This window comes from Kogia breviceps, chromosome 5 (assembly GCF_026419965.1).
Source record: "Kogia breviceps isolate mKogBre1 chromosome 5, mKogBre1 haplotype 1, whole genome shotgun sequence".
NCBI lineage: Eukaryota > Metazoa > Chordata > Mammalia > Artiodactyla > Physeteridae > Kogia > Kogia breviceps.
This window is the reverse complement of record NC_081314.1, coordinates 136,755,999-136,900,177: the sequence shown is the minus strand read 5'-3', so window position 1 is coordinate 136,900,177 and position 144,179 is coordinate 136,755,999. Positions and strand designations below refer to the sequence as shown.

The following is a 144,179-nucleotide window of genomic DNA, read 5'->3' as shown; positions in this document are numbered from 1 at the left end:
GGGCGGGGGGCCTAGGCTCAGGATCCATGCAACCAGAAAAGGCCTTGACTGTGGGGCCTAGGCAGGACGACATTCAAGCATGGGGCGGGGCCTCTGCTTAGGACCTGCACAGAAGGGGCGGGGCAGAATGTCCAAAGGAGGGCCTCTGGAGTGTGCGGTTCTAGAGTTTGGAGGTAAGGCCCTGGGTGAGGGTGTGTGGGTGGGGGTTTAGGCCCTGTGCCGTTGAAGGGGGTCTCAGAGGGGGTCTCCGAGTGTAGAGGTGGGGCCCCGGTGGGGGTGTAGGGGCGGGGCTTGGGCTCTGCACTGCGGGAGGGAGGCTCCGAGGGCAGAGGAGTAGGCCCGGGAGCCCAGTAGGCTCGCGGGTGCCTAAGTGAACAGGGAAAGCGCTGGCCCCGTTCCCTTTTGTTCCTCTGCGCCCCTCCCCCACTGTCCTTGCTGGACCCCTAACCATGGGTGGGTCCCGCTGGATGTAGGACGTCCTCCCCTCTACCAGCCGCCCCTCAGGGGTGCTGGTCCCGGAGGTCCAGCCTTTGCTTTTGCTCTCCCTTCCCTCCCTCCCACTCCCTCAGGACCCTCACGGCTGGAGGGGGCCTCAGTGGGCAGAGGATCAGGCCCGGGATCTCAGCAGGCTCCCAGGGGCCCAAGTGGGCAGGGAAACCTGACCACCCTCCCTTTTGATCCTCTGCCCTCCCAATGGTCCCCCAGTTTCCCCCTTCGGGCGTGGGATCACTTCCCCTCCCCCAGCCGCCCCTTAGGGAAGCCAGTCCCGTCCCGCCTCCACTTCTCCTCCCCCTTCACTCGCCCCACATCCTACCCGGTCGCTGGGGGTTCCTCCTGTCCCCTTAGGTGTCCGTGGTCCGCCACTGGTGCCTGGTAGGTGCCCTAGTTGTGTGGAGACACGAATTCCACATCCTCCTAGTCCTCCATCTTGACACCGCCCTCCATCTGCTTACATTTCTTTGGAAATACCAAGAGTGGGATGCCCGGTAGGTAAGAAACCGCCAAACTGTTGCAAAGTGTTTCTACCATTTTATATTCCCACCAGCAGTATATGAGAGTTTAATATACAGCTCATCAGTACTTAGTTTGGCCAGTCTTCTTAATTTTAGCCATTGTAATAAATATGTAGTAATATCTCAGTGTCGTTTTAATTTGGATTTCCCTAATGACTAATGATATGAGCATTTTTTCATGTGTTTATTTGCCATCTTTTTGGGTGAAGTATCTTCTCAAATTTTTTGCCCACTTAAAAAACAGTTCAGGGGCTTTCCTTGTGGCACAGTGCTTAAGAATCCGCCTGCCAAAAGACCTAAATAGACATTTCTCCAAAGAAGATATACAGATTGCCAACAAACACATGAAAGGATGCTCGTCATCATTAGAGAAATGCAAATCAAAACTACAATGAGGTATCACCTCACACCAGTCAGAATGGCCATCATCAAAAAATCTACAAACAATAAATGCTGGAGAGGGTGTGGAGAAAAGGGAACCCTCTTGCAGAGTTGATGGGAATGATACAGCCACTATGGAGAACAGTATGGAGGTTCCTTAAAAAAATAAAAATAGAACTACCATACGACCCAGTAATCTCACTACTAGGCATATACCTTGAGAAAACCATAATGCAAAAAGAGTCGTGTACCACAATGTTCATTGCAGCTCTATTTACAATATCCTGGACATGGAAGCAACCTAAGTTTCCAACGACAGATGAATGGATAAAGAAGATGTGGCACATATATACAGCGGAATAGTACTTAGTATAAAAAGAAAGGAAATTGAGTTATATGTAGTGAGGTGGATGGACCTAGAGACTGTCATACAGAGAGAAGTAAGTCAGAAGGAGAAAAAAAAGTACTGTATGCTAACACATATATATGGAATCTAAAAAAAAAAAAAGTTATGAAGAACCTAGGGGCAGAACAGGAATAAAGATGCAGATGTAGAGAATGAACTTGAGGGCACGAGGAGGGGGAAGGCTAAGCTGGGACAAAAAGAGAGAGTGGCATGGACTTCTATATACTACCAAATGTAAAATAGATAGCTAGTGGGAAGCAGTCGCATAGCACAGGGAGAGCAGCTCAGAGCTTTGTGTCCACCTAGAGGGGTGGGATAGGGAGGGAGACGCAAGGGGAACGAGATATGGGGTTATATGTATATGTATATGTATATGTATAGCTGATTCACTTTGTTATAAAGCAGAAACTAACACACCACTGTAAAGCAATTATACTCCAATAAAGATGTTAAAAAAAAGAATCTGCCTGCCAATGCAGGGGACATGGCTCAAGCCCTGGTCCAGGAAGATCCCACATGCCGTGGAGCAACTAAGCCGTGTGCCACAGTTACTGAAGCCTGCGAGCCTAGAGCCCGTGCTCCACAACAAGAGAAGCCACCCAATGAGAAGCCCGCGCACCGCAATGAAGAGTAGCCCCCCCTCCTTACCGCAACTAGAGAAAGCCTGCGCGCAGCAACGAAGACTCAACGCAGCCATAAATAAATAAATATTTATTTATTTATTTTTAAAAAGTTTATTATTATTGAATTTTGAGCATTCTTTATATACTCTGTATACAAGTCCTTTATCAGAAATATGATTTGAAAACATTGTCTCCCTATTTGTGGGTTGTCTTTTCATTCTCTTATAGGGACTTATGAAGAGAAAAAGTCAGTAATTTACAAAAAATTTAATGTGGGAAGAACATGTAACATGAGACCTACCCTTTAAACAAATTTTTAAGTGTTAATACATTATTGTTGACCCTAGGTGCAATGTTGTGCAGCAGGTCTCTAGGGCTTATTCATCTTGCTTGATTGAAAGTTTATGCCCATTGATTAGTAACCCACTCCCCATTTTTTCCATCCCCTGTTATCCACCATTCCACTCTTTGATCCTATGAGTTTGACTATTTTAGATACTTCATATAAGTGGAGTCATACAGTATTTGTCTTTGTGTGACTGGCTTCTTTCACTTAGCATAATGTCCTCAATTTTCATTCATGGTGTTATATATTTCAGAAAGTCCTTTTTTAAGGCTGAATAGTATTCCACTGTATTATGTACCACATTTTCTCTATTCATCCATTGTCTATGGATGTTGTTTCCACATCTTGGCTATTGTGAATAGTGCTGCAATAAATACAGGAGTGCTGATCTCTTTGAGATCCTTATTTCAATTGTTTTAGATAAACACCCAGAAGTGGAATTACTAGATCATATAGTAGTTCTATTTTTAATTATTTGAGGAAGCTCCATACTGTTTTCCTTAACAGTTGTCCTATTTTGCATTCCTGCCTACAGTGTGCAAAGGTTCCAGTCCCTCCATATCCTTGCCAACACTTGTTATCTTTTGTTTTTTTGATAATAGCTATCCAGACAAGTGTGAGGTGATATATCTCCTGTGGTTTTGATTTGTGCTTCCTTGATGATTAGTGACATTGAGCATTTTTTTCATTTGTATGTCTTCTTTGGAGAAATGTCTATTCAAGCCCTATTATTTAACTGGATTATTAGTTTTTTCACTATTGAGCTATAAAGGTTCTTTATACATTTTGGAGATTAACCACATAACAGATACATGGTTTGCAAATATTTTCTGCAGTTCCGTGTGTTGCCTTTTCATTCTATTGATTGCTCCTTTTGCTGTGCAGAAACTTTTTAGTTTGATGTAGTCCTACTTACTTATTTTTGGTTTTATTGCCTGTGTCATATTCATAAAATCATTGTCAAGATCTATGTTATGGTACTTCTACTGTACATTTTGTTCTAGGAGTTTCATAGTTTTGGGTTGTACGGTCAAGTCTTTAATCCATTTTGAGGTGATTTTTTTAGTATGTGTGCTGCCGAAGAAAGCACGAGGTGATTTTTTTTTATATGATGTATAAGAGTCCAATTTCTTTTGTTTGCATGTGGATATCCAGTTTTCCCAACACCAGTTGCTGAAAAGACTAAATATTTTTAATTCTGATAAGTCCAACTTAACAATTTTTTTTTCTTTTATGGATCATGTTTTGGGTGTGTTTTTAAATTCTGTTAATGTGAATTATTATTTACTTTATTTTGTTTTATTATTTTGTTAATATAAGTTACATTGATGGAGGTTCAAATATTAAATCAACCTTGCATTCCCTGCAAACTCCGTTTAGTCATGATATATTATTCCTTTTACATATTGTTGAATTCAATTTGCTAAAATTTTTTTCTATTTTTTCTTTCTTTTTTTAAATTAAGGTATAGTTGATTTACAATATTAGTTTCAGGTGTACAATATAGTGATTCAAAATTTTCATAAGTTATACTCCCTTTAAAGTTATTATAAAATATTGGCTATATTCCTTGGGCTCTACAATATATCCTTGTTACGTTTATTTTATACATAGTAGTTTGTACCTCTTAATCCCCTACCCCTATCTTGCCCCTCCTCCTCACTGGCAACTACTAGTTTGTTCTCTATATCTGTGAGTTTGGGTTTTTTTGTTATAGTCACAGTTTGTTTTATTTTTTAGATTCCACATGTAAGTGATATCATACAGTACTTGTCTTTCTCTGTCTGACATTTCACTTAGCATAATATCCTCCAATCTTGTTATGGCTGAGTAATATTCCATAGTATATATACACCACATCTTCTTTATCCATTCTTCTGTTGATGGACACTTAGGTTGCTTCCATATCTTGGCAGTTGTAAATAATGCTGCTATGAACGTTGGAGTGCATGTATCTTTTTGCATTAGTGTTTTCAGGGTTTTTTTGGATATATACCCAGGAGTGGAATTGCTGGGTCATATGGTAGTTCTATCTTTAGTTTTTTGAGAAACCTGTATACTGTTTTCCACGGTGGCTACACCAATTTAATTCCCATCAACAGTGTATGAGGGTTCTCTTGGGAAAGTTTTAAACTAGTTATTACATTTCCGTAATAGACATAGGGCTAACTATTTCTTCCTGGACGAGCTTTAGTAGTTTATGCCATTTACCAACTGTGTCCTTTTCATCTAAGTTATTATAGGCATAAAATTGTTCATAATATTATCCTTTAACTATCTGTAGAATCCGTAGTGATTTGGACCTCTTTCATTCTTAATATTGGTTTCTCTTTTTTAAAATAGACTTTTAGGGCTTCCCTGGTGGCGCAGTGGTTGAGAATCCGTCTGCCGATGCAGGGGACACGGGTTCGTGCCCCGGTCCGGGAAGATCCCACGTGCCACGGAGCGGCTGGGCCCGTGAGCCATGGCCGCTGAGGCTGCGCGTCCGGAGCCTGTGCTCTGCAACGGGAGAGGCCACAACAGTGAGAGGCCCGCGTACCACAAAAAAAATAAATAAAATAAAATAGACTTTTAATTTTAAAATAGTTTTAGGGATTTCCCTGGCAGTCCAGTGGTTAGGACTCTGTGTTTTCACTGCCGAGGGCCTCAGTTCGATCCCTGGTCGGGGAACTAAGATCCCAGAAGCCACATGGCACAGCCAGTAAATAAATAAATAAATAAATAAATAAATAAATAAATAAAATAGTGTTAGATTTACAGAAAATTTGTGAAGCTAATACAGAGAATTCGTATATGTCCTACCTACTTTCCCCTATGTTAACATCTTCCATTAGTATCGTGAACTTGTCAGTTAATGGACCAATGTTGATACATTATTATTCGCTGAAGTTCATACTTTATTCAGTATAATAAGTTGTTTTTTTCACCTCATCCTTTTTCTGTTCCAGATTCCATCCAGGATACCACATTATATTTTGTCATCATTACTCCTTAGGCTCCTCTTCCCATGACAGTTTCTGAGACTTTCCTTGATTTGGATGACTTTGATAGTTCTGTGGAGTACTAATTAGGAAGTTTTTAGAATGTGCCTCAATTTGTGTTTGTCTGATTTTTGTCTCATGATTGGACAGGGGTTATGGGTCTGGGGAAAAAAGACCAGAGAGATAAAGTGCCGTTCTCATTATCTTATATCAAGGGTACACTCTAGCAATATGACTTAACACTGTTGATGTTGACCTTGACCACTGGCTGAGGTCGTGTGTGTCAGGACTCTCCACTGAAAAGTCACCCTCTTCTCCTCCCTTTCCATATCATACTATTTAGAAGAAAGTCCCTTTTTATGTTGCACACTTAAGGAGTGGGTTTTTATGCTCCATCTCCTTGAGAATGTAGTATCTACATAAATTATTTGGAACTTTTCTGCACAGGAGGTTTTTTTCCCTCATTTATTTATTCAGTCACTTATGTATATTAGTATGTACTAATGGATATTTATTTTATACTTTGGGTTATAATCCAATATACTTTAATTATTTTGTGCTCAAATTGTCCCAGCTTTGGCCATTGGGAGTTCTTTCAGCTGTGTCCCTTTGACACATCTCCATCATTGAGGGGGGTGGCAGTTGGAGTGGGGTTTTTGGTAGCACTTCCTTATTTTCTGGCACCACAAGATGCTCCAGGTTCATCTTGGATATTTCTACCCCAGTCTTAAAAGCAGATGTCTCTCTTTTTTTTTTCTTTTTATCAGTCTAATAATAGTAAGTTCAGAAGGGGAATATTTCCAGACTTGGTTATATGGAGACTAAAAAAAAAATCAAGGACCCAAACTAACTGTTTTCCTTTTTACCATCCTCAGTATGCTGGTTTATCCTTTAGGTGGGCTCCTCTAATGTTCCCAAAAAGGCTACCATATTTCCAGGCATCACCACCTCTTTACAACCCACACAAGAAGCTGAAAAAGGAGCATGCCTACCTCTTTTAAAAGCAAAGGAAATTTTCCTCTAAGATCCTTACCAGATTTCCCCTCTCATCTCATTGTGTCACAAACCCATTCATAAACCAAACCCTGGGAAGGGAAAACAAGACTCCCTATTCTGTGCCCGGGGCCACTGCAAGGCCGTCCTAATCTGAATAGCATTGCCACACTTTAGAGAGTAATTAAAAATGGGATTCTGTTCACGTGGGAGAAGGGAAGCTGGGGTAACAGCTGTATGCAGGTAACTAACGGTGTCTGCCAGAGAAAGCTATAATAATTAGGTATCTCAGAAATACATCTTCATTGATAGAAGAGACATCAGTCCACTGCTGGGATTTAGGCAGAAAGTGTGTGTTGGGTTGGGAAGAGGTCGTGGAGTCATTACTGAGAATAACTGGTGAGGGCCTTGAAAAGCCGTAGTGCTACAAAAGCTTCTCTCTTTCATCTTTTCTTTAGCTTTCTTCCATTGTCTTTCTAATTTTACTTTAACAACTGCCCTCCTCCCACCTCCAAATTCTTTTTTGACTTTTCCTGCTTGAGGTCTTTTTTCTTTAAGTTTCTAAATTGCGAGACTCCCTCTGGGCACTAAACAAAATGATAAGCAAAGCATCTGTAAAAGGCCTCGGGAGCACAATGAAAGAGTTTACGTCTCTGCCCTCTGCCCTGGAATACTTTTGATAGCTTGACAAAGGTACAATGAGAATCAACAAAGGAGAAATTTCTTTATTCCAAACCAATAGTCAGGAAGCACGCGGGCTTAATGTGGGCTAAAGGAAAGTGGGCAGGTGGGCTAAAGGAAAGTGGGCAGGGGTTAGGAAAGTACCTGCAGGAAGGGAAGAAACTGAAAATATGACTCTGTCTTCAAGATTTACAACACATAAAAAAATTAGAAAACAAAGCAACGTTCCCACTGGTGCCCAACACAACACCCTACACTCCAAATAAGTTCGCCTCTCCCTCCTTTTTTCTCCTCACTGTGCTTATTATAGCAATTAGCACATGGTCAGCTAGAGGTAATGAAAAAATGTAAACTCCTAGGGGGTTACTTTTTTCACATATTAAGAAGTCCAGAGGTAAGGCCTTGCATTAGTTTAGCTCATTAAGAACCCAGCACTTTCTACTCTGCCACCCTCCATTTGTTGGCTTTTTGTCTTTGTGTCTGTTGCTTCATGGTCACAAGATGGCTGCCACAGCTCCTGGATTCTTGGCTGCCTTCAAAGTCAGGAGGCAGTGAGGCAGCCAGAAAGAGAGGGCTGATGTTCCTGCCTTCCATCAAGGGAATCAAAATACTTTTTGCAAGCCTTCAACAGACTTCCCCTTTGTCTCACTAAGCAACTTGGTCACAAGACCCATCACTGGCTACAGCAAAAGTGAGTACATAGCAAACAGGATTAGCTTAGCCATGATTGGCTTAAAACCAATCACAATCCATCCCTAATAGCTGGGCACATTGCTGCCTCCTCACCCTCTCAAAAAAAAAAAAAAAAATCAGAGAAAGAAAGCAGAGAAATGGCAGGTAACCAGATCTGCCAAGTTCATCTACACATGTGCCTTTCATCCTGTTCACCTCACCTGTAGTGGCTTCACCGACCCCCTCCTCTTACTCAGGATGAGTTCATACCTCAAGACCCCAGCTGACCGTGCTGCCTTTAGGAGCCACCCAGAACCTCAGCCCCACCCTGAGAGGAGGGATCAACTGACCAGTGTCTCTGGCCCAGTGGAAGAGTCTGATTCCCAGGGTTTGAATCCCAGCCAAACCTCTTTCTAGTTTCAGTCTTTAGAAATTGCTTTGACCTTCCAGGAGTGAGGACACTTCAGTTTCCACATCTGTCCAAAGAACGTGAACAGAGTGGCCCAAAGCTGTCTTCGGTTTTGAAAAAAAAAAAGGTTGGAATGGATGGATCATACATACCTCCACAGAACCACTGAAAAGATTAAATGAGACAAAGTATATGAAAAATCTGAACGACTCCTGGCATGTAGTAAATGCTCATTAGACACAGGCAGAAACCAGTCCTATCACTGCCCTGCTTCAAAACCTTCAATCGTTGCAGTCAGCCTTATGGAAAAGGATCAAGTCCAACCCGTTTAAACAATCTGGCCTTTGCCTACCTTTGGGACTCAGCTGTTGTCATGCTTGTGGCTCCACTGACCCTGTCACTCACCTGCACGCCTGCTTCCCCCACTCATTCACCTTTCATGCCCTGGCCCAGAAGTCTCTTCCTCCTGGGGACTTCACCGCAGCTCCTCCCACACAACGCGCCAGGTAAGCTTCCCAGGGCGACGGGAAGTTGGAACGTCTGAGAGCTCAGGGAGAATTTTTGGAGCTGGAGAGCAAGAAAGCATCCTCTCAAATCTGTACCTCCAAGGCCCAGGCTACCCCCCCCCCTCACCCCTCCACCTCCCCCCACTCTCCCCTCACCCCTGCCCCCCACCCCCGAGAAGTTCTGCATCTGGGGAAGCTGCGGGAACCAGGGCTGCAGCTCAGACCACGAGACCGCGCAGGATGGAACTAACAAAGTGGGGCATGTTCCTCGAGGACCCAAGCCCTCAGAACTCAGAAAGACCCCGTAGTTACCCAGGAACCTACAATGTGCCTAGAGTTATAGCTGCAGTCTCCTGAGATGCCTCGTTTTGTAATAAAGCGTTTTCTTACACTCCTATGTGCACGTGCGAAGTTAACCTGTTCCTCTTCTCTTTCTTCCAGCGCCTTCTCCCCCACTGTCTCTGCCCACGCGCCGTGCCGCCGCCGCCGTCCGTCCTCCCAGGCATCTTTCATCCTCTGGTCTCCACGTGGTGGCGGCCCTCACACCCTTCCCGCGGCACGGCCCCTCCCCTGCCGCACTGCGCAAGCTCAGACCTTGCTCTCACGCCTCCAAGGCTCCGCATCTCAAGCCCCTCCCTGCTCTCATCCATCCCGCCTACAGAGAGCCTGGAGCCCTTCCTAAACCACCGCTGTCATCCCCTCAGCTCAGACACCTTCGCTGGCTCCCCGGTGTTCCCGTTAGATGCAGACGTCTCACCTGGCGCTCTGGACCCTGCACAGTGAGTCCTCAAGTGCGTTTCGGTCCGGCTTTCTTTGGCCTCCCCCTCCCGTTTCTTCTTTCTTTGTTTTGAAACAGGTCATACATTATTCGAGAGTGTCCATAAGAGATGTACAACTTGTTCTTGTAAGGACCACACCTGTGAAACCACCACTCACGGTAAGACTCGACGGATATGTGGAGTTTGTTAGATGGCCACTCCTCTCTCTTTTCTCCACGCCCCGCCCCCTCAGCTAGTCTCCTGACTCCGAGAGCCGACACTCCCCCCAACATCTGCAGAACCATTCCCTTGATTTCTTTACAGTTTTGCCACCTATTCCTTTTTAAAAAAATAATGTAGTTGTGACTTAGATTTTTTTTTAATTGATTAATTTATTTGGGGGGCCGCACCACGCAGCTTGCGGGATCTTAGTTCCCCAACCAGGGATTGAGCCCGGGCTCTCAGCAGTGCCAAGTGGCGAGTCCTAACCACTGGACCCCCAGGGAATTCCCTACCACCTATTTCTAAATGGCATACTGTTTAGGGTCACCAGGTTCTGAATTATCTATAGATTGTATCATTCTATATTTATTGTGCTGTGACTTTTTAATGGTTTTTTGGAGATACGATTCATATACCATGCAATTCACTCATTTAAAGTGTACAATTCAATGGTGTTAGTACGTTTAGTATATTTAAGCTAACCATCATCTCAGTCTAATTTTAGAGAACTTTATCATCCCCAAAAGAAGCCCTGTCCCCCAACCCTGGGCGACCAGTGATCAGCTTTCCCTCTCTATAGATCTGCCTGTTCCATTCGATTTCGTATGAGTGGACTCACGCTCATTTGGCCTTTTGCACACTCTGTGCCCTCATGCACCCAGCCCGCTCTTCTCCCCTCATGTGTGGAACACTTCTTCGTTCTGTCTGGAGCGCCTGCCCGCCCACTGCTGCCCAGCCAGGGCTGTCAGTTTCTGCAGGGCCCAACCCTAGTTCTCTCTTTTCCGTGAAGCCATTCCTCTTTTTTCCATGCCACCCTGTGTGACGCTTCCCTCGTTAAATTCTCAAAATATGCTGTGTGTCAGTTTGTCTGGGGGGGGTCCAGTGTCTCCCCACTAGCCTGTCAGCTTGGGGGAGGCTGAGGGCCTTGCTTGGTTCTGTTCTCTGTTGGTCCCTAGAGCCAGGTCTGAGCCTGGCACGTAACAGGTGTCCTGTGGGTATGTGCTGAGACAGCGAGGGACATGCGTGTCATCCTGTCTTAGATCATCGTCATGCATGCATATAAGTAGTACTCCAACGAGAGGGACTCACTCGGTACAATCAGGAGTGATGTTTTCTTCCCCCTGAAAGGGCCTGTCTGACCTGTTCGCGGAGCAGCGCCACAGGGACTGGATCGTCCCCCGCCCCCAGATGAAGTCTCAGGTAGGCCCCGTGGCTTCCTGCTCACGTTCCCCCTGGCGTTCCCAACATCCAACCCATATAAGAGTCAAATCTCCATTTTAAAGTTAAAACTCCTCCCCAGGTCAGTTGAGGTCTCCTTCCAGCTAGCACCTGGAAGCCTGTGGTCGGTTTCTTCTCTCCTTCCCTCGCCTTGTCTGTGCTTTCTGACCTCTCCATGGTTAGAATCAAGAGGGGGCAAAGGTAAATATCCATCAGCCAAAGCTCGTGCGTGAAGCCAACTCTTTCTCTGAGCATCTCTCCTGCTCCCCGCTCCCGTGGCAACTGGGGATATTTTCCACCTGTCATGCCCTTGTCTCAGGCAGAAGCATCCCATCTAGCTGGTCACCTAAGAGCCCTCCCTTGGTCCCTGGTCGCCTAGCAATACCTCTCGCTTCGTTCTGTTCTTAGAATTCGCCGTGACAATCTCACAGGGCTCCCTCTCACGTGGCTCTCCCCTGCCCTGCATTGAACCTGCATCTTTGGCCTGTGGTCATCGGAAGTGCCGACACACAGCCTTCTTCTCCGTGGCCTCAGCCAGCCCCGTGCCTGCGAGCATTCACAGGCCCGAATCCGACTCTGGTCCCTGAGTTACCTAAGTTCCTGGGGCACTGAATGACATCTCCAAAAGGCATCCCTTGAAGCTACCCTCACAGACTGAGAAAAGAAGGTAGCACCCCACCCCTGCTCTGTGGACGGGTAAAGTGTATTGCACACTGCCTATTTCTCTTCAAAGCAACCCTCCGCTAATCTCCAGCCCCTCTCTCAGCCTCTTGGACGTTTTGTATAGGCTGCAGCTATAGGTGATCAGCGGAAGGCCTTGAAGCTGGTTTCCAACGACCTCCTTTGCAGTCCCGCTTGGGAATCCACACACCTCACCTTGGAATGTGACTGCTCTTCTACCTACTCACTTGGGGCCTCGGTCAAAACTGAGACAAGAGTCCCACTTTAACATCCTGTACTTGTCTTATCCCCTTGTGAGACTGTACGCTCCTGGGAGCAGGCCCTCTGCCATTCTCGTCTCCACTGCCTTCTCCCCTCTTACCTGGTGCTTGGCGGTGCCATGCTAAAGGTGCTGGAAGTATTTTAGAGGAAAATCCCCATGGCAGCGAGCCAGCAGCATGAAGGAGCACGGAAGAAGAAAAGCAGAAGAGTCCAATTCTGGGGCGATGACTCGAGAGGGAGGCTTTAGAAGTTTCGTTTTAGAAGTTACTCAGGCTTGGAAGCTATTTTTCAATGAAATCGGAGATCTGCCCCATCCGGTTGCCTCCGGCATTGAGTCAAAAACAAGTCTCTAATGTAAGTAATGTCATACAGATTGACCTTACAATGCTGAGAATGCACAAAATAGAAATAATGAGGGAATTCCCTGGTGGTCTAGTGGTTAGGACTCCGAGTTCTCACTGCCAAGGGCCTGGATTTGATCCCTGGTCGGGGAACTAAGATCCCGCATGCCGCGCGGTGCGGCCAAAAAAAAAAAAGAAAGAAAGAAACAATGAGGTTTTAAGAGGAAACAAAGGAGCACTCTCACAGCATCTAGGTCCCTCCAGTGATTTTTCTAGGTAACTCTGTTCCCCCAAATCAGACCTGTCACCCACCACTTCTTTGGGATATTAGGAAACATATCGGTCCATTTGTGTAGACCTGGTCAAGGTGCATGCTCAAGGTCTTGGACATATGGAGAAGCAGAATTTATTAGCAGGATGAAGAGTTCTGGGATAAGACACCAAAAAGTGTCCAACTCGTAGCTGAGCAACAAATCCGGGGTGCTATACTGAGAACTGGATCTCATCACTTTGCGATCAGCGTCTCTGTTACATCCTAAACTTACGGGATTACACTCATTTGTTTGACACTAGGTAGGAATTCTGAGTTAAGGGCTCCAAACTTGTCCCTCCTACTAAATTCCCTGCCTTGGTTTCAGCCATCAGCCTCTTCTCAAAAGGTCCACTGTAGAAATGGCCCAGGATTATGACCTACCTCTCCCCTCCCCCCCGTTATTGCTATTGAACCTACCTCATGAATAACTTTCCAATCCACCACCTCCTCTCCATCCTTGCCACCGCCCCCAGTCAGGTCTTCACCATCATCCACCAAGTGGACTTGTACAAAAGAGCTTTATAAGTAGCTCATTTCACTACCTACCAGTCTTTCTTACCCGTATGCCTGCTATGGACTTAGTTGTGTCCCCCCAGAAATTCACATGTAGAAGGCCTAACCCCCGGTACCTCAGCATGTCACCATATTTGGAGATAAGGTCTTTAAAGAGCATATAAGTTAAAATAAAGTCTTTAGGGAGACCCTAATCCAGGATGACTGGTTTTCTTATAAGAGGAGGGAATCTGGACACGGACACGCACACATGGAGAGAAGGTCGTGTAAAGACAGAGGGAGAAGGTGGCCGTCTACCAGCCAAGGGGAGAGGCCTCAGAAGAAACCAACCCTGCCAATACCTTGATCTCAGACTTCGAGCCTCCAGGACTGTGACAAAATAAATGTCTGCTGTTTCAGCCACACAGTCTGTGGTGTTTTGTCATGGCAACAAACTAATACAATGCCCATTAGCTTCCTACACGTAGACCTGTACTTCTCCTGTTTAAAACCCTTCTATAGGGAATTCCCTGGCGGTCCAGTGTTTAGGACTCTGCACTCTCACTGCCAGGAGCCGGGGTTCTATCCCTGGTCGGGGAACTAAGATCCCACAAGCTGCTCAGTGTGGCCAAATAAATTAATTAATTAAATAAAACCCTTCTACAGCTCTCAGCCTCCCTGTTTCCTTTGGGATCAGGTTCAAAGTCCTTAGTATGGCACATCTAGCCCTTCCTCCAAGGCCACTGATGTCATCTCCTGCTCACCTCTCCTGGTCCACGTCACCATCCCCAATAGCATAACCCAATACATCAACACAGACCTTAGCACACACTGTGCCTTGACCACCTCCCTGACTTGGCACTTCTATCACCTCTGTCTGGGATCACCCCCTCTGTGCCTCCCTCATCCTTCAAGACTGGCTCAAACGTCACTTTCCCATGATATCTTCTCCCAGGTAGAGTTTGTCCCCCATCCTCTGTGCACTCCTAGCAGTTTGTCTGTTGTTTGCACTGAGTTCCTTAAGGCAGAGACAGTGTTTTACTCATCAGCAAAACTATAGCACATAGTAGGTGCTTAATAAATATTTGTTGACTGGCTGATGTTATGTACTTAATGTTTGTCTTCCCCTCCAAATTCATAGGTTGAAGCCCTAACTTCCAATGTAATGGTATTTGGAGATGGGGCTATGGGGAGGTGATTAGGGTTAGATGAGGTCATGAGGGTGAGACTCTCATGATGAGATTAGTGCCCTTATAAGAAGAGACAACGGAGTGCTTCTCTCTCTCTCTCTCTCTCTCTCTCTCTGTCTCCCTCCTCCCTCTTTCCCTTCTCTCTCTTTCTCTGTCTCCCCACGCCCCCACCCCGCTCCCTCCCTTCTCTCTCTCCTTCCCTCACCCCACCCTGCCATGAGAGGACACAGCCAGAAATCAGCCACCTACCATCCTTGCGTGGTCACTGTCTGACACTCAGTCTCAGGCAATCCCCATCTATCTCGTTTTCCTGACACTGATGAGCTCCCTTGGGTCCTTAGAGCTTTTGCATGTGTATAGCATCGTCTGAGCTGTATCGCCTTTCTAGCCACTTTCTCTTTTCGGGGCTTAATAATTGCATTTGACTTTTACCAAAAAGTATGCACTTTGTTTTTTCCACCCTGAAAATTCCTTGTGCCTTTCTTTTGCCAGGAGCCTGTTTGTGTAAATGGACGCTTCCCAGTCACCTCCCTCACGGGTCTTTGCCAATATCACCCGATTACAGTTAGATTATTCTGTCCAGGAGAGATGGTGCCTCAGTTGGAAACTTAAACCCAGCCTGAGCTGCTTTCCTCCGTGCAAACCCAGGACTCTTCAAATTCTTCTCTCATTGTGTAATTGTAATTCCCACAGGCTTTCTCCTAAAACATTTGTAATACTGCACCTTCAAGTATGCATAAGTCTCTCTAATAACTTACATTAGTTTAAACGTACATGAAACTGGCATAGAAATATAACCCACCTGGGATTCCGGAACTTCATTTCAGAGCTAGCCATTGTCTCCTTCTGCACATATTCAGATAAAACTGTTGTGTCAACAGAGAAAGTTCACAGGAATTTTTTCTCCCGTATTACTGACATTTCAATAAGCCTTTCCCAACCTACCTTACAACTTGCCGTGTGAAGACGTCTGAGAGCTTGCAGAGAAATTGAGGGCAGTAAGCTGAGTGTTTGCTTACTTCCTCTGGTGTCAAGGAGCCTGGCGGGGGTGGGGGGGTGGGTGATGAAGTGTTCCTGGATCACCTAAGGGGAAAAACTCCACTGAATTGAGATTTGGAGGGTGTAGAGGGGGAGGAGATATACCCATGGTCTACCACGGCACGGTTCAATGCTGGAGCCACTAGCCACATGCCGCTATTTAAACTGACATTAGTTGAAAAGAACTAAAAGTGACAATGCCATTTTTCAGTCCCTCTAATCACCTTTGAGTGCTCAAGAGCCACCTGTAGTGGCTACTGTATTGGAGAGGGCAGTTATTGAATATTTCCATCATTGCAGAAAATTCTATTGGGCAGCTCTGATCTATAAGTAAGTAATGCTTATAAGGAAGACCAAAATGTGAAGTTCCTACCATTAAAATGTGTTGGAAAAATATGGAATATGCTGGTGAAAGATATAACTGTAAATGGAATAGAACCTTTAAAAATTATATAAAAAATTAAAAAACAAAAAAAAGTTTTAAAAAATGGTGAAAGAAAGAAATGAAGGGCAGAGAGAAGAAAAGAAGATAGTCAGATGGTTATCAGCACTAAGGTGTCTCCTTGAAGATCAAGAGAACCCACCACATCTACAGCACAGGAAAACCAGTGGCCAGGGACCAACTTGTCTGAAGCCCCATCTGGAGGTGGCAGGCACTTTCTCATCTGAAGAAGTGACTTCAAAGATGTGATCGTGCAGACACGGTCATGGGCCATTCAGGTGTTTGATGTGGCTGTTTAAAGACCTAATATGAGGGAGGAGGAAGATGTCACCTTTAAATAGCTCCCAACCCCTATTTACACACCACTTCCTTTTCTTAAGGCCACGTTGGATGACTGGTCAGTTGTGCAATAACCTATGTGGATGCCACCGCTGGGGGAGAAAAACACACACAGGCAAAGGAATTCGTTGCACTTGTTCAGGATGCCAGGAAAGGAACCCCAAGAATCTGTAATCCCAAGGAGTCTTGGTATTCAGACTCGGGGGCTCATGACAGTGAGTGATGCCCGTGTTCCTGGCTTCTCTAACCTACCAGCCCATCTCTCTAGGTTTTTAAGCCTTTGCTCTGTTTAGTAAGGCTCCATCCCTTCCTCCACTGTCAAGTAGTAAATGGCTAGTGTACATCCTACCGCCATATTGATTTTTCAAGACTCGTTAACAGCAATCCTGCAAGAGTAGCCTTGACTTCTGGGCTCCGTAAAGTCTAACGAAAATCAGGTTTGCTGACTCCTCACTGTTCACCCTGTCTGATGGGCTAGCCAAGAATGGAATTATCCAAACAAGCTCTGGAACTGGGCAGGATCATTCATGTGAGCGTGACCCAGCCAGGGCTGACTTGCCAACACCTGTGCTTTTCTATTCACAAAATCCTAGCCAAGTGTGGGACCTCAAAGCACAATTCATATTCTACTGCTTAGCAACAATGGCTGAGTGAACTGCTTCCAGAAGTTCCACAGATTGGCAGGATGTCTAAGACGGGTTATTGTTAGTGGTGAAACCCGGCTCTGATCTCCTCGGCCTTGCACGATGCCCAGGAGAGAGGCGATGACAAGAGGCAAACCCAGGCCTGGAGACAGTCCCCGCCCCCAGCCTGGGCTCTACTCCTACTCGCCCCCTCCTTTCCTCCCCTCCCCCAGGGCTGTCACCCACCCTCTCACCAAAACAAGGAGCAGGGGAATGTCTCTGCACCCACATTTGGGGGCTGGCAAGCTTGTCTACCACCCGAGGTCCAGAGTATAACCGTCAACTCTCGGGGATCTTTCAAGAAGGCTACGTGCATACTGGCATGCACACACACACGCACAACATACACACACACAACACACACAGCATGCACACACACACACAACATACCCACACAACATACACATACACACAACACACACAGCATACACACACACACAACATACACATACGCACACACACAACATACCCACACAACGTACATACACACACACAACATACACAAATATGCACCCATTCCCCAAACACATACGTACCTACACAATCATGTACACATATGCATACACATGTATATATACACACATATACACAACATAGAAACTCACAAATATATACATACACCCTGTGCATATATACACACATGCAACATACACACTTAAACACATTCAGACAACATACACACTCACACAACAGTGCTGGGCAGCACTGTTTTGCCTGGCTCAGCTTTAAGCTGCCCGGGAATAGGAAGCAACCTCAGGAAGTGGGGCCTCACCTCCCCCCTCCCCTTTAGCAGCAGCTCTGGAGAGGGGTCGGGGGGGCACATCTGTGCTGAAGCCTTTCCCACTTCTGCCCCATCCCAGAGGCATTAGCGATCGGCCTGAGCTCGGGGGAGAGTGTGGGCTGTTCTTCAGTGTTTTAGCTGTACTGTCACATCAGCTCCATCTCTCATTACAAGACATACATCATCTATTGATAGAATGTCCTGTGGTCTGTGATATCACATGTATGGTATATAAACCATACATGAGAGATGTGAAGGATATCTATGAATAGGCCAACCAGAGGGGAGGCAGGAGGAGGGGCCCAGCTAGAAACTGGCCCTGTGGTAAGTCAGACAGAGAAGGACAAATATCATATGACATCACTTACGTGGAATCTAGAAAAAGGGGACAAATGAACTTAATTCACAAAACCGAAGTAGAGTCACAGATGTAGAAAACAAACATGTTTATCAGGGGAAAAGGAGGGAGGGATAAATTGGGAGATTGGGATTGACATAATACACACTACTATATATAAAATAGATAATAATAAAAACCTACTGTATAGGGGCTTCCCTGGTGGAGCAGTGGTTAAGAATCCTCCTGCCAATGCAAGGGACACAGGTTCGAGCCCTGGCCCGGGAAGAACCCACACGCCACGGAGCAACTAAGCCCGTGTGCCACAACTACTGAGCCTGCGCTCTAGAGCCCACAAGCCACAACTACTGGACCCACGTGCCACAACTACTGAAACCTGCGTGCCTAGAGCCCGTGCTCTGCAACAAGAGAAGCCACCGCAATGAGAAGCCCACGCACTGCAATGAAGAGTAGCCTCTGCTCGCCGCAGCTAGAGAGAGCCCGTGCACAGCAACGAAGACCCAACACAGCCAAAAATAAATAAATAAATAAATAAATTTTTTTTAAAAAAAGAAAAAATCCTACCGTATAACACAGGGAACTCTACTCAATACTCTGTAATAGTCTATATGGGAGAAGAAACTTAAAAAAGTGTGGATATATGTATATGTGTAACTGATTCACTTTGCTATACACCTGAAACTAACACAACATTGTAAATCAACTATACTCCAATAAATTCTTTTAATGTAACAATAAAAGAAAAAGAAATTGGCCCTGTAGCCCACCAGTAACGCAGCCTGGGCCCTGGGCTGTTTGTATATAATCCCTTTCACACACAAGTCAGGCACCTGTAGCCTCTTCTATTCCACTGAGAGGCTCCTGCTGGAATCTGCAGGAATTCAGCTATTTCAAAGGAATCGAGAAGAAATAAGGATGGAACGGCAGAAACGTAAAATTTCTAAAGGTGGAGCTAACTGGCTAATGATACCTGGGTTTCAGGCTGTGCTGCATGCTCTCCGAGGCTTCTGCAAACATGAGCTAATCAGCCTGTTCTCAGAGGTGGGCGCACATGTGAATTGTTACCACTCGAGCTTGCAGAACCACTTAGCTCTGTCACACTTCTTGTAGCAATATGCCAAGTAATCACTAAAAACATACTGGGTTTAAAATACCTGGATCTAAAGTGATAGACCTGGGGGATCTGTGAAGTCTCTCATGCATTCGAATTAGAATTCTCCCTCTTCTCTCCTAGCTCTTGGCTGCTATACGTTCTTCTGGATCTGATGGCCACTCAGTTGTTTCCCTCCTCCACAAAGCCTTCCCCAGCTAGGCTTGCTCTAAAAATCAATCCTTCTCTGTAGTGACCAACTGTCCTGTTTTGTCCAGGACTGTCTCAGTTTTAACATTCCAAGTCCCGTGTCCCAGGAAAACCCTTAGTCCTGGCTGGTTACCCTGAGATTCTCACCACCCTACAGGATCTGTAGCATGTGATTTTGCTATTAATTACACTGTATGCTGTCTAGTTAAATATAACCTACTGATTCACATGCTGAGTTTGTCCCAACTGCTCAAGTCAAGTGTCCTTTCTTAATCTCCTTGGTATACCTAATTTGGGCACCAAGACTTGCATGTTGACTTCATTTCTTTAAATACCAGGTCTCTGCTATGACACAATAAAAAATAAACGCCCCCCTCCGATTGTTTCACCTGTAAAGGCAGGATGGAGCCTTCCCACCAAGTGATGCCCTGAGCTCCGATCCTCCAGATTGAAGGTCCAGACAAAGAAGGACCTACGGATTTTGCCCTGATTAGTAGAAGAGCCCTGAGAGACCAACTCTTCTCAGTTGGTCCCAACTGGGGGTGTTTAAATGCAGATTCCTCCAGCTCGTCCTCAGAACTTCTGACTCTGGACTGCAGCTCCCCTGATGATTCTGATTCAACTGGTCCTTGAAAAATAGAGTAGAAACCCTTTCATCAGACCCAGCTGGGGACTAGTTTTTGGTTGCCAATCAAAAGGACCACTTACAGTGAAAATCCATTTAAAAAAATAAAAAGATACATATGTACCATACTTATCTTAAACACTTCCTTGTAACTTAAAACACGTAAATGTCCATTGATTCACCTACCTCTTGAGGAATGACCAAAGCCTTTCTTGGGTATAGGTTTGCTGATTGTATGTCTTCATTGTTTTTCTTGTATAAATCACATCCATGTATTTCTAGTTTTGACTACTTTAAAATAGAACAAGAACTTAAAGACACTTGTGAAGTGCTCTGCGTGTGGCATCCTTCTAGATCTTTGCAATATTTTTTCAAGTCTTTTTACAATTGTCTTAACCACACCAAATTAAGCAAAAGTTTTGAGCAACTCACATGTGTTGAGTCTCACAGAAGCATTTAACATAGGTCACATAGATACAACTCTATGATGTAGATTATTTTTTTGCATAGAAGATAAGTTACATGAAAAAAGAAATCCTTGTTTCTTTGTTCATTGATTTATTCCAAGCCTGAAGAACAAAGCCTGGTATGTTGTTGGTGTTCAATTTGTTTTTTTTTTTTTAAGTTCACATAATATTTATTAGTTATAGTAATAAGTACAACCAGCATACAGATATTTGGGAGCTAACACCTGACTTGGTAAACACAGCAGCTAAATCCGCAAGTGGGTGAGAGAGTGGTCAATTAGCTCTGCGATTCAACTTACCATGGGTACCTGTTATCATGTGTTTTGGAGACAATGGAGAGTGTCCATTAAGCTGGCGAGTCAGGTGAAGGTTTGTCATGAGACTTTCCTCTCTCCTGATAAGATAAAGAACCTAGGTCAACTGAGGCCTGAGAGAGAGAAAGGAGTCAAGCAGAACTTCTCCAATTTCCAGTTTGCCAAGGAGTTCTTCTCCCAAAGAAATCATTTAAAGTCTTTCAACCCTTTCTAAATAGCTAGGGGTTGCTGTGATTCCCAGCAGGGGATACACATCCTGCCACCATTTTAAGAGCAAAATATTCACCTACTTCCTGATGTTCTTTATTCATGTCCTCCTTTGCCAAGAATGCATCTGATTAAACTCATTTGAAGCTGAAACTAACACAACATTGTAAATCAACTATAATCCAGTAAAAAAAAATTTTTTTAAAGTCATTTGAGACCACATCTAGAATGACATCAGAGATTCAGGCTGCCTTGTATGATCCTAGTGTTACATCAGCAATGTGAAACCTGGGACAAGTTCTTCACCTTCTCTTTACCTTGCTGATAACACTTCATGGGGTTATTGTGAAAACTCATGAGATAACACAAGTGAAGATTTTGAACCCACCATGTTGTTAATGTATTTGTATCTGTGCTGTGCTTCTTTCTCGGGGCCTAGTGAGTGTCAAAAACAAATAAGCTAACAAACAAAAAAAAATTGTTGATTGAATTTCTGCTCCTACCACAGAAGAATGAGTTTTCAGTGCCCTGATCCATTGCATGTAATTAATCTTTGCTTCTTCAGATTTCAGATCACATTGGTTTCTGGGACAATCAAAACTTATGGCAAGAGGCAAGTAGAGAATACCGTACTTTCAGACAGATTGGGAAGACTGCAGAAGATTCAAGGAGTGACGTGGGTCTTCTCATTGTCCAACAGGCCCTCTCTCAGACCCCAACTCATTAGAAACATAATATTACATTCACTGGATGAAACCTTACCTAGCCATTAAAACGGATTGCTTTTTATTGATAATGGAAAATGATTACACTATTAGTTTAAGATTTAAAAAGCAACCATTCATTTAGGCATTCACTTATTAATGTGGAGCCAGGGCAAATAAAAGAGATGATATCCTTGGCTTCATGAAATATGTGTTCTTCTAAGATGGCTTAGGATTCTTGGGCTGTGGGCTGCAGCTAATGTTTGAATGGTTGGTCATGAACTTGGAAGGAACAATATTGGAGAACTAGTAACAGGGTTTGAGAAGGTATGTGGATGGGCTTCTAAGAGAGTGCCTCAAGTGCAAACTCACTCAAAGACTCTCACTCCACAGTGGGAAAGATACTCAATAAACCAATGGACAAGATGCCCACACCTGTAGCTATTGGTCAGTCTCTTCCCCAGCCATCCCAGTGGTGGTTCAATGGACTCATGAGCAAAGAGGCCATGGAGGTGGGAGTGGAACACACTGATTGGACTCGAAGACACAGATTTCACTGAGGCTAACCTCCCTCCCTCCAGCACTGAGGTCCAACTTGAAAATGGCATGAACCATCCTTTATCCCCTAATACTGTCTTCCCTGGATGGACCTGCCTGCTACCTGGTGGCAGATGGACTGAATTCAATCCCTTCTATCATGAGGCATCAGCATTTGTCCTCATGGATATAAACACATTCTGGATTTGGACTTGTTTTCTGCACCTGCCATTCTTTGGTCAGCATCACCATCCACCATCAAACTGCGTCTCTCTAAGGAACACACATTACAGGGAAAAAAAGGTTAAAGGGCTGCTGCATTTACAATTCACTGATCCTGCATTGTACACTTTCACCAAGAAATAGCTTTGCAAACAGACCAAAAAAAAAAGATGTGTTGTTGGTTGCATTTGATTGCTCTTGACTATCAACAGGGAAACAGGGCTGCTGCTACAAACTGAAGGCAATTGGAGATGGATGGAACCCATGGATCATCGGGCTATCTCTTAATATTACTGTGCCCAATGGTAAAAACCAATCAAGGGCTATAGAAACCCACTTCAGGCAAGACCACCAAGATTTCAGAACTCTTAGAATGAAAGTTTATATCATCTCATCAGGTACAGAACCCTGACCAGGTGAGATGGTGTCTGAGGTCAAAAGAAACATGGTGGTAGTGGAGGGGAGATATATTTATCAACTTAATCCTCTTGACCAAATACAGAAATGAGCTCCTTAATTTTCTTCCTCACTAAAATATATATGTTGGTATTTTAACTAACTTTCTTCTCCTTTCTCCCACTATTTTAAATCAGGTGATGGTTATTACCCTTACAAATTTTCCCAGAGATTACAAAATATCAAAATGAAATCATTATGAAACAGATGAGAAATGGTCATGGCCCAGAGATCCTGAACTCCAAGCTGGACTCAGAAACAATGAGACTTTGAGTCACCTATATTTAGGAGGTGAGAGCATATTTTCGATGGCATGAATGATGGTTGTTAGGTGGGAAGTATTAGCATAGGGATAAGAGTATATGTTATTGGGCTGCCGAAGGGGTACACACTAAAGGACAATTGACTGCCCAGCTTCTCATTCCCCACACAGAGTCTCCAAGGAATACAAAGGCAACCACCCCTGATAGATGCTGGAAATGGCAGATGTTTTCTTCCCCAGCCTCCTTGGACCCAGATTCCTTGCATCAGACACATCCACATGGACAGCAGATGAGGAATACGTGCTGATACGAAGCCAGAATGGCAGAGAATTCTGTGTATGTGTGTGTTACAGTGGCAGGAGGATTGAGGCGGAGGCACGGTAGCAGCAAAAATGGCAGAGGGGGGCTTCCCTGGTGGCGCAGTGGTTGAGAGTCCGCCTGCCGATGCAGGGGACACGGGTTCGTACCCCGGTCCGGGATGATCCCACGTGCCGCCGAGCAGCTGGGCCCGTGAGCCATGGCCACTGAGCCTGCGCGTCCGGAGCCTGTGCTCCACAACAGGAGAGGCCACAGCAGTGAGAGGCCCGCAAAAAACAAACAAACAAGCAAACAAAAAATGGCAGAGGGATGGTGATTAGAGGCATGGAGTTCTTGGGCCAGCAATGGAAGCCAAGGCATCCGGGGCAGGCTGTGGCATCACAGTCCTCTCTGTGGTGTAGTTGTAGACATTTTTTTCCCTTTGCTTTCTAGTTCCAAGCCTAGTTCTTCAGCCCTCCAGAAGCTTCCATGAAATACCTATTATTCTTGTAGGAAATTCCTTTTCTACTTATATCAGCCAGTCATTTTGCCTTGCATACAACTAAGAATACGGACTGATTCCAAATATGCCAGAAGGGTAATTAAATACTCCTTCATAACCTGACCCACACCTCAGTTCTGCTATTCACGACGAGGCTACTTTGAACTAAATTCTTCTCCCTTCTTTCTGTTTTCACATTTCAGCAACCTGTCTGGATCCTGATTCTTGCCTCTGCTATGTACCTTTGCATAATGTTTCCAGGGGTTCATCCAACTCCAGGGCAGCAGGGCTCAGTCTCTCTGTTCTGGAAAAGCAGGCTTTTTTTTTGCATTTCTTTAAAAAATTTTATGTTATATCGGAGTGTAGTTGATTAACAATGTTGTATTAGTTTCAGGTGTACAGTAAAGTGATTCAGTTATACATATACATGTATCTATTCTTTTTCAAATTCTTTTCCCATTTAGGTTTTTACAGAATATTGAGCAGACTTCCCTATGCTATAGAATAGATCCTTGTTGCTTACCTATTTTAAATATAGCAGTGTGTACATGTACGATCCCAAACTCCCGATCTATGCCTCCCCCCAACCCTTCCCGCCTGGTAACCATGATTTCGTTCTCTAAGTCTGTGAGTAAAACAGGACTTTTAGACTCTAACAACTTGGGTAAAAACAGAGATTGTATTTGGTTTGAAGGAAGGCTCACAAAGTCTTATTACTGTGTTTTGAAGTTTCCACTAAATGTCTTCCCTTTTGGGGGGAACCTCACATTCTTTCTCATTTGATGTTTTTGTATTTGTTTTTCCTTTATCTGACAGCCTGGCTTGATGACTGCAGTTTTTTGTTTTTGTTTTTCTTTTTGTTTTTTTTGTGGTAAGTGGGCCTCTCACTGTTGTGGCCTCTCCCGTTGCGGAGCACAGGCTCCAGACGCGCAGGCTCAGCGGCCACGGCTCACGGGCCCAGCTGCTCTGCGGCATGTGGGATCTTCCTGGACCGGGGCTCGAACCCGTGTCCCCTGCATCGGCAGGCGGACTCTCAACCACTGCGCCACCAGGGAAGCCCGATGGCTGCAGTTTTTGCTACTGAAAAGTGATTAGCCAGAGTCCCAACACCTGTCCCACTGCTTCTGCAGGGCCCTCAACACTGACACTCTCCTTCCTCCGTGGTTATAAATTTCCAGGGCCCCAAAAAGTAGCCTCAATCTTTCTGATTAGACTAGAGTTGATTTGAGGGACACCATCAAATACTACATCAAACGTGTTGGTCACTACACCTGACCAGGAACCACAGGACAACCCAGGCAATCTCAAACCATTTTCTCCACCTTCTTGAAATACCCAGGTACCTACTGATCGCAGACAAGGTGGGCAGGCTTTGCCTCCCTGATTTGAACCAAATATCTCAAACAGGTATTCTGAGGCTCTACCATGAGTCCCAGGGATGTCTTTCCCATTTCTCCAAGGAGATTTGGAATTCTCACACAAACAGGATTTCTGGTTTCCTCTGGTATCCCAGTGTCTCCAAGTGGACAGACAGGTTAGGCCTAGATCATGACCCTCACATGCAATGAGACAAGCAGTGCAGTCAGTTGCGAGGCAAACTGTTTTGGTTTGCCTTGGACAGTGCCAGTTTTAGCACTGACAGTCTTGCATCCCAGGAAAATCCTCAGGCCCAGAAAAACCGGGACAACTGGTCAACCTAACAATCAGCCAAAGTGGGGGAAAAAAAAGAATGCCTACAAGCAGAGATAAACTGCATGTTGGCACAAGTAGTTTTTTGTTTTCCTTTGTGTCTACACACAGTGCATTTTCTTAGATCTACCAAAATGCTAAAGTAATTATGTCCCCTCTTTAACATAGCTTGAAAATATTCATAGAAGTCTTGGAGCCGGCTTTCTTCCAGCCGGCTGACTGCTTAATGAAGCATTCCTTGCTTAGCTGCTTCAATCTTCTCTCTTTTCATCATTTTAGCTGATCTCTTCTGGAGCCTCTGCCAATTTGTCTGCATCTTCTTCATGCCATGCTACTCCGGATTGAACGCCAGGCACGTTTATGTAGACTTTTACCTCCCCATCTCATTAGATGCCTCAGGCAGCAAATGCAGCAAACCCATGTAAGCATCTTGTCCAATTATTGTAATTGCTTTTAAGACACATACACACAGACAGATATACTTTGTTAGTCAAGAGAATTAAACACCATCCCTTTTGGTTAAAAAAGGCAGGGCAATAATCTTGGAACACTGATGAGCAGAACAGTAGGAAGGGAAGTGGATGGAGTTCTGAGGATCTTCTTAGAGATCCAGCTCTGCCCCAACAGCTGGGAAACCTTGGAGACAGTCTGGCTTTTCGTTTTCTCATGAATAAAAATGAAGGGTTTAGAGAGGTCATCACGAAAGTCATGAAGAGCTATTTGGGAAAAGACAGACACTACTTCAGGATAACATTTCATCCAGTGGATCTCGATAGAGGTGAAGCTGAATCACTTTTGCTAAGTACACCGGCTTCTCCAGCCCACTGCCTGCTGCCCCTCCGAGGCAAGTCAACATTTGGAGAAAGGGGAAAGAGGAATTTCTGCTTTATGAAAGTTCTTCTAGTGATTATGATAGTGACTGTGGTAGGCTAAATAATGGCCCCTCTTAATCCCTGGAACCCGTGAATATGTAAGGTTACATGGCAAGAAGGAATTGAGCTGCAGATAGAATTAAGATTGCTAATCAGCTGACCTTAGGTAAATTACACTGATTTATCCAGGTGGGCCCAAAGCAATCACCAGGTTCCTTAAAAGTGGAAGCAGGGGCAGAAGAATAGGTCAGAATACTCCATGTGAGAAGGACTCTTTCTGCCATTGCTGGCTTTGGAGATGGAAGAAGGGCCACAAACCAAGAAACATGGACAGCCTCTGGAGCCTGTAAAGGGCAGGGAACAAATTCTCCCCCAGAGTCTCCAGAAGGAATGCAGCCCCGCTGACAACTTGATTTTAACCCAGTGAGACCCATTTTGGAACCCTGACCTTCAGAGATGTAAGATAATAAATCTGTGTTGTTTCAAGCCACTAAATATGTGTCATCTTGTTGCAGCAGCAACAGGAAACAAAAACAGTGACCTCTAGGGCCAACGTGCAGACACGAACACTCACTCTCACATACAAACACTCTCACACACATTCACACATGCTCATGTGGTCACACTCACATATATATTCCCACCAACCCACACTCTCCTTCACGTGCACACTCATGTACACTCTTGCACACTTGCATATACTGACACACTCTCACATGCACTATTCACTCACATACCCATGCACACGCACTCACTCCTCCCACATACTCCCTCACATACACACACTCATGCACACACTTGTCCTTAAAAATGAATCCATGCAATTGTCCTGGACTTTATGGAGTAATACGTATGGACTTTTCAGTGTCCCCAGGAGAAAACTTTAAATCCTTTCTAACCATACCAAGAAATAATTGGCAGTGAAACAAGCTATGGAACGTGATGGGAGTTCTGACAAACTCAGCTTCTGCCAGGCTCACTGTCAGTGACTTTACCCGCCCCACCCACACTCCCCCAGGGGAGCATCTCTCCTTCCTCTCGTGCCCCCCTCACCCCCTTCACCCCCCTCCCCTGCCTTGCCAATCTCCCTCTCTTGGCCTAAAAGAAGCTCCTACTTTCTGTGCTATTCAACACAGCAAACTCTTAGACCAAGAGGATAACCAGCCATAAAACTGCTCTCCTTGTTCCTTTCCTCCCTGATTCTTCCCTCCTCCAAGATGCATTTGAGATGCTCTTCCTGATACCAGGATCTGATTTTTTTTTTCATTTGCTTAAAGCTTCCGAGGCATTTAGTGCACAACTTAGCACTGCAGTTCGTGGCGCTCATTGGGGTCAGTGGATGGCTGATCTGATGGGAAAAGTACTGGGCGTGGAGTCAAGAGGCTATAGGCTAGTCCTGGTTTATCACGTTATTTTGTGGTCCCTTAATTACAAAATATGTCGCTCTCCACAAGATAAATTAGGCTGCTGGTCTCTAAACCCCACACGAAATGTTTCATTATGAGTGTGTTTATGTTCCGTGGGAATGTTCTGTGTCCCCCAGAAATTAAAAGCTCTTTCAGGGCATGAGTTGAGCTTCTATTTATTTTTAATTCAGCCCCACACTTAGTAAAATGTGCCTCACACTGTGGGTGTCCAGTAAATGTGGGTTGATTGACTGCTGGCCTCAAAGGAAGAAAGCATGACTCAATTCAAATAGTACAAATCATGAATCCACTTAGGAAGGGAAGCTGCTTTGTGGACATGAATTTGGATCTTCTTCATATCACCAGTGACATTTTGGAACCCTATGTCTAAATGTGTAACATAACTTTTAGCCTGCTATAAAATAATTATTAGCATCATTATAGCTTCATGCTGTAATTATGTTTTTATAGCAGAAAGTGTCTCATGTGAAAACCAGACTTCTTTATTTTATTTAGAAGTCAACTGTTATGAGATAAATTTTGTTCCCCCAAATTCATACGTTGAAGGCCTGACCCCAGTACCTCAGAATGTGACTATACTTTGAGATAAAGTCTTTAAAGAAGTAATTCAGTTCAAATCAGGTCATTAGAGTGGCCCGAATTCAATATGACTGGTGTCTTTGTAGGAAAAGGAGATTAGGACACGGACACATACAGAGGCAGGACTGTGTAATGACTCAGGGAGAAGATGGCCATCTACAAGCCAAGGAGAAGAGACTCAGAAGAAATCTTACTGATGCCTTGATCTCAGACTTCTAGCCTGTAGGACTGTGAGAAAATTAATTTCTGCTACCAGTCTGTGGTACATTTTTATGACAGCCCTAGTAATCAAATATAGCAAGTATATAGGCAAATTTTGTTTATTTCAGATGTTTGTGGAAAGTATATTCATTTTGAAATTACATACTTAATACCTGATCGTTGTAAAAAATTTTTGTAAAGAGAAAAGAAAACAGAAATTTGATGAAATTTAAATTTCCCCTTCCCTCACCACTGGTGCAAATCCTTCCAAAACTTTTTAAAAACAAAGATATATGCACATAAATATATAAAATTTTTGAAGTGGATAATACACATACAGTCTATAATCAACTTTTTACTAAATATATGTCCATTTTGTTCTTCCCTTTTAATAAATATAAATTTAAATTTAATGGCTGTCTAGTTCTCCATTATATAAATGTATGATAACTCAATCAGTCCTCTTGTTTAACAGTTAAGCTTTTTCCTGGTTTTTACTTTCATCTGATAAACAATGCACACTTTGCATTTGCCCGGTAGCTTCCTTTGGATAAATAGCAGATCGCTGTATCAAAAAGGAATGCAGTTTCCATACTTCTGATACTTTTTTTTTTTTTTTTTGCTGCATGGCTTGCGGGGTCTCAGTTCCCTGACCAGGGATTGAACCCAGGCCACAGCAGTGAAAGCCCGGAATCCTAACCACTAGGCCACCACCTTTTTTAAGAGACTGATTTTGTTCTCCACCTTGTCCTCCGTACCTCAAACGAGGCCCAGCACAAAATAGAGGCCAGTCAACATCTGTTGAATTAATCAATTTTGCCAGATGAGGTAGAGTTACTCATATCATGTCATTTCTAAATCTATTTTAAGATGCCATAAAATTAAAAGTTATTTTATGTGCACAGCCATGTGTAAAACAGATAGCTAGTGGGAACCTGCTATATAGTGCAGGGAGCTCAGCTCGGTGCTCTGTGGTGACCTAGATGGATGGGATGGCAGGTGGGAGGGGGGTCCAAGAGGGAGGGGATATATGTATACATATGACTGATTCACTTCGTTGTACAGCCGAAACTAACACAACATTGTAAAGCAAATATACGCCAATAAAAAGAAAAAAGTTATTTGAAGACCCAGAATTCATGGTTAGTCAGAGATTGGCAGCAATGAGGGCCCATTGGTGCCTTCAATCTCATGTACATCAGAGAATCTTACCTAGCATCTGAATCAGAGTGACACCTCTCCCAGGCGATGTTGTTCTCAAAAATCTGCACTTTGGGCAATGTATGGACTTGGAAAGAATGGAAGTGGGTTAGCCTAAATCATTTGCCACTATTAGAAAAACGAAACGAAAAACTAAACACACACATTCACACATACACACCTCACACAAGCTCAGCTTACTAGAAGGCCGGCATGTAATGCCTCTGTCTTAGGCCATTCAGGCTGCTATAACAAAATACCATAGACTGAGTGGCTTATAAATGACAGAAATTGATTTGTCACAGTTCTAGAGGGTGGGAAGTTCAAGATCAAAGTGCCAACTGATGCAGTGTCTGGTGAGAACCTGCTTCCTAGGCGGCCATCTTTCCACTGTAACCTCACATGGCCTAAAGGGTGAGAGAGCTCTGTGGGGTCTCTTCTATAAGAGCACTAGTCCCATCATCGGGGCTCCACCTTCATGACCTAATCACCTCCCAAAGGACCCACCTCCTAATGCCATCATAAGAGGGTTAAGTTTCAGCGTATGAATTTTGGGGTGGCACATTTAGTTCATTGCAACCCCCTCTTCAACAGAGGTAAGAAAAGCAACACTTTGTCTATAGCAGTGGACTGTCTTTATATTAAATATTTGACTCATCTATTTTACAGTCCTGAAATGAAATCCACAGATAGTATGGCCAACCCACAACGATGTAAATACTCATGCTTGACTACAACAGAAGACATCAGTGAGTAGCCAGATGCTTGCCTTTCATGTAAAACTCCAGGGACAGGACAGTTAATACTGCAGACAAAAATGGCTGTGTTGTATTGGCAACTCAAATCCCACGAGAGTGTTGCCATCAGTGATGGGATTTTCAGAAATGGTGAGCAACTCTCGGTAACACTCTCACAAAAGAGAATGCAGTGTTGCTTCAGTTTACATGGTTACCCAAATGGGATTCATTGCATATTAAAAGGGTGTAAAAAATAACTTGTGGGGCTTCCCTGATGGCGCAGTGGTTGAGAATCCGCCTGCCGATGCAGGGGTCACGGATTCGTGCCCCGGTCCGGGAAGATCCCACGTGCCGTGGAGCGGCTGGGCCCGTGGGCCATGGCCGCTGAGCCTGCGTGTCTGGAGCCTGTGCTCCTCAACGGGAGAGGCCACGACAGTGAGAGGCCCGCGTATCACAAAAAAATAAAAAATAAAATAAAATAACTTGTGTTGCATATAAAGTGGAATTCAGGTCTAGAATTAGATCACTGTCAACAAATTCTTCACCTACATGAATGACCAACAAGATATTAAAAAATAATGCAGTCTGGGGGACAATTCGTCATTGTGAGGGAAAACCTCACTCATTGCAGGGGTATTAGCAATACAGGCACCTACCTACTAAGTGCCAGGTATGTCCTTAGTCATTGTGACTACAAAAAGGTCCCACAAAGATGTGGAGAGATTGGAACACTTGTGCATTGCTGGTGAGAAGGTAGAACAGTGCAGCTGCTATGGAAAGCACCATGGCAGTTCCTTAAAAAAAATTAAACATAGAATTATCATATGATCCAGCAGTTATGCTTCTGAATATATATCCAAAATAATTGAAAGTTGAGTCTCAAACATACTTGTACAGCCACTTTCATAGCAACTTATTCACAACATCAAAAAGTGGAAACAATCCAAGTGTCCACCAATGGATGACCAGATAAACAAAATGTGGTATATACCTACAATGGATATGTATCTATTCGGCTTTTAAAAAGGAATGAGATTCTGCTACATGCTACGGCATGGGTGAACCTTGAAGAAATTATGGTACGGGAAGTAAGCCATTCACAAAATGACAAACACTGTATGATTCCACTTACATGAGGTATCTAAAGTAGGCAAATTCATAGAAAGTAGAATGGTGATTATAAGGGACTTTGGGAGTAAACTGAGGGATTAGTGTTTAATAGGTACAGAACTTCAGTTTGAGAAGATGAAAAAGTTCTGGAAATGGATAGTGGTGATGGTTGACAATACAGTGAGTGTACTTAATGCTACTGAACTGTACACTTAGAAAGGTTTAAGATAGTAAATTTTGTGTAATGTATATTTCACCACACACACACACACACACACACACACACACACACACACACACACACACACACACTGGAGATACTGATAACGTAGGGAAAAAAAGTAAACCACAGCAAAAAAAAGTCCTGCAGATTTCCAAAATTCTCCGAGAGTGGAACTGCCCAATTAAGCATCAAATATGCTTTTTAAAATAGAGGCCCAGGGAATTCCCTGGCTGTCCAGTGGTTAGGACTCGGCGCTTTCACTGCCAGGTTGGGTTCAATCCCTGGTTGGGGAACTAAGATCCCACAAGGCTCTCAGCGAGGCCAAAAGAAAAAAAAAAAAATAGAGGCCCAAACACTATACTTTAAACGGGGTGATGGAAGCGTGAGGGAGAACATCTCAGGGATGCCAAATTGGTTTTCTCTCAAGTGCCACTGATGGCTGGAAGTTGACCAAAGTGCTGTGGTGAGAAGGCATCTAACCTGCCTTTGAACTCAGCGAGGAAGAGCACCTAAATCTATCAACAGTGCCTTCCGAGGGCAAAAGAATGAGGCAAGGGGGGCCATGTGTCACATGTGTGCGGACTCAGAAATGTAAACTCTCTTACTCTGTATATCTTCTGCCTGTGAATGAAGCCTAAAATCAAAACAGCGTTTTGGCAGGAAAAAAATGCAATTGACCTATCAAGCTCCATCTTCCCACATTTTGTAAAACATTTCAGAATTTAGAGCAAAGAAGAAACATGGGGTTCAAATATGCAAAACCATATGTATTTCACTCAACAAGAGAAACTCACTGTGACAGAGAAATAGGAAAAAAAAAAAAAAAACGTAGAATGGCTTAGTAGATCTATAAAGCCTGTTTTGGGGAGCAGTCTGGAGGTATTTACACTCAGGCAGCTCCAAAATTCAAAAACCGAGTCAAATTCTTACATGTATTAACTTGGATCACATTTTCCTTCCATAGTCTGCCCTCTGGTGACGTTACTCTGAAGCAAACTCATCTGAGATAGAATTTACCGAGGGAAAACGGGGAGGGTAAGGAGAAATGAGTCAAATTCTGTCCTAAGACTTTCTAATGATGGAGGAACTATTCTGTGGCTGCTGCTGGTGATGATGCTGGTGATAATGCTGGTGGTGATGATGGCAGTAATATCTAATCCATATGTAACATTTCTCCATGCCTGGCTCTATTGCTAATGCTTTATATACATTCATTAATGTAATCATCACAACAGTCTTATGGGGCAGGTACTTTTATGATCCCTACTCACACGTGAGGAAACCAAGAGAGGAAACCAAGCAAGAAACCGAGAGGCCCATAACACCCTGCTCTAAAATATTAATTAAATAAAATTTCCTAATAGTTTGTTCCTAATTAAAGTTTCGTTAAGATTCTCTCTCAAAGGAAAAGTATAAGCTGGTTAGTGAAGGCCATCAGTCATTCACACATGTGTGTGAAGTACCTTAAACAAATATTACTCCAAATACTTGGGAGTTTTCATTGAAGGTGGGAAGGGAGGGGTGGCATTGGAGGAGAAGCACCGGAAGAATAGATTTGAGGGGAGGTGCTGTTGTAGTTGGAGGGGCTTGACTCTGGCAGTCAGAAGGCACATGCATCTGAGTCAGAAACAGGGTGTCAAGCAATCCCACTACTGGGCATATACCCTGAGAAAACCATAATTCAAAAAGACTCATGTACCAAAATGTTCATTGCAGTTCTATTTGCAATAGCCAGGACATGAAAGCAACCTAAGTGTCTATCGACAGATGAATGGATAAAGAAGATGTGGCACATATATACAATGGAATATTACTCAGCCATAAAAAGAAATGAAACTGAGTTATTTGTAGTGAGGTGGATGGACCTAGAGACAAGTCAGAAAGAGAAAAATAAATACCGTATGCTAACACATATATATGGAATCTAAAAAAAAAAAAAGGGTTCTGAAGAACCTAGGCGCAGGACAGGAATAAAGACACAGACGTAGAGAATGAACTTGAGGACACAGGGAGGGGGAAGGGTAAGCTGGGACAAAGTGAGAGAGTGGCATGGACTTATATATACTACCAAATGTAAAATAGAGAGCTAGTGGGAAGCAGCCACATAGCACAGGGAGATCAACTTGGTGTTTTATGACCCCCTAGAGGGGTGGGATAGGGAGGGTGGGAGGGAGACGTAAGAGGGAGGAGATATGGGGATATGTGTATATGTATAGATGATTCACTTTGTTATAAAGCAGAAACTAACACACCATTGTAAAGCAGTTATATTCCAATAAAGATGTTTTAAAAAAAGAAAAAAAAATGAAATAGGGTGTCAGAAAATAGGAGGGTTCCAAGCATGAGGCTTATTTTCCTTTTGAATTTTCCAAGAGACTGCTCTTGACATGTATGACCTTGGTTTATTTTTCTAGTACTATCATGGATTCCATCCTTAAAAAGCTGGTACAGGGCTTCCCAAGATCACGTATTGGTTACAGTTGTCACTGGAAATCATTACCATGATCGTTTCAACTGCCTAGTAATTGTAGCAGCGTCCCAAATAACCAAAACATGTATTTAGGAATAGGCTTAGAACGGTTTATGTATTCACCTACTATGTTTTAACAAAAGGGAAAAGGGATGGGGTTGGGAGGGTAGAGGAGATGATAAAATAGCCCTGGTGGGTTGATTTTACTTCGTATCATGATTTCCTCAGGATTCGGAATAGTGTAGATGCTCAGTGAATGTTTGCTAATAATAACTAAAGGGATGAATTCATGAAATATACCAGGGACATCCCTAAAGTAAGAAGTCTGATTCGACATCGGTGACGGCACTGCCAATCTCTGTCAGTTTCCATGGGTAACACATCTGTCGTCATATTTTACATGGATTTTTACCCCTGGTTTCTGAAATCATTGCATCTCTGAGTAGAGTGACTGTACGGAGGGGTTGTGGATGACGTGTCCATTACGAAACAGGACAGGACTGTTGGTCTGATAATGAGTAATGGATTGGGGTCAATGGACGGGATTTAAAAGTAGATGCTTTAGTAGGGACATTATATGATGGGCAGGTAACATCAGTTGGGGTTAAGTATTTCATAGAGCGTTCAGGTAGGGTGAAAAAGAGTGCGTCGTGAAAAGGGTGAAAAGTTGTGAGGACTTTAGATTGGGAGATGAGAAGGACATCCCTGAGCAGATGACATTTAAGCTGAAAATCGGACGCGTCACAGGAGCCACGATGAGAAGACGGGGAGCCTGCACGTGCAGTGTCCACAGAAAGAAGGGGTGACATGGACCATGAGAAGGGAGAAGGGCCTGCGAAAGTAGGATGGCCGTGCCCAGTGGGACATTCTAAGCTAGGGGAAGGATCTTGGCTTCTGTTTTAAGTGCTATGGGGAAGCCTAGGTGGGTGGTGGTGGCTTAAGGGAGTGGCACGATGTGATTGTTTTTAAAGAACACTGGCTGTGTTTAACGAATTGGTTAAAAAGGACAAGTGAGGCAGCGGGGGAACCAAGAGAAAGGTTCTTGGCAGAAGTCCAGGCCAGCAATCACGGCGGCTCTGCTAGGCTGGAAGACAGAGGGTGAAAAGAGGAGGGCAGAGGCGGGATGTGTCTCAGGAGAGTGGGCGGGACCTGTTGGGGGATTAGTGGAAGAGGAAAAAGAACAGACTCAAGGATTTGATTTTTGGCCGGAGCAGCTCAGAGGATACGGGTGCCACTTACGGAAATGGGGAAGACCGCGGTAGGAGTCATTGGTATTCTTCTTTTGGAAGTGGAGAAGGAAGCAGATCCAGAATTTATTTTGGCCTCATTAATTTTGAAATGCCTCTTTGACACTGGGGAGGAATTCCAAGCAGGACATTGGAGACGCCGCCGGCCTGAAATTCTCGCGAGAGGTCAGGCCCGGAAGCAGCCGAGTAGCCGATGCATGTAGGTAACAAAGAATGCATGTGCGCAGCATCTTTCACCTCCTGGAGCACCTTCTGTGTGCCTGAGCCCAGCAACCTCACAGCCACCTCGTGACGGAGTTACTACTTCTACAATTTTACTGGTTAGTATTAATACTTTGCGTCTGTGTCTCCTGTTAGAGTTGCCTAAACACTTCTCCACAGGCTGTCTCTGTCACATTTTGCTCCTGTTAATCACACGGGGAATTAGAAGCCCTGGGCGGGCTTCCCTGGTGGCGCAGTGGTTGAGAGTCCGCCTGCCGATACAGGGTACACAGGTTCGTGCCCCGGTCCGGGAAGATCCCACATGCTGCCGAGCGGCTGGGCGCGTGAGCCATGGCCACTGAGCCTGCGCGTCCGGAGCCTGTGCGCGGCAACCGGAGAGGCCACAATAGTGAGAGGCCTGTGTACCGCAAAAAAAAAAAAAAAAAAAAAAAAAGAAGGCCTGGGCAATGGTGGCCACAAGGACAGGAATTATACCTGTTGAGACACACAGATGACGTCGGAGAGTATGCACACCTGTGCTTATTCTCCTTTAAAAAAAAAAGCAGGTTTTTTTTGTGTGTGTGTGATGGACACGAGAGCTCTCTGCTGTTCAGACTGGGCGTATCCATTAACTACAATTTTTCAGCTGAACTGTGTGCAACTATTGAATCAGAATTCTCTTTAATTTTTGTAAAATGTTCTTGGAATAGAAATCCTACATGATGTATAGACGGATGTGTATAAAATTGATGACTAATAAGAACCTGCTGCATAAAAAAATAAAGAAAAAATCGAAAAAAGAAATCCTACATAATGAACATTAACAATTTTTAGAACAATTTAATTTGTCATAGCTAATAATAGCTCCATGTTATAAAACCCGATATTTTGTTTTTCAAGAAAGCAATGTTGAGTGAGAGAAACAGCTTTATGTTCAAGACTAATTTTTTTCCACTGCCAATTACCCAAATCCAGGTGTGGTTCTCGTATAAAAGTAGCAATTTCATGGCTAAAAGAGGAATGAAAAACTCCGAAACCTTTAGAATATCTGCTGCGTAGGACTACCACATGAAATCAGTAATTGAATATTTCGAAAAAATGTTGAGAAACCTTGTCGTATTTACCAGTATGCTTTATCAATACATGGGTAGAACGGCATCTAAAGGGTGTAGATGTGCAAAGGGAAGGACATGAATTGGTCCTTGATGATGTTACTGGTTCCAGAAACAAGTGGTGAAGCGTATGCCAGACAGAAGGAATACCCTGAAACCAAGAGAATCTTAGACTCTTGGGCTGGGACATAAAGTTGGACCAGTACCCCAGCTAGGTTGATTGAGGGTCTTCAGCACCAGCCAGGTTTGGCCTTCACTGAGTTGTCAGTGGGGACCCCAGAATGCTCATCAACTGGACAGTGACATACATGATCAGGTCTGAGCTTTAAAAGAGGCTTCGGAAGATGTGTGTAGGGCATTCAGAGGCAGGAAAGGGCAGGATAAAGAATAGCCATTTAGGCAGCCCTTAAAACCACCCATCAAAGAAATCACAAGGGGGCTTCCCTGGTGGCGCGGTGGTTGGGAGTCCGCCTGCCGATGCAGGGGACACGGGTTCGTGCCCCGGTCCGGGAGGATCCCACGTGCCGCTGAGCGGCTGGGCCCGTGAGCCATGGCCGCTGAGCCTGGGCATCCGGAGCCTGTGCTCCGCAATGGGAGAGGCCGCAGCAGTGAGAGGCCCGCAAAAAAAAAAAAAAAAAAAGAAATCACAAGGTCCTCAGCTAGGGTAGTGGTAAGGGGAAAGAGAAGACAATGAAATTGAGAGGAGGGAAGGAAAAAAAAGGAAAGACGGTTAGAGGAATGGAGAACCACTGCATAAACTTTTACCAACAGCAACAAATATTGTATACTTCTCAGGCCTCCCCCTACACACTCCATCTTCTTACTCTTAGGGCTGACTGGCTTATTTCCCCAGGCTCATAGCTGTCCCTAGTCCTAGGACCCATCTTAACCCCAGACTGGGGCTATTTAAGTATCAGCTGGAGCATTACCACCCCATAGGGGGACATTTGGAAATGCATGAGAAAATTTTTAATTCGTAAAATGACTTAAGGTGGTTACTGACGTTTAAGAACCAGAGATGCTAAACATCCTGAAATATTCAGGAAAGGCCCACACAATACATACTTGAACCATGTGTAATCCAGTAGAACCATCATTAAGGAACACTGCCACAATCCCCTCACCCCCAGATCCCAGTTTGATAAACAGGCATTTGCCGTGTTCTCTGTAGCATCTCTCAGAAGATTTGGATGTATCCAGAGACCTCTGAACACAAATTGATATTTCAAATCATTTTAAAAATCCACCTCTTTTTTGTTTGTTTGTTTGCCGAGCAGCAAGGCTTGCGGGATCCTAGCTCCCTGAACAGGCATTGAACCCGTGCCCCGCTGCAGTGGAAGCTCAGAGTTGTAACCACTGGACCACTAGGGAAGTACCAAATTTTACGTGATTTTTTTGGGGGGGCTGTAAACATTTGATATTCTTCCAAGTTCACTCTAATCGTTGACTGCTTTCTCCATAATTTGAGAAGTTACCAAGTGCCTTGCGCTCTAGTCACAGCTGGTGGCCTAGAGAAGCAGAAAAGTAACCCACAGTGAAGTTCCTGCCCGCAAGGAATTTAACACTCCACTGAGGAATAAAAGGCCCACAAGAGAGATCTTAAAGCAAACTGGATTGATATGTATCAGTATCTAAATCAGAGCTAACGTTCCTAATACAAGCCAGAAGGATGGTAGGGTTTCCGAGGTGAAGGGAATAAATAAAAACTGGAAAAGAGGAGGGATGCTGAGATCAGTGCTCATCTATATTTCCCAAAGTGAGTTCCTTGGAGCACTGGCCCAGTGGAATAGCAAATATTGTGATTGGGGGGGGGTGGGGAAAGTTCTGGGGTTTAAAAAGTTTGGGAATTGCTGGGCTGAGCAAAGTTCATCAGGTTTCTTTATTCCAGGACCTCTTAGATTGTCTAATAACTGAAAACCATTGTAATTCTCTGAGAGTGGGCTTTCCTCCTCAAAGTCTTCTCCATTTATTTGACCGTGGCACTCGCTTTTGTTTTTTAAACCTAGGATTTCGTGGTCCTGGTGTTCCATGACATATTCTTGGGAAAGACCGTTCTGATCAGAGCACTGGACACATGAAGGCATGGGTGGGAAAGGTGGGAACGATGTGCGTGAAATAGTGAGAAGGTAAGCATGAGCAACAAGGAGGGGAAAGCTTGGGGGTGGTGGGGGAAGGTGGGAACCAGCGACATTGAAACTCTCACATCAGACCGTAAATGTTCAAATACTACTGCTGCCATCTACTAGCCATATGAACTTGAGCACGTTACTTCATCTCTCTGGGCCTCAGCTTCCTCACACAGAAACTGATCAACCATGGTATCTGTCTTGTAGAGTCGCTAGGCTCAACTGTAGTAAAACAATAGAAAGACTTAGGACTGTTCCTGGTGTAAGGTGATATTATTGTAGGCTAATCTGACAAGACTGGAGGGGCCAGACTGTGAGGGCCTTTGAGTTGGACAGAGAAATGTAGGTGTTATGAAAACAATAGTCTCATAGAGATCGTTTATTTATATATTTTTCTATTACTAAATATTTCATACAAAATAAAGAATACGTGTAAATGTATGTAGGGGGTGTGTGTGTGTGTAGAGTAGATGCAAGATTTAAAGAATAAAACAAATCCTTATGGACTGAGCTTAAGAAATTAAACACCACCAATGCATCAGAAACCCTCACAAACGCCTCCGCAGTCTCTCTCCTTCCCTCCCCATCAGAGGGAACCCCCAGTCTGATTTGGGCAATTACCATTCCCTCCTTTATCTTGGGAGTTTAACTACATTTGCATGTTCCCCTATATTGTTTAGTCTGTTGATTCCTAAACATTATCAATGCAACCATACTGTACTTATTTTTCTGTGACTTTCTTTTTTCCTTCAACATTATGTTGCAGAGATCCACCCACAGTGATGCGTTAGCTCAAGTTCATTCATCTTCGCTGTTCTTTCGTGACATGGTCCATTGAATGAACACAGCCCACACTTTTCCATCCATTCTCTGCTTGGTGAACATTTGGGTTGATTCCTTTTTGCGGGGGCGCCTCCCACCGTTGCGGCCTCTCCCGTTGCGGAGCGCAGGCTCCGGACGCACAGGCCCAGCGGCCAAGGCTCACGGGCCCAGCCGCTCCGCGGCACGTGGGATCTTCCCGGACCGGGGCACGAACCCGTGTCCCCTGCATCGGCAGGCGGACTCTCAACCACTGCGCCACCAGGGAAGCCCGATTCCTTTGTTTGTTTGTTTGTTCTAACAACAATGCTGCCAAGGGCATTTTTATGCCTATTTCCTGTTGTACCTGTGCAAGAGCTTCTGGATGGCAATATACCTCCAGCTTTTCTAGATGATCCCGAATTGCTTTCTGAAAAGATCAAATGGACTCACTGTCCCCCAGTTGCATGTACAAGTTCCTTTTCTTCACATTACTTACCCTGGAGAATTTGGGGTGTAAGACTGACCACACAAAAACTGTGTTTAGGGGCTTCCCTGGTGGCGCAGTGGTTGAGAATCCGCCTGCCGATGCAGGAGACACGGGTTCGTGCCCCGGTCCGGGAAGATCCCACATGCCGCGGAGCGGCTGGGCCCGTGAGCCATGGCCGCTGAGCCTGCGCGTCCGGAGCCTGTGCTCCGCAACGGGAGAGGCCACAACAGTGAGAGGCCCGCATACCGCAAAAAAAAAAAAAAAAAAAAAACTGTGTTTAGGAAGATTTGTTTGTCAGTGACAAGGGTGGGCAGGGAAGAAGCCCCTGGTAAAATGGATACGAGAGCAGAGGATGTCAATAGACGCATCCCTGCAGAGACGTGTGGACCTGGCCAGGAGTAGGCTTCTTTGAGGGCAGAACGCCTATAGTTTTTTGTGTGGGTATGAGCCGGTATCCACCAATAAATTCATGACCCTTAGAATGGACCTAACAGTGTGCATGGCTTGCAGAAAAACAACGAGTTAAAAACTAGAAATTCTAGGGCTTCCCTGGTGGCGCAGTGGTTGAGAATCCGCCTGCCGATGCAGGAGACACGGGTTCGTGCCCTGGTCCGGGAAGATCCCACATGCCGCGGAGCAACTAAGCCCGTGAGCCATGGCCGCTGGGCCTGCGTGTCCGGAGCCTGTGCTCCGCAACGGGAGAGGCCACAACAGTGAGAGGCCCGCATACCGCAAAAAAAAAAAAAAAAAAACTAGAAATTCTAATATATTTCTCTGGCTCTGTTAAAAGCTTCTGGCCCCAGGCAAGGTACTTTGCATCTTCAAATCTCATCCTCCTCATCTCTAAATCGGGCATCATTATCTGCCCTGGAGAATTGCTATGTGGCATAACAACGAATTAATAGCAAAGGGCTCTTGGCACCTATAAATCCACATGTCAGTGTTTCGTGGTAAAAACAGATGTGCACGTTAGGGTAGAAGTGGTATGGAACATGACTGGCCCAAACAGTGCTTCCAGGCTACAGCTGGAATCTCACTATATTTTAAACAAGTAGGTTTGTACCGACAGGACTTTTCCAAAACCATTGGTTTCCTTGGCCTCCTGCACAGCTAAACGGGACAGTCCCCGGAGAAGTAGGCGGGTCTCCTGATAGGTCGCAGCTCCCCGGGCAGGCCTGCTCAGCTCCCCACAGGAAAGCCGTGGTCTCATCTTCATCAGCCATTGAATCTTGCTTAACCCAAGACTGACAAGACCAAAACATATCCCTCTGGCTGCTTCCTGCCTTGTGACAGGGTCAACTGCGTTGAAAGAAGGGCTGACCCCCCAGCAGTAGGTGACTGAAAGAATTGTAACAATGCCCTCTTCTCATCAGGAAATAAAATGTGTTGCAAAGCAATTCTTACAAATCGTTAGGGGTCCAGATACAGACCACTGAGACACATAGATGTTCTGACACAGCCTAATTGGGGTGCTTTTGGAGCAGCAGTGAGCCTCTAACCTGTGAACCACTGCAGAGCAAAAATGAGGACCAAGAGATGTGATTGCAGGACCCTCTTATCACATGCACGAGGAGGGCTGGACCACGAGGCTCACTGTAGCAGTGTTTATATGTTGAAAAACCCCCTGGAACAATCTAAATGTCAGAACATCAGTAAAGGAATAGCTAAATAAAATGTGATATGTCCATAGGATAGAATTCTAGACAGCAATAGAAAGACATTATATCTCTCTCTCTCCTTCTCTCTCTCTCTCTCTCTCTCTCTCTCGCTGTGTGTGTGTGTGTGAAAAATTTAGTATCGAGTGAAAGTAAGTGTCTAAATGAACATCCAATATAGTATCATGTGTTTTATAAACATATAAAATAATGTTATATTTTTTCATGGAAAATATATTTAAAGGTATACGGTATATATTTTTAATGGGCCAGAAGGATACTTGGCAAATTTATAGCACAGATTATCTTAGAAGAAGGAGAGGATGCAGGGAGTGGGGAAGGGTCAGTGGGACCTCCATTCACTTTGCAAAATGTATTTGTTACGTGTATCTGTATCTATAAAAGACCAAGCAAACATGTTATGGTTCATCCTGATGGTGAGAGAAGAGGGGTGGGAGCAGGAGAGGCAGCAAGAAGAGGCTAACTGCAGACGGGGCTCCTGGCAAACAAACCACAAGGAGCCCCATCCCTCCCTCCCTGCTGCACTTGGAAGAGAGAAGAACCTGTTCTCTCTACGCTGCAGGCCCCCTGCATGGCACCCAGGTGGGATGCACACCACAAGCTGAAAGACTTGCGTCTCCCATCTCCCTCCTCAAGGCCACAGACGACAGCCTCGGAGCAGGGACACCTGTGATGTCAGCCCAGGGGTGACCTCCCAGGAAGGTCACAGAAGTGTCTTGTAGGCCAGTGCCACGCCCCTTCCTGGCAACAAGCATCTATCACAAGACCAAGGGCAAATTATAGCCTTTGCGGCACATGTGTGGCTGTGTCTAGTCACCCAGCTCAGAGGGAAATTCCCTCAGGGAGACTTGCCCTTGGTCAGGGGAGAGTGTCCCCGTCCTGCTCCGCCTACCTCTTCTCACTGAAAGACCCCCAGTCTCAAGTGCTTGTCCGGCGTTTTGGGGGACGTGGGCATCTAAAGAGGTGGATCCTCCATGCTCCCCACCTCCCCTGCTCCCGTCTAGGGACTCTCTGCTCCCTCTACACCTTGCCCACACATCCCTCCAGATCTCGGCTTGCAAGATCTTAGTTCCCTGACCAGGGACTGAACCCTGGCACTCAACAGTGAGATCGCGGAGTCCTAACCACTGGACCAGAGAAGTCCCCCTCAAGATCTTCTTAAGTCTCCAGGTCATTCTTTCATCTGGGTCAGAGGTATCCCTTTCTGCTCCTGTGCGTCCTGGGGGCAACCTCAGCAGAGAGGAAGGAAAATACACAGAAAACCAACGGTTTAATCTGCTCTGATGGAGACCCCTGCTCCCTGTGCGTTAGCTGCATTGATCCTTGCACACTCCTGGGAAGTGGATTTTGCTATTATTCCTATTTGGCAGGTGAGGAAACTAGGGCTTTGACTCGACCCCATACCTGTACTCACTAAGGAAGAGTTCCATTTCTCTCCTTGCTCTTCCCTCCAAGGCAAGTCTTTTGAGATAGAGAATTGAGGAGGGGAGAAAAAAAAAAAAACACAGAGGCAAGCAGGGAAGGGAGCAGTGACCAGGGGAGTATTTTAGGTGGGGTGTCTTGAGAACAGCCTCTGTGTCGTACGTTTACAGTGAATGGGAGAGAGGAAAGGGGGATTTTCCGAGCTACAGTGATTATGGGTTTCCTCGAGTTCAAGAAATAGATCAAACAAATCTGAGATATTTTGAAAGGATTTTTGGTTATTGAGACTGTCTTATTTTGAAGGCAACAACATACTGTAGCTGATCCATGAGGGTCATACCTTTATAAGCTTTGTAGTAATTAAGTGAGGACCAGGATCTGACCTGAGGCCTCTGGGCTCTGGCACCATGTCCTTTCCACTGGCCCTGGCTGCCTGTCCCACTGTTCTCATGACCTTGACCTAGACCTGGGGCAGTTGGACTGTTGAAGAGCCTATCAGTTAATGCTTAGCCTCTGATATATTGAGGCCCCCTGAGCACCCACTGGTGACTGGGCACAGCCAGCCTTACCTACAGCATCCTCTCTGCTGGAGAAAATCTGCCCCTGTGTCCTGCCTGCAGGGCTCCATTTCCTGCTCAAGGCCACCACCTGACCAGTGAGGGGCCATGGAACCAGGATGGGGCAAGGACATTTCTCACTGGGACTGTCGGTAAGCAAAAAAAAAAAAAACCAGAGGAGAGAGTAGAACTTAGACATACATGGAAATAAGAGGCCAAAGATTAAGATGACCGAGAGGAATCTGAGGAGCCAGAAGCAGGCCCCAAAGCTTACTGTTCTGGTAAGCCTAGCATCCCTTCCCCCATCCATTTCTTCCTTCATTCATTTGCTATTTCATCCATTTACTCTACAATGTGTCTGGCACTGAACTCTGTGCCGGGGTCACCATGGAGAACCCCACAATGCTCCTAGCCCTTGAGGTGCTCACATACCAGCAAAGGAGGACAGACATCAAGTAGCCCCATTTATAATAGTGGGCGGGCCAAAAGGTTCGTTCACTTTTTTCCGTAAGGTGGCTCTAGTAGCGCTTAGTTGCCTTTAACTTCTTTTGAAACAGCTGTGTTAGATTGTACTGTGACAGCTGTCATATCAGCATGTATTTTAAAAAAACATCAAAATTGGTGATAGGCCATTTTAATATTGAAGATGAAAGAAAAAAAGCAACATTTTCAGCATATGATGCTTTATTATTTCAAGAAAGGTAAAAATACAACTGGAACACCAAAAAATATTTGCACAGTGTATGGAGAAGGTGCTGTGACTGATTGAATGTGTCACAAGTGGTTTGTGAAGTTTCGTGCTGGAGATGTCTCTCTGGACGACGCTCCACGATCGGGTAGACAGTTGAAGTTGATAACGATCGAATCCAGACATGAATTGAGAACAATCAACGTTGTACCGTGTGGGAGATAGCCGACATACTGCAAATATCCAGATCAAGCGCTGAAAATCACTTGCACCAGCTTGATTACATTAATCACTTTGATGTTTAGGTTCCATATAAGTTAAGCGAAGAAAACCTTCTTGACTGTATTTCCTCATGCTATTCTCTACTTAAATGTAACAAAAACATTTTTAAAACAAATTGTGACAGGTGATGAAAACTGGATACTGTGTAACAATGTGTCAGCAAAGAGATCATGGGGCAAGTGAAATGAACCACCATCAGCCACACCAAAGGCCTGTCTTCATCCAAAGAAGGTGATGTTGTGTATATGGTGGTATTGGAAGGGATCTGGAATTAGTCAACAGAAAACCCATAATCTTCCTTCAGGATAACACAAGACCACATGTTTCTTTGATGACCAAGCAAAAACTGTTTCAGCTTGATTGGGAAGTTGTGATTCATCTACCGTATTCACCAGACATTGCACCTTTGGATTTCCATTCATTTCGGTCTTTACAAAATTCTCTTAATGGAAAAAATTTCAGTTCCCTGGAAGACTGTAAAAGGCACCTGGAACAGTTCTTTGCTCAAAAAGATAAAAACGTTTTGGGAAGATGGAAGGGTGAATACATTGTTCAATACAGTTCTTGATGAAAATGAAAAATGTGTCTTCTATTTTTACTTAAAAACCAAAAGAACTTTTTGGCCAACCCAATATAAGATGAAGTGGCGGTAAGTGCCGCAAAGAAAAATAAATTTGAGCAGGGAGACAAAGAAAGCCTAGAGTGAGGCTAGCTCCTTAAGTTTGGGTGGTCAGGGAAGGCCACTGAGAAGGTGATCTGGCTGCTTGGATAAAGGAAGAGGGTGTTCCAATAGCAAGTGCAAAGGCCCTGAGGCAGGACCCTGCTAAGGAACTCTGAGAAACCAGTGTTGCTGGCCCAAGGGAGCAAGGAAAAGAGTGGCAGAAAATGAGAAGAAGAAACAGCAAAGCTTAGACCATGGAGATTTTGTCAGCCAATAACAGGACAGATTCTTTTATTTTTAAGTAAGGTGGTAACCCATTGAAGACTTTTATGCAGGGGAGTGTTACGATCTGATTTTTTGTTTAATGTTGCCCTAACTTGGCCATATGCAAGTCAGCAGGGCCCTCTTTTGAGTCCCAGAGCCAGAGATCTCTGAAACTAACCCATTTCTCAGCCCTCTTCCTAGATTCAAATCTTCTTTCCTCCTTCTCCAGCTATTTGCCTCATTTTTCTTGTGTGTTGATTCACACTTCTTGCCCCCAAAGCCTGCCAGCCCCAAGATGTACTTCTACAACAGTTCTATCACTTCTCTGTCAATTTCCGGGCCAGGAGCCCCAGAAAAAGTTGCAAAAGGCATATTTGCATCTCACCCTCATCAGTAGAGCAAAAAGGGGGCACAGCTGTAATAAACAAATTGTTGGAGGTAGGAAGTTCTAAAGCTGAAAGAGAAGGGAAAATGATTCCAACACAACTAAATATAGATTCTGCTGAGGACCTTGTTGCTGAGGTGCAGACTTTTACAGCAGACGTTCAGTTTTGCTTAAGACCCTTTGCAATCATTCTTAAGCTGTACAGCAGGGGGCCCTTAGGGAAAGAGCCACACCCATTGCCTTACACAAGGGGAGCTTGAAGTAGCTCACCGAGGGTCACAAGGCTGCTGAGTGTCAGGGCTCAGCTCCATCCCAGGCTCGTGACAACCAACCAAGGCCTCTTTTAATAACCCTAGGAAAAGATTTATGAAAGGCTGGACAACAATAAAATAAGCTTATGCAACACATCTCCCCAGTGCAAATTAAGAAACTGATTTGAGGAACAGAAACTTGGTTAAGGCTTGCCTACCTACAAAAGGCGCTGCAGAGAAAGTTGAATACTTAAAATAGAAGAAAATAGAATGGTCTCTCAGGGGACTGGGAGCATTATTTCTGCTCTGAATAACTGAGAGGTTGCCTGTGAAAAAAGCTTACACCCAAACTTGGAAATTTCAAAGTCTGATGTAAGCTTCTCCAGTAGACCATAAAATAACCAACATTTGCAGAGTTTAGTAGTTTGCAAAACACGGTCATCATAAACATCCCCTCATTTAGTCTTCACAGTAATCCCAAGAGGAACTGAAAATCGATATCATTATCCCCATTCTACAACTGAGGAGACTGAGGCTCAGAGAAATTTAATGACTTCCTAAAATCAAGCAACTGAGCCTTGAACCTCAGGCTGCTGAATTTTTTTCATAAGCTATAGAAGAAGGAAACTGAAGCTTGAAGGTAGCACGATGTGGATTTGAATCCCAGCTTAGCTACTCACTTACCACTCCTAGGCCTCAGTTGACTCATAGGTAAAGTAGAAAGAATAACAGCTCCGCGGTAGCTATTGTGAGAATTAAGTGAAGGAATGTATAAAAAGCACCCAGATCCCTGCCTGACACAATGCAGGTCTTTGTTATTATTACTATTTACAGCTTCTTTTCATTAATCTCAATTTACAGCCTTTCTAGCCACTCTTTGCATAACACATGACTTAAAAGACACGGGGTGGGGGGGGAGGCTTCTTTTTTTATGGTCTCACTCCCTCATTCATTGGCTTGGTTTCTTAGTGAGAAAGATGTTGGCCTGGTGTAAGCAGAGATTCACTTATTAAAAGAATCAGTTGGGTTTCCCTGGTGGCGCAGTGGTTGAGAGCCCGCCTGCCGATGCAGGGGACGCGGGTTCGTGCCCCGGTCCGGGAAGATCCCACATGCCGCGGAGCGGCTGGGCCCGTGAGCCGTGGCCGCTGAACCTGCGCGTCCGGAGCCTGTGCTCCGCAATGGGAGAGGCCACAACAGTGAGAGGCCAACAACAACAACAAAAAAAAATCAAAAGAATCAGTCGAGTCACCAGGAAATAAATGTGAAGGAGAAGATGGTCAGCACTTCATTCATTCATGCAATAAATATTAATGAAGTTTCTATTATAAGCTGAGCTCTAGGGAGACTATGGTGAACCAGGCAGGGAAGCCCTGGGGCTCAGGGAATTTACAGAGAAGACAAACATCAAGCAAGTCATCACCAACGTGACTGCCTTAGTCCATTCAATCTGCTATAACAAAATACCATAGTCTGAGGCTTAAAAACGGCAGAAATTTATTTCTCATACTTCTAGGGGCTGGAAGGTCCAAGATCAAGGTGTTGGCAGATTCTGTGTCTGGTGAGAACCCGCTCCCTGGTTCACAGATGGCTGTATTCTGGCTATGCCCTCACACAGCAGAGGAGGGGAGGGATCTCTCTGGGGTCTCTTTTATAAGGACACTAATTCCATGACCTCATCACCTCCCAAAGGCCCTACCTCCTAATGCCATCTCCTTGAGGATTAGGATTTCAACATATACATCTTAGGGAGACACAACCACTTAGACTATATCAAGGACTTAGATACTTCTGGTCCCCTGGCTTTTTGAGGTTTCAGAATTCACACACAGAGCTCCTTCCTCCCCATCTGCCTCCTCCACTTGTCCACAAAATCATCTCCAATTAACGAGCATCAAATCTAAGCAGAGAAAATAATTAAGTCCTCAGTGATTTCCATCACTGTCACTCACATTCCATTGCTAAGAACTAGTCACGTGACTGTACCTGGATGTAGCCCTTGACTGGGCAGTCACCTTCCACACTGGGGAGGGGAGAGCATGAATTTTTGGTGGTCAACTGGTCACCTATGTCACTACCAGAAAGAAGGGCAAACATGTCAGTAATTATAACACCTAATGAAAATAACACAGGAAAGTCAAATATAAAGATGTGGAAAGAGATAGAAAAAGGCATGCCAGGTACATATTAAAGGCATGCCAGGTAGAAAATTATCACCTACCAAATATGTCACAAACCTTCATGAACCTAAAAATCTTAGCCTCAAAATATATAAAGCAAACCCTGATAGAAATGAGAGGAGACACAAATTCTTATAATGGGTGACTTCATTTTGTTATTTTTTAAGCCTTTCTTTTTTAAAAAAAAATAAATGTATTTCTTTATTTGTCTTTTGGCTGCGTTGGGTCTTTGTTGCTGCATGCAGGCTTTTGCTAGTTGAGGCAAGTGGGGGGCCACTCTTCGCTGTGGTGCACAGGCTTCTCATTGCAGTGACTTCTCTTATTGAAGAGCACGGGCTCTAGGCACGCGGACTCAGTAGTTGTGGCGCACGGGCTTAGTTGCTCCACAGCATGTGGGATCTTCCTGGACCAGGGCTCGAACCCGTGTCCCCTGCATTGGCAGGTGGATTCTTAACCACTGCACCACCAGGGAAGTCCTGTAATGGGTGACTTTAAACACACCTCTCAGAAATTGGCTGATTATTACAAAAATGAATAAGGCTTGAGAAGTCCCACCTAATACAATTAACAATTATCATTTAACAGATATCTGGAGAGAAATAACTTTTTACCCAACAGAGATTACACAATCTTTTCAAAATTCTGTGAGACATTCTCCAAGTGTATTAGGTCACAAAAGAAATCATAACACAAAATCCCAAAAGGAAAACTCTGGCAGTACATATTCATGAACTATAATGGAATAAATTAGAAAATAATAACAGAAAGATAACCAACAAAACATCTATCCTCTTGGATATTTTACAACATTCAGCTAAGTCCTAGGTTTTAAAGGGAATAAAACTGGAAATTACAGCTATTTAGAATCACAAGAGCACTTACAGAGTGAAGTAAGTCAGAAAGAGGAAAAACAAATATTGTATATTAACGCATATATGTGGAATCTAGAAAAATGGTACAGATGAAGCGGTTTGCAAGGCAGAAATAGAGACACAGATGTAGAGAACAAATGTATGGACACCAAGGGGGGCAAGCGTGGGTGGGTGATGGTGGTGGAATGAATTGGGAGATTGGGATTGACATGTATACACTAATATGTATAAAATAGGTAACTAATAAGAACCTGCTGTATAAAAAATAAATAAATAAAATTTTTTTAAAAAAGAATCACAGGAGCACTACATATGTATCAAAGTTGATAAGGCAGCATTCAGAGGAAAAATATATAGCCTTAAACACATATAGTACTGATAGAAAACCAGAGAGGCTAAAAATAAATGAATCAACCAAGTTTTCAACCCAAGAAGCTGGGGGGAGATGGGGAGAAGAGAGATAGAAAATAAATCTGAAGAAAGGAACCAGGGAAGATCAAAGTAGAAATTAATAAAAATTTAAAAGGACAATAGAATCGATTAACTGGGTCTTTGAAAGAATTAATGGAAAGACAAACCTTTGGCATACCTGTCAAAAGAAAAAAGACAAAATATTAAGTCAAAAATTGTAAGAATGTTACCCTTGTGGCAAGTTTTTAGAAAAATCTGTAGATGAAGTGGGTAACTTCCTAGGGAAATATTCATTATAAAGATTCATCCAGGGAAAGGCAGGAAACTTGAATAGAATCTCAACCATAGAAGAAAGTGAGGAGCTATTCAAAGATCTACTAAAATAGGCATCAATTCAGAGGGCTTTTCAGGTAGATTCTACCAGATCTTTAGAGAAGAGATAAATCTATATAAACTGTTTTCAGAGCCTGGAAAAGACAGGAAGCTTATCTAATCATTTTATAGATTCCATACTTGGATACACCCTTACTCTCCACATATATGTGTAGATGGTATATATATGGTGTATATATACTGTAGAAATACACACACACATATATATATACACCTCACTTAAAACAAAAATACAAAATTCCACATCCAGCAGTGTATTAAGGGAATCATAAAAAAGGGTCATTCTAGGAATGTAAAGATGTTTCATTATTAAGAATCTATCAAAGAGGGACTTCCCTGGTGGTGCAGTGGTTAAGAATCTGCTTGCTAATGCAGGGGACACGGGTTCGATCCCTGGTCCGGGAAGATCCCACATGCCACGGAGCAACTAAACCCGTGCGCCACGACTGCTGAGCCCACGTGCCACAACTACTGAAGCCCGCGCGCCTAGAGCCCTTGCTCGGCAACAAGAGACGCCACCGCGATGAAAAGCCCGCGCACCACAACGAAGAGTAGCCCCCGCTTGCCTTGCCGCAACAAGAGAAAGCCTGCGTGCAGCAACAAAGACGCAATGCGGCCAAAAATAATAAATAAGTAAATTTATTTTTAAAAAAGGAATCTTTCAAAGAGATGAAAGTAGAGAAACCATATGTATTAACAGATGTTTTAGAGGCATGTGCTAAAATTCACCACCCATTTGAGATAGCAAACCAAGAGAAAGAAATGTCTTAGACCTGATAAAATGTGCTAGTAACCTAAGAAAGTTCCATTTTGTGTGTCACATATCATAAATCCTTCCCATAAAAGTCAGAGATAAGACAAGATTCCTATGCAACATTGTGCTGCAGGTACTAAATACATCAAGACCAGGAAAAGCGAATGCTATTCATTGACAAGTCTTTTCTTTGGGTCAATGGAACCAATCGTCTATATCTGTTTGCATTTTACAGTTTAAAAAGAGTTCCCTAAGTGCTATCTCCTGCAACCCTCACAGTGTACAGGTGAGATGAGGACAACGATTGTCATCCTAGCTTTGAGGACGAGGAAACTGAGGGACATGGCATTTTTAGATTTCCCTAAAGACACATCGCTTTATGAAGCGGTGTCCTTACATTATAGAATGATAGGAGTTATGTCTCGGGGAGACAGATTCTTAGAGTGGCAGGTATTACAGGAGAATCCTGGGATAATTTTAAGAAGCTTTAAAGACAAATTGCCAAAAATGATCCGTGAAAAGCAATTCCACTGAAAGAACCAGATGTGAGAGAACTCTCACGCAGCCACTAATAGATTATTTTAAAACGTTAAACCCCAGGTTTTCTTATTCTTAATCAAGTTCTTCCACGCTGCCGGCGAGCCTCAGTTAAAACACAGTGCACCTCGTTGCTACCAATGACTGAAACTGGCTAGGCCACTGTCCCTCTGAACAAGTTGGGGCCCCAGGAGAAAACTGAGGTGAAGACAGGGAGACCCTGCATGGTGACTAAGACGGAAAGAAGAGAGAGGGTGCTGAGGACAGACGTTCTTGGTGCCACGGCATATAACCCTAGACGCTGTTTAACGGATGATGCTGGCCAGCGCTCAAGGGTGCACCAGGCACTCTCCCAGGCACCTGGCTATGTCAATCATGTAATCCTCAGAGCTCTCATGAGCTTGGCGCTGTTAATATTACTCCCATTTTACAGATAACAAAGCTGAGCAACGCACCCCAGCTTATGGATTTAGCAAGGGTAGTACCAGGATTTGAACCCAGGCAGCCTGGCTCCAGGGTCGTTGCTCAAAATCACTACAGTATAGTGTCTTTAAGCCAGTACCCTGGTTCCGGGGGTGAGACCAGAAACCAACCTGCCATGTGTGTGTTTTAGATACTAAAAAAAAAAAAAAAAAATCATCAAAGCATCCGTTTGCTCACTCCAGTTTTCTGATATTGCTGAGGCCACGAGGAGGGAAAAGGTTCTAACATACACACAATCTGCTTAGAAACATCTGTTTTTCTTAAGTATCAGTTTTGCCGCCTCCTAAAAGTAGACTTAGCGGAGAGAAAGGAAACAGTGTTCCCCTCCGCTTGCTCCCTTCACACTATAGACCTGTGCACTGAATCTTACTCAATAAGAACAATAAAACAAAATCAGAAAAAAAAATATGATTGCCCTGTTAGGACCCTAGATAGGGACTGTAAAGTGTTATTTTAAAGAATTACAAAACAAAAAGAAAGAAACAACGAAAAAGAGGGTGGGGATATGGGGGAATAAAAGAAAAAAACAGAATTACCTGCATAATTATAATTCATTGCTCAAAACTTCTGCACCTTTCCCCAGGGAAAGGCAATCCCTATTGAGGCATAGCCAGCTAGGGAAGAATGCTGTTGCCTTAAAACACAAAAACAAAAACCTTTTTTTTAAGATAAAAAAACCCTTTTTTAAAATTAAAGTATAATTGATTTACAATGTTGTGTTAGTTTCTGGTGTACAGCAAAGTGATTCAGTTATATATATATATACACACACATATATATTATTTTTCAGATTCTTTTCCGTTATAGGTTATTACAAGATACTGAATATAGTTCCCAACTCAAAACTTCTTTTATCTGCAGCTATAGTCATTTCTTATGTCAAAGGTCCTTGGCGCTTTTCCCATACCCCCGACCTGTCTCTAGACGTTGTTGGCATTTTCCAGAGAGAGCCTATTAACCCTGTGGTCTGGTCTAGTTTCCCCTTAGCACATATGTTTATAAGCATATTTAGATAATCTCAACTCTATGTTCACATGGACCTGCTGGATGATATCCAAACAGAATTACTTTACTTTGTACAACCTGTTCCTTCATCCTGGAAGAACTTTCCCAACCCAGGGATATCCTGTGCTTCCTTTAAGACCTAGCTCACCTCTTCCAGGAAGTCCTCCCTAATGACACCATCACGTGGGCTCCAGTAAAACCCGTACAACACACCCACAACAGTAGTTCTTTAGCACTTCCCATGTTATAATTTTTTTTTTAACTTGTCGGACTCTCACCTGAAATTGCAGTCTCTATGAGGGCAGGGACACTGTTCAGATCTATGTCTATTCAGGTCTGTGTCTCCACTGCCTTTGGATTAAGAAATAAATTAGTATTTCAAGTTTATCGATTTGTCCTGAGAGTTGAAGATCCGGGACTTCCCTGGTGGAGCAGTAGCTAAGACTCTGGGCTCCCAATGCAGGGGGCCCGGGTTTGATCCCTGGTCAGGGAACTAGATCCCACATGCATGCTGCAACTAAAGAGTTCACATGCTGCAACTAAGAAGCCTACGTGCTGCGGTTAGGACCCAGCGCAGCCAAAATAAGTAAATAAAAAGAAAAAAAAAAATTGAAGATCAATGCTTTCAAAGATACTAAATATATATTATAATATTTTTAATAAATATGCTTTAAAGTTTTAAATTTTCATAAATAGTAAATTTTAGATAGAGGCAACTTAGAAACAATTTATAATGTTTTTATTAAGGACATTATAAATAATGTTTATAAGGAAGTAATGAAACAAGGGTCCTTTGTCATTAGCAATATATTTGGACACTTCCTTAGGAATTTTGTATAAAAAGCCCATAGACTATCTCAATAAGTCAGAATGCAGACAAGGACTGGGACAGCTACTGTCCTTTAGGTGATAATATTTCTTTACCAAAGTAATAATTAGAGAAAAATATCCAAGGAAATAGGATAAAAAGAAAAATCTTTGCATTGATACTTTGCATAAGGGGAGGGGCAAAAAAGAAGGAGTTATGAATGATTTTGATAAATGGATGGAAGGAAGATCAGGTATTAAATCTTAGCCAGGCTGGGATGGCAATAATGTCACTTTGCAAGAGAAGTCAATGAAAATGTCGTAGATAATAAGTACAGAATCTGTCAATCTGAATAGTAACATACATTAAAGATTTATGAAGCAATGTCCTTACATTACAGAATGATAGGAGTTATGTCTAGGGGAGACAGATGCTTAGAGTGGCAGGTATTACAGGAGAATCCTGGGATAATTTTAAGAAGCTTTAAAGACAAATTGCCAAAAATGATCCATGAAAAGCAATTCCACTGAAAGAACCAGATGTGAGATAACTCTCACGCAGCCACTAATAGATCATTTGAGAACATAAAACATCAGGACATGAAAAATGCACAACGGTATAACCCCACTCCAGGCACGTAAACTGGATCTGTTTATGCAGGAAACATATGTCGTGGGCCCCAAACTATTTTCCCAAGGGAGAAATCATAATGAATTTGATCTGATCCATCCAAACTCTTCTCCTTGAATCTCTTATAAGCACAGATGTAGAAGACGAATACCTGAGATTAAGAGCTTGACAGGCAATCACGAAAGTGTGGAAAGCTAGCTGTTGTAACACGGGATCAAACTTGGGAACGGCTCTGTCTCAGGAAGTGTATGTGAGGTAGGGGGTGGGGACAGCACAAGACCTAGGCCCCCATTTCTCTTTGATCTGATCTCAGGGGGAGAGGAATCACTCCTTTGATCTAAAGGAGAGCCTCAGATCATAAGACACGTTTGAGGAGGAAAATGAGCCTCCTCAAATACAGAAGAGCCAAAACCACAACTTCCTGGCAGGCATTGGGTAGGCAATGACAATCTGCACTTGATGCAATAATAACAACAGTAATAATAATTGCTCCTTATTTGTGATATAGGTAAGGTGGGTGAACAGTTTTATATTCGTAATCCAATAGAAACAAGAAGGAAATATTTATCTTTTTTGAATCTAAAAAGTGTGAGATTTCCTCTCTCTTAAAGACCTTAAAACCCAAGTATTTCTCTAAAAAAGATGTATCTAAAATAGAGGAGTCAGCAAACGTTTTGTGTAAAGGGTCAGATAATAAATGTTTTAAGCTTTTCGGGCCATAGGTTCTCTGCCAAAACTACATGACTCTGCCACTGTAGCATGAAAGCAACCATAGGTGATATGCAAATGAATGGGCATGGCTGTGTTCCAATAAAACTTTATTTCTAAAAACAAGCAGTGGGCCAGATTTGGCCCATAATATGCCTACCCCAATCTAAAACACGGTTCAAAAAGTAACAAATAACGGGCTTTTACATAAAACATTCTTTCATGCATAGTAGGCAAAGACAAACCAGATCAAAATGACACTAGTATTTGAGGAGAGATACTTGAAGGTGACAATTAATGGTGGTGACGATGGCAAGTAACAAGGGAAGAAAAAAAAGCATGTTTATTTATTATTTAACAAATGCTTACACAGTGCTCACTAAGTTCCAGGCTCTAGTCCAAATGCTTTATAAATATTAGCTCATTTAGTTCCCAAAACAACCCTGTCATAAACCACCATTATTATCCCCATCTTACAGATAAGGAAACTAAGACATAAAGAGGCTGTCACTTGCCCATCATGAAAAAGCTAGTAATGATGGGAAAACAAGAAAGTCAAATTAGGAGAGACTCTCATAGCAATATTATCAAAAGACTAAATTAAAATTCTCCTTCCACAACTAACTAGCTAGACCATGTGACTAGCTGGTATGCACTCCTCTCCAAGTACCTCAGAAAGCTGTGATCATAATGCTGCCCTCCCTTTTGACTGCACAGAGTCCCTGCATCTCTCAAACGTGATTATGCATTGGAAAGGGGTTCATTACTTCTGTTCGATTCCACAGTATTAGTTAATATCAATACTCAGTTATGAAGCACTGGGAGATAAACACCAATAGATCTGTTATTTTTTCGGATATGAAAATCAACAACCGAAATGGGAAATGTAGTATTTGTACTAGAACCAAAATTCATGAATGATCAGTGTGACCATCTCAGCCTTGCAGAATTCAAACATAAACCTGCCTCTCGGACTTCCCTGATGGTGCAGTGGTTAAGAATCCGCCTGCCAGTGCAGGGGACACAGGTTCAAGCCCTGGTCCGGGAAGATCCCACACGCCGTGGAGCAACTAAGCCCGTGTGCCACAACTACTGAGCCTGCGCTCTAGAGCCCGCGAGCCACAACTACTGAGCTCGTGTGCCTAGAGCCCGTGCTCTGCAACGAGAGAGGACACTGCAATGAGAAGCCCGTGCACCGCAGCGAAGAGTAGCAGCCCCTGCTCGCCGCAACTAGAGAAAGCCCATGCACAGCAAGGAAGCCCCAACGCAGCCAAAAATAAAATAAAAATAAATCAATAAATTTTTAAAAAGAAATATAACTGCTTCTATATATGAAAAATAAATTAGAATTTAGTTGACAACTTCTAATTTAAAAATTTTAAAATAAAAAAATAAATAAAACCTGCCTCGTCACTGCCCTGGGCTCTAAAATGATTTTTCACATATATGAATTAATTTGATGCTAATAAGAATTGTTTTGCATACTAGAAATCTAAGATTCAGAGAATCAAGTTCACCTGCCTAAGATCGTATTAAAAACCAATTCCCTGGGCTTCCCTGGTGGCGCAGTGGTTGAGAATCCGCCTGCCGATGCAGGGGACACGGGTTCGTGCCCCGGTCTGGGAAGATCCCACATGCCGCGGAGCGGCTGGGCCCGTGAGCCATGGCCGCTGAGCCTGCGCGTCCGGAGCCTGTGCTCCGCAAGGGAGAGGCCACAACAGTGAGGCCCGCGTACCGAAAAAAAAAAAAAACCAATTCCCTGGACTCTGTCCAAGGCTTCATAATAGTAATGTAGCTCAACCTGAGGGACATGGTACAGTGAGGCATAAGTAGGTTTATTATTTTACTTGTATAAGTATTTTCTAAATGCTTAATAGTGCCCATTTATTTGTATTACTTGGAATTGAGTTGTCAACATAAAATTTTTGGTAACTAAAGTGTATTTCTTTCATTATAAAACTATATATTGCAATCTTTCTTTTTAAAAATAAATTTATTTATTTATTTATTTTTGGCTGCGTTGGGTCTTCGTTGCATAGCGCAGGCTTTCTCTAGTTGTGGCAAGCGGGTGGTACACGGGTTTCTCATTGTGGTGGCTTCTCTTTGTCGCGGAGCACAGGCTCTAGGTGTGCGGGCTTCAGTTGTTATGGCACGCAGGCTCAGTAGTTGTGGCCCATGGACCTAGCTGCTCCCAGGCATGTGGGAACTTCCTGGACCAGGGATCGAACCTGTGTCCCCTGCATTGGCAAGCAGATTCTTAACCTCTGTGCCACCAGGGAAGTCCCTCAATCATACTTTAATCAATATTTATTTCCTTTCATGTCAATATTCACACATGTTATATTGCCATCTTAGTCCACATTCTAGCCACTCCCATCTTGCAGGACAGTAGTGATTATTATAAAGGAATACCAGTTCTGGAGGATGCCATTAGGAGCTATAAAAGCAGAAGATTTTATATTGAATCAATTAGGATATTCTCAATCACGAATAACAGAATACCCAGCATAAACTGGCTTCAACAATAAGGAAATGTATTGGCTTTCATAATTCTAAGTCCAGAAGTAGAGCAGGCTTCAGGGTTGGTTTAATCCAGCAGATCCAGTTCAGTTTTTCTAGGATTCTCTTGGTTCTGCTCACCATCCTATGGCAGCTTCATTCTCAGGCTGGTATCAAGATGGTTGCAGGCATCACATACAGAAGATGCTATTGTCTTCCTTTCTGTCAGTCTCTGGAACATGAGAAACTTTTCCCCAGAATCCCCCAGAACACGTCGTCTTGCATCTCACTGGACTGAATGTGTCAGATGCCTATTCTTGAAGCAACCTTTGAGGTCAGAGGAACATCCTGTGCTAAGTGGCTAATATCCACATTTCTGAACAAATCACTAGCAAGCGGGATTACATTATTACACTTGTCTTGGATAAAGCATGCCCTACCTTTGGAGTTGGGATTCATCTTCTAAACTTCATAGTTGTTAGACAGCAAAGGGATGAAATGGATCAGGGGAGGCATTTGTCATTGTTTTTGGCTGAGTAGCCTCTGAACCTCCTTATGTTTGGGATAAGAATCTGGACTTATTTTCCCAGAGTATAAGTTCTGGTGGAAAGCAAACTCCAATCACCTATGACTGAAACGGAAAAACAGATTTGTCAGTCCCCAGGTGCTTTTGCAGCTAGGGTGTGGGCAAATGACCTAGACTTGGTCAACGGGACACCTCTCCTTCCCTCAGCCATCCCCAGAGATGAATCAGTAGCAGGTGACCCAAGGAAGCAGGGTCAGAATAGAATCTGAATGGTCTGCCTGGAAGGGATCTTTCACCATGGTTAACTGACCATGGAATTTCTAGGACCAAAATCATAAGGAGCCCATAAACAGAGGCATGGTCTGAGACACTTCAGTAGAGATTCTCAAATGCTAGACCTGAGTTAGTTTACAGACCCAGAGCCTCTTGAATGAAGGAAAGGTCAGGAGCTCTTGATGAAGAACACTACAATATGATCACAAATATATATTGAAAATCCTCATTCTCATCTTTCTCCGAAACAGTTAACCCTCATTAATCAGAATAAATGTGTACTAGAGAAGGGAAAATACCTAGATCTTGTTAGAAACTGGGTCCGTTACTAATGCTAATTCCTAAGGAAGCAGAATACCACTGTTGTCTACCAGTCAGAGAGAAGATTTATGGGGAGTAAGGTAATAAGTTGAGTTTTGACTTAAGTTTCTCTTCATTAGGCTCAGAGAGCCCCCAAGTCTGTATTTATTTCCTCAGCTTACAAAGGTATAACTGGAACCGATGCATACAACAAAGTAATTCTCCACTTTGGCTCTCTAGTCCATGAAATAAGGATCATTATGATAGGAATGGCCAAGTGCAAACTGATGGAGCGCTCCCTACATAAAATAGCACATCATAAGTAATATAACATCCCTAGGAGAATTTCAGAGATTAAAAGACCTGAAAGATCCAGAGGTGATGATTGCTACCACATTCCCAGTTAACTGTCTAGTTCAGCCAGTGAAGAAAACCAGATTGGTCTTGGGGAGGAACAATAGATTATTATAATCTTAATCAGTTATATCTGCTGTTCCAGCAGGCTTCATTTGACAAAAGCAAACATACAGAGACCCTGGCACTTGGTATGCATCTATGAATTTGCCAAAAGCTTGTTTTCTCTATCACAACACACAAAGAACACTAGAAGCAGGTGTTTGTTTGTTTGTTTGTTTTACCTGGCAAGGATGATAGTGCACTTTTACTATGTTACCTCAGTATTATGTCACTTCTCTGGTACTGTGACACAGTTTGGTCTGCAGGAACCTCAATTGTCCAAAGGACATCAAGTTGACAGAATCCAGGGAACTGAAGTAGCAGACACCCAGGATGACTGGGTTAGACAATTCACAACAAAGCGTGGAAGCTAAATCTCATAAAACTACATCAGATTCGGGGTAGTGGATTTGAGGAAGAGGTGGGGGAAGGGGTCCAATCATGGAGGACATGTAGGGCTCTCTCCCCAAGAGTACGCTGTTGTACCTTGCAAGCCCTATCGCTGGGAATCGGGTGCCATGTTTGTGGACTTTAGACTTGTATAATACATTGGGTGTGCCATCTAACTCCATGGGTGACTCAACTCTCAGTTTGGAGAGGAAGAAGGTCCAGAGCTGGTCCAGGCTGTAGTATCAGCAACTCTGCCATTTAGCACTTGTGATCCAGCTAATCCAATGAGGCCTGACATGTCTCTGGCCATTTGGGATACAATAGAGTCTGTGGCAGGCTCTGATACGAGAACCAAACAGATGACCCTATGGTTCTAGCAAATGACAAACAAACCTCTCAGCAAATAACAAACCTTTAGAGAACCAGCTCTTGGGTTGCTATGCTACCAGGCAGCATGACATAGGGATTGGGAGCTCGGGCTGGCTTTAGGCTGCCTGAGGTTGAATCTCATCTCTGCCACTTACTAACTGTGAGACTGTGGACAGCAGCTTGTCTTTCCCTTGTCTTGGTTCCCTACCCATAAAGCTGGCTTAACAGTAGAGACTTGATGGGAGGATTAAATGTGCCCACGCATGAGAAGTGCCTGGCATGGCGTCTGGCCCACGTGAGTACTCAATGTTGAACAAGCATGAATAGTGCCACGAACAAAACTTTAGTTCTGTGTTTCCCCTCACCTCATCAACCTCTCCTTGGTGAAATTAGTCTTCACATGAGCCTAGATGAAACTCTAGGAGGTCCTAGAGCTTTTCTACTCACTTCTAGGTCATAAATGAGTCACATGAAGTCACAGTTTCAATTTACTAGTTAGAATGTCAGAAAACTCAGCTTGACAGTGTTAAATCCTCACCCTTCCTTGACTTTTTGGCTGGAAGCTTCTGCCCCTTCTTTCCCCCTGCTCATGTCCTCCCCAACTTGCCAGTTGTTAGCATGGTGCCACCAGGGTGAAGCAGGAGTGGGGAAGGAGGAGAGAAGAGGTCTAGAGCAGTTCTCGTTTGGCTGGTGGCTTCATGCAGAGTCTCAGGGTTGACAGATGGCTAGTGCCAGATCTCTCTCATGGGTGTTTTGGTGGGTTCTTTAGAGGTTTTTTCTGGATCCTTTTCTTCCCCTCTTCCTTTGACCACGAAGGATGTACCTATTCTGTGTGGTCTCTTGCAAGTCCTTCTTTAATCTCTGGGCATGCAATACCTGGTCAGCTCTAGCCTCTTTCTGTCAAGGTCTCCAGGTGGCCTATCCAAGAAGACCCCAAATGAACCACATCACTGCTTTCTGTCTCCCACTCAATCCTGAGTGGTCCTCAGGAAACACTCAGAGTCACTTCCCCTACCCACCCTGGATCCAGGCATCAGAACCCTGGTTCTGCCACCAGGAAAGATCTTACCTTCTAGATTCCTGAGGAGTCAGACCCCCCAGTCCATGGGCTACTTTAGTTGCCTTAGACGTGGTTTATACCTGTCTCCCACCCTCCATAGAACACATTTCAAAACTCTCCCAGTGACCCCTGAAGTCTTCCTCATGAAGCATGAGATTAGAAGTCAGCAAACTTTGCTTGAAGAGAGCTGGGTAGTATATTTTAGGCTTTGTGGGCTCCAGGTCTGTGTCATAACTACTCTGTTCTGTGTTGTAGCTTGAAACACAATATATGGACAATATAGACAATACGTAACCCAATCAGCATGGTTGTGTCTCAGTAAAACTTTATTTATTTATGTATTGTAACATATTCTTGTTAAAAAAAAAACCTCCAAGTGTTATTATTTTTAAAATTATTTATCTATTTATTGGCTGCATTGGGTCTTCATTGCTGCACGCAGGCTTTCTCTAGCTGTGGAGAACGGGGGCTACTCTTCGTTGCCATGCACGGGCTTCTCAGAGCTCAGGGCGCAGGCTCAGTAGTTGTGGCTCACGGGCTTAGTTGCTCTGCGGCATGTGGGATCTTCCCGGACCAGGGCTCGAACCCGTGTCCCCTGCATTGGCAGGCGGATTCTTAACCACTGCGCCACCAGGGAAGTCCCAAAACATCATTTATGAAAAGGTGATGACCAAACCAAAAGTTTGCCGAACGGGAGGGTCGTATTCCTCCAGCCCTCTCATCTCACTTCCCAATTATGTGGGTTGGAAGCAGCCACTTTCTTGTTACGAATCTCCTTAAACCAATTCTTCTCTCTTTGGAACCTGACCACTTTTATCATCTCAAAGTGGGCAAGGATGTTTAAGAGTTTAAGAAACACTTTCTCAGACATTTCCCTTGAAAATGTTCACACATGGACTTGCCTCACCATCCCTTTTGTAAATGATAACAAATTGTCCACTTATGTGGCACCTTAATTGAAAATGAGGCAGGAAATGCTTTAAATGCGTTAGCCTGGAGATGGCTGCAGACTCCAGCTGGTGCATCCCAGAGAGAACTGAAGGCTGTGCCTTGAAAGTCACAGAGTGAACTGAGTTCCTTTCTCAAAAAAGGCATAGCTGTCGTCCTCCATTCTATCATATGCGGTCTTGCTTTCTTAAAGAATGTGGCACACACCCTCAGTTTCCTTGTTAACTGGGGTGTGACAGTACAGCAGCCTTGTTGTGACTTGCTGTAAAACGGATGTCACTTGGGGGTTATGGAGGTGCCTAGAACTAGTTTCCTTTAAAAAGAATGGCCCTGACAGCTTTGCCTTGATGAGTTCTTGTGTCTGCTTTCTACAGATTTTTCTGTCTCCTTCCTTACTGTCAGCCTGTCGGCAGCCACTTCACATTGCTGTCAGTTTGCCTATCCCTAGCAGCCTCCTTCCCTATTTTGCTACCTTTAATGTGCTTGGACTTAAAAATCAAAGACTCAAGGTGTTAGAATTCTTGGATAATTGTAGTAGGAGTGAGGGCTGAGTGATTGTCTAGTTGGTGGCATATATGATCTTAATAAGTGGACAATAAGACATCTATTTTGGCTGCTTACAGACTTGTTTTTATTTGTCTGTTTAGATGGAACATTTATTTATTGTGGCTGCTTACAGATATTACTCATTCACTCATCCTTCATTTATTTATCTTTTGCTTGAATGCAAGTGCTCAGCCATGCTGCTAATATTTTGCCCCCAGAAATGACCTTTGTTTTGAATGGGGTTAGAATCGCTTTTTTAATCTTCTGATTGATTTATGTACTCACAAATGTATAGAATTTTATATAAATGCATACATGTGATCTATGTATTTTTCAGACACTTTTTTTTGTTTGTGCTTTCATCCTCTCCTGCCTTCATCCACATATCCACATTAGGGCTCCTCTCCCAACTGTGATGTAGCATGTGCCAGCAACTGGGTTTATATCCTTCCACATTTTCTGCATGTGTGCACAGTCACACAACACACACTCACACGTGGAGTGTCTTTTGTTTAGATGGCAGTCAATCTTTGTTGTCCACTCAACAGCCATACTTTAGGGCCCTTCCTCCCACTTGTTCTCTGTTAGCAGAATTTATTTGTTCGGATAGTAAGCAAAGATCTCTTGGTATGAAGAAAGTCACCCATATTCTAGCTCTAAAAAAATGAATCTGGATTGGTTTTATATAGGGAATCTCATTCTTCTTTTCATTTGTTTAGGGATGCGCATACAGCTCAGTTCTGGTAAATAAAAGGTAAGAACTGTATAAAAAAGTTCCTTTTTTTAATATAAGGAAATGTACTCTGCCTGCTGGATTTCACAATGGGGCCACTTGAGTTTCATGGCCATCAGTATTACCTGAGAATCAGATATCTCAATCAAAATACCAATAGAATTTGTTTTTTCTCCAAAATTGACAAGCTTTAGCTAAAATATATAAGGAAATGCAAAGGAACTAGCATATCCAGGACAATCTTGAAGAACAACAAAATTGGAGGACTTACTGATTTCAAAACTTTAACCATAAACTATAGTAATCAATACAGTGTGTTATTAGTGACCGAAGGAATAGAATAATAAGTTAGTTCATAAATACACCCACACATATGCAGCCATATTTTCACAAAAATGCCAGTGCAATTCATTGGGGGGCGGGGAAGAAGGCTTTTCAATAAATGGGGATGGAACAACTTCTTAAAAAATGAAACTTGAATCCAGTCTCACACATACACAAAAATTAATTTGACGTGAACCATAGACCTAATATGAGCTTTAAAACTATAAAGCTTCTAGAAGAAAACAAGGCAGATATCTTCATGACCTCGGGGCAGGCAAAGATTTCTTAGCCAGAATACAAAAAGGATTTAAATATAAAAGAAAAAATTAATACATTTTACTACATAATAATCAAAAGCTTCTGGAGACTTCAGCTTCTAGTGATGAGGTAGTAACAAGGTTCAGATTTACCCTTCTGCTGTAAAAAAAATGTTTGAAAACTGGAAAATTTATAGGAAACAACAATTTTCAGAAAATGGACAAAAGGTAAATTACTGACAAGGGAACAAATATAAGTATTATCAAAGACTTCTCATGAGAAACTATGCAAACAAGAAAACAATGAGGTAACACATACACAATGCTGGGGGGGAAATCCTGTAAATGTAGTATTCTATACCCACTGAAAATATCAAAAATAAAAATGAAATATAGGCTTTTTCATGTAAACAAAAGCAGAGAGATTTTCAGTGATAGTAGACATGCACTAAAAGAAATATTAAAGGAACTTTTTCAGGAAGAAAGAAAATCAATACCAGATGGAAACTTGGATCTATATAAATGAATGAAGAGCACTGGAAATGTTAAATATGTGGGAAAATATAAAAAAGATTATCTTGTTTTTTCAATGTCTTTAAAAGAAAAAAGACTGGGAATTCCCTTGTGGTCCAGTGGTTAGGACTCAGCACTTTCACAGCCGTGGCCCAGGTTTTATCCCTGGTCAGGGAACTAAGATCCTGCAGACCACGCAGCATGGCTGGGAAAAAAAAAAATAAGAAAAAAAAAGAAAAGAAAAATGACTGTCTAAAGCAAAACCAATACTAATGTGTTGTGGATATATGTAGGAGTGAAATACAGGACAACTGAGCACAAGCGTTGGACAGAACACAGTAGGTTAAAAAGTAAAAGCATGAAAAATATATATCATGAAAACACTGATCGTAAGAAAGCTAGGGATTCCCTGGTGGCGTAGTGGTTAAGGATCTGCCTGCCAATGCAGGGGACACAGGATAGAGCCCTGGTCCGGGAAGATCCCACATGCCGCGGAGCAACTAAGCCTGTGTGCCACAACTACTGAGCCTGCACTCTAGAGCCCGCGCACCACAACTACTGAGCCCGTGCACCACAACTACTGAAGCCCGTGCACCACAACTACTGAGCCCGTGCGCCACAACTATTGAGCCCACGTGCCACAACTACTGAAGCCCGCACACCTACAGCCTGTGCTCTGTAACGAGAAGCCACTGCAATGAGAAGCCTGTGCACTGCAATGAAGAGCAGTCCCTGCTCTCCACAACTAGAGCAAGCCCGTGCACAGCAATGAAGACCCAACACAGCCAAAAAGAAATAAAATAAAATAAAATAAATAATTTTTTTTAAAAAAGAAATTGCATGGTATTAAAAAATATTTTTAGAGAAAGCCACAATAAATGCTGGAGAGGGTGTGGAGAAAAGGGAACACTCTTGCACTGCTGGTGGGAATGTAAATTGATACAGCCACTATGGAGAACAGTATGGAGGTTCCTTTAAAAACTACAAATAGAACTACCATACGACCCAGCAATCCCACTACTGGGCATATACCCTGAGAAAACCATAATTCAAAAAGAGTCATGTACCAAAATGTTCATTGCAGCTCTATTTACAGTAGCCAGGACATGGAAGCAACCTAAGTGTCCATCAACAGATGAATGGATAAAGAAGATGTGGCACATATATACAATGGAATATTACTCAGCCATAAAAAGAAATGAAACTGAGTTATTTGTAGTGAGGTGGAAGAACCTGGAGTCTGTCATACAGAGTGAAGTAAGTCAGAAGGAGAAAAACAAATACTGTATGCTAACACATATATATGGAATCTAAGAAAAAAATAAATGTCATGAAGAGCCTAGGGGTAGGACAGGAATAAAACACAGACCTACTAGAGCATGGACTTGAGGATATGGGGAGGGGGAAGGGTAAGCTGTGACGAAGTGAGAGAGTGGCATGGACATATATACACTACCAAACGTAGGGTGGATAGCTAGTGGGAAGCAGCCACATGGCACAGGGAGATCAGCTAGGTGCTTTGTGACCACCTAGAGGGGTGGGATAGGGAAGGTGGGAGGGAGGGAGATGCAAGAGGGAAGAGATATGGGAACATATGTATATGTATAACTGATTCACTTTGTTGTAAAGCAGAAACTAACACACCATTGTAAAGCAATTATACTCCAATAAAGATGTTAAAAAAAAGAAAAAAAGAAAGCTAGAGTGGCTATATCAATATCAGACAAAATAGATTTCAGTCTCAATAAATTTAAAAGGACTGAAATTACACAAAGTATGACCTCTGACCACAATGAAATTAAATTATAAACCAATACCAGAAAGATATTTGAAAAATTCCCAAATATTTTGTATTGTATTCCCAAATGTATTATATGTAAATAACACATTTCTAACTAACTCATGGATAAATGAAGAAACCACAAGGGAAATTACAAATACTTTGAACTAAACAGAAATTGAAACACAACACATCAAAAAAAAATTTTTTTTCAACACATCAAAATTTTGAGAGGGAAATTTCCTTTTTTTTTTCTGGTCACGCTGCACGGCACGGAGGATCTTAGTTCCGGGCCCAGGGATCAAACCCATGCCCCCTTCAGCGGAAGCACAGAGTCTTAACCACTGGACCACCAGGGAATTCCCTAGAGGGAAACTGAAAGGTTTAAATGCTTATACTACAAAAAAAAAAAATGTCTCAAATCAATGATCTAAGCTCCCACCTCAAGAAGCTAGAAGAGCAAGTTAAATACAAAGCTAGCAGAATAAAGAAAATAATAAAGATAAGAGTGCAAATCAATGAACCAGAAAGTAAACAATAGAGCTAATCAATAAAACCAAAGCTCTTTCTTCAAAAAGATCAACAAGATAAGTAAACCTCTAACTACACTTAACAAGAAAATTCTAAAAAGAACATTCAAATGACCAACATCAGGATTGAAAGAGGCAATATCACCACAGACATAAAAATAATAAGAGAATATTATGAAAAACTTTATGCCAATAGATCATCAACCTTTAAATAGACAAATTTCTCAAAAAAATACAAATTATCAAAGCTGGCTTAAAAAGTAGAGCACCCAAAGAGCCCTATATCAATTTTTTAAATTGAATTATTAATATAAACCTTCCCATAAAGAAGACTTTAGGCCCAGATGGTTTCACTGGTGAAATCTAACAAAATCTTAAGGAAGAAATAATAGGAATTCTATACACACTCTTTCAGAAAATAGAGAAGGAAGGAACTACTTCTCAACACATTTGATGAGGACAGACTATTCGGACACCAAAACCATTGCAAGAAAAAGAAACTACAAACCAATATCACTCATAAACGTAGAAGTTAATATTCTTTTTCTTTTTTTTTTTTTTCCTCTCACTGTTGTGGCCTCTCCCGTTGTGGAGCACAGGCTCCGGGACGTGCAGGCTCAGCGGCCACGGCTCACGGGCCCAGCCGCTCTGCGGCATGTGGGATCTTCCCGGACCGGGGCACGAACCAGCGTCCCCTGAATCGGCAGGCGGACTCTCAACCACTGCGCCACCAGGGAAGCTCAGAAGTTAATATTCTTTTTTTTTTTTTTTTTTTTTTGCGTTACGCGGGCCTCTCACTGTTGTGGCCTCTCCCGTTGCGGAGCACAGGCTCCGGACGCGCAGGCCCAGCGGCCATGGCTCACGGGCCCAGCGGCTCCGCGGCACGTGGGATCTTCCCGGACCGGGGCACGAACCCGTGTCCCCCGCATCGGCAGGCGGACTCTCAACCACTGCGCCACCAGGGAAGCCCAGAAGTTAATATTCTTGACAGAGAATTTGCAGACTGAATCCAGCAATGTAGAAAAAGGGTACTACCCCGTGACCAGAGGTATGTGTTCAGGAATGCCAGGTTGGTTTAACATTCAAAAACCAATCAATGTAATTCACCATTAAAACAGAATAAAATAGAAAAACCATACGAGCCTCTCAATAGACATGGAAACAGCATCTGACAAAATATAACACCCACTCATGATTTAAAAGATTTTTTAAAAAACTCTTAAGAAACTAATAGAAAGGAACTTCCTCAACCTGTTACGGTATCTATGAAAAACCTACAGCTAACAATGTAATGGTGAAAGAATGTTTACCCCTGAGATAAGACACAAGATAAAGATGTCCAACTTTCCCTTCTTTTATTTAAAATTGCCAGAAGGAGAAAAACAAATACCGTATGCTAACACATATATATGGACTCTAAGGGAAAAAAATGTCATGAAGAGATTAGTGGTAGGACGGGAATAAAACACAGACTTACTCGAGCATGGACTTGAGGATATGGGGAGGGGGAGGGGTGGGCTGTGACGAAGTGGGGGAGTGGCAGGGACATATATACACTATCAAATGTAAATTAGATAGCTGGTGGGAAGCTGCTGCATAGCACAGGGAGATCACCTCGGTGCTTTGTGACCGCCTGGGGGGGTGGGATAGGGAGGGTGGGAGAGAGGGTGATGCAAGAGGGAGGAGATGTGGGAGCATGTGTGTATGTATAACTGATTCAGTTTGTTGTAGAGGGAAAACTAACACACTATTGTAAAACAATTATACTCCAATAAAGATGTTAAAAATAAATAAATAAATAAAATATAAAAATTAAAAAAAAAAATAAATAAATAAATAAAATTGCCTAGAGGGGTGGGATAGGGAGGGTGGGAGGAAGGTTCAAGAGGGAGGGAATATGGGGATATATGTATACATATAGCTGTTTCACTTTTTTGTACAGCAGAAACTAACACAAAGTTGTAAAGCAATTATACTCCAATAAAGATGAAAAATAAAATAAAATAAAATTGTACTGGAGGACTAAGTGCAAACAAGAGAAATAAATAAAAGACATACAGAGAGGCTAGAAACACATAAAACTGTCTTCCCACAAGGCATGATCATGTATAAATGGCCAATATGCATATGAAAAAATGCTCAACATCAGGGCCAGGTATTAGACTCTGGGGAAGTAGTCCATGAGGAAGGAATCTATCTGTTTGTGCATAGGCTTTCTTTAGTTATGGCAAGGGGGGGCTATGCTTCGTTGCAGTGCGCAGGCTTCTCATTGTGGTGGCTTCTCTTGTTACAGAACACGGGCTTTAGGCGCACAGGCTTCAGTAGTTGTGGCACACGGGCTCAGTAGTTGTGGCTTGCTGGCTCAGTAGTTGTGGCACGCAGGCTCTAGAGGGCAGGCTCAGTAGTCATGGTGCTTAGCAACTAAGCACAGGCTTAATTGCTCTGAGGCACGTGGGATCCTCCCAGACCAGGGATTGAACACGTGTCCGCTGCATTGGCGGGCGGATTCTTAACCACTGCGCCACCAGAGTAGTCCTGGAATGTATCTGTTTTTGCTTACTGCAATATCCTAAATACCCAGTGCAGTGCCTGTCCATAGTAGGTGTTTGCCTTTATTTTGTGGATGAATGAATAAAAGGGCAAATGTTAGATTGGGATAGTTCAGTCCTGAGAGGTGACATTTCACTTCAGTCAAGACAATTTTAATATTTCAATTTTGGAAAAAGAATCTTAGATCCCTATTCTTAAGAAAGACAGAATATGTCTAAGAGAAACTGTTTACCTTTAGCAGTTACTTTTGATGGTTAATTTTCTGTGTCATCTGGCCTGGGCCACCAAATACCGAGATAAGTTATTTCTGGGTGTGTCTGTGGCGGTGTTTTGGATGAGATTAGCGTCTGAACTGATGGAACCACAAAAATAGAATGCCCTCTCCAATGCAGGTGGGCATCAGCCAATCCACTGAGGGTCTGAATAGAACAGAGATGGAAAATGGAGGAATTAGCTCTTTTTTTTCCTGCCTCGCTGCAAGAGCTGGGACATCTTATCTTCTCCTGCCCTTGCACAGGTTTTCAGGCTGTGGCCTAGGACTGCCCACCAGTTTTCTTTCCTTTTTTTTTAAAAAAAAATATTTTGTGTTTTTAAGGGCCTTAAGTTTTGTGGGTTTTTTTTTTTTTTTTTTTTTTTTTTTTTACAAATTTATTTATTTTTGGCTGTGTTGGGTCTTCGTGGCTGTGCGCAGGCTTTCTCTAGTTGCTGCGAGCGGGGGCTACTCTTCATTGTGGTGCACGGGCTTCTCATTGTAGTGGTTTCTCTTGTTGCGGAGCACAGGCTCTAGGCAGGCGGGCTTCAGAAGTTGTGGCTCACGGGCTCTAGAGCGCAGGCTCAGTAGCTGTGGCACACGGGCTTAGTTGCTCCACGGCATGGGGGATCTTCCCGGACCAGGGTTCGAACCCGTGTCCCCTGCATTGGCAGGCGGATTCTTAACCACTGCACCACCAGGCAAGTTCCCTACCAGGTTTCTTGATACTCTAGCTTGCAGATGGCAGATTTTATGTATATATGTATCTCCAAATATAGTCATCCCTTGGTGTCTGAGGGGGATTAGTTCCAGGACCTGTTGTGGATACCAATACCTAGGGATGCTCAAGTCCCATAGTCTGCCCTCTGTATTCACTGGTTCTGCATCCATGGATTCTACCAACTGTGGATGATGTATTAAGTTTGCTATCCACATTTGGTTGAATTTGTGGATGCAGAACCTGAGGATATGTAGGGCCAACTATATATTTACTGAAAAAAGTCTGCATATAAGGGGACCCACATAGTTCAAACCTGTATTTTTCAAGGATCAACTCTATATAAAATATATATGGAGAAAAATATATATATATTAATGGTATATATATGAGAATATATAGAAAGAATATATATTTTAATATATACACATATATATTTATTCTAATGGTCTGTTTCTCTGGAGAACCCTAATACATTACTCATATGCTCGTATGTTTACTATCATAACTAAGATTGTGTATCCAAAACACTTTAGGGTTGCTACACAGTTATCTGTATGATTTCTTTTTGTAAGGCGCTTACTCTTTATGATTACAAAGGTAATACATGCCTTCTGTACGGGGTCTAGAAAGTGCTGAAAAATTAAGAAGAAAGTGAAAATTCCCTAAAATCCCATCACCCCAACTGACATTGAGCTCTTCCTTCTTCCACTTCCTGTTTTCCTCATAGTTTGTTCCACTATTTTAGCACTAACAACATAAAGGGCATGGAGATAGAGATTGACACAAAAAGGAATCAGGTGGATCCCTTGGGAACAGAGGGGGACAGACGTCCATGTGGAATTTTCTAGTGGGTAGTTGGAAATGCGGTTGTAAACCAGGAGAGATTTCAGATCTCTAAGTGGGGAGGGAGACGGGTCACAGAGGTGTCAGTTGAAATCTCAGGAAGGGGAGGAAGCTGGCCAGAGAAGGAAAGCAGACCAAGAAGAAAGGAAGAATCCTTTGTACAGTATCAGGAGTGAGATGCTTTCTTTCTGTATTCTCCACACCTGCAGACTGTAGCCAGCATTCCTTTCAAGAGAATGAGTTGACATGCGAAGGGCACAGAATTAACCAGAATACTACTTTCTGAATGCCATCTTTTCTTTCCTCTGAATATTGATTTCATCTACTCTTTTTGAAAACAAGTTTGTTTGGAATTGCTTTTCAGAACTGTCTGTTTCCACACCCACATTTTGAATACAAGAATCTGTTTAAATCTATGTTCTTTGAGAGAAGGCAAGTTTGCAAGTGGATAAAATGTCTTGCTGATTCTTGTCGCATGCATTTATGATCCTCCAGCCATCTTTTTAATAGGCTGCATTCCTACTGCTTCAAGGTGTGCTCACAAAGGACAGATCTCATGAGTTTTTGTTATTAGCCCCTAATTTCCTATTGTACGATTTGACTTGTGTGCCTGGAGAGACAGAGATGGAAGTCCAGCGGTAGTTCTGCAAGTGGTTGCCAGACGTCCCAAAGCAGATAGAGGTGCTGCCTACATCTTCTAAAAAGAAAAATGGTAGAAAATGCTGCCAAGGCACCCAAAGCCTAGTCGATAACACATATTCCCCAAACAACTTGTTTAAAAGACCTCCCAAACACTGTAATATATAAACCAAACAACTCTACATAGAAAAGAACTCCCTTAATCTAAATTATCTACCTCAAACACAAGGATATTAGATGTCAAATCTTGTTCCTTGTACGTTCAAATCTCAGTAGAATGGTGCACAGGAAATGTTCTCCTCCTGGCCATCATTCCCTCAGTTCAGCAGCCATTACAGAGCTCAATAGCTATCATGCATTGAGTCCCAAATGCAAAATGTCTGGAGCTGAACTCACCACCTTCCCCCCAGCTCAAGACTTCAAACTTATTAGGCAAATCCATTTCCCTGACTCACAGGAAGAAAGAAGATTGCAGATATGAGCTGGGAGAGAAGGAATTCCGTTAGGCTTTGTGGGCCCATTTTTAAGATCTGCCACTGTTCACAGAAAGAGGGTGGGGAAGGGCAAAGGCACAGCAGATTTTTCGGTTAATAACAAGACAAGGTAAGATGTGCTATAGCCAGGTCATGGAAGCATATGGTGGGAGACGTTGAGTCTTGGCTACAAGGAGAGTGGGGAAGCTTTTCAGCACAGTGCCTGACACAAAGTAGGTGCCTGATAAGTGATTAATGATTGAAAGGAGGTAATGTCTGAATATCAACCTGATGCTAAATGGGCCTGCATACATGGAGGAGCCGGGAGAGATTTTACATGAGAGCAAAAAGGCAAGCTGTGTCAATTCCCAGACGTGTCCAGGAAATGACAAAACTTGGGTTGTGCCCTGGCAGTAGGCTGGCAACATGGTATGGGGGTCTTGGACAGGATTTGGTAGACAATGGAGATCCAGAAAAGGCAAGGGGTAGATCTACTAAGAACTATATTTTCTTTTTTATTGGCCACACCGCATAGCACTCGGGATCAAACCCGTGCCCCCTACAGCGGAAGCGCGGAGTCTTAACCACTGGACCGCCAGGGAAGTCCCCAAGAACTATACTTTCTAATGCAATGTTGGTGGTCCTATGTATGACTACTCTGAGAGAAGCAAAATGGGCTTAAAAAAATATAATCATAGTTCAGCTGAGAGATAAAAAGGGAGTGAAACGAAGTAGATGATAGATGGGACCCCAGAGAATACTTTTTGTTCCTTCAACAAATTATTAAGAGTATGCATCTCACATCCTAAAAGAAACAAATACACTCTTCCTTCATCCTGCAGCTTTTCCCTGGGGCCCTCACAAACTTGCCTTCACAGTCAAGGCTGTAAAATATCTCCTGTTGCCTTCCCCCTCCCCTTTTAAAAAAAATATTTATTTACTTATTTGGTTGCACCGTGTCTTTTTTTTTTTTTAATTTATTTATTTTTGGCTGTGTTGGTTCCTTGTTGCCACATGCGGGCTTTCTCTAGTTGCAGAGAGCGGGGACTACTCTTTGTTGCGGTGGGTGTGCTTCTCATTGCGGTGGCTTCTCTTGTTGCAGAGCACGGGCTCTAGGTGTGCAGGCTTCAGTAGTTGTGGCACGAGGGCTCAGCTGTTGTGGCTCGCAGGCTCAGTAGTTGTGGCACACGGGCTTAGTTGCTCCGTGGCATGTGGGATCTTCCCAGACCAGGGATCAAACCTGTGTCCCCTGCATTGTCAGGCGGGTTCTTAACCACTGCACCACCAGGGAAGTCCCTGCACCAGGTTTTAATTGTGGCAAGGGGGCTCCTCAGTTGTGGCTCCAGGGCTCCTTAGTTGTGGCATAAGAACTCTTTAGTTGTGGCATGCATGTGGGATCTAGTTGCTGGACCAGGGATAGAATCTGGGCTCCATGCATTGGGAGTACGGAGTCTTATCCACTGTGCCACCAAGGAAGTCCCTGCATTCCCTTCTTGAGGGCACGTCAGTTTGGCTTCGGCCCTCTTCACTCCTGCCAACGTTCCTCCTGAGGTCCCAGTTGCTAGCAGGTACTAACCTTTACCTTGCTGACTTCTACCTTCAGCACCGGACCAGGCTGACGGATTCTCCCGTGCTCTTTCTCAGCCTCTTCTCACTCTAGCTTCTTACCCCTCACATAGCTGATTTTCCAGTCTCGTGTCCCTTATCAGTCAGCTCCTCCCAGCATGCTTTGCACTAATGACTCCCAGATCTCCACCTCCTCTCAGCCATCTCTCCTGACTCCACATGTGTTTACCCAACTGCCTCTTAGACACCTTCACTTACTTGCGCCAGGGGCAGCTCAAACTCCACAGGCCCCAGAAGGAGATCATCTGGCCTTGGGCATGTTAGTTAACTGAATTGGGTCTCACTTCCTCAACTATAAAACAGGGGCATTACCAATAGCCACATCATACAGAAGCCCATTAAGATTAAACGAAATAACACAGAATAGCATGTCAGATAGACCCTGGCACATGGTAAACGATCTACAAGTGTTAAACCATTACTGTGCCTTCACTCAAACCCATTCCTTCCTACCCATATATTCCCTTATAAACCCACCACCCATGTCCTTCATCAAGCCAATACCTAGATCATCGTCCTTGATACCTCCCTCTTCCTTAACCCCATAGTTGTTCTGTCCCAACCCATCCATTCCCCTTTTTAAGTATCTGACCTTGTCTCTCCTCTACTCCATTGCCTTAAGCTCTCAGCATCCCCTGGGCTGAGGGCTAGGGCTGTTCTTTCCCTGACCCCACTCTTGCTACTCTACACATTAGTCGTTAAAGATCATATTGCATGACACCACTCTCCTCTTAAAAGCTTCCAATGGCTTCCCACTGCCATGGGGACAAAATCCAAACTCCTTGGAAGGACACAGAGGCTCTTCAGGACCTGGTCTCAGTCCTCCTCCTTACTCCCTAAGCTCCAGAGAGTCCTCCTTGGGTAATGCCACAGTACTCGTCAAGCTCAGTCAGGCCAGAGTGCCTTCTCCAACCACTCTTGCAGCTTCTTCCAGATGTAGCTCTCCTGGACTTCCAGTCAGATGAATATCTTTGTCCTGTGTTCCAGAGTCTCTGCCCTAACACTTACCATGCTGTAGTTATTACCTGCTCATGAGCTGCCTGCGGGAAAGAAAATTATCTTTGAATTTCCATATTCCCAGAACCCAGCACAGTGCCCGGCAGGCAGTAGGTTGCAAGGGAAGTTAATCAGAACAGTCTTTCCACCTAAAAGCAAACAACGTGGTTTGGGAAATCGATATTAGTGATTAGCGAATCCACTCCTCTCGTGGAACAAGGCTGCACAGGGGTTCCTTTAGGCCTGCGTGGATATCCAGTGCCTGAATGTCCTTCTCGGGGCTTCAGCTCAGGCAGATTTAACCCTCACGATTAGGGCAGACGCAAGACTGCATCGGCAGAGCCTGCACGGGAGCCTGCAAATGCACGCCCAGCGGGCTGAGGTCAAATCCTGAGCCCTTTGTTCCAGGCAGCGGAGAGCAAGTGGCTCCAAGCCCGCCAGCCCTGACGGGTGCTGGGCCTGCCTGGGCATGGCACACAAAAACGCACCGGGGAGCGCTGTGTCGGGCAGGGGCGCGCGTGTGCACTGGCCCTCTCCGTGCCAGACTCCTGGCCCTGGGATCCCGCGCTCCCCGGTGCCCCTCTCGGGGACCCAGTCTCTGGGAAAAGCAGACTTATCCGCCCGCGGCCGCTGCAGGCGGGAAAGTGCTCGGGGGCCTGGCGTCACGCGCTAGCGGCTGAGCAGGCGGTGCGCGCGCACGCGCGGGGCGGGACGGGGCGGGGCGGGGCCAGCGTGGGCGGGGCAGGGCGGGGCGGGGCTGGAGCCGGGCACAGGAAGAGCCGGGAGGCCCGAGCTGTCCCAGGGTGCCCCGCGCGGCGTGGACTCGGGCAGCTGCCGCCATCCCGCTGGCGAGGGGGAGAGAGAGGCCCGCCCGCTTGCCGGTCGGGCCAGTGTGGGCCAGTGCGTGAGGGCGCGGGGGGCCGTGTCAGCGAGACGCAGAGCGCAGCCGCCACCACCAAACGGACATGTTGGAGCCCAGGGCCGCCGCCGCCTCTTTTTCCTCATCCACCGAACGGGACTGAGAGGGGGCCCGCCACCCCGCCGCCTCTGCCTCTGCCTCGGCCACCCGCCCCGCCGCCTCGGCCGCAGCCTCTTCCTGCCCGGCCTCCAGCTCCGCAGCTCATCGCCTCCGCCGGCCCCTCAGGCCCGGCCGGTTCCCCGGCCCCGCTCCGCCGCGGCTCGAGGTCTATGTGACCGGCGGGCCCGGAGCAGCCGCCGCCGCAGCGCGAACATGGACGCCGTCAACGCCTTCAACCAAGAGGTGAGGGGTGCTTGGAACAGGAGGGTGCCGGGCCTGCCGGGGAGTCGGGGCGTCGTTTCTCCTGCCGCCGGAGGTTTAAAGCTTAGGTCGGGGTGGGGACGCTTCCTGCCCCGGTTCCGGGGCGGCGGGGCCTGCGCGGAGCGGCCTGTGGCCCGGGGAGGTCGGGGCGGCCGCGGGAGCCGACCCCACACCCCTCCCCCACCTCCCACTCCCGGGCGGCGACCTCGGGCTGCCCCTCTCGCCCCCTTCCGGCCTCCTCCAGCCCGCGTCGGCGCCGGTGTCTCTAACTTCGCCCCCTTTCAGGTCCCGGTGCTCTCGCTCTCTGCTCCCAGTCCCGTTATTGGCTTCGTGGTACCGGGAGCCCGCAAGGGGCTAAGAAAGAAGCGCGGGCGGGCGTAGGGGGCGGGGGGAGCCGGAGCATCTGCTGGTCGCAGGACTGGCGGAGCGGCGGCCTCGGCTCTCCTGTTGCTCGGGCCGCGGCGCGACAGCGGCTGGACTCTGATCCCAGGTCGGGGAGGAGTTGGAGAGGGTGTTCATCCCCCTCCCCCGGGATTCCTACACTTGGGAAATGGGCTTAATAAATGGGGCTCCTTATCCTACCGAGTCGTGAACCCAACCCCCTTATGGGCTCTGTGGCCCCAACGTGACACCTAAAAAGTTGAATGGGAGAGAAGAGTATTCGCTCCGCCTTAGACCGCTAGAATGCCGGCTTTGGCCTCCAGTCCCCCACCCTCGCACCCTTCTCGCGGTAGTTAATCCTCGGCTCCCTTCTTTGGGAACATTTACATGTGAAAACCTCCCAAAACCGGGAACAAAGCTCCCTGCTGCCCTAAAGCTCTCTGGTTGTAGCTCCAAACATTCCAGGTGCTGTTTTTGAAGCGTAGAGTCCACACGTTTCTATTTTTCAGAATTGATTTGAGGGGAGAGGTCGTGACCATTGATGATTTAAAATGTAGTTACAGAATGGAAACAATTGTCATGTGTTGAGTTGGATTATCTTCCTTTTCCAAATACTAAAGATAAAGCCAGCACTGAAGAAGTCAGATGTAGTAGTAGTGCGAGATGTCTTGGGACAGCGTTAAAAACTTGCTGCATCTCACGGTGAGATTTTTGTAGTTTTACTTGTGACAGAATTAGGGTGCAGTAACTTTCACTTTGCAGTGCTATAATATCGTACTCTCCACTAACACTGCAGTTAGCACCGTTTATTGCTTTATCAATTATCCTAGAAATGATCTGTCTTCAACTGATGGATACATAACATGTCTTAACTGCAGAAGTTGGGCAGTGTCTTGTAAAGTTCAGTATTGATTATTTTCAAAATGATGAAATAGTATTTCCTGATTTTTGATGGCTAGAGAATTTGTGATAATGCCTCAAAGATTTTAGGGTTGGAAGTTGACTTTGTTTCCTTAAGGCAAAATACACTGGAATGCTGGCTTCATGAGGGCAGGGAGTTTCTGTTCTTTGCTTCCTCCCCCCCCCCCCCGCCCCCAGCATAGCACATGGTTGGCAAATACTTGTTGAATGAATGAGAATTTATACAAATGATACAATTTTTTAGAAGATAGGTACATTTCTTTCTCAAGATAAAAACTTTTTAAATGGTTTTAAGGAACAAAGAGGGGTTTTAGTGTATTCTTAAGATCAGAAGTATTTAATTCTGGTTGAGACATTATGGAAGTTCACATTAAGCACATTGTTAAGCAAAGGGTCTTATGTTAATTCTGGAAAAATGTCATCAGTAGTTTTTACTTTGAAAACCAAAATTAGGAATGATACTGACTCCTTGAAAAAGGAAAATGGTATTTTAACCTTTTAAAATGTACAAAGTGAGAATTTTCTTATCATTGATCATTTTCCTCTTTAAATAATTTCTATTTCCATTCCTAGTCTTTAGCACTGCAAATTACATTATGTTAGGTGTATGTAACCAATTCCAACTCTCTTCTGCCAGACTTTCTTCCCAAAACACTTTTTTCTGGAGAAAATAGTCTGACTTTAAAATCCATCTCCTTGGGCTTCCCTGGTGGCACAGTGGTTGAGAGTCCACCTGCCGATGCAGGGGACACGGGTTCGTGCCACGGTCCGGGAAGATCCCACATGCTGCCGAGCGGCTGGGCCCGTGAGCCATGGCCGCTGAGTCTGCGCGTCAGGAGCCTGTGCTCCGCAACGGGAGAGGCCGCAACAGTGAGGGGCCCGCGTACCGCCAAAAGAAAAAATAAAAAAGAAAAAAAATATCCATCTCCCTGTGCCTGCCTGATTGTAGTGCTTCTCAGTTAATTTCCCCCCATTCATAAAATGTTATTGATTAGTTCAAATCTGTAACTTCAAATCTCCCAAATCTTCATTTTGCAAACTTTTGAGAACCTGCTTAGCTGTAAAGCTGTGTCCTTAATATAATGGCACTACTACTGAGGATCTCTGTCCCATAGGAGCCTAAACTAATAGAGGACACAAAACTTAGGTAAGTAGCTTTAATATGGGATAGAATGGCTTCCTTTGGGGCCCTTGTAGAGGACTGTGGGATGGCTGTGGGGGATTAGACTTGGGCGGAGAAGAAAGTGTCAGTCTCAGGATTTCGAAGGTGTAGGAAAAGTAATTCAGAGGCTACAGTGGTGAGAAATAAGGAACAGTAGTTTGACTCCTGAGACTACTGGAAAGTAAGAATCATTAAGGTATCAATAATTTTGGGTCTGACAAGTTTCACATCTCTAATGTGTTTGAATTCCTTTTTTTTTTTTCCAGGCCGTGGATAAATTGAAGGTTTTAAGTAGTGGAGTGATAATCAAAATACTGCTTGATTTGTAGTATATATTGTAGAAGGCAGAGGTTTGGAGAAATTTGGTGGGTTGGGGACTGAGGTGGGAGAAGCAAGTAGAATCTGAACTTGGCGTGTCTATAGAGGGAATAGAGAGGAGGGGAAGGATGTGGACCAGAAGAATCCATGGACTTGACATCTGGTAGGTTTAGAAGCACCTTTTGCCCCCACATTCTGAGTGCTGGGAGAGGGGGGATGCTGTTAACACGACAAGCAGTCATCAAAAGTACATTTAGTGGATGGGAAAATATGCTCGATTTTGAACAGCTTGAGTTTGAGTGGAACAGTCATGTAGAAAGTTTTGGCAAGCATTTGGTCATGTAGGACTCAAACTTGGAAGCAAGTGTTAGAGGGAGACATCAGAGAGTCACTCTCAGATGTGCCCTAGAGTAAATTGAGAGGGGGAGACAAAGGAATTAATATTTAATAAGCATCTATATAGCATGTCAGTCACTTTATGTAAACATATCTGAGTTAATACTCCTACAGCCATTTATAGGTGAGGAAACTGATTTTCAAAGAAGTTGAATAATAATTCTCTCAAGGGCATACTACTAGTTAATGGCAGAGCTGAGATTTGAAAACAGATGGTCCCCTCTTAATTGCTGCCTGAATATAATATTTTATATAATACCAGGGGAGTGGTCACAGGTTAAGACTTAAGTAAGAAAAAGGCCACAAAATTCTTTGAGGGTAACGGAATCTGTAGTTTAAAGTTGAATGGTGATGGGAGAGATAAGGAAATAAGAGGTAGCAAATGTAAAGTAGTTGGGGTTTTTTGTTTGTTTTTGTTGTTGTTTTAGAAGTTTGGTTGTGAGGTATTCCCAGGGAAAAGTTGCTTCAAGGATGAAGGGAAGGAAGAATAATTAACAGTGTAGTCGGCACTGGTGCTAGCCCTTTGGTATGTTTATATAGTGTATGTATAAAGTCTTAACCTAAGTAAGTGGTGTTCAAGCCCTGGTCTTTATTAGATGGGCATAGAAGTTAAAGCATGTTGAGAGAGGGGATGTGCAAAAAAAAAAAAAGCATAGTTTAAAGCAGCTAGAGGGGGCTTCCCTGGTGGCACAGTGGTTGAGAATCCGCCTGCCGATGCAGGGGACACAGGTTCGTGCCCTGGTCTGGGAAGATCCCACATGCTGCGGAGTGGCTGGGCCCGTGAGCCATGGCCACTGAGCCTGTGCGTCTGGAGCCTGTGCTCCGCAACGGGAGAGGCCCGAATACCACACACACACAAAAAAGCAGCTAGAGGGATTGGTTAACTTAGAGCAAAATTGTGGATGAGAGGAAGGGGACAGATCTGAGGCACAGGTAAAAGAGGTCAGTATATCTGTGATAACAGAGGAAGGAAGATTAAAAAGGCAAGGTTATTAAAGACATTTTGACAGGACTTTTATGGCAAGACACTGTTAAGTGTTGTAAAAGATGGAAAGATGAGTAAAAAAAAAATCAGTGATACTTAATTGTGTTATACTATGTTTATATACACTCCTTAATATGAAGGGTTTGGTAGTTCATAAGTTTGCTGAGTGGATAAAGGTTATAGATAGGATTTTTTTAATCCATAGATTGCATTTTTAGCCTTTAATCAGCCTTCTCTAAATCCAAAAGAAGAGCTCTTCCCTCTCCTTCACTTTTTTTTTTTTGGCAGCATCTGTGATTTTAAGATGTTTAAAGTACAAAAAAAGTGCAGAGAATATAACAAGAATCGACAGTTGTTATTATTTTATGTGTTTTTAATTTTAAAATAAAGTATTATAAAATCCTTCTTTCCTCCCATCCCCTCTATCCCCCCCCAGTCAGAAGCGATCAGGTAATGAATTTAGTATAATATCAATCTCTGTGGTCCTTAAACAATATGATATTCTGTATTTTGATATACATGAGTAGTATATTGTACATATTCCACAATGCTTTTTCACTTAAACATTATTAATACTGTATATTAAGATTTAGTTCTTTCTAACTGCTGTGTAGTATGCTGTTATTTGAATAGACCGTATTTTATTTATCTGGTTCCCCAGTTGATGAACATTTGTTTCTCATTTGTTACTGACAAACACTGCAATGAACTTTCTCAGACATGTCTCTTTGTGGAAGAGTTTCTCGAGGACAGCTGTTCTCAAACTTTGGAGTTTGGCTCCTTTAAACTCTTAAAAGTTAAGGACCACAGAGAACTTTTGTATCTATGGGTTATAACTTGATATTTACCATATCAAATTTAAACCGAGAAACACATTTATTAAAAATAATGTACCTATTACATGTTAACATTAATAACATTTCTAATGAAAAATAACATTTCCAAAACAAAAAAAAAATTAGTGAGAAGAGTGACATAGTTTTATATTTTTGCAAATCTCATTTAAACTTAACGTTTAATAAAACTTGAATTCTTGTATCTACTTTTTCATTCAGTCTCTTGAATTAGGTAGCCTCTGGAAAACTGCTGTATACTTGGGAAAAAATAAATGAAAAGGGCAAGAAATGTCTTAGTATTGATATGAAAACACTTTTTACCTCACAGACCACTGAAAGGAACTCAGACACCCTCTTCCCCACACCGCTCCCCCAATCCCCAGGATCCTGGAGTTACTTTGTGAGAAGTACTATATCAAGGTGGTATGCATATAATGCTACTTTGAAGTGCAGGAAGAAAATATGAGTGCTTTTATATTTGTGTTTATCTTTAAAATCAGACAAATTAAACTTTATGAGTAATTTTAATACATGAGTTGACATTGCTGCTCTTATTCACTTGGGCTGTCTTGTTGCTTTTTTTTTTTGCTGTACGTGGGCCTCTCACTGTTGTGGCCTCTCCCGTTGCGGAGCACAGGCTCCGGACGCACAGGCTCCGGACGCACAGGCTCAGCGGCCATGGCTCACGGGCCTAGCTGCTCTGTGGCATGTGGGATCTTCCCGGACCAGGGCACGAACCCATGTCCCCTGCATTGGTAGGCGGACTTGCAACCACTGAGCCACCAGGGAAGCCCCCAGTCTGGTTGCTTTTTGATCATTCCTTTCTTCTTTGAGAGGTCTGTCTAAGGAAGTGGACAAAGATTTGAAACACGGTTCTTACTGTGTGGAAGAGATGTAGAGGACCAGGGCAACAGAAGTAAAATTGGAGGTTTCTCTTGACTCATTTGACAGTGTCACACTGTCAATCGCAGGAGTTGGGATACTAAAAGTTACAGTTTTGTTCCTCTGCTCTTTCTTGACTCAGAATTGCTTATCTCTGACAAACGTAGAGGTCTGACTTTATGGTGAGTGGAATAAAGCTGGCTCTTCAGAGCTTTCTGTAGCAGGATTTATTACTGATGTTCTTGTTGAAAATATTCCTCTCCCTAGTCTCTCATTTTGTTTAGTATTCTGTTTCAGAAAAATGTGTGGACATATGATAAGGAGCTGATTCAGAGAAAAATTGGAGTAATGGAAAAGTTGGCTTGTAAATCTTGTGAAACAGAATTCAGGAGATAAAAGTACCTAATAAAAAGTTGACAAAATGGTAGTTGGTTTTTGTATGTGTATGTTTTGTGTTTTTTGTTTTGTTCTGTTTTGGGCTGCATTGGGTCTTTGTTTGCTGTGCATGGGCTTCTCTTGTTGTGGAGCACGGGCTCTAGGCGCGCGGGCTTCAGAAGTTGTGGCACACAGGCTTAGGTGCTCTGTGGCTTGTGGGATCTTCCTTCACCACAGCTCAAACCCGTGTCCCCTGCATTAGCAGGCAGAATCTTAACTACTGCACCACCAGAGGAGTCCCTGTATGTGTATGTTTTTGTGGGAGGGTTTTTTTGTTTACCAGGTACAAATTGTAGGTTGCTGTCCTCTGACATGGAGGCCAAGTGAATATAATTCGCTTAATCATTACAGGAAACTTTTTTTTTGAGGCATAGTCGGTTAACAATATTGTGTTATTTTCAGGTGTGCAGCATAGATTCGGGCTTTTTTGCAGATTATATTCCATTATATGTTATTATATTATTATAAAATATTGGGTATCTCTGTGCTATACAGTAAATCCTTGTTGCTTATCTATTTTATATATAGTAATTTGTATCTGTTAATCCCATACTCCCCCCTCCCCTTTTTGGTAACCATAAGCTTGTTTTCTGTGTCTGTCTGGGAGTCTGTTTCTGTTTTGTACATAGATTCATTGTATTAATTTTTAGATTCCATATATAAGTGATATATAGTACTTGTCTTTCTCTGACTTATTTCACTAAACATTCTCTAGGTTCATCCACATTGCTGCAAATGGTAACATTTCAATTTTTATGGCTGACTAATATTCAGTTGTGTAAATATACCACATTTTCTTTATCCGTGCACCTGTTGATGGGCACTTAAGTTGCTTCCACATCTTGGCTATTGTAAATAGTGCTGGTATTGAATGCTGGGTTCCATGTATCTTTTCGAATTAGAATTTTTTTTTTTTCTGGATATATACCCAGGAATAGAATTGCTGAATCATGTGGTAGTTCTAATTTAGTTTTTTAGGGAACTTCCGTACTGTTTTCCATAGTGGCTGCACCAATTCACATTCCCACAAACAGTGTAGGAGAGTTCCCTTTTCCCCATACCCTCTCCAGCATTTATTATTTGTGGACTTTGATGATGGCCGTTCTGACCCATGTGAGGTGATACCTCATTGTCATTTTGATTTGCATTTCTCTAGTAATTAGTGATGTTGAGCATCTTTTCATGTGTCTGTTAGCCATCTGTGTGTCTTTGGAAAAATGTCTATTTAAAAGTCTTCTGCCCATTTTTGGTTTGAGTTTGGTTTTTTTGATATTGAGTTGTATGACAGGTAACTTTTTTATCGATGTCTGCCTGCATTTAAAACTCATTTCAGATACACCTTGATAACATGATACGAAAAAAGTTGTTACATAAATGATGAACTTTTAGTGTTATTGATAACATTTGTTGAGATAATATACGGAATCTTTTTTTTTTTTTTTAGCATACTTCAGAGCAACAGCATGCAACTTTAATAATAAGCCTAAAACAAGCTATGCTATGTTATCAGGTAGTATATAGGGTAAGCAGCTTAGCTATTAACAGTTGAAGTTTTGGTAGAGTTGGTAATAGTTAAATTTGTATTAGGCCTTACCAAGATGGTTTGAGAGCTTAGTCTTCAAGAGACATGTCTACATTTCTTTGTTAATAGTAAGTGTAATTAAAATATACTGTCATGATTTTTTTTTTGAGAACTAGAAGATTGCTCAAACAGTATTGTAATTTATTATGCTCCAATCACCTTGATCCTTTTCAATATTTGCATGGTTTGTCGATTACTTTTTATTGTGTTATAGTGAGAGCTCTTTATTGGTGCTTGTGAATTCATGGATACATAGAAACTTTGATAATACTGATACAACATTGTACAGGTTAGTAGTGAATTCAACAAGAAATCTAGTGAAACTCTGGAGTTAAGAATTAGAAGCCAAGCCACTATGGAGAACAGTATGGAGTTTCCTTAAAAAACTAAAAATAGAACCACTGTATGACCCAGCAATCCCACTACTGGGCATATACCCTGAGAAAACCATAATTCAAAAAGAGTCATGTTCCACAATGTTCACTGCAGCTCTATTTACAATAGTCAGGACATGGAAGCAACCTAAGTGTCCATCGACAGATGAATGGATAAAGAAGACGTGGCACATATATACAATGAAATATTACTCAGCCATAGAAAGAAACGAAATTGAGTTATTTGTAGTGGTGGATGGACCTAGAGTCTGTCATACAGAGTGAAGTAAGTCAGAAAGAGAAAAATAAATACCATATGCTAACACATATATATGGAATTAAAAAAAAAGGTTATGAAGAACCTAGGGGCAGGACAGGAATAAAGATGCAGACATAGAGAATGGACTTGAGGACACGGGGAGGGGGAAGGGCAAGCTGGGACGAAGTGAGAGAGTGGCAAGGGCTTATATACACTACCAAATGTAAAATAGATAGCTAATGGGAAGCAGCCGCACAGCACAGTGCTTTGTAACCACCTAGAGGGGTGGGAGGGAGACGCAAGGAGGTGGAGATATGGGGATATATGTATAGCTGATTCACTTTGTTATGAAGCAGAAACTAGCACAGCGTTGTAAGCAATTATACTCCAATAAAGATGTTTTAAAAAAGAATTAGAAGCCAAGGTTTAGATTGGGGGGTGGTTGAGAAATAGCAGGGCTCAGTGAAAAGTGGAGGGCCATCCAAATACCCCTTGAAAGTTATCATTGGTGTTTGGATAATTTGTGATTTTTGGTGTAAATCCATGTGGGTCACTTGGAAGAGAACGTAGAGCAGTAGTGTACCTAGCATATTTGACATCCAGAACAGAACTTTCTTCTTTTTCTTTCTTCTTCTTTTTTTTCCTTTTAACACATTTCTCTTGTACAGCAAAATTATTCTCAGAAATAATCATGAAATTGGCCAGGAAAGAAATTTGAACTTCATGCCGGTTACAAATAAATATTATAACAGAGAGATAATTGATTAATATTTTTAAATTTCATTAATACTTTTTTGATAAAAGTAGAAAATTTTATCTACATCCTGCTGTCACAGTAATGAATAATAATATTCGTTTCTTTTTAAGCCTTAACTTCTGCATATTTGTCAATGATTGTCAGTTGATTTTCACAATATTTGAGTTCAGTAGACAGTTATAGTCAGATTTAGCAATTTTATCTTCACCTGTAAGTGTCTGAAAAAACACTTCTCATTAATTCTAATTACTAAAGGTTGTATGTGAAGCAGCACATATATAGTAGCTGGGACGTCTTAAACATAAGGTTTCCTTTAGCAGAAATTTAGAAAAAGCACACTTCACAGTAAATTCTAGAAATCACAATACTGTCCATGTCTCTTTTTGGCATCGATTCTAGTGACTTCCAAATGTCCTCTCAGTCAAAAAAATTTCACTAAAATATTTTCACAGAGTTTCAATGTAGGTCTCTGTTATGATTGGTGAACATCTTTGAAATTATGTATAATGGCATTCTCCATAATTTTTGTTCATGGATCATGAAGCTTTGTGTTTCTTTGTTCAAGACTAATTCTGGCTGTTTTTAAGTATTTACACCAGAAAAAAAGATATATCAGGAAAGAAGCATTGCAAACAGCTATCATACTTTAAATGTACCGTTTAAGCGTACGAGTATGTATACATGGGAACTACAGAATTGGAGGCGTGAACTGACCCTGAGGAGAGTGCAGGCTGTCCTGAACCTCTTTGTAGTCATTCTCCAAATGAACAGGTGTAGCGAATCTGCATGTTCTATGCACTGATCATACAACTGGAAGGTTTCCTAATGAAATTCCACTTAGAATAGATTGCTTATTAAAGGATACATAATAAAAATATACAGATTTGATGCTTATGTATTAAAAACTTATCAGTTACCACAGCAATAGTTTAAAACAAGAATCTCAGTCAACAAAATGTTTTAGGGGAAGGAATATTTTATCCCTGATATTATTTAGAATTGCTAGTATTTGGTGATAAATAAAACAATTCTCAAACAGTTTTATTATTTTATTTAGCGTCTTTATAGACAGTTCACCCACTTCTGCCTTCCCCCAGGTGGACTTTTCCCACTGCCCCTCTCTGGTGTGTTGTTGCTCTGCAGAGCAGTAGTTGACTAACCCTGTAGTCTGTGAATCTTCCTCCGTAGTATCCCCTAAATATCTTTATGCACTTTACCATGAGTATTCCACTTTATTCCTCCTTTTGTCAGAGCTTAGTTTTAGCTGATGTAGAATTATAATACCCTGCTTAAAGGAAACCTGTAATAAGGAAATTTATGGTAATATTGCTTGTAAGCTTTTAGGGAACATATAATACTCTTTTAAACTTTAATGGTCATATATTATCTAGTTTACTGTAATTAAGAGTTGCTGGATGATAAATCACTTTAGAAAGGACAGTCACATTTGGGATTCAGAGATACGTTCAAATCTTTATAAAGGCCTTAACCATTTCTGAGTAAATATAAGAGCATATCTTATAAAGTTAGGGGTTTTTTAAATATATGAAATAATCCAGAATGGGCAAATCCATAGAGATAGAAAATAGCTTATTGGTGGTGGTATGGGGGAGGAATGGGGAGTGACTGCTAATGGGTATGGAATTTCTTTAGGGTGTAATGAAATATTCTGAAATTAAATAGTGTTGATGGTTGTATAACTCTGAATATAGCAAAAAACTACTGAGCTGTACACTTTAAAGGAGTGAGTTCTATGGTATATTAATTATATCTCAAAGCCATTTAAAGAAAAACACAAAAAAGTCAGGTTTTAACACCATTTTCATTGTTTTGTTGCTTGATCTGGTTTTCTCTCAGGTTGAAAATAATATCTTAGCTACTGAGTGGCTCTGGAAGTTATTTTGTTGATCCTGAATCCTAAGTTTGTTCAAAGGATATCTTTAGTTTTTACATGCTATTTTAAGAAGTAATCCAGTGGAGCCAGTTCAAGGGAAGGATAGGAAATGAATCCTGCATTTGCTCATTAAATACCAACCAGATGCCAGCATACCGGTTAGGTGTTTTATATATGCCTTTACCTTCCTTCCATTTTAGAGGTAAGGAAACTGGAGGGGTGGTGTGATTTGACAGAGTACTGTAAGAGGCTGCCTGAGCCCAGTCTGCAGCCCCACATGGCTACTCTGAAGTTTTTTGAGTAGCTGATCTTTGTCTACTGTATTGTTTATGAAGGGAGAGGACTCCCTAAACAACTTTTGTATATTTGAAGCAAGGTAGCAAGGCACTGTAATATATATTTGTGGAAGGATTCACCAAAGTTTAAGAATGATGAAGTTTGGGAGTTTTTAAGTCATCCACAGTAATGCAATAGATATGCAATCAATGTTTAAAACTTAAGATATGCTTTTAGGTGTTTATGTTTCATTTACTAATTTATATTCACAATTAAAATTTTAAATTAATTAGGGATTTTATAAATGTTAACATTTTCAGTTTTAATCCCATGCTTTTGTATAGATCTAGTCATTACAACTTTGTGGAGAGAAAAATAGGTATAGATAAAATATATAATATATGAGATAATTTTTTTTCCTAATCAGATGATTTTATATCCTGGAACAAATTTTTATTTCTTCGACTGAAGTCTGGAAGGAACTATTTAATTCATTAAAATGTTTTATGGCCAACTTTGGGTGGACACAAAGTTTACTTAGTGAGGCACAGTAAAAGTGATTTTGAAACCTGGCGTCTATGCTAGCAAAGTAGAATAATGGCATGGATAAAATATTTGGCATTTCCTAAAATCACATCCTGACCTATTACTCGAACAAGTGAAAAGGAAGTTGAGGATTGATTGCAGTTCAGTGAATCAAAATGGAGGTAAAGAATAAAAAATGACCTGTTGTAGTAAGTGGAGCTGAAGGAGTTAAAAGCCCTGATTCGGGGGAGGCAGCCTTGGTTCTAAAGTAAAAAGTTTGAGTGAAGGGTAGACCCTTGGAAATTGTAAGGGAGTTAGTCTTAGATGAAGAATAAATTAGGGCATACTTTGAAGCAAGGTAGCAAGTGAGTTGTCAGAAATTAACTACTTAGAAAATTAGTTCTGCCAGCAGCAAATGGTAACAGAATTAGGGGTTGGTGATATAATTAAAAAGTGATGAAGTTTAAACTCCTGTTTGCTATATTACTATATTCTATTTTCGTAAAGCACATAGAAACTTAAGTAGTTAACTTGAAAGTGGTTTCATATTTAATATTAACAGTATATATTTGAACTTATATGTGTGTATTTTGTAAAGCATTTCTCTAAATTCTGGAACCAGGAGAAAAGTTTGTGTTTGTGGGAAAGTGTAGTAAGGTAAAGAAATGTAGACCTAAGTATGAAAAATTTTTAAACTCTTTAAACTTGAGAATATTGTTTGCAGGTTTGTTGTTTGTAAAAATACCTGGTTTGGAAGCTTTAGAAGTCTGAAAAGTGAATTTTATAGAGAAATAAATAGAACTATTTTGTAGTGTTTAAGTCAAAGTAAAGACCCTGCTCTGTAGGAGCAGGAGAACAGTAGTTTCTTTTTCTCATCTCTGTTTAAAAGAGCCATGTAAAGTTGCTCTGTTGTTAGGTATATTTTGTATTAATGCCAGACCTGTCTTGTCTCCAGACATTCCTCTAAGCAAGTGGAAAATTGGTTAATTATTTGCGTTTCAAAGAATTTGACTCTCTGGAAAGTAAATAGAGTCTACATGGGAGTAAATCATATATCATAATTAAAAGGGATGCTTTCTTTAATGCACAGATGTCAGAAATATATTTAAGAAAATTTTCAGATTTGGGTTTTATATGCACAAGGCTTCAGTTATAAAGATTTAAAATGGCAAATTTTATTTTTAAAATTTTGTTTTAGCAGTTTTGAAAAGTGGTATTAAAGGTTTACAAGGCATTGATTTAAACATAACTGTTAACTTCAAAGACACGATTTACTCCACGGACAAGTTGTACCTGATAATGATGATTACAGTCAGGTTGGAGAAATGCAGTTTTGTGTCTCAGACACAAAGTTTTTCATTGTTAATCCATGTTAATCATTTTAAAATTAATGCAAATTATGGGACTTCCATGGTGGTCCAGTGGTAAAGAATCCGCCTTCCAATGCAGGGGGATGCGGGTGTGATCCCCGGGGAACTAATATCCCACATGCTGTGGGGCAACTGCCACAACTACTGAGCTCGTGCATCACAACGAAGATCCTGAGTGCTGCAACTAAGACCAGAAGCAGCCAAAAAAAATAAAGAAAATAAATAAATTAAATATTTTTTTAAAAAAGAATGAGAAATCACAACAAAATTAAAAATTTTTTTAAAATAAAGTTTATAAAAACAAAAAAATAAAATTAATGCAAATTAGGTAAATTTAAGCTAGAAAATAAGAAAGTATTCTACCAAATACCATTAACATTTTAGGTATTTCAGTCTTTTTTCCCTTCCACTTGTGTTTGGAAACTTTATATATGGTTACCAGATCTTTTTAATAACATGAATTATTTTCTAATTTTAAAAGTCATCTTGGGAAATTTGGGAACATCTGATTATTTTAGATAAATTTCTAAAAGTGGAATTGTTGGTTTAAAAGATAAGGACTTTTTTAGTTCTTTGCTTCATGCTAATCTACATTCATGCCAGTTAGATAATTGAAGAACTGTATCTCATTGTCTTAATTTATACCTTTTTGACTATTGATAAGACTGAACATTTTTTTCTATATTTATTAATTAGTTTGGGGTTCTCTTTGTTAATTGAGTTACTCTCCTCTGTACAGTTTTCAGTTTTATTTTATCTCTTACTGTTTGTACGTGCTATTGATTAACTCATATGCAATATTCTGCTTTCAGGTAGAGTGGCATAATACTTGTCTAACATGCGCTTGGCTTGCAGCTCCCCTTTCCCTGCGTGCCCCATCTCTCTCTCACACACACACAGACACACACACCTGTTCCCCCATCACATTAAATGCCCAGTATTAAGAAAGTATTAGCTTTGGTAAAGGCATAAAATGAAATGCCACATAAGAAGGTACTGTAAACTATCCCTTACCTAATTGTTCTAGCAGTAAATATTTTACGGAGCTATCTTCAGGCTATAATTAGATGGACAAAACATCTTTGCGGAGATGATGATTTTAAAAGATTTTTCCACTAAGTTTTGTTTTGTTAAATTTAATGTGTACTTTTATAAAATATGTTTTACAAGCAAACATTTAAGTTATGTTGGCTTTAACTCTTGATTTGGTTGAAGCCAATGTATCAGATTTGATGAGTCAAATCAACGAAAGAGGAGGGAAGACTGTAGACTTGAACACTCTGATATCTTCATCTGTCAGAAGGGAGATTTGAGTACCAGCCTGTTACTGTGAGTGTATGTATTTCTTTTTGGAAGCATTCAAATTTTTTCCTTAAATTGAACGTTGTAATTAATTATTAATAACAGGAGCTTAAGCCAGAATTTGTCATCTTGGAGGTCATAATAGCAAAGGAAGGAATACTAGGTATAATCAGTATAATTCATTATAAAATAAAGTTAAGGAAAGCAAATACTTAAAAGTTTAAGCAGGGGGAAGGTAAGGGTAAGTATCCCATTGAAAGAGATTCTGTCTAGAGATATCTAGTTACTTGGAGCCAGAACAGATTTTCACAGGCCAAATTAAACATTTTTCTTTTGTAAAGTTTGTCTGGTGATGACTCTAAACCAAATATTTCAGAAAGATATTTGTCATGATTTCATCATGAATAAATTTAAAAATACATAGATAGGATGAGAGTATTATTGTTAAGTGAATTTTAGCTGACTGGCAGGGCCCAAGGAATATCAGATAAGGTCATCCTACAAGTAGGTCCTGTTTTTAATTTTTAAAAAACCATGGTGTTGGAGGAAGCCATATAAAGTAGGTTCGTGAAGTTTACAAACTGATTGGAATAGCTGCTACGTTGAAAACAGAAAATCATTTCCAGACTACCTAAGTAGATTGAAAGGACTGTGTCAGAAACCAACATAAAGTCAACATGAAGATCTAGTTTTGATAAAGATTCCAGTGAAAACAGTCTGAGGGTTTCAGTTGATTATAAATGTGAGTTAATAATGAATTAAGCACTATTTTTAAAAAATAATAAATGATCTCCCCTACCCCAGGATGTCCATGTTCTGAATCCTAGAACCTGTGAATATGTTTCCGTACCTGGCAAAAGAGACTTTGCAGATGTGATTAAGGGTTTGAGTTGAGTTAATTATCCTGAATTATCTGGATGAACCCAGCGTAACCCCAAGGGTCCTTCCTTGAGAGAGGCAGGAAAGTCAGAGAAAGTGCTCTGACAGTGGAAGCAGAGGTTAGGGAAGAGAGAAGATGCTATGCTGCCAGCTTTGAAGATGGAAGAAGCAGCTATGAGCCAAAGGAATTTGGCTAGCAGGAAATAGATTTTGACCTGGAGCACCCAGAACGAAGGCAGCCCTGCCAACACCTTGGTTTCAGACTAGTGAGATTCTTTTTTTTTAAAACAAGGTACAGTTTGATTGATTGATTGATGGATAGATGGATTGAGGTACGTGGGCCTCTCACTGTGTGGCCTCTCCGGTTGCGGAGCACGGGCTCCGGACGCGCAGGCTCAGCGGCCATGGCTCACGGGCCCAGCCGCTCCGTGGCATGTGAGATCTTCCCGGACCGGGGCACAAACCCGTGTCCCCTGCATCGGCAGGCGGATTCTCAACCACTGCGCCACCAGGGAAGCCCTATTTTAAAATTTATTTATTTTTGGCTGTGTTGGGTCTTTGTTGCTCCGCGCAGGCTTTCTCTAGTTGCGGTGAGTGGGGGCTACTCTTCCTTGCGGTGCACGGGCTTCTCATTGCGGTGGCTTCTCTTGTTGCGGAGCATGGACTCTAGGCGTGCAGGCTTCAGTACTTTTGGCACACAGGCTGAGTTGCTCCGCGGCATGTGGGATCTTTCCGGACCAAGGCTCGAACCCATGTCCCCTGCATTGGCAGGCAGACGCTTAAACACCGTGCCACCAGGGAAGTCTGGAGATTCTGACTTCCAAAAGTGTTGTTGTAAGCTAATGTGTTACTGCAGGAATAGGAAACTAATACAAAAGACAATCCACTAGATTCTACAGGAATATATCCGGGCCCTGTTTATTTTGTTTTATTATACTTAAAAGGAATTAGCCAGGATAGTCAGATCTAGAAATCATATCATTTGACTAATAGTTGAAGAAGATAAGACAAAGGGAAACATGCTTAGTTATATTTGTTTTATCACATGAGAAAGATCACTGTTGTTCTGTACTTCAGAGGCAAAACCAGAACAGGAGAGGGAGGGAAGTTTATCAGAAGGGAGATTTGGGGTCATTACAGAGAAGACTGCTGTAACCATTGGGGCAGGTTAGTTATGAGTTATTAAGCCTGTGGACTAATATGGGACCTTCCAGGTGTATGGTGAAAGCAGTTCTGAATTTGGTATGAGTACTGGATTATGTACCAAGGTGCTCTACAGCTTTAAAACTCTTTTGATACTACTGTGTTTTCAGTATAGAGAAAATTTATCTAAATTCAGTCAGCACTTGAATAATAGATGTAATACAAAAAAGGTATTATGGTAAGCCATAACAAAAAATTAAACTCGAGGTGTGTGTCAAGATTCCCAGGGCATTATATACCTCTATTTACTGAGCCATTTATTTGTCAGGTACTAGGCTAAGAGATTTATATATACATTATCTCATTTAATCCTAGCAGTCTTATGAGGTGAAGTGAGTACTATTAATCCTTTTTTTCAGATTTCAGAAATCCTTGAAATTTAGAAAAGGTTAACTAAACTTGTCAGTTCATACTGTTAATAAATAGCAGAGTATCGTGTTACTTTGACTAACCCCTAAACACTGTGAATTCTACAGGTGTCATGGGCCAAATACGCTCCTTCCTTATCTTCTTTTGAAACTGTTCTTTATTGATACAAGGGATCATTGTGAATGATTCTTCATAATTTTTAGAATACTTTGTAAATCAGGCACCCAGCAGAGCAGTGTTCATATGTAGTATTTTCTAATAGTTATTTAGCTGGTGACAGCAAAAAGACAAACTCATATCTGTTGCTGACAAGTATTTTTTTCTTACTAAAGCTTTCTAAGGAGGTTTTGTACCTTTTGGGTCCTACTGCTGCTATTATTTTATATAAGAGAATTGCATGGCTTTCTCTGGCTGCTTTGACACAGATCTGTAATAACAGGGAGAACAGTGCACCTAGTGATGTTTATTGAGCACTTGCCCTGTTGCAGATGATATACTAGTCATTTCATACACAAAAACTAATTTATAGCATTTGACCTTGTCAAATACCTTTAATTTCTGTTATTTTCCTGGTGTTCCTTTGTGCAGCCCCCTTCTCTGTACCACATTGAAATATTTGGTATACCCTAGTTAATTATATCATCTTTGTTCTCGTCTTACTCATCCTCATGGCTTTGATTCTGTGACCTTTTAATTTCTAGCAGAACCTCTTCTTTGTTCAAGATGCATTTTCCAGTCTGCTGAAATCTCTACCTGAATATTCAGTAGGCATCCCAAATTAAATTCAGTATGTCTCATCTTTATCCCCGAATCAATACAATATACGTATAGACAGGCACAGATGCCTACTTGACATTTTGTCTGTATTCCCCATTATAGTTAATGGTCTCTGCATGTATTTAGTCAATAAGCAGCATTGTATAAGGAGATGACTATGCTATTAAGGATTGTAAGCTTTAAAATCAACAAATTCTAGTCCAGACCCATTCGTTCCCTGGGCATCATCCAAAAACAGATGTAATCCCTTTGGGTATCATCTCAAAATAGGTGTAACAATCTATGTTAATTGTTAATATGATTAAATAATATAATGTACCACCAAAGGTAATTCTTCCTTATACATAAGCACTCAGTGTTGGTTCCCTCCTCTTTTCCTGAGTTGTGCCATCTTTAGTGGAATAAACACCCTTCCTCTGTCTGTCTCTTAGATGGTAGCACTTGAATGCTCTCTTCCTGTTCTATTGCCTGTAGTCTGTATTTTAATTTTTAAAATAAATTATGATTTAAGTATAGACTGGAGCATTTCATCAGGAGATAACACTGGTCTGTCTTCTGTGCTCAGTTGTCTGTTTTGTTTTGTTTAAATATGGGGAGTTCCCTACTGTGGAAATAATCAAGAAGTGCTGTTTGGGACGTTAAATGAATATTAGCTCTGACTTAGGCTTCATTGAAATATGAGTCTCTAAGCTTTTAATGGCCAGAGAAGTAGTTCTCACTGTTGCTTATTCTTTTTTTTTTTTTTTTTTTTTTTTGGCTGCGTTGGGTCTTTGTTGCTGCACGTGGGCTTTCTCTAGTTGTGGCGAGTTGGGGGCTACTCTTTGCTGTGGTGCTCGGGCTTCTCACTGTGGTGATTTCTCTTGTTGTGGAGCGTGGGCTTCAGTAGTTGTGGCACGTGGGCTCAAAAGTTGTGGCTCGCAGGCTCAGTAGTTGCGGTGCACGGGCTTATTAGCTGCTCCACAGCATGTGGGATCTTCCCAGACCAGGGATTGAACCCATGTCCCCTGCACTGGCAGGTGGATTCTTAACCACTGCGCCACCAGGGAAGTCCCACTGTTGCTTATTCTTAAGATCCATGTGTAAACTTTTTTGTCTCCCCTTTCTCTGCTTTAAGGTCCAGAGAAGGATATAGAACCACGGTAATAAACAACTGTCTTAATAACTTTTATAACTTAGAAATGGGCAGAACATGCCCTTTTATAAAATGTGTACTGTGTATTTCATGCAGTGTTGATATTTTTCAGTTTGTGTTGAAGTTGAAATATTTTAAATCATTTCGTATTTTCTCATTGGTTTTTATAGTTTCAAAGATTACTATCTCCTTTCTAATTGTTTTTCAATTAGTGAGCCTTTATTCTCAAAGAGAATTTTAATTATGTTGGTAAACAAAATGATAAAGAATGACATTATTTACATAATCCCTTTAAAAAATGAATTTCTGTGTTAATATCTTTGTGTTTTTCCCATTTTCTGTATATTAGTATTATTTATGGAAAAATTCTACCTTTCTCTGCTTAGGCAGAGTATGTATCTGGTTCTTATATTGATTATATCTTTCATTGCATACTTTTTCTAAAAATTACTGTTACCGTTGTCTGTAGTCCATTGTGTCTGTAGTTTTGAAAAGCTGTGAAAATTCTGTTGCCAGGGAATTTAAGGTATGTTGTCAGGTAGGGCTGCTTATTCTGGGAAAGGAGACTTTTGTTCTTTAGGGTAGCTTCTTAGTAGTGGTCTAGTAAAGATGGTCTATGTCTTAGGGGTTCCATATTTGAAATACCAACATTAATTAGAAAGAAATGCAAACATGGTTCATACAAGGTTGATAATGCTCAGGAAGCCCTGAAACTTATTTCAAGATGTATTTTTAGAAGAGTATGTGTGTGTCTATGATTAAAACAAAACAAAAACAAGAATTTAAGAAACTAGATATAAGCTTAATATCTTTTATCTTTGTAACCCTCTATGGGCTGTCATTATATCTTGGTTGGATTTAAACTTTAGGGGGAAGGAGTATGCATGTGTGGTTAAATCTCCTGTGAGCACCTGATTGTTGGATTTACTGTAGTGAGATTTGTTCAATATGGTGTCATTTTTATTTCTGACTAAATCAAGAAATTGTGAATTCAAGCTTTATAATGGCATGTTAAATTTCTTGCCTGATGTAATACATGTGTTTCTCCAAATGAACGTTAGAATTATTTGAAGTTCTCCAAAATCTCAGTGAGGTTTGGAATGAAATATTAAATATTGAGTCACAGTATTGCCGTTTTCAGTACAGGAACATGGTGTGTTTGTTTCCATTCAAATTATTTTTGAGTTCTCCAGAAAAGTTTTGTAATTTTTTCTGTTACAGATTTTGTAAATATTTTACCCTTTTCCCCCTTTTTTGCTACTTTTAATATGATTTTTTCCCATTGTATTTTCGAAGTGGTGATGCCAGTATGTAGGAAAGCTCTTGTTTTTCTTTACTAGACGAATTATTAAACTTAGTTCCAAAAATTTATTATTCTTTTAGTTAATATATTACAAATATATTTGTAGAACTGAGGGATTAACCTCTAATTTTACTTGTAATTAAAATATTTTTTTCCTCTTTTTCTGTTTTTTTAAGCTCTTTTCACTTATGGACATGAAACCTCCCATCTCTCGAGCCAAGATGATTCTCATCACGAAAGCTGCTATTAAAGCTATTAAGGTAAGAGTAAAAGAAATATATTTAATTTGGAAAATGTTTTTGAAATTTTGAAAATGTTATTGTTAAATGTGAGAGAGAATTCATCTTGTGAATTAGTTCAGACCTGAATCGAAGAACACAAACCAGGTTTTGCTGAAAGTACATAATAATACAGTATGGTGCATCTACATTGTAACATATTATTTCAAAACCTGTTTTGTTGTTAGTATTTCCCCTTTATATTTTTTAGCTTTACTGAGGTATAATTGACAAATTCAGTAATATAATGTAATAGAACACAATTTGATACACGTGTACATTGTGAAATGATTACCTCAGTTAAGCCAATTGACATGTCCATCACCGCACATAATTGCCTTTTTTGTGTGTGGTGCTAAAAAAAAAAGTTGAACTCCTTGAAGTAGAGAGTAGAATGGCAGAGGGTTTTTTGTTTTTTTGTTTTGTTTTGTTTTCATTTAATTCTTATCATAAATCAGTGGAGGAGTATTAGCTTCATTTTTATTTAAAAACCTTGGACTTAATGAAATTAAATGTCTTACCTAATCACACCTTAAATAAGTGAGTCTCTTTAAAAACTGCATTATTTAGTTCCAGTTCTATTGTCTTATCCCTCTCGTAAAGTTCCTTGATAAACTACTCTATGAAGATTTACTGATTAAAAATCTAAGAAAAGGACTTTGTGTTTGAGGGAATTTTTGTAGTTTTCTGTTTTAGTTTGTAGTTTCTTTATGATTTGTTAAGATTTTTTCAGTTGTTGACTATGGGTTGACTATGGATTATTTCCCATTTTTTTTCAGTATTATCTTGGGAATTCAAATTGTGCAAATTTCAAGATTTTAAAGTATTTTCTAATTACAGGAAATGTAGAAGTATGTAAACTGGATAATGATTTTCTTTTCATTCTTTTCAGCTTTATAAGCATGTAGTTCAGATAGTAGAAAAGTTCATCAAAAAGGTAACTATCCATTTATTTATTATCTCATTTTAGTTGTGATCAGTATTTGTAATTTACTTTGTAAATTGTAATTTGGATAATTGCTTCTAAAGCCACTCTACAGAAAAGTTGTCACTAGAAGTTCTTTTTAATCACTAGAGTTTTTCTTGTTTTTTTCCTAACAAAACAAAAATTTATAGCAGTACTGTTGATTGAGCACTTACTATGAGGTAGGATTCAACAACAGTTTCTTCTCTACTGAACAGGACTCTTCCTTGAGCCTGATGTGCCTCCTCTCCCCTTTGCCCTGTCTACTCTCTTGACATTTAACTCATCTTGGAGTACCTCAAATGAAATCACTTCATAAAGTTCTTCCAACTTTCCCCTGCTCCCATCATAATTAAACAGTTTTTCACTTCTACAATTATATGGTGTGATTAGCACACATCTTTCTCAGTAAAGGACGGAGAATGGAGGCTTACTTAGACATCCTTGTCTTCTCTGCCAACCTGGAGCTGTGCCATGTAGTACACACTAATAAATGTGTGTGGGAGTGTCTCTGGTCCATGGCCATTTAATACTGTCTGAGAGATAAGAGTTAGAGCTCCAACAGACCAAAAAGTATAGTCAGTAGAGGTTTTTATAGTAGCAAATCAAAGTACCAGTAAATAAAATGGAAAAAAAATTAAAATTACCTATATGCCACCACCCCAGTTATGATGAATTACTCATGTTTTAGTATGTACATGTACATTTATAAAAGGAAAATGGAGACATAGACTGATGGATAACCTGTGTTTCCAACGGAATTTATTATAAACATCTACAAAGTATTCTAACATATGATTGTTTTTCACGATTTACTAAGCCAGTTCCCTATTACTGGACATTTCACTTCAGTGGCTAGCCTTGTGGAAAAAATTCAGAGGCATCTTAATTGTTTTCCTTAGGATAAATTTCTAGAAATAAACTTGATGGATCAAATAAGGCTTTACTTTTATTGCTAAATCATCTTTCATAAAGGTTGTACCACCAGAAATGTGTGCAGGTGTCTATTCATTTTACCTTGTCAATTTGAAAGGCCAAAAATGACCTCTCCTTTTAGTTTTTGTTTCTCTGGTACTGTACGTTAATAGAATTGAAATTGATATGTTGTTAAAATGATCTCCTTGATAATTTTAAAAGGTAAAAATTATTTTTTTGAGCAAGATGAATTACAGCAGAGATTTATCCATAATAAGTAGATTTCTATGGAGGTGGCTTAGGGATTGATAAAGTAGTGTTGATTCTGGGAAATTGTGCATGGGGAGACAGAGGGATCAGAGAAAAGTAAAGTGTTGGGGGTCTGAAGTATCAAGAGAGTGGCAGCTCTGCACAGACCTGTGGGAAATTTGACAAGCTAGCCAGTGAGAACTAAACATCCAAGTAGTTTCTAAATAGAAGTAAATCTTGGATATATAGTTTCATAAAAGTGAGATTAACGGGTGTCAGATTGTGATTTGCTTTTCCTGTATTGAATTTACATCTTTAATCTTTGTAGTGTAAACCAGAATACAAGGTTCCGGGATTATATGTAATCGACTCAATTGTGAGACAGTCTCGTCATCAGTTTGGAACTGATAAAGATGTTTTTGGGCCAAGATTCTCTAAAAACATAACTGCCACATTCCAATATTTGTATCTTTGTCCATCTGAAGATAAGGTATAATTTATAATTTTTAAATTAAGCTTGTATTCTTGTTTTGTTTTTGTATCTACTTAAATCTATTAAAATGTATATTAGATATTTAAAACCTACTGTATTACTAGAAAGATAATCATGAACTTGAAACAAAACACAGTTTTTTCTATAGTAGTCATATCTGTTTTCTTGGGAAGTCCTTCAGGAATGTTGTACTGTTGAAATATAAAAGGAGCACAATCTTGCTTTAAGAAGACATTGTTGGAAAGATTTCTTGTGGTTGAATGGTAAAGAAATTCTGCAAGTAGAGGAGAGCAATGCTTATCTCAGATTGTTGCTTATTTCAAAAGGAAGGGACCAATAATTGATGGCTTTCCCCAGCATATGGAGCTGCTAGAGCATAAATGGTATTCATTAGCAATCAGACTACAGTATTTAATTCCTCGCATTTATAGCTGGTTTTACTATGTACTATACAAAGATAGAAGAACATTATAGACAGAAAACTAGACTCCAGTAGGTGGGAGAAATGCACTGGTAAACTCAGAATAATGAAGACTGGAGACTACAATAAACGGCATATAAATTTGAGTGTTATGGATTCTGTATTTATATTCTTGAAGGAATGCTCTTGTGGGGAAAATATACAAGAGAAAAGAAGATCATTCCTTGAGTAGGAAATAAGAGTTACAACCATGAATAACACGTTTTCTCTGGATCTCCTTCATATTTACTAGTCCACAAAGCAATTTACCTAACAATTACAGGCCAATAATTGTCTTAAAAATATTTTAACTGTTATAGTCATCCTGGAAAATTCTTCACTTCTCTGAGATAACTGGTTGTTTTTTTGTTTCTTTGTAATCATAAGTAAAATATAATGGAAACTTCAGATACATTTTTAAGTATTACAATGCATTTCTTTTGATTCTCTAGGTTATATTTCTTTTCTCTTTCTTTCCCCCCTTCTGTTTCTTACTCTAGATTGCATTACTGAAGAAAGGTCAGTTAGTGTAGTTTAACCAGGTTGTAATTCTGATAATAGATTTTTTTTTTTCTGTTTATGAAACAGATATAGCATGGAAATATTAGCCTGGGGTGTGTTTTTTTCCTCCTCTTTTTGTAAGAGTATAATAAATTATTTATGCAAATATTTATTGTATATTCATGTTTTCTCACACATAACAGAGTAAAATAGTTCGTGTGCTGAACCTTTGGCAAAAAAATGGAGTATTCAAAATTGAAATTATTCAGCCACTTTTGGACATGGCAGCAGGAACCAGTAATGCCGCCCCAGTAACAGAAAATGTTACTAATAATGAAGGTATGGCAGATGTATCTGTGAGCTTAGAAAATGGTATGATTTTTTGTGCATGAAGTGTTTGGAGTCTGTTTATAGTGATGGAAGTTTTCCATAAGAAGGAAACTTGAGTTTACATCTTGGAAGGTATAGTTTTCTTCCCATAAATCTTATTTCTAATAAAAGAAGTATTCAGTGCTTGTTACAGTATAGGCCGTATTACCATAATCTGTATTTTTCTTTCTTTTTTTTTTGGTTTTTTTTTTTGCGGTATGCGGGCCTCTCACTGTTGTGGCTTCTCCTGTTGCGGAGCGCAGGCTCCAGATGCGCAGGCTCAGCGGCCATGGCTCACGGGCCCAGCCGCTCCGCGGCATGTGGGATCTTCCCGGACCAGGGCATGAACCCGTGTCCCCTGCATCGGCAGGCATACTCTCAACCACTGCGCCACCAGGGAAGCCCCATAATCTGTATTTTTTACTGTATGTTAAACTGAATTGAGTACTATTTTAGTAAAGAAGCTTAATGGAGATTAAAAGGAATATTTAGGGGTTAAAGTTTACTGAGGGCTTAATGATCTTTTCTTTTTTAGGTTCACCTCCACCTCCAGTTAAAGTTTCTTCTGAATCCTCACAAGCCACTACAAACTCCATACCAACTGTACCACAGTTGCCCAGCTCTGATGCTTTTGCTGCTGTGGCCCAACTGTTTCAGACAACTCAAGGTCAACAGGTAAACTGCCTATCCAAAGATTAAATTGTTTGCAGTTAGGTACTGTTGTCAGTTCTTATTTTTCATTCCTAGTTAATGAGCACATTGTGAGGAGGAAATATTTCTACTTTTCAACTAGAAAGGCCTTTACTAGGAAGGGAAGGGATACTATGTAGGGATAATAGAAATGTGGGAAACAAGGGGACAGCATGCTGAGAACTCTCCCTTTGGAGAGAACTGCAGAGCTGCTGGGTGGTGGTACTGTTGCTCACGGTTCTCGCATTTCCAGCTGATTTCAAAATTATTTGGATCGGTGGAGGTGGTTTTTTTTTTTACACTTTTTTAGAAAACATATTTACCTTGTTTGCAATTCCGTGTATTTTCTCTTTTCTCTGACCATCATTTTCTACTGTTGGGGTATTAGCATACATTTTTAACCTTAAGTGACACATCTTATATCCCTGATACATTCATTCACAGTAAACTTCTTAACCATTATTAAAAGGTTGGTTCCTTTTTCCAGTTTACTCTGTGCCTATTCTATTTTGAGTCACCATTAAGGTTTTTTTTTAGTAAATTAACTTTTGATACTGTGATTATACTTTATTATGTGGTTTATCAGTCTTCCCATTCTTTAAGCTTCAGCAGATCCTTCAGACTTTTCAACAGCCTCCAAAACCACAGTCTCCCGCCATTGACAATGCCGTGATGGCTCAGGTTCAGGCTATCACAGCTCAGTTAAAGACAGCTCCTACACAACCACCTGAACAAAAAGCTGCTTTCCCCCAACCTGAACAAAAAACTGCATTTGACAAGGTATGCTTCTCTCACATAACCCACCCCATTGTCTACATCACTCAACTTGGAATGTGGAAGTTACCCCTTCTCTAGCTTCTCAGGCTTGTTCATTTTGTTGTTTTGTGCTTTGAGGGATTTTCCCCCTCAACATCAAAACATTGATTATTATTCCTGGTTAAAAATCTAATATATACTCATTGCACAATCTTCAATATGAAGGAAAAGTAAACAGTGTAAAGGAAACAGGGGGAACATTCACCATTAACCCCCATACGAAAAGGTAACTACTGTAACATTTTGCTGTGTATCTTTTCAGAATTAATTTCCTGGATATATGTTTTCTTTTTTGGTCATTATATATGTGTGCATATAAAATATGTGTGTGTTTTTAGTATATATATACACATGTATATACATACTGTTTCTAACTTGCTTGTTTTGATCTTAATCCTCTTGTCTCTTTGTTGTTGTTAAGGTTAACAGATATAAATCTACACATTTACTGAGTGCTTATTAGGAGTATTCCATTACATGGACACATCACAATTTAGCCATTCCCCTATTGATAGACATTTAAGTTACTTTCTGTTTTCTGCTGTTAAAAACATTAGTTACCATATCTATAAAATGAGGGTTTGGGTTGGTTGAGTGTCTTCCAACTTCTCTGTTGGGCCTTCATTATGTTTAAGGAGCTGCCACTAAGGATATAGATGTGCTGAATATGCACAGCTTAGAGCTTCCTGTTGAAATGTTAGTCCAGGCAACTCCACTCTTGTCTGTTTATGTCATGTCTATTTACTGGATTTATGACTGTATACAATTTCATCTCATTTTACAAGTTGCAGTGCAAAAACCACAAAAGTTTGAAAAATCCTAGAACGAAGTATCTTTTAATCATCTCTAAAATTTTTGATTCTTTCTGACATTCTAAGATACAATAACTATTGCTGGTAGTCCAAATTAAGAATCCATATGGTAATTACTGCTTGTTATTCTGTCTTAGTGGTTTATGAATGACTACTTATTAAAAGAAGGTTGGATAAAATTTTTGAGTACAAAAGAAGTACATGCTTTTAGGAAAAAAATGCAAATAATACAGAAAGTTCTAAAGTAAAAAGGGACATCAGTTCCACTCTGCTTTGAACAGTTGTGTATGTTCCCATCCATATGTGAACATAAATTGTTACATAACGTGGTTTTGTTTTTTAGTCTTCTGTGTTGTGATTAGGAAAACTCTCTGAACTTATATTAAAAATTCTCTTTCTTCTAGTAGTTTTATATTTTTGTTTTTCATGTTTGTCTCAATCTATCGAGAACCTACTTTAGAATATGGTTCAAGATAGTTAAATCTTTATGTTTTGGAAATAGCCAATTCTCACAACTTTTGTCATACATTTAATTCCCATTTGTTTCTGTGTCTGTCTCTGGACACTGTTCTGTCCCACTAATATCTTTGTTTATTTCTGCAACATAACAGTTTTAACACTTACAACTTGTATTTCATTTCTAGATGTGTTCTCTGCCCTGACTCTCTTTCAGGCATTCTTTGGCTGTTCTTGGGCATATGTGTTAGGGTCCTCCAGAGAAGCAGAACCAGTTATACACACAGACACACAAAGGGGAGAAAGGGAGGGATTTTCTTTAAGAAATTGGCTCACACAGTTTTTGAGCCTGGCAAATTTGAAATTTGTAGGTCAGAGTGGCAGGCTGGAAATTCAGGTAAGAGTTAATGCTGCAGTCTTGAGTCTGAATTCTGCAAGGCAAGGTTTTCATGTTGCTGTCTTGAGAATGCCTTCTTTGGGAAACCTCAACCTAAGTCCTTGCTCTTAACACCTTTGATTGGTTGAGGCACACCCACATTATGGAGTGTATTTCTTTATTCATAGTCTACGAATTTAAATGTTAATCACTTAATTTTCCCTTGCTGCACCATGCAGCTTATGGGACCTTAGTACCCAACCAGGGATTGAACCCGGGCCCTGAGAACACAGAGTCCTAACCACTGGACTGCCAGGGAGTTCCCAATGTTTTCTTTGTTTTGTTTGTTTGTTTTTGGCCATGCACATGTGGCTTGCAGGGATCCCCGACCAGGGATTGAACCGGGGCCTGTGGCAGTGGAAGTGCAGGGTCCCAACCATTGGACCACCAAGGAATTCCCTGTTAATCACATTTTTAAAATTCCTTCACAGCAACATCTATATTAACCTTTGACCAAACAACTGGACACCATAACCTGGCCAAGTTGACACATATAATTGATCATCACAGCATATTTTATCAGATGAACTTTAGCATAAATTTTTATGAATTTATAGATTAATTTAAGAAGTATTGATAATGTCTTATACAGAATCTCAATTTATTAGATTTTTAATATGTCTTATACATTTCTTGTGTCATTTATTCTTAGATGTTTACTCATTTTTCATGTTTAGTGTTTCATAACACTTTTGTTTAGTTAATGATGCCATACAGGAAAACTATTGATTTTTATTTTATGTTGTAAATTATCATGGTATTAGAAGCTTAGTTTTCTAGTTGTTCTCTTAGATTTTCTAGGCTACTTAATTTGACTTTTTCCATTCAACATCTAGGCCTGTTTCTTTTTCTTTTCTTACTATTCTGGTGGCTAGGACTTCCAAAAAAGAAATGTTGAGTAATAGCAGTGCTACTGACATGCTTATTTTGTTAATTTGAATTGCAACTAATTCCTCTAGTGTTTTATCTTAAGTGGGTTGGCCAATGTTTGTTAGTTACATTAAGTTTAGAAAAAGGAATTCTGTGCTTTTCCTTTGACTATAAAGGTCTATTTTAAGCTAGTCAAACAGCTGACTGGGAACAGTTTTTCTATTTTGGCTGCTTCATAGATCTTCAGTTTCCTAAAAAGTAATAGAAATGTCTTTTTAGATAGTAGAGATCTCAGTTTAATTTTTTAATTGCTTCACATCTTCTCCCAAAGCAATAGGTATAAATCGTAAAACTTTAAGGAACATGCCTATATGCGATGAATTGCAAAGATCATAGGTTTTGTGGATTTTTTGTTGACAGTTTAGACGCAAGTTTTAATTTTGGCTCCTGTCATTGACTCTGTCTTGATGTTGAGTTGTAGTATTCACTGTGTACCACTGTAAAAGAGCTATGGTAGTACCTATATTTTTTTTATTGCCATGAGAGTTAAGTAAGCTAATGTGCGTAAAGCAGCAAGGTGCCTGGGCCATGTTAGATCGCTCGGTTATAATAAGAACTTTTAGTTATGTGGCCTAGAATTATGAAGAAAGAAGCAGAAGTGTTGTCCAGGAAGGGGACTTCCTTTCCTAATTTAGAAATCTGTTGTCCAGTAAAGTAGAACCAGAATTTCCAGGCAGAACTATCATAGAACAATACAAATTTAGGAATTTGAGGTTGGAAATCCATGAGCAGGAAGGGCACAGCCTGAGAGAAATGACTGCCTTGTTGGATGCCAGAGACTGAGGGCTTTGAAGTAGAGAAGACCATTGTCCACATCCTAACTGTACATGTATTAACTGTACAGTCTTGGTTATGTTTCTTAATTACCCGAGCCTGAGTCTCCTTGTCTGTAAGAAGAAGAAACTATCTACATTGCATGCTTCTTTTGATGATGAAATATTGTGTATAATCTACCAAAACAAAGTAGTGGTTGTATTACTTTCATTCCTTCTTTTCTGAGTAAATGTAACCATATTTTAAACGGCTCTTCTTCTAGACATGAGATCCTGTGAAGTGCACTGATTGGTTTTTTTGATTTTTTGTTTTTGTTTTTTTTTTCTAATGGAAGTTTCTGGTAATCTAAGGTGGGTTGTGAAGTTTTAAGAAAGAAGCAAGTGCACAGGTAGACTTTGCAGCCCTGTCTGTGCCATTCTCTTTTTTCTTTTTCCTATTCTCGATCAAGCAGCATATGGACATTTTTCTGTAGGCGTTTATAATGATTAGATAAGATGGTCTTTCTTTTTGTACATTTTACAAAGCCGACTGGAAATGTGTACCCATTTTTACGTGTGCAAAGTTCCAAAAGTTTTTAGTCTAAGAAAATGAATGTTTGAGTAAAATCTTTCAATCACTAAATTAGTTATAAATCATATAGAAAATAGTCAAAAAGAAAACACTGTACTTAGAATTGGGGAAGAAAAACAGAATTTTTTAAAGTGTCTTTTCAAAATGGCATCTGTGTAAAAATTGTCTATGAACTAGGGTCCTAAGAGGCATGTGGGAAGGTGAAATTGTATGTGACAGCATTGCGGGATTATAGATGGTGGTGAATATCTGTTTTTATAAAGTTTTTTGTTCAGTGAATCACAGTCTGAATTTTAAAATGGAATATTGACATACACACCTATTCCAGAAGCTACTTGATAGATTTGATTATGATGATGAGCCGGAAGCTGTGGAAGAATCAAAGAAAGAAGATGCTGCCGCCGCCGCCACCACCACTGCTGCCACAGCACCTGCTGCTGCTGCTGCCGTGCTCCCTGCACCTGCTGCTGCTGTGCCTTCTGTTGCTGCAACCGCTGCTTCTCCTCCACAGGCACCCTTGTGAGTTGCTTTCTTTTGATTCCTTAACAGATAGAGATTTGGTAGTCATTATAAGGCATAATGCAAGTAACACTTAATAACGAAATCATTTTTCATATAGTCTTTTAAAATACTTTTTTAAAATTGTGTTATTTGGGGTTTTCTTCTGAATGGAGAGGAGATCCTGTCAGATTTACAATAAAAAATGACTTTTGGGAAAAATGCTGTATTTAAGTTAATATAGGCAAATATATGATTCAGTAAAGTGTTTATTATTAATAACTCCTGAACAGCGTTCTTTAAGTTTCTGTAGTATAAATGTGGCTAAGATTCATGAGTTTTCGAATGGGTAAAAAGAAGACTACTCATCTTTTTTAGTGCATTTCCTGGAGATGGCATGCAGCAACCAGCATATACCCAGCACCAAAACATGGATCAGTTTCAACCTCGAATGATGGCAATACAGCAGGATCCAGTGCACCATCAGGTAGAGGCATTTTTCTTATAGCTGAGTTTTAATAACTGAAGATATGTTCATTAGAGCATATGGGTTGCACTTCCCAGACCGCTGTTAGTTAGCTGTGTGCATAGCTAAATAGTACTATAGCTGCAGGAAAAGCTGTTGAGCACTAACTGATTTGAGTTGCTTTTTGCTGTAATTAAAACAAGGATGCTAAACATTACATGCTAATAATTTAATAGGCATTTTTGTTTAAATAGTTTAGAGAGAGATTGTGGTTCTGTTTCAGGGAACTGGCCCTGTTTAGTTATACAGCTCTTTCCCTTGTGAGAAGCCTTTTTTTTTTCCCTCTCTTTTTTAATGTTGTGTGATCCAATGCTTTAGAGGGCTTTCAGCTCTTCAACATTCAGGAATATAGTTTGAAATCTGCAGTAAAAGGAGCACAGTATACTGGAGAATTGAAGGAAGTTAATAAAGGTGTGTTTGTTGGGTTTATTTTAGTAAATCCTCTAATTCAGAGTTTTCTAAACTTGACCATGCATCTAAGTTATGGGGATAAGTAGGAAAAAATACACATCCTGGGCCTCTGGTGCTACAATCAATCTAGAGAATCTTTATTTATTTATTTTTAGTTGTGTGGCGATTCTGTTATAAAACCAGCCTTTGGGAAATACTACTTTATAGACTTATTTTAGAAAGTGTTCTAAGAATTCTCTTTAGAATATATTGATTTTCTTGTCCATATCATGTTCAGTCCATTCTGTTTACAGGCATACATTGTTTTATTGTTGTTCACAGATCCTGCATTTTTTACACATGGAAGGTTTGTGGCAACCATGTGTTGTCAGATGATGGTTAGCATTTTTTAGTGATAAAGTATTTTTTAATTAAAGTATATATGTTGGTTTTTTTAAGACATAATGCTGTTGCACACTTAATAAACTACAGTATAGTGTAAACATAACTTTTATATGCTCTGGAAAACCAAAAAATTCATGTGACTTGCTTTATTGCGATATTCACTTTATTACAGTGGCCTGGAATCGAATCTGAGATGTGCCTGTATTTGGTCATTTGAAATTGATATTGTGATTTTAATGACTTGCTGATGAATGAAGTTTGAAAAATATTTTATAAGCCTGTTTAAAATACAAATAAAACCTATGGACTTATTTCCAAATGTTTAACAATTACTGAAAGTTTATTAATAATTTAGAATATTTTGTGATACTATAATGACATTACAATTATACTTTTAATTCTATTAGCGTTGGAATGTCACATGTAGAAAATTGTTACATTGTGGCATAATTACTCTCATTATTATGATATTTGAAACCCTAAATATCAAAGCCTAAGTATTATGTATTCAACCCTAGGCATGTTGGTTGAAAACTCCCTTTGGAGTAAAATGTTGAAAATAAACCTGGAAGTCAATGCTTCTAGCCACTTTTCCTCCCCCCAAAGCTTAATTGCCTTTAAAGTTGAAGAGAGACAGTTTGCGATAGAGAATACCTCTGAGTTTAAGTTCAGTCTGTCACCTTGCCTCCTTATATAAATGAAGTTATGTTTTTAAATTATACCAGATCATGTATTCATAATTTTAAAATGAGTTGTAGGATTTTTAACCTGTATTCTTGGATATATAACAATTCTTTGGATAAAGATTGTACCAATAGGAATTGTCCAGTCATGGTTGCGTGTCAGTTTTTCCTTGATCAAAATTTATTGAAGATATTTTAGTTTTATATAAAGTAACTAAGGTTTTTTTTTTAATTACTTAAAGTCTGCTCATACAATTTTTTTAAAAAACAAAAGGTTCCACTTCCTCCTAATGGACAGATGCCAGGATTTGGCCTTCTTCCTACACCTCCATTTCCTCCCATGGCTCAGTCTGCGATTCCTCCAACTCCACCCGTGCAGCAGCCTTTCCAAACTTCCTTTCAGGCACAAAGTGAACCACTAACACAAAAGGCACATCAGGTAAAACTTCATTCTCAGATTGTTGATTATCTTTATGTTTCCCTTGAGTTATAAGTAGATTGCTGCCTGTTGGCTTGTTATCTTCCATTTTGAATATGAAGAAAGACTGTTACTTTGGGTACAAATTTGCCCTCTATGTGGCCTAAGTTTTTCATTTGGAAAGTGGACATAATAATACAAATTTCCATACGGTTCGTGAGGATTGAGATAGAGTATAGAATGTTTAAACAGTGCCTAATTCACTGCTTTAGGTGATGGTTGGTAAACACAGTATGTAACTTCTACGAAATAATTTCCAGAAGTAGATCAGTATTTCTTTTAATCTTGTAAACCATGTAAAAAGAACTTTTCCCACTCATGGCCAATCATTATTAAACTAGTAATTTGGTCTCAAGGAACCAAAAGAGAACTTTCAGGGCAAGAGATTTGTAATTTAGCATTTTTTAGATTTTTGTCCCGTTTTTTTCTGTTTATAATTTCCACTTTCTCTTTTAATGATGGGTTTTATGTTTTGTTTTTCTTTTTAAAGGAAATGGAAGTAGAACAACCTTGTATTCAAGAGGTTAAGCGGCACCTGTCCGATAACAGAAAGTCAAGATCTAGATCAGCATCCAGGTAGTTTATAGAAAATGTTAATCCAAATCTGTATGTCTTAGGAGCCATAGAATTTAAAATCAAGTTGGATTGTTTTCAGATGCCCAGGACTAATAAAATAACACTTGGTATGTTTGTATGCATGTGTGGATTGGGGGTAGGAGAAGTATTAATATTAAAAAACTAAGTCATCTTAACCCACATATTTTCCCTTTGAGTTGCTTTAATGACTATTTACAGATATACATGGAATCATAAGATTTATGTATTCAGAGTTCCTTTACCAATTTATCAACCAAAAAAAGTGGAAAGAGAATAAGTAATACTGTAATCAGGTTACATGTTTTAAGTCCCACAGAAAAGACTTTACTGAGAAGACAGAGAATAGTAGTCAGTATATCTCGGTGATGACATTAGCTTCTTCACTATAAAGGTGTCATTTAGTATAGTACCAGAGGTATCAAAGATGAGAGTTACTTTCATAAGTTAGCATCCTTATTTATCTAATTTATAATATATTTGTGCTTTCTAACTTTGAGCATATTAAAAATCTTTAAAATGAATTCCCTGCTGTCAAATTCTTACATACCCAAACATTAAATTACCTAGTTGTATTTTTTCTTTTTCAGATAAACACATGCTTACATTTTCTTTTTTATCTCCATGTGTTAATCCATTCTCCCTCGTTCTGAAAATATTAGGTCACCAAAAAGGAGACGATCTCGATCTGGTTCTAGATCTCGAAGGTCTCGTCATCGACGTTCTCGATCTCGGTCCAGAGATAGACGCCGACATTCTCCTAGATCTCGATCCCAAGAAAGAAGGGATCGGGAAAAAGAAAGAGAGCGCCGACAAAAAGGCCTTCCTCAAATCAAACCAGAAACTGCTAGTGGTAAGTGAACGTTTATATTCAAATTCCCTGCATTTTTTTTCATGTCACAAGTTTAAAATGTTTTATAACCGTTAGCAAAATACCACTTTATCAGGTCTTACTGTTTGTGCTTTGGCATATACCCTTGGATTTGCTTTTGTACATTAAGCCAGCTGTAAAGCATCAATGAGGAGTGAACCTAACTAATGATGAGGAAGTGTGTCTTGAATGTATGAAATAGTCATTAACTAGTTCTCCTACACATGGTGGAAAGGTGGGGTTTTTTTCCCCCTAGAATATCTAGTGCCCTCTTTTATAAAGATTTATTATTTACAGAGTGTATTAGCTTACATTATCTCCTGAATTTCATGATGTGTTTAGAATATGTTTAATAAGGTGTGCTAGACATATTCTTGATATAACTGTAGCTATTAATGAAATTTTAACTTATAGTATAACTAGGGCATGTATAAAACTTCTGACTCTGCAAGGCTTATTACCGAGGACAAAACATGAAAAAAAATCATATACACTCGACAGTTGGAAAGGAACAGCTACATGCAGTGAACAAAAGCACTGAAATTGGTTGGTGATCAAGATAGTTGGGATCAAGTCTTAGCTCTTGTGTTCACTTGCCAAGGGCGATCTTGGGCAGAACACTGCTTCTCTGGCCCTAGTTTACATAAATGAAATCTTCAGATGTGTTTTCAAAACGACCAGTTTTTTTTACCAACTCATAGGTGTACCTTTCACTATCCTGGTTCCATTTCTGGAAGTACTACCACAATTTTCTAGAATTGTTTAAATGTATATGAGATTTTCTGCTTAAACTTGTGGTATCATAGTGTAACTCATGCATATCTTCTTTAATGATTTTTTTCATGTAAAGTACAGTGCTGTTCATTATCGAATGTGTATATTTTTATGATTATAATTTTATGTTAAGTTTGTAGCACTACGCTCTGGGTGGGACAGCTGGACAAAAGGACTACTCAGCAGGATGTTGCCAGTCTCTTAGAAGAGTTTGGTCCAATTGAATCAATTAATGTGAGTATTTATTAAATCACTTAATGACAGTAGATAGATGTGATTAATGTTATTCTATGAAATTAAGGACTTGAAACTTAAAAGTTTCCCAGGTTTGTAGAAGATGTAGCTAGCATTCAGGTGTTCTCAGTTCGTGTTTAGCATTTAACTACATTTCTTGGATCACCAAGTTTAATCTAAAACCTTTTTCTAAAGAGGTTTTCTAAAGTCTTTATATAACAAAGCTTGGGGAACTATAGATTTGTCGATAATTGGAAGTTGAGACCAAACTGGAACCACCAATTTAACAAATTCATTTAATCTCCAGTTATAGAACTTTGGCTCTGGAGGGTGCAGGGGGTTTGAGTTGGGCTTGTTGGAACTGATTACTTAGTATTATATCTTGTTGCTTTTTTATTTTGTTGTTACTATATTTTACAATATTAAAATCTTTTGGAGCAGATGATTCCTCCCAGAGGTTGTGCCTATATTGTTATGGTTCATAGGCAAGATGCTTACCGTGCCCTGCAGAAACTGAGCCGAGGAAACTATAAAGTGAACCAGAAATCCATAAAGGTACTGTTTTATAGTTTATAATTCATTTCTTTTAAAACTTAATATAAAATATTATGTGACTTTTTTAAAAAAACTGTAATTTTGGACACTGGGGCATTACATGTGCATCTTTTTTTAAAAAGGTTATCTCCTAAGAGTTAAAATAAAATTTTAAATGTTAGGTGCATGGTAGAATTTTGTCTTTTTTTTTTTTTGTCTTTTTTTTTAAAGGTAGGTAAGTTCATCAAGGTATTTACTTGGCGCTTTAAATATAATGTCATTTTGTAAAATATTTTGTCATTCAGAAAATTTTGTATTTTTCACATTTTAATTTTAAAGTTTGCCATCTCATCTTAGAACTATGAAAAATATTCACTGAAGATAGAGGAAAAGATATAGGTTCATGGGTATTCTTACTCTGAGGGGCCAGAGTCAGTGTTTCCTTAATGTTATAATACCGTGTTCTACCCTTGGATTGTACCGCAAAAGGATTTTGTCTGATGTTGAGTAATTCCGAGGTACCCAAGACTTTTAAAAGTGCTCCCCACTTTCTTACGCTGAGTTGTACAGGGAACTTCAGCCTGTCCCTGATAAACTTTTTCCTTTTCTCTTAAGTTTTATGCTGCCTGGGTTTGGGGGCTGGTGTGTGGTTGGAAGAGTGAGTAAGGAAGTTAGATTTCCATCCTAGGAGAAACAAAGTGAGATGGTAGGGTAACCAGTTTCCTAGCACCAAATAAAGTTTTGAGTGAGATCCAGGGATAACCAGGCCAGATTGTTCCCTTGCTGACCAAGTCTGAGTGATTAGAATTGTGGGGAACAGTTAACTCTCAATTTATGACATTCTTCTCCCTTCCTTTCTTTTTATATTTTAACAAATGGTGAAATAGATTGCCTGGGCCTTAAACAAAGGAATAAAGGCAGATTATAAGCAGTATTGGGATGTAGAACTTGGTGTTACTTATATTCCGTGGGACAAAGTCAAGCCTGAAGAACTGGAGAGTTTTTGTGAAGGAGGAATGTTGGACAGTGATACACTTAATCCAGGTAAAGCAGTATTTAATTTTTTTGAAAAAATTCATCTGTTCCCTTGGTAGTGCTATGACAATGTTTATTCTTTGCCTTAGGATCTGATTTTTGAGATTTTTCAAATACCCACTATGTGGGTGCCAGTCTCTCCATTATAATAAACTGAGGAAACAACAGTGAATAAGACAAATGTGGTCCTTGCCCTTATGCAGCTTACATTTAGTGGGAGAGATGCAGACACAAATAATTACTGATTGTGGGCTTAATTATTAATTATAGTATTAAGTGGATCTTAGGTAGAATTTTTCACTGTAAAAACCTGACAGATCAAATGAGTCTCAAACTGAACATTGTTAGTAAAATCCACTGCTTCATAGTAATTTCTTTGAAAATGTTTAACTGTCCAGAGAAGTCATCAAAAGTAAACGTGTAAGACAAGGAGGTGCAGTTATTTGTAGGCTGAATATTAAAAATGCCACGTTGATAGTGGAATTGCATTGGGAAAAATGGCAGCTTATGGGGGCATGACCTGAAGATTGATAGATAGCAGGACGGAAGGAGCACAGGGTGGCATGGCAAAGTACAGTGAATACTTAAAGCATTGAACTTCAATCAGGAGTGATGATTTGAGAAGCCAAGAGGCAATGAAACAATGCTGAACTTTCCCCATACACCACCTCCTCCCTCCTGGGTGTGTAATGCCTTCGCTTAAGGATCGCACTAGATTTCTGTTCAGGCAGACAGGTATTGAGGGTCTACTATGTGCCAGGCATTCTGGGAGACTCTGGTCCAGGGTAAAAAGAATCCTGCTCCTCCCTCCCAGGGTCTTTACTCCAAACAATACACTGTTGTGGTTAAGAACAGAGACTTTAGAGCCAAATATGCCTGGGTTGAATCCCATCTCTGCCACTACTAGGTATGTAACTTTGGGCAAATTGTCTTTTGTTTTCACCTCTTGAGAAATGGTAATAATAATAGTAGGACCTACTTATAGATGGTACTTATAGATGGTTATGAGAATTAAATAAATATATATATAGCTTAGAACTGTGCCTGGCACGTAAGTAAGCATTCTTTTTGCATGTTTGCTATTGTTAATTTAAATAATTAATGTTTATGAGATTAGCATAGGCATTTCTTTAATAATCAGAATGCTCTCTGTTTTGGGGGGTTTTTTAAATTTATTTTTGGCTGTGTTGGGTCTTCATTGCTTAGTGCGGGCTTTTTTCTAATTGTCGCTAGCGGGGGCTACTCTTCATTGCGGTGCACGGCCTTCTCATTGCGGTGGCTTCTCTTGTTGCGGAGCACAGGCTCTAGGCACTCGGGCTTCAGTAGTTCTGGCTCACGGGCTCTAGAGCGCAGGCTCATTCGTTGTGGCGCATGGGCTTAGTTGCTCCGTGGCATGTGGGATCTTCCCGGACCAGGGCTCGAACCCGTGTCCCCTGCATTGGCAGGCGGATTCCTAAGCACTGCGCCACCAGGGAAGCCCTGCTTTCTGATTTTAATAATCAACATTTAAAAAATCATTTCTGGGTTTAAAGTTATAAGCTGAAGTGTAAGCTTTTGTTAAATTTCTTTAACTCTCATAGATTGGAAGGGAATTCCCAAAAAGCATGAAAATGAAGTTGCTCAAAATGGAGGGGCAGAAACCTCACACACAGAACCAGTTTCACCCGTACCTAAGCCTTTACCTGTGCCTGTCCCTCCTATTCCTGTTCCTGCACCTATCACAGTACCACCTCCACAGGTAAGACTATTTGGGGCATTGTTTAAACTTGTGAGTGTCTGAAATATACCTATCTAAATCTTACTATAGATGTATGTCTAGATTCATAGTTAAAGACATGAGTGCATAGATGTGCATATTAATTTTTTGTGTGTTGGTATGTCAGACCTATTATTTATAAATGCTTTTAAAAACCAGAATAAATTTCATATTGCCTTACATCTGTCGAGATTAATCAGTGTCTTTCTTACCTCATAACCTTTTTGACTTGAGGTATGATTTTCCTGTTACATGTTAAGAGCTAAGTAAGTAATGTTTTGGTAAAAATTATAAATACTTGACCCATACTTTTATGTACGATCCACTAGATTTTTCTTTCAATACCTTCTTTCCTCAATTTCTCACATTAAAACTGAATAAGATAAATCTGAGCTATCACAAAACTGGGTTGCCTAGCTTCTTCATTTTTCTTAGTGTTAGGAGAAAATTACATGCTTTGATACATACTTAGCTGTGATATTTTATAAATGAAGTCCCCAAATTAGCACTCTTTAGCTGACCTTTTGGATATGCCCTTCCAGTGCAGGTTCTAAATAAGATTCAATGAATGTCAGCACTCATTTAAAGAAACTTGACTAATCTCTTATGATTGATTATACTTTTTTTTTTTAACAATAGCTAACATATGTTGGGTATTTATTAAGTCCCAGGCACTGGCACTTAATATTTATTCACTCTTTAATCCCCATAATTATGTGAGGTTGGCACTTCTCCATTTTACAGATAAGTAAACTGAGTTCTAGGGAGTGTCATGTAAGTAGCTTGCTCAGGGTCACAAAACGACTTGAAAGGGGGGCCAGGCACTTTGACCCTAAGGACCTGTGATCTTAATCACTGTGCAGATTACCAGGTAGCTTTTTTTAAAGTTATGTTTCTCAAACGTATTGACCTAACCATGAGACATTTTTGAACATATTAATATTCTAGCAGAACACCAATATAGGTGCTGGTGAATTACAGTGTGAATTTGCCGTTATAAAGTAGAGAGTAAATATGTGATTTCTGGGAATTCCTTGGTGGTCCAGTGGTTAAGACGCCGTGCTTCCACTGCAGGGGGCACAGGTTTGGTCCCTGGTCGGGGAACTAAGATCCGCATGCCGCGTGGTGCGGCCAAATAGAAAAAAAGGGAAAAATATGTGGTTTCTGTTGTTTAGGGGTAGGTGCAGATTACCACCTGTTATCTAATAAGTATATTCACATAATAAGCACAATTCAGAGATTTCTTTTTTCAGCAAGGTATTTTCTTTGTCTCTACACACTGTGTGGGTGGGAGGGTGGCTAGATATGTGGCTTCATTTTCCGTTCTTTCTTTCTAGGTCCCACCACATCAGCCAGGACCTCCTGTAGTTGGTGCTCTCCAGCCACCCACTTTCACGCCTCCTTTGGGAATTCCCCCTCCAGGCTTTGGTCCTGGTGTTCCTCCTCCTCCACCTCCTCCACCATTTTTGCGCCCAGGATTCAACCCAATGCATTTACCACCAGGTACACGAAGTTATTTAAGAAGACATTCTTTTTTTAGACCCTGAAATAAAGTGACACAACTTCAGTTGACATTATTTTTCTTATTCTAGGTTTTCTTCCTCCTGGACCCCCACCTCCTATAACTCCACCAGTATCCATTCCTCCTCCTCACACTCCACCAATAAACATCCCAAACTGTAAGCATGTTTTTCTTTGTGTTCACTTGTCCTCTTGGAATTGAGAGTAGGAGGGAGAATGGACCAGTAATAGGACCTATAGTGTGGCAAAAGAATGTTGACTGGGAGATAATTATTTATTCAGCTTCACATGTTGATGTAATTATATTCCTTAGCTACTATCGCTGGTATAAATGAAGACACTACAAAAGACTTATCTATTGGAAATCCCATTCCAACAGTGGTGTCTGGGGCTAGAGGAAACGCCGAGTCTGGTGACAGTGTGAAAATGTATGGTTCTGCTGTGCCACCTGCTGCACCCACGAATCTGCCCACCCCTCCTGTAACCCAGCCTGTTTCACTTCTTGGTAAGTTAACTTTTTTATCATTAGTTTTCTTTCCCCTGCCCAAGTTAGGCTTTTTATATAAACAATGCTAATTTTGGTAAAATGTTCTCTGAGGCTATTTTTCTTTGAGGAAGATCTTTCTCTTAAATATGTGTACTTCAGTCTTTACCAAGAATATGTTCAAGGGACAGCCTCAAAAATGAAATCATGTTTGTGTGTCTTGAATAAAAGTTTGGATTTGCACATCTTAATTTGGTATAGCAAAGTGATTAAACTAATCTCTATAAAAAGGAGTTGGTACATAGTCCATGATAAACATAACCCCAGACATCGCAGCCTTATAAGAGAGAGCATTTCTTTAAAATGTGGGTTTTTTCCTGTCTGGATTAATTTTTATACATTTAAAATCCCTGGACTTTGGTAGCATTCTCTGTGGGTTAGCAAAGAAATTATCTTTGATACATTGCAATAAAATGGCTTTGTTACCTGAGTGACAGTTGCACAGCCTGAGGCAATGCTTTTTCCACTGACCCCTCATTGTTCTGCAAGAGTTCATCTGTTGTATTCTTTACCCACAACTCTACTTCTGTGATCTATGGAAGTGTGGTTTAGATTGTTTACATCTTTAAGAGGCCTTACCCTTGCTTGCTTGAAATATAAGTGAATATGTCATATACTTGTTATAGTGACCATCCTATAACAATTAATAAATTGTATTTGAAGTGGTATTGCCAGATATAATTAACACTTGATTCTCCTAATGGGTAGTTAATTCATCCTTAGTGTTAGAATATTCTAGTCCTGTGAGCCCATTTTATTTTTCAGAGGTATGTGTGTGCAAATGTTCACTTTCGTAATCTTAGTTTTTTTAAGGAAAGAGCATATTGGTTACTTCTGCGATGTAGGACTGTGGGACATTGGTTTGTGATGTAGGACTTTTACTTTTCACCTACAGCTTTCAGTACTGTTGGAAATTTTCACTTTGTTGCATGTACTACATTTATAATAAAAATCAATTTGTTTTTAAATGGCATGCTGTCTTCTGCCCTCTCCAAGACTGAGTTTAGGCTGATAATAAACTTGATTTTTATTTCTTTTAGTACACAGACTGGGTAATGGTAAAAGAGGATTTAGGGTTATTTTGTCACAAGTAATGTAGCAGTATTCATCATAATGATGGAAAATGATTTGTTTAATGGGGAAGTTGCTTAAGAGGTCTATGTCCTAATGGAAGTCATAGTAGAAGGAACAGTGAACTAGGAGGCAGGAAACCTTAATAGCTTTGGATCTCAGTTTTGTAATGCTTTTATCCCCGCCCCATATTTGTAATAAGATGGTTACACAAGAATCACAGAATTTAAGTTGGGTAGTTTCTGATCAACTTCTTCCTCCACCCCACACTCATGCCCCTGATTGTGAATTCTCTTTGAAATGAAGTTTCCTACTCTGGTATCCATGGGTATTAGGCCACCTGAGACTGTTTACAGAATTTCATGCATTTATGGTTTTTTTCTGGTCTTAGTAAATTCACTAAATGAACGAAAAGATTTCATCATCTCTAAGACTTTAATAACCGCTACTTTCAAACAACCTTTAAGAATAAAATAACCCAGGGAGTTCCCTGGTGGCCTAGTGGTTAGGATTCTGGGCTTTCACTGCATGGCCCGGGTTCATTCCCTGGTCGGGAAACTGAGATCCCACAAGCCACATGGCGCAGCGCCCCCCGCCGCCCCAAAAAAGAATAAATTACCTGCCTTTTTATTTAACATTTAGGTCTTGGAGACTCTGCCCTTTTATTTCTTATCACTACTGAAATGTGTAATTTAAACTCTCAGCCAACATGTGAAACAAAATAAAACACAAATCAAAAGTTGGTGAGCATGAAAAATAAACTTAGTAAGCTAGTCACTGCTAGAAAAATAATTAAATTTCTTAGCTTTTATCATTATCTAACATACCTGTTTGGATGTCCATCTCCTCCCCCTGCAAGAATGGAAGCTCCATGAGAGAGGAACATTATTATGTAAGTGGACGGATGGATGGTTTTCAGTGTAGGACTGTTTATACTTCACCTCTGATGATGATCTTTGTCTGTAACTTTTAAAACAAAATTTAGAAATTGAAGGCTGTTCCAGATCTGGAAAGGTTAAAATATGACAACATAAAAATGAAAACTGTTTTGTTAAAATAGGCACTTTTAACTAAACTGCAGTAGTTTAGTTGAATCATGAGAAAGAGAGGCTTCCATTTTCCTTCACTTAGAAATCTTGAAAAGAATATCGCATGAATTTGACCCCTTATAGAAATGAGACTTTAATGTATGTGCAGATAAAGGAGGATTTAACCAAAAGACTAATCACAATTCCATCATCTTGATAAAGGAATATAGTAATCCCATGCAATATTGTAGCACTAAAGGATCAGTAAATAGGTAGAATATTGTTGATGTTAACCAAGTAACAGAATACTAGAACTAGGATGCTTTCAAGTTCTCTCTTGGTGCTCTAATGTTTTCTCTTATGATAATAGAAAGCAGTGTTATAGCATACAGAAAACTGTAAGCCTAGAAGGTGATACTAAACTTGTTTCTTCAACTGTGAGAGAAGGAACGAAATGTCACACCGGGGTGTTGTGAGCATTCAGTTGGGCTGTAACATATATAAACAGCTGACACGGGGCCTGCCACAGAGTAGGTCACTCAGTGAGTGGTGGGTGCTCATCACAGGTAAGGAATGTCGTAGGCGATACTTAGCACACCTAGAGAAGAGTACTGGAAATGCTAAGATTGTATTACTTACTTGTGATTTGTTTTAAACTGTTACAATTGTCAGCGGAGGAAGCAGCCTTTTTAGGAAAGTATGTATCTTGGCCTGGTTGCCTCAGATATTTCATCGTATATTAGACCAAGAGATAAGTTCACGTGTATTAAAGTTCCATCAGTTGGCTGACTGAGAAAACGTGTGTTAGTCGTAGTGCCATTTCATTTAAATAGCACAATATGGTATCTGTATTCGTCCTATTAATGATACTCAAATTGTTGTCTTACAATGGAAGCTAAATGTATCCTTGAGACTTAACGGAGTTCTTGGATCCTAATTTCTGCAATGTGGCAATAATATTTTTAAAGTAGAGGGGCCAGAAAAACATTTCAACAAACAGATCTTCCAAAATTCTGTTGTAGGCCCTGGTTATGAAGAAGGTGGTGGGGTGCTTTAAGGCTGCTTTGGTGTAAAGAATTTTCTGAATGATCAGACTTAAGTGTGGATGTTAGTTTGGGAGTGATGGCTACCTGTTTCTGGAATTGGGCTGAAGTAGCCCTCGCTCCCAGATTTGTAGACAACTACCTCCATCTTGTAGAGATTTTGATTATTTTAGTAACGGATAATCTGAAAACATAAAACTATTCGATGCACAATAATAACTCATTACCACTTGATTTTAAAGGAATCTGTTCTTAGTACCTCACACTTCAACGTAGCTAGAGCAGTGGTCATTTCATAAAAGCTAAAAGAAACAGTTTACAGTTGTTGACCATTTAGGAGAGAAGGAATATTAAAGGTGATAGCAATTCAGTACATTCTCTTTACTGTATAAGTGTATGTGTTTACTTTTCCAAACTTTTGTATAACATGTATCTTTAATACAATGTACAGCATATTTTTATTTAAAATTTCATTGTAAATGTGAAATTTGGGTTACTTTGGTGTTCCAAACAATAAAAAAATACACAAAAAAATGTTTGTTTGTGTTACATATCTCTATTGTGTTACCAGCATATCCATAATATCTTTTCAAGGAAAAATTAAGCTAAATCTGATTCATTCCTATTGTGGAAAATTAAAGTCTCTTCTCTTGCCAGAAACATTTACTCATTAACTATTATTATACAGAGATTCTCTCCAGTTTTGTCACACTGCTGTAGATGATGGTAAAATTTATAAGTAAGAATTGGGTGTGTGTAAGATTGCTTCTTATTGATAATATTTGTCACCAAATATTTAAAGCAAAAGTCACAGGATTGGTAGCCTACAGGCTGACTTGCTAGGCAGTAAGTAGTATGATGTATACTTCGTGCTTGACTTTCACACATCCTTGCCAGGCCTCGATAGGCACTTGATGTTCCAAAATTTGGACACTTCAAGAATTATGTAGACAGAATTGGTTTGTGAATTAAACAGGCGTGTTCTCTTTTATGCAATAGCTATCTATGATCCTTAAGACTGCCTTGAAGATGAATAATTTTACTATCAACTTCTGTAATTCCATTTGACTCTTGAACAACACAGTGATTAGGGGCGCCAAGTCCCATGCAGTCAAAACTCCACACATAACTTTATAGTCGGCCCTCCACATCCAGGATCCCACATCTGCAGATTCAACCAACTACGGATCGTGTAGTACATATTTACTGGGGAAAAAAAAAATCTGTGTATTATATATTATAAGTGGGTCTGTACAATTCAAACCTGTGTTATTCAAGGGTCAGCTGTACTTTGAAATTGATATTTGACTTGTGATTTCACTTAGCTTGAGATTTTTTGCCTAGAATTTTGATACTTTTATAATTAGTAATTTTTAACACTATAAATTAGAACATTAGAGCACCAATCTACTAGTGTGAATAACATTCAAAGGAAACCTGAAGAAAATTCTCAAAAATTTTTTTAATGATAACACCTAATTTTTTAAACACTTTTTGCATTTTAATATTCTTCCTTATTGTAGACTTTGTTATAATCTTGGTTATATTAAATTATAACCCAGAGGGGTCTACCAGATGTTTGTTTATCCTATAAAAGTGTTCTTTGAAAGCCTTAAAATATTTGAATTGGTACTCTAAATATTGCATTATATTATTCCACTATGTTTCCCAAATACTCATCACAGTGCCTTCAACTTTGTATATAATATTGTTCAATGAATGTTTTAATAGTGATCGATCCACAGCAGATATTTACCTTGGATATGAATTTAGGCATGAATACACACTATATTTTCTCAGAAGGCAAAGCACTTCAAACAAAACATGGAGAAGGTCTTTCAGGAATACTTGAAAGCTGCGTATCACATTGTCTCCATCTCTCTCTGCACTTCCTAGGCTGCAGAACTCCAGCCTAAAGAGTCTCTTTTAAGTTTAAATCTCTCTGACATCTCTTTGGGCCTGAGGAAGGTGGGAGGGGCAGAAACTCTGGGCTCTAGATTGATTTTGATAGACAAAGATAATGCTGTGAAGAATTTCAGGTAAGATTTTTTCCAGCTAACATTGAAAATAAAATTTCCTATGGATGATCTCATTCAGTGATGGATTACCAGTATATCCCAAGCTTCTTGACTCTAATAGTACAACTCATAACTCTAAGTCACAGCTGTTATACTTTGCCAGTTACAATAAAATAGCAATTCATATACAAATTCTAAAAAAATGACTGTAAATGAGCTATAGGGAAATTGACCAAACCTTATTGTACGTTATTTTGCAAAAAATCCAAGGAGTCATTTTAAAGAGATAGTGGTCTCTGATTCTTCATTTGAAATTATGGTTTTCATGTATTAGATTTTATCAAAACATAATGTACCCCATGCTAAAAATAGATACACATCTTAGTCTGCCTGCACTATATGTTATTGAAAACTCAAATTTCTTTTAGCAATCTCTTGCTACCATTCGAAGAACGATATATATATTTTTCGGTATAGTAATGTATAATGCAATCTACAATGTGCTCTCTCTCATTCTTTGAAAACTAGCTCCTCATTTTTCCATTCTCCCCTTCTCCCATCACAGTGCCTCCTGTAAGAATCACCTTGGGAGTCTTTTCAAAATAATTAGGGCCTAAATGTTATTAACTGGTGAATCTAGGTGAAGGAAATACATGTATGGGTTGTACTGTTATTTCAATTTTCTGAAGGTATGTAGTTAAAAAAAACAAAACACTTTTAATGATTAAACAAATATATATATATATATATATATGCATGCCTTGGGGCTCTCAGAGATTGGTGGGAGAGATGAGATAAGAGTGGCTGGTATATCTTTTTCCTTGTATGAACAAATTTTGAGTTAGGTCCATGCACAATGCCAGTGACATTCATTCGTTTGGAATCAAGAAAAGGTGGAACTGCGACTAGGAACGGAAAAGGCGGTTGTGAAAGAACATTGCAGCTTCTCTCAAAATTTCAGATATTCATAGGTTTACAGTGGAAAGAGACTCACCGCCCTGGGGGAGAGACCTGGACCTTGTAGCCACTGCTTTTGCCCCCTGAGAGGTATCTTGTTGATGAGTTTAGTCATCCCTTATGCCACTACCATTCATTCATTTATACGTTCGACGTGTATTTACTCCAGTACCTACTGTGTGCCAGGCACCCTTCTGGGTACTAGAGATCCCTGAATGACAAGACAGGGCCTGTCTTCCTGGAGCGTACATTCTAGTGGGGACTTAGATAGTAAGTAAACTAGTAATTTCACGTGAAGCTATTCCTGTGGAGAGTAAAGCAGAGAACGGGGTTGGAGGAATGTCTTGTGAGATGTACTCTTTTAAATAGGATGGCCAAGGAAGGCTTCTAAGGAGGTAATACAGAGAAATAATAGAGGAAAGAGCCACATAGACACAGGGAAAACATCTCATTTAGAGAGGAGAACAGAAGGGGAGCTTGGACTGAGAACAAACTTGGCCTGTTGGAGGGATTCCGGTGGGCTGTGAGGGTTGAGCAGTGGGATCATAAGAGCGGCAGCAGAGCTGGTTGTCAGGGGCCATCAGAGTACAACCAGAAGGATAGGTTTTAAACACTTTGAGTCTGGTTTCCATTTTTCAGAGGGTTATGGATGGCTGTTCTCTAGAAAGCAAACTGTAGGAGTTGGTAAGAGTGGAAAGGAGACTGGTTTGGATGCCATCGGAGTGGATGAGATTAGAGTGTTAACAGCTTGCCCTAGGATGGCACAGCAGAGCTAACAAGCATTTGGATTCTGAACTTACTTTGAAGACACAGCCTTCAGAATGGCCTTATTATATATGTGAGAGAAAGGAGTCAAGAACGACTATGTTTTTGACCTGAGCAATTTAGTTGAGTGGAATTGCCATTCCTCAGATGGGCAAATCTCAAAGAGGCGTGGGTTTAGGATGAGGATTTTAAGTTAAATGTTGGATGTTTTAACTTCGACGTTCTGGTGCAGATGACAACTAAACAACTGGTAAATAAAGCCTAAAGATGTAAATTCTGGTGTAATCAGCAAATATAAATAATACTTACAGCCACCAGAGTCTGTGAGATTACCTAGGGAGGGAATGCAGGGAGAGGGATGAGCCCAGGAACATGTCAGCGTTTGGCAGCTGAAAATGTGGTAACGGAGAACTACGACGCGATGGGAACTCTTCTGAGGAGTGTGTATACATATCAGTCATGTAAGCCTTACAGTTCTTTGAAGTCAACGGCTTATCCCCATTTTGTAGATGGGGAGTCAGCGGCATAAAGAGATGAAGTGACCTGCCCAAGGTCACAGCTCCATGTGGCAGCACCTAGAATTCAAGGTACCCTTATTCCAGCACCTGTGCTTTTTAACCCCTGTCCTCTACTGTTCCATCCAGCAAAGGATACTGAGAAGGTACAGCTAGAGGGCTAGGAAGCAAAAGTAGAGGAGGGTATTCCGGAAGCCCAGTAAAGAAAGTTCCTAGGAAGGAGGGAGAGATCAACTATCAGATGCCATTTTGGGGTCAAAGAAGAGTGCTGAGACTTGCTAACGGGATTTATCAAAATGAAGGCTTCTGGATGACCTTGAGGAATGTGGTTTTATTGGAATGATGGGTTCAAAAGCCTATGTAAGTATATACAGATAGGGTCCGGAGAGAATGAGAGATGCAAGAAATGGATACAATGATTTTGGACATCTCTCTGAGGAGATGTGCTATATAGGGGGAAGAGTGAAACAGGGGTGAGCCGAAGGGGGGAGATATAAGGTGAGGGCAGTTCTTTCGTGTTTATTTCTAAAAGACAACTCTAGCATGTTCATTATTGGAAAACCCAGTAGAGGGGAAATTTTTGTTGCAAGAAAGAAGAGATATTTGCTAGGTTGATATTCTTACGTAGGTGAGGGTATGGATTCAGAGTTTGAACGTGGGGCACATGCTCACAGATGGAAGGAGTGGTATGGATACAGGTGCAGGTAAATCAGTAGATTTGGTGGTAGGTAGGTGGATTTAAAAAGCCTTTCTAAATGCCTTTTTAAAAAAATATACCAACTAGGATAAGTAAAATGTATTTCCATTTAACAATACTTGATAATGAAAAGAAATAAAGTACTTATACATGCTACAACATGGATGGGCCTTGAAAAGATATGCTAAGTGAAAGAAGCCAGTCACAAAGGGTCACATATTGTATGATTCCACATTTATGAAATGTCCAGAATAGGCAAGTCCATAGATATGGTTGCCTGGGGGTTGGGGTGGAGTTGGGGGGAAACAGGAAATGACGGTTAATGGATACAAGGTTTCTTTTGAGGTGATGAAAATGTTCTAAAATGTATTTCGATGGTTGCCCAACTGAAAATATTTTTTTTTAAAAATTGAATTACACTCTTTATGTGGGTGAATTGTAGGCTATGTGAATTTTACCTCCCAGAAGCTATATAAAACCAGCTAAGAATAGACAGGATTAAAGAGAAGCAGGAACATGTGAAATAGATATCTAGAAACATAAGAATGTGAATTGACTAGGGAAATTAGAATTGCTGGCCAGGATTAAGGGAGCATTTGTGGTTGTAGTTATAAATAAAATGAGACCAGTCAGCATGTTGGAGGTGGTGCCCAGCCATATTCAGGTGCAGGTTAGGTAGAAGAGTTGCATTTAAAACCAGTGTTGAGGTTTTTCCAAGACAGGTAAGGAGGAAAGTAAAGATGTGAAGGGCATTAGGGACGTGATCCTAGTGGGATTGAAGGTGGTTCTGGGAAAGAGGGTCAGAGAGTGGGGTACTTGAAAATGAGAATTCAGAAGTGATAAAGTTATTGTAATGAAAGGTCCAGGACTTCCTAGAGGCGTTGGCTGTGGTAGAATGGAAGACAAGATGATGGGTGGAGAAGAGGTAGAAGAACCACCTATTCTACTGATACGCCTTTTCAGATGTTCTCTCTGCCCTTCCTCCTGCTCTCCCTTTCGTTTTTCACATAGCAAATCCTTGCTTTTTTCTTTCTTTTTTTTTTTTTTGAAAGATCCAACTTAAATTTACATCCTCCATGAAAGTGTTCAACTAACATTCTCCTGACATTTCAAGGTCCACACTGGTCTCCAGTCATGATATCAGCCTTCCCCTCCTTCACCCCTTTAATCTTTTAACATACCTGTTCTTTATTTCCCGTAATTACCAACATCTTTGCTATAGAAAGCACTGGCACCTTCTCTTTAATCTTGATTTTTACTTTTTAATTGTGAAAGTGTTTTTTTTTTTTTTTGATTCATCATAGGAAATAGCGTTGGTTATTTAAACTTCAGTGTATTACTTCTTGAATTTAAATAGAGACATTTGGGGCTGTCACTTTTTTGGTCTGCCTTAAAATCTTGCTGTATTAGGAAATTTGGAGTCTTGTATCTATAGTGTGAGTTCCCCCAGGTCTGAACTCTTCTCTTTTTTGTTTCATCCATGTTCTGGATAAGTTAACACCATGGCTCTTCTGAGCTCTGTACATTTAATCAATCACTTCAGCACAGTTCCACCAGGTGTAGCCTAGGCCCCTCCAACTCTCAGTGTTAACATGTGAAATTTGTTGTCTGTCTCCAGAAATCGCTTCTCTTTCTAAATTCCTGCATTGAGTCGATGCCTTCACCCACTCATTCGAAGCAGAGAGCTGTGTCCTCCATCTCTTACATTTTGCCAGTCCTGCCTACTAAAGGGCTTAAATCTGTTCATCTCTCGCACCTCGTTCAGTTGTGTCTCACCTCTCTCCCGTAAATTCTTGGAATAAGAGCCTAACTACTCTTAAGTGTCCTGTGCCTCCTTGCTTTCCTGAATACTGTTTGCTGGAGGGGTCTTTCAGAAATGAACATGAGGATCATCCCTGATAAAAAGTCCCCCGTGGGGCTTCCCTGGTGGCGCAGTGGTTGAGAATCCGCCTGCAGATGCAGGGGACACGGGTTCGTGCCCCGGTCCGGGAAGGTCCCATATGCTGTGGAGCGGCTGGGCCCGTGAGCCATGGCCACTGAGCCTGCGCTCCGCAACGGGAGAGGCCACAACAGTGAGAGGCCCGCGTACCACCAAAAAAAAAAAAAAAAAAAAAATTCCCCCGTGGTTTTCCCACCACTCTAGATCAAAGTCCAGGTTCCGTTTTATGCCATGTAAGACCTGGATTGCCCCGGCCTAACTGTTCGGCCTCACGAACCTCATTTTTTTTCTTTTTTAATTGATAGCAATCTGTATTCATACAGATTCTTTCTTGCTGCTTCAATAATAAACCTCATCTTTACTCTCCTTGATTTTCATCAGAAGACATTCTGTTGCAATTCTCAGAACAACACACTTTACTGCTTCACTTTGCTGATAATATAATAGGCCTTTCCAGAAGCCACTGTTCTCTCTAACCAGTAATGTCCTCCCTTAAATTGGCCTTGAATGTTCTTTCTTTCCTTTGGGACCCAATTCAGACATTACCCTGGGACTCCTCAGGTTCACCCACTCTGACTTTGTCACCATAATAGTGTGTTCCGTCTCCTACAGCAATTGACATTTGTCTGTTTCTACTACGTTGTGTCCTGTTTGAAGGAAAAGATGATTATTTTTTAAAATCTTTATATCCCCAGCACATTAAATGTGCTAATAACATAAAGCTAAGATGTTCAACATATGTATGAATAAATGAATTTTTTTAAGTTTTTAACTCCAGAAAACTTGTCAGGTATTTCACGTCATACTTCCAAACAAAATGAATAATTGCTTTGAATGTCCTTTAGACTTGGGTAACTCACTGTGTATTCCATTGGTATATGCATCATGACAGCTTTCCTAATAAAAATAAAAATGAAATTCGGCTCTTAGTCCTACCAAGGACTTAATGCCACCTGATATATTTTTAAAGTAAATATAACATTATAAAAGCAGTACTTTTTTGTTCACTGCAAAACAACAGATGAGACAAAAATATCTAATTCCACCACTTCTGGGCCCTGAATGCCAACATTTGGAGCTATGGGAATTCTGTTGGGGGAAATCTGTAAACTTTGTTGGTCTGTAAAGGGTTAAAAGGAAATCAGCTTATTTACAAAAGAGGGAAAGAATTTGAGTGAATAATATTTTAAGTAAACCCCAAATACAAATATCCACATATATGGAATAGATGGATTAGGCTATGTTTTTCTCTTCATAAAAAATGTGCTTTGTAGGAGTTTTAAATATATGGGTACTGTAAAAGGTAACCCTGTTAAATGAACCTGTGTGTACCCTCAAATGCATGTTATAAAAAACTTAGAGATGTGTTGCTAGAGATGGATTTATATTTTATAAAGGATCATTGCCCATGTGTTCAACCTCAACAAGATTGAGGTTGGCCTTGCTTCCTTTGGCAGCTGTCAGATTGGTAGCTGAGGAAGCCATCATCGTGGGGAAATCAGGAATAGGACTTGCCCATTGTCCTGCAAAGGTCTGTTTCCTCTTAAAGGTTCATCTGAACTTAATTCTTTTGTCGCAGTAAGATGCTTTGAGCCCCTCCCCCGTTTTTCTAGTGTTATTTAAAACTTGCCGTTGGCCCCTTGAGCATATAGTTAGGTACTGGAATGTGCCACAACAAGCGTTTAACGGAGTAAACATTTACCGTTTTCATCCGTGAGTAAAGCTGGTGGGAAAGTCAAGTTCGATTTGTTGAAGTGCTTCTCTATATGATAACTCTGTTGAAGGAGGCTGTACATGGGTGCGCACATTGTTTTGAGTTAAATCCACAAATGTTGCGGCTCTACGATTTCTTTAAAAAGTGGGAGCAAGGACATATCTTAGGTGCCTTGTTGTCCCCTGTATGGTATGTACTCAATATATGTTCACTAAATGATACGAAGAATGTTAGGTTGCCATGGATTTTATATCAGTCTGAGATAATAGTATGAGCTCTGTACTATGTTCATTGTCTGGGATTTCCTAAGGAGAGTGTAAAAGAGTCTATGGGGGTCTTTGCCTTGTTCATCCAGTTCATCATTTCTGGCTTTTCACTATGGTAATTAGCATATCTCAACTTTAGGCCTGACATATGGAAGCATAATTTTTTCCCAGTTACCAAAGTGCTTGACTCTAAACAGTGGTGGATATTGGGGGACCAGGAGAGGCCAGTAAGATCTCAGTGATCAGAAAAGAAAAATGTTGTGTTTTTGCAAAGTGAAATATTTAGTGTTAGGATACTTATCATCTGTCAAAATAGATGTGTAAAATAATAATTTCAGCACTTAACTGTGTGCCAAGCTCTGAGCTCATGCTTATGTACTTTATCCCATTTAATCTCAGCAAGAGGCAGATATTATTATCCCCATTTCTGAGGCATGTGTCCAAGGTTGCTCCTATGTGAGATTCTTTTCACTGAATGTATTTCTCTTTAAGCATTTAAAAGAAGGTACTCTGTTTAAGTAAATACCAAAGCGATGAGTCTTCATGTTAAGAGTTATAAACTGATGCACATACATTTTCCAGTCTACTCTATTTAGTGCCTAAGTCTGACAGAATAATATTGGACCATATGGCCTGAGGAACAAAAGCTGAAGTAGAAATTCTTGTCTATCATATTAGTATTAATTGTTTATACAGAAAATCTAGGAGCAAATAGGACTTGTTAAATGTTTGCTAAAGTGAGTGGAAGTGATTGAAACTGTAAACATAAAATAATATGATGCTGGGGACAGAAAGATGAAGAAGTATCGGGTTTGCTCTCCGGTGGTTCTTCTGTCGGTGTCACGCAAGCATTTTTCTCACCATTGCCAGTCGATGGTCATAACCCACAACTTGCTCAAAGGCATTTCTGCAGTACGTGGGTACATGGCACATTCTGACAACATCTGGAACATTTTCCTTTATAGAACAGCTCTTGTTGGTCATAGTATTTGCCTTGTGATGTTTATATTTGCAGAGAAATAAATTGAGAGAGACCACGATACCTGTTAACTTAAGTTGTGAACCACAACAGATCCTCCTTTTCCATGGTATTACAAATGATGGGTTGAATTTGTTTGACTCTTAAAGCATAAGCAAACCCTCCTGTAAATGGGAAATAAAGTTAAGTCATTGTCACTTTCAGCAGCAGCACTAACTTTATCAGTTTTGCCACCTTTGGGAAAGTGAATAGAAGGTGACTGGCTGGGCACTCGGCATTGTTCAGCAGTCATTTCGGCATAGCAGTTTACACGTTATGCTGTGCTTTGAAGAGGGACTTGTAAAAATAAACTCTACGTTTGTGTATGGATCTTTATTTTATAAACATTAAAGTGATGCATGACATAGAATCAAAGAAACCTCCCTCTTCACTGGATTTTCTGGGTCATTGACCCCATTTATTCCTAGTAAAAAGTCAAATTAAGACTTAAAGTTTTCTTCTAAGAGCACACGTGAAATAACCTTCAGTTGGGTCAAATAGTTCAGTTCTTCCTCTCCTTAGTTCGTTTATCTCAGCGCACATGTGTTTCTCAAGTATTTTGAGTGGTAAACAGCTACTAGTCAAGGCTATAGAAGGAGATTCTGACATACTCTTTCCAAAATTTGGTATATCACAATTTCTTTTTGCAGCTTATTTTGACCTGTACCTGTGTTAGGTAGACGTGTATACACCGTATGTATCTCCAGGACTGCCTGCCCTGCGTTGTTACTGGGCCCTCACATTTTTCTGCTAGGTAGACAGGCAAACAGTATGAAATTTGAAGGTTTTGGGTTGAATTTCATGTTGCTTCAAGCTCCACAGGAAATAATTGAAAATAGAATATGCTGTCTTCTATGTTATTTTATTTACACTTCAATTTTTATTGCCTTGCAGGTACTCAAGGAGTTGCACCTGGCCCTGTAATTGGGCTCCAAGCCCCATCCACTGGTCTTCTTGGTGCCCGACCCGGCCTGATCCCACTCCAGCGCCCGCCAGGAATGCCTCCACCTCACCTGCCACGCTTTCCTTTGATGCCGCCTCGTCCCATGCCTCCACATATGATGCATAGAGGTCCGCCACCAGGCCCCGGGGGCTTCGGGATGCCTCCGCCTCATGGAATGAAAGGTCCCTATCCTCCCCACGGCCCCTTTGTCCGGCCCGGTGGAGTGCCGGGGCTCGGGGGCCCAGGGCCAGGCCCAGGGGGTCCCGAGGACAGAGACGGAAGGCAGCCGCCGCCGCAGCAGCCGCCGCCGGCAGCGCAGCCGCAGCAACAGCCGCCGACGCAGCCACCGCAGCCGCCGCCGACGCAGCCACAGCCGTTTAGAAACGATAACAGGCAGCAGTTCACTTCAGGTAGAGACCAAGAAAGGTTTGGAAGAAGATCTTTTGGAAATAGGGTGGAAAATGACCGGGAACGGTATGGGAACCGTAATGATGATAGAGAGAATAGTAATCGCGAAAGGAGAGAGTGGGGAAGAAGGAGCCCTGAGCGGGACAGGCACAGAGACTTGGAAGAGAGGAATAGACGCTCTAGTGGGCACCGAGACAGAGAGAGAGATTCTAGAGATAGAGAGTCTCGTAGAGAGAAGGAGGAAAACCGAGGCAAGGAGAAGCCTGAGGTGACAGACAGGGCAGGCGGTAACAAAACCGTTGAACCTCCCATTAGCCAAGTGGGAAATGTAGACACTGTTTCAGAACTTGATAAGGGGGAGTCTGAGTCTGCAGTTGTAAAACCTTCTGAAGAGTTACCTGCTGAGGCTACCTCATCCGTTGAACCTGAAAAGGATTCTGGCTCAGCAGCCGAGGCTCCTCGTTAGAGACTGGAATTTGTCCACATGTGTGACAGTGACACTTCCTGGAGTGTAGAGCTTGAAGTGTACAGATGCTGTATTATACTTGCTCCTGCTATATCACAGCCCCGCAGTAGTTGGTGGGGAATTGTAAGCAATTTGATTGCTTCCCTTCTATTTAAAAATAGCCACAAAATAACAAAAAATACTGAAAATATGAATAAATATTACCCTTTTTGCTGTAACTTTTTAAAAGTTTTGACTTTAAAAAGTTTACAAATCGTAATTAGAAGTGCTCTCTATTTTTTTTTTTTTAATTTAAGACAAGGTAACGGTGAAAGCTCCTCAAAAACAATAGGGATGTTTTTAATAAACTCTATTTTCGTAACAAACTTTAATGTGTGCTATTCTTCCTACACTGCATTAAGGTGGAAAAGGATTGTTCACCATCAAAGTTTGAGCTGTTAATACTGTGTTGGAGTCTAAATTAGACTTGTATATTTGATGGAAATAGACATCTTTATGTAGTTATTCTCAAACACTTCATTTGTAATATTTTTTATTCTTAGCATTTCAGTCATAAGGCAAAGGTTAGTGGTTTTAATGTTAACTGAAAAGCTTGTTTTGGAATTCAGTCAAGGTCTTTTTCTGCCATTGGCTTTGTGGTAAATGTTGCCCTAAATAATTGTAAAAAAATTTTTTCGCTGGGGGGAAAAACTGGACCCCTGACATTACCCGTTGTACTATAAATTATCTGATTGCCTGGGTATTACTTATTTAGAAGGTTGGGTGTTTTTCTTAACCATCCCATTAAATTTTTCAAAAGGGTGAAAGAAATCAAGGTATTTGCAATCTAAAAGCTTTTTGTCTTATCTGTTTAAGGACTTAAATGCAACCTATTGTTTCTACAAGCCTTGCCTGTTGCCTTTCTTTACCATTTTTTAAAGTCCCCTGCTGGGCAGAGGTAAACTGAACTTTTTGCCACTTACAAAGTACCTTCTCCCTTTTCCTTAAAATTGTTGGGTTAACAATTGGAAAAATACTTGTAGGTTATCCAAGAGCTATTACATGAAGACATCCAAAGCCAAATCAAACCTATACCTGAAATAGTACAGAAAAGCAGTTAGATAAAGCTGCTTACCTAGTGCCAAGGAAAAGACCATTAACGTAATCCAAGTATTTATGGCCTTGAAGCTTTTCTTCTTCTTAAATCACATTTTTTAACTGTCCTAGTTTCAGTGTGCGTAACGGATAACTTTTTCTTTACCCTCATCCCCAGGCAAAGCTGCTTTATTACTTTGGTTTTGAGTTTTCTGCAGCAAGACCTTTGTTTTGATGGGGGAAAATGCATTTATCTAGGGCAATGTTCTTGAGTCCCTGCCTTTGGAAAGTAAGAGAAAATCCGGTTTCATATATGCAGACTTGAGTTATAAAATGTATCCTCAGTTTTATGTTGGCCCACTGAGAAGTTTAAAAATCCCAGCTTGAGACTCTGCTTCTGGAAATAAATATACACCTCGATCGATCAGTGTTCAGATTTCAAGGACTTGCAGCCCTGTATTTCCAATTGAAAGTATTAAGGTCACCCAATTTGCACATGACAAAACCCCCAAAAGTATCAAGTGGTAGTAATTACACTTGAGGCTTTAAAGGACACAAGAAAGTCCTGTATTTGAGTCGTATCCCATTTATGTAACAAAACTGTACATTATGAAATCTGTGTGTGTTTTTAAATTCCCTACCTGATGTAACCACTATTGTGAGCATACTGTTATCACCAATTTAAAACTTTGAAAACAAACACTACAAGTTCTTACTCTAAATTAGCTTTTCCTCTCCTAAGTGATCTTTGCTTGATAAAGTCCATCATATAATTTATGACCAACCAAAACTGTTGCTTATCTGGCTTCTCTATCAGAAGTAATATTCCATAATTTTCAATTAATACACAACTATAACCCACAGTCAAACCTGAGTTAGGTTAACACTTCACTTAAAAGCATTCTGTTACAGGTACTTATTTCCATTAAGAGAAATAGACTTGAATTCACTAACTGGGTGTGTCAGTTCTTGTATTTAAACAAACAGAACCCACAATCAAACCTTTCTTTGCTTCCACCTTCCAGTGGCATAATGTATTTCTTTAAGGAGCTGATCTGAAATCAGATTGTGCCAACCTCTACTTTTATTATAAACTAAACGTTCACAGTTCTACAAAAATGGAGTATGTGCTATTTTTGGCAGGTAGGTAAGTCTTCTCAGCTACCTGAGGCTCTAACTAACTTGCCATTCACAATTTCACTGAAAGTTACCAAAGGGCTCTCTTAAACCGTAACGTCTACTTCTTAAAATAAAGGTACCACTTTAATTTCCCTAAAGCTAATAAAGGATAGCTTATTTGTCTGAGATTAAAGTTCAGCTTAGTCTTAGTTAAATGTACCAGTTGCTACAATTTTAAACATTTTGATCTCATTTAAAACACTTTTAAAAAAGCTCTATGAAATAGTTAATACCCGTCAACATATTACTAAATCTGTTCCATTCAAGCTCTGTGTATGAGTATCAGAGCTGATTTAGAATTTCATTTTAGATACTTTAATAGGCTCAAAATACAGTAGTGCCACAGAGAATGTTTATTGCAGGCTTGAGTGAGAACTGAAGAAATTCAGACAAATAATATCCATATGTGACTAAGTTTGGCAAAATACAGAGACCACTGAAACAGACACTTTGAGTATGAGTCTTATACAAATCTTCAAGTGATCATAAATCAGTTCTTATTACAGGTACTTGAAGCAATTTTTAAAAAGACACACAAAATACACTTAAGGTTACGGTGTTTAATGTTTATCTAGTTAAATTTCTACAACTAGCAAGATAACATATGAGTTACTAGGACTTAAGACCACTTCCTAGGGAATGTTTATTGGGCGATCCCAATTACACCACAGGCCAAACGACTTCCAGCGTTTCCTGTCTTTGTACTTTCTTCATTTCCACCTTTGCCCAAGTCATCTGGTTTTTCATGGACCTTTAAAAAATTTTAAGAACACATTAACTTGGGGCTATCAAGCAATTACCATCTCTTCTCAACAATACCCAAAAGACTTTTAACAACCATTTAATATTAGAAAATAACATGTTAAAATAATTTTACTAGGAAAGTATACTAATATTTAATAGTAAAAAGTAGAAACTACTCAAAGCTTTTTCTTGATGATGCAAAGAAACAGTTACCCTTAAACACTAGGTAAGCAAGCAGTGCTCTCTCTAAATGAAATACAAAAAACCCATACAATTAGGTTACACTGCTGCCACATGCTGAATCCAACATGAGAAACTAGTCATCTCAGTTACAGTAGTCATTCTTTTACTGTATAAATTGCTTTGGGGAAAAAAAAGTGAACAACAAAAACCATCAAAATCATGCCTAATTACGGACCCATAAACAAGAGGTAATCCTAAAAATATCTTGACGTATTCAAGCAGTAGTATTTTAAATTTTGCTCATCAAACACTGATAACGTGATGTGATTTTTCTGCTTCACAACTACAGGGGAAGAAAATTCTAAGAATAAAAGGGTCAACTGAAAGGAGGTGCCCACTGAATGTTAACTGTCCTCTGGGGCAGGCAAAAGAAAGCCTATCCGTGGTGGTGGTGGTGCTCTGTAGGAACCAGAGGCAGCTCTACGTAACGTGGGGCAAGTGCTTCCCACATATTAGACAAGTGGTGATAACCTGCAGACATGAATGAATATTAGTGTTGAGGTCCATCCGAGTTCAGAGGGGGGAGACCCAGTAGTGGCAAGATAGTCCGGCCATTTAAAAACTAGATAAAGACCACTCCTGTTTCTGTAACACAGATCTAATTAATATGATCAAATGTAATCTACTTTATTACCGCATCTTAGCAAAACAGTGTTCTTAACTGACCTAGATCATTAATTCATCTTCACTGTAATCATCCAATAAAATAATTGCTTTTCCTAATCTGAACTGAAAGTACAATTTATATGGATCCTTGGAAACCAGGACTAATAATCATGAAATCATGAAAACACACACAACCATGTGTTAGAAGAAATTTTATGCATATTCTTATTATATGAACACTTACGACCATTGTGCGGCCAATGATGGAATGGTCTCCAGAGAGTGAGATTATAGAATCTTCAATACACACTTCGGCCACACCATTGCGGTCAGCCTTCACATTGCCCAGGTCTCCAACATGCCTAACATTGAAAAAGCGTTAGAGGGATTAGGACTGGTTTCTATTGAACTTTAGTTCATGAGCTACATTAAAAATGGACTAAAAAAAAAAAAAAGGACTGAGTCAGATATATAACGGTGGTGGGCTAAGAGGTGGATATAGTCTATATCAAATAGAACCCACTGTTCCAGACTGACAAAACCTTGAAAACATGTAAGTTTAAAAACAAGTAACTAGATATTCTAGACACACAGCTCTTCAAACAGGCTTCAACTCTATAAAGCAGTGCTCTGGGAAGAGAGGTGGGATGGGGTGCACCTCTAATTTCAGAGGTAAAGGACCAAAGGGTAAACTCTAAATTACTGAGTTATGCCTGTTAATTCCTGGCATGGCAGAGCTATGCCCCTAGGCCTCTGATATAAAAATAAATTAATCTTTGTCCTTAAATTTAATACTTTCCTGAAAGGCTCTCAGAAAACAAACATACAAACGGGAATCTCACTGAATTTTCAATATCAAATTTTTATCTACAAACCTTCCAGTGTTTCACAATGGTTTATTTTGCTAGTGGTTGACAGTACTGTTATTCATGACATTTCCTGTATTAGTTCCCTTTGACACTTGTATGAGCTCTATATTCAATAAATGCTACAAAACCAAATCGTTTTAAGTCTCCCTATTTGTCAATTCCTTAGCCCAAGGAGTAAGGCATCCCAGCTATTGGGGCAAGGGGTTACATGGGGGCAACAAACTCAAGAGCAGAGGTGCAATTACCTTAGCATGCAATTTGCAAGTTGTATACCCATACTGCCCCCTCAAAGCCGTCGCTATTATTTCAAAAAGAGTTAAGGTCACTCACCTCTCTTCATCCTTTGGCCCACCGTGTTTTTTGGATAGAGGATTAAAGTGAGGACCTGCACTGGTACAGCCTGTTTACCAAAAAAAAAGTAGCTAAATTATGAATCAAAATTCCAAAATAAGTTCTAAAACTGGTCATTGCTAAAAACCTCAAACAGAGAAAGTACTGACCCACACTGTGACTTCTAGGCTAATAAAAACAGAAAGCAACACATTAAACAAAACAGGCAGGGAGTAAAGACATTCTAACTACTGTGTAACACTGTAAAGTTAAATTAATACCCTTCTCTGGGCTTTGGTTTCTTCACTGCCCTGTAAAATGAGAAGGCCAAGACTTGATCTTCAATGGTTCTTCTATTAAAATCCCATGATTATGATCCTACTTATACGACAACAGCACATCTCAACTACAAAAACCTTATCTCCCAGGCAACAAACTACCAGGCAGCTCTCCTGTTCATGGCCTTTACTTTGCATGCAGAATATAAAACGGCACCTTAATCCAAGGGCTGCTGCCCGACACAACTCTGGGGCATTCAGACTGTGTTCCGTAAAAATGGCACTCCAGTGCACCCCCCGGGAACAGCATTCACATAGAACACAACCGCAACAACGCAGGAGGCTCTTCCATGACACGGTTCTGCATTCAACAACGGACGCACAGTTTCCCCCGTTTACAGCTTTTACCCGTCCTCTACCCACAGGGAGAAGACATGCGGGCTACAGAGGGGAGCACAGTCAGAGCCACAGAGCAATCACCTCCCAAAGCAGAAGCAGTAAAACCAAAAAAAAAAAAAACCACGACTTGAGGAATTTCAATCAATAATTTATTTTGGCTGCGCCGGGTCTTCGTTGCAGCCTGCAGACTCTCAGTTGCAGCATGCGTGCGGGATCTAGTACCCCAACCAGGGATCCAACCCCGGGCCCCCTGCATTGGGAGCGTGGAGTCTTACCCACTGGACCACCAGGGAAGTCCCAGAACTTTTTATAATTGTTGAAATGCATTAAATCTGATCATTAAATCACTATTTACAGAAACCAAATTATGGAACATTAAAAACAAGTTCTAAGACAGAGGGGATATATGTATACATACAGCTGATTCACTTCACTGTACAGCAGAAACCAACACAACACTGTAAAGCAATTATACTCCAATACATACACACACACGTTCCAGCAAAATGAATTAAGTTCTCATCATAAAATGTCTAAACACTAAGTTTACTCATACGGCAATTTAACCCATAAGCTTTTGTCGACTTGCTTCTAAACCCAACTTGAGAAAATGAAGCACAATCCAACGCGTGAACAGTTTACACCCCCTCATCAGTTTGTACCTTGCCCCTCCCTGCTAAGGCCCTTAGGCTAGAGGTACCTCGCAGGGTTACGCAGATAAATGCACCCTGCTTGCCACACCCACCCTCAAGCCCCAGCTCACTAACACCCGGGAGTAAAGGGGAAGGTCAGAAAGAAGCTGTGTTGTTTTCTATTGTTGTCTTAAAACACACCTGAGACTCTTAACATAATCAACCCATAATCATGATACAAAACATCAACTCCTTCTCCTTCCATTCCCCATGGAAGAGTCAAAAGCCATTTTTATCCCTGAGATCAACTTTAGTAGTCATATTAACTTGACTTTAGTAGTCATATTAACTTGACTTGAAAAAAAACTGTTGCAAGTTTTTAATGTTTGGGGATAACTCTACTCAGTGTATCTTACTAGGTGAAATAACTGTCAGTCACTAAACCAGCACAACACCCACCTTGTGTATTATCTCCAAATTGATGGACATGGAATCCATGATCGCCTTCAGTCAATCCTGTAATGGATCCCGATACCACGACCGTCCCATCTTCCTTTATTCAAAGAAAAGTACAAGAAGTTTGAGACAGCAAATGCTTCTGAACAAAGAAAACAGTTGAATTATCTTTACCACTCACAGGAAAGTGAAAAGAACATGGACTCAGGAGTCGAAACATCTGTGTCCAAATCCCAGGTCCGCCACTTTCTAGCAGTGAACCTCCAGCAAGCCACTAAACTACTCTATTCATAACATGAGTAAGTTCTTGTTTATTATGTAAATACTTCAAATAGGCCGCACTTGCACACAGTGAACGTGTACAAATCAAACTTTTGAACCCAAATGTTAGCACATCATACACTTTTTAGCACCCTACTTTCTTCGTGCACTCTTCTATGTTAGCAATCATACACATTTGCCTTAAAAAGAAAAAAATAATATCCAACTGCTACTCTAGGCTCCCTGTTCTCCACTCTCCACCAGAGGGGTGTTGATCAGTTTCCAGCATGGGTATTTTTTATTTACAGCCAGAAAATACCCTACCTCACTGCCCCTGGGGGCCTGATCCTAGTCCAACCAGAAGTACTGCTTTCTCAAGTCTTTTTAGGCATTGAAACCTAGATAACCTTTCCACTACTGAGACCAAAAGGAAAGGACAATAAAACAGTAAAGCTGGTGAAAAAAAAACACACTGCAATTCAGGCAATGTTGATGGATAACGAACGGCACCGCATGCTACATATAGAAATCAAAGAAGTTACTTCTACAGCTACAAAGAGATCTTAGGAAGTAAAATAAAATAGACACAGCATCCACACCGTATAGTAATACACGACGGTGTCTTTGTTTTTTAAAAAGCCAGGGTCAACAGTTACAAGAGGTGTTAGCCTTGAAGATCATACTTTCCACTGGCTAGATACCACTGCTCAACAGAAGTAGCCTGGCAACTGCTGCCTCTAGTGTTTCTTGAGAATAAATACACTATGATTCTTCTACGTACAACCTTTAATTTTGGAGAACCCCAAATGTGAAAGTTATTCCCCCAAACACGCCATGTTATCAAGAGCACAGAAAGACAAACACGGCAGGTTCTTCCAAGCCTCCACTTAATTGGTAATGCAGAGAGCACGAGAAGTTCAACAGTAAGCTGCCTGGGTGCAACCCCGCAGGGGCCAGGCTATTGTCTCAAACGAGTTTTGCTCAGGAAAGCAGGAGGAATGTAAACTGGGCCAGCACAGCGTTTCCCTGAGTTAATGAAGGCTCAGTATGGGCAGATCTCCAGATTCTTCAAGAGAAGCTAAGAATTTTGACTTACAGGTGAAAATTTCCGATTTTTGAAAACTGGAAACTAATCCAAAATTTTAAACACTCAGTAGGCCAAGAAATACACTTTATTGTCAACTTAATACATCTGCAAGTCGAAGGGGTCTTTATCAGGTACAAACAGCACCACCAAAATGAAGTTTGGAACTTAAAAGAGGGAGCCATAGAAGCTGCTCAAGGAAGGTGGAAAAACCAGTTTAACTCCCGAATGCAACACCAGGAGCCCTTTTCTCAATGGCCACAGGGAAATACCTCAGAGGCTTCTTAGGTTCTCTAGTGGAGAGGAAAGAGGATGGACAAAACAAAGTCTTGCAAATGAAAACAGCAAAATTCAGTCAAATGTCAAAGAGCCTTTTCCAGAAAATTTGGAGACCACCTAAAGGAAAAAATTAAGCTCAAATATAAGCTCTCTCTCGTTTAAATCTCACAGATGGGACACTTACCTAGATTGCTTTGCATGTCCTCTCACATTTCCATAAACAACTTTAACGACTAAATCTCATTCATATCTCCTCATGATTAACAAGGCAACATAAACAATTTTCCACCGACTGGTAACCTCACTAAGATTTGGGGGGACAGTCTTATCACAAGCACCTCCTCACCAACATCTGTGCTTTGCAGTATTATCAATGATGCCTGTACACTTTATTTTACAAGACTTGTTCAGAGGTTTATCTGCTACCATCTCAGTTAACAAGCCCACCGGTAGAGAAATTTCCAAGTCACTTTACTGGGAATTTGTTTAAACGAATGCTCCAAGAACAGAAGTGACAATTCCATGCAATGCAAACACTCTAGTAGGTCTCCGAACGTTGGACTTCCAAACCTCATCCACTACCCTCTACCAAAAGGAATTCTCAATCCTCCGTACACTGTTTAAGAACGACTTTGGAAGCTTTAAAAAGAGCAACACTCAGACTGCACCCCATCAGGTTTTGATGTAATTGATCCGGAGTTGAGCCCTGGTTATCTGTATTTTAAAAAGCTCCCCAAATGAGTCTGCTGTGCACCCAGAGTTAAAAATCGCTCCTCTGAAAACCCCCAACAAGGGAGGCTGTTAGACCTCTGGCTTTTGGAGCTCTGACCAGGGCCGTCCTCTTTGCCCGTAGAGGATGACCCTGACCTAGAGTAGGGGTCAGCAAACTTTTCTGTAAAGGATCACTGTCTCCTACTCTTGTTTTCATGAGCCTTTAAACACAAACATATAAAAGCATAAATATATAAAAGCCACTCAGCTCGAGGGCTGTACAAACGCCGCCTCGGGACAGATTAGGCCCGCGGGCCGCAGTCTGCAGACCCCCTGAACTAGAGAGCTCAAGCTGGAAAGGAAGTCCCAAACGGATACGGATGCTACGAGACCCAGACGGCCCAGTCGCATCCGCCACCCCCGGGTCTCAAGGACCGGCCAGGCCTCGGACTGCGCAACTCAGCATCCGCGGTATCTCAGGACCTAGAAACTGAGCCCGCAAGAAGGGCCACAGCGTCCTCAAGTACCTCACGTCTCCGCCCGGGCCTACGGACGCCGAGGAGGCGCCAGGGCAACCGGCTTTCCTCCCACGCTTTCTCTCCTCCCTCCGAAAGTCGCGGTGGTCGGCACCCACGGGGCCGACCGGGTGTTCCCTCCCTGCACTCCCGCCGAGGCCTCGCCACGCACAGCCGCTGCCGGGCTCGCCCGGTGACTCAGCACTCCGCGGCCCCGCGCGACTTGCGACTCTGAGGGCGCCGCACGGCCGAGGACCCAGGGGACGCCGACCCGCTGACCCACGCGCTGGGGGCGCGGCGAGGGCGGCCCGAGGCCCAGCCAACCTCTCCCGGCACAGGTGTGCGAGCACGGCCTCGCCGCCGGCCTCCCCCCGCCGGTCCTTGCCTTTTGCTCGAAGTGGATGGTACCCTGCACCGGGCCGTCGCCCTTCAGCACACACACGGCCTTCGTCGCCATGACTTGCGGGGACGCGCTCCGGTCCGCTGCGAAGGCCACACAAGAAGCGGGAAACACTGCACGAGACGCCGACGCAAACCGAAAACGCAGCGCCGCGCCGAGCCGCGGCACCTTTATATCCCGGGCCGCCGCGCCCCGCCCACTCTGGCCCGGAACCAATCGCCGCCCGCGCTCTCAGCCCGCTCCCCACGGGATGCGAGGGGCCGGGAATCACCGGGGGCAGGGCCAAAGGGCCGTTAGGGACACCTTGCCCTCCGCGCCGCTGGCTCCCTCCGCCCGGCGCCCGTAAAATGCCCAGAAACGTGGAACGGCGGGAAAAAAACAGCCCTTCTCCTCCAAAGGGTGTAGGCCGTGGATTGCAGTACACAAAATAAGGAAAATGAGGTATACGCGGCACGCCTTGAAGATCTGAAGTCCCTTTGTCTGGAAATGTAGTTAGTTATAACTGACTTTGGTCATAATATTGTCGCATTTGTTTTTTTAGAAGTTGGGATTATCAAGCTGGGTGCTTTTGATAGATTTTACTTTTTAATTGTCTTGTGTTTTGGGTTTCGGAGGGTATGTAAAGTCGACGCATCTCAGTTGCTGGTCTCACCTTTTCTTCCCTGCAATTTTCGTAGTCCTAAACGTGTAGAGTTACTTGGTTATCAGAATTGTGTATTCTTTTCGAATATTTCCTGTTTGGTAAGGCCGCAAACGTGAAAATACCAAAGAATGTCAACTGATTGATTTCCCCATACCTCTGTGTTTTGTCTGACTCTGCTGCCCCAAATGTCAGGGAAAAGGGTAGAAGGGGCGACCAATTTATGATACCTCCGTACCTCAGAGTATTTCTCAACCTTCAGGAAAAGACTTCAAAAACATGAAATGAGCAAACAGTACAAACTACTTCTGTGGGTTTTTATTTAAAAGTATAAACATATTTACTTGTGCGCTCAGAAATCTAGAAAGATGCACAAGAGACTATGGGTGGGTACCTTTGGGGAGTGCGAATTAAACTTTTACTAATGTTCTCTCAAAAAAATTTTTTACGATGGGTGTGCATTTGTCTGCCACAGTTTGGCTTAGAATGAGAATTCCCCTCCCCCCCCCCCCCCCCCCCGCCAACACACACACATACTTTTGTGGGCAGAACAGTTTGATAAACCAGGGGGCTGGGGAGGGGAGCATCAAGAGAAGGATTTTCAACAAAGATGAGTGAACTGTTTTCAGAGGAGAGGTTAATTTAACCTGGAAGCATGCTTTAGACTTACCCAGAAAAACTCTTTAAACTGCAGGTTGCTATGTTTCTGACTCAGCGAGTCTGGGGTGGGAACCTGGAATTTACATTCCTACCTTGTGCCCAGGTAGCACTGATGCTGGCACTTTGAGAAACTCTGACTTGCAGGTGTTTTTCACGCCCAGTGAAGTATGCAAGTTGAGGGCAAGGGCTGGACCTACTTGACTCAAAAGAGGAGATAGAGAAAGCATCCCGAAAAGAAACTTGGAGTCGAGGTTACCAGACAGGGGCCAATAAGGGACCCACCTAAGGGAGAAGAGCTCTGGCTGCTGAGGATTTCTGTTTTTGTTTTGTGGGATTGAAATCCTCCCCATCTCCCCGTGAACTCCAACGCAATCTGCATTTCCTTCTAATGCTCCGTTGGGAGGATTTAGTTGTAAGGATGGCGAAACACTGACACCTAGTTCAAGGCCAGAGTGAAACAAGGCAGAAGCTGATTCAGCCACGTCTTGGCTGTCCATTACTTATTTATTTAATTACATCCTTGGACTCAAAGGCATCCTCTGTCAGAGATACACGATCCACATTTTTTTATCATCCTCTTGAAAGTATACATATTTGTAATTTTGCTTGTTGTACTTGCTAGCATTTCCCAGATAGCTGACTTGTGCTAGGCAGTTGCATAAATGTGCAAACCCAGCCACAAGGTCTTTGCCCAAGGCCAAAGTTTCTCTTTGGCCTCAAAGTTCCAGGAAGTTGGAATCAGATTTCA

The 144,179-nt window shown here is 41.2% G+C and overlaps 2 protein-coding genes across 7 annotated transcripts; one reads left to right on the top strand and one right to left on the bottom strand.

Annotated features, from left to right (window-relative positions):
- Positions 1–75,838: 75,838 nt before the first annotated feature.
- Positions 75,839–132,436, top strand: SCAF4 (SR-related CTD associated factor 4). 6 transcript variants are annotated; one of them, XM_059065646.2, is made up of 20 exons: positions 75,839–76,331; positions 96,844–96,927; positions 97,838–97,882; positions 99,402–99,563; positions 100,731–100,866; positions 101,432–101,571; positions 102,190–102,366; positions 106,709–106,899; positions 107,257–107,365; positions 109,157–109,321; positions 109,851–109,936; positions 110,617–110,807; positions 111,733–111,833; positions 112,275–112,388; positions 113,255–113,411; positions 114,983–115,140; positions 116,496–116,661; positions 116,751–116,837; positions 116,993–117,184; positions 131,149–132,436. In XM_059065646.2, the coding sequence occupies exons 1-20, from the start codon at positions 76,302–76,304 to the stop codon at positions 132,069–132,071; spliced, it is 3,414 nt and encodes a 1,137-aa protein (XP_058921629.1). In that variant the 5' UTR covers positions 75,839–76,301; the 3' UTR covers positions 132,072–132,436. The 6 variants fall into 6 exon arrangements, with proteins under 6 accessions (XP_058921629.1, XP_066891094.1, XP_066891093.1 ...); XM_067034992.1 differs by having other exon boundaries at positions 75,872–76,331; positions 102,196–102,366; positions 117,059–117,184; XM_059065649.2 differs by having other exon boundaries at positions 75,872–76,331; positions 102,196–102,366.
- A 2,433-nt stretch (positions 132,437–134,869) lies between these two features.
- SOD1 (superoxide dismutase 1) lies at positions 134,870–142,492 on the bottom strand. The gene is made up of 5 exons (XM_059065653.2): positions 142,117–142,492; positions 138,885–138,978; positions 137,117–137,186; positions 136,162–136,279; positions 134,870–135,075 (listed from the first exon to the last, which is right to left on the bottom strand). The coding sequence occupies exons 1-5, from the start codon at positions 142,186–142,188 to the stop codon at positions 134,968–134,970; spliced, it is 462 nt and encodes a 153-aa protein (XP_058921636.1). The 5' UTR covers positions 142,189–142,492; the 3' UTR covers positions 134,870–134,967.
- Positions 142,493–144,179: the final 1,687 nt, after the last annotated feature.

Excerpts from the sequence above, each read along its gene's own strand:
- SCAF4 (XM_059065646.2), top strand. The coding sequence starts at position 76,302 with ATGGACGCCGTCAACGCCTTCAACCAAGAG. Across the intron at positions 97,883-99,401 it reads TAGAAAAGTTCATCAAAAAG|TGTAAACCAGAATACAAGGT; the intron begins GTAACTATCCAT and ends TAATCTTTGTAG. Across the intron at positions 99,564-100,730 it reads TTTGTCCATCTGAAGATAAG|AGTAAAATAGTTCGTGTGCT; the intron begins GTATAATTTATA and ends CACACATAACAG.
- SOD1 (XM_059065653.2), bottom strand. The coding sequence starts at position 142,188 with ATGGCGACGAAGGCCGTGTGTGTGCTGAAGGGCGACGGCCCGGTGCAG. Across the intron at positions 137,187-138,884 it reads ATTTGGAGATAATACACAAG|GCTGTACCAGTGCAGGTCCT; the intron begins GTGGGTGTTGTG and ends TTTGGTAAACAG. Across the intron at positions 135,076-136,161 it reads TCATTGGCCGCACAATGGTC|GTCCATGAAAAACCAGATGA; the intron begins GTAAGTGTTCAT and ends AATTTTTTAAAG.